This window comes from Diprion similis, chromosome 7 (genome assembly GCF_021155765.1).
Source record: "Diprion similis isolate iyDipSimi1 chromosome 7, iyDipSimi1.1, whole genome shotgun sequence".
In the NCBI taxonomy this organism is placed as follows: Eukaryota; Metazoa; Arthropoda; class Insecta; order Hymenoptera; family Diprionidae; genus Diprion; species Diprion similis.
Window position 1 is genome coordinate 1,425,003 of NC_060111.1, and position 144,179 is coordinate 1,569,181.

The window sequence follows — 144,179 nt, forward strand, 5'->3', positions numbered from 1 at the left end:
ATTCGACTATCAAAATCAACACGGGTTAAAATTAATCAGAAATGGTATGATAATGTGACAAAAAAACGAGTGAACTATATAACAAATTTCTTCAATGAATAGAGTTTTCAATTAAGACGTGCAGGAGATAAAACTTTTGATAACACTGAGTTTATTTATTATATGCAAAAAGTGTAATCGCGTTTGACTTATTAGTCCCTGATGAATATTTTTTATATCGTTGTATGAACAAACTTGTGTAATAGAGGTATGAACATTATAGATGACTGTATACTATATATAAATCAGCGGCCTTTACTTAATTCTTACATAACGAATAGACGCATACGTACATGTACATACTGCTTGAGCATTTATTTATACACCATGCTTATAACTGTAGTATTTTATTTAGTCATTAATACAAGATACATCATGCGTTATGTCAATTTTGTGATACTACTCTGACTTCCTCAACGGTTCACATTTACTATTTCCCAATCCTTACAATTCTGACAGTGTACCTATAAGTGTTTATCGTTACGATTAGCCAATCTGTCATATTATGTAAAATAGAAATTATTGGTGAAGTGAGAAAACAGTGCAATGTTTCTGTTGAAATAAACTTGTTGGAGACAAACGGTGATGAACATTCTTATTTGACAGTAGCTACTCTTGGGATGTTGCGATACTTCAGGCCTCTGAGCTTGAATTGTTACATCAAGATTCTGGAAACAAAATGTCAGTAATTAGACCATCTGGACTTGAAAATGATACCTCGAAAATCGTGAATCAACAGCTCGGAAGATGCAAGAAAAGGCTATCAATTTTTCAGTTGTAGCTTTTGATCGGTTGATCACAGAAGGGTACTCTGGACTCAGTGAATTCTATTCCTCTTGCAACATTGACGCCAACGTAGTGCACGGAAAGATTTTCTTTTAATATGAAGATTTTCGTCGGAAGGGAAGTTGGTCTTACTTTTTCGGTTAAGTTGTTTCGGTCTATGGATCGATTCGTACGACCCTCTCTAGACTAACTGAACACCCAAAAACGGAAAGAGGACCTTGAAAGGAGCGTGAAACCATCAGCAGTGAAGCTACGAGAGAAATATTTCGCATTTTTGCAGAACGTCTGCATTCGTTGCTCGCAGCTCATTCAGAGTGCGCGGGGATGATTTCTCTCACGTCAGTAGGTACGTCAATATGGGACTTACTTGATTTTTGAGCGAAAAATCTTTTGTATCGAAATGGAGTTGTATGACGCTCTCTAGACTGATCAGACTCCCAGGATTGCAGGGAACACGATGTAAGGGCATGGGACCAACGGTATTGAAGTAACAACGACAATCTTCCGTTGTTCTGCTACAACGCTTGGTTCGTTGTTCGAAACGTATTGGGACTCCGTTCAATCGATTGATTTGTAACAGTGACAACAGTATAGCGCCTCACATAAATTATTGAAGCTCTTTTCGAAGTCGTCGAAATTTTCACCAGAAATGCATGATGGTTGGCTTTGGATGTTTTGTGGCCGGGACATTTTTTGTCTAGAAATCGACTTGTACAAACATTTATAGACTAATAAGACGCCCAGAAACTCGAAAAACCCATAACAAAAAGCGCGGGCCCAGTAGCAGAAAACGACGATATAATTCTGCAGTTTATTGACTGTAACTTCTTTCGCGTTGCTCGCGGCATATTGGGACTGCGCTTGATCCGGTCCTCTCGCAGAATTACGTCGGAATAGAGCCTCAAAGAATTTATTCCAGCACTTTCCAGTATTGTCGAAATTTTCGCCAAAAATCCAAAGGGGTAAGCCTTACTTTTTTGCTCATTTTCGGAGCCGAAAATTTTGCGTTTTGGAATCGATTTGTATGACCATCTCTAGAGTAATTCGACCCTCAGGAACTCAGAAAACACAATGAAAATAGCGTCGGACCAACAGCAGAGAAATGCCGACGAAAATCTCCGGTTTTTCGGCTGTAACTTTTGATGCGTTGCTCGCAGCCTATTGGGACTGCGCTTAATCGATTTCTCTCGCAAAATTACGTCGGAACAGTGCCTTGCTAAATTCATTCCAGCACTTTTCAGAATCGTCGAAATTTTCGCCAAAAATCCAAAGGGGTAAGCCTTACTTTTTTGCTCATTTTCGGAGCCGAAAATTTGTGGTCTTGGAATCGATTTGTATGACCATTTCTAGAGTAAATCGACCCTCAGAAACTCAGAAAACACAATGAAAATAGCGTCGGACCAACAGCAGAGAAATGCCGACGAAAATCTCCGGTTTTTCGGCTGTAACTTTTGATGCGTTGCTCGCAGCCTATTGGGACTGCGCTTAATCGATTTCTCTCGCAAAATTACGTCGGAATAGTGCCTTGCTAAATTCATTCCAGCACTTTTCAGAATCGTCGAAATTTTCGCCAAAAATCCAAAGGGGTAAGCCTTACTTTTTTGCTCATTTTCGGAGCCGAAAATTTGTGGTCTTGGAATCGATTTGTATGACCATTTCTAGAGTAAATCGACCCTCAGGAACTCAGAAAACACAATGAAAATAGCGTCGGACCAACAGCAGAGAAATGCCGACGAAAATCTCCGGTTTTTCGGCTGTAACTTTTGATGCGTTGCTCGCAGCCTATTGGGACTGCGCTTAATCGATTTCTCTCGCAAAATTACGTCGAAATAGTGCCTTGCTAAATTCATTCCAGCACTTTTCAGAATCGTCGAAATTTTCGCCAAAAATCCAAAGGGGTAAGCCTTACTTTTTTGCTCATTTTCGGAGCCGAAAATTTGTGGTCTTGGAATCGATTTGTATGACCATTTCTAGAGTAAATCGACCCTCAGGAACTCAGAAAACACAATGAAAATAGCGTCGGACCAACAGCAGAGAAATGCCGACGAAAATCTCCGGTTTTTCGGCTGTAACTTTTGATGCGTTGCTCGCAGCCTATTGGGACTGCGCTTAATCGATTTCTCTCGCAAAATTACGTCGGAATAGTGCCTTGCTAAATTCATTCCAGCACTTTTCAGAATCGTCGAAATTTTCGCCAAAAATCCAAAGGGGTAAGCCTTACTTTTTTGCTCATTTTCGGAGCCGAAAATTTGTGGTCTTGGAATCGATTTGTATGACCATTTCTAGAGTGAATCGACCCTCAGGAACTCAGAAAACACAATGAGAATAGCGTCGGACCAACAGCAGAGAAATGCCGACGAAAATCTCCGGTTTTTCGGCTGTAACTATTGATGCGTTGCTCGCAGCCTATTGGGACTGCGCTTAATCGATTTCTCTCGCAAAATTACGTCGGAATAGTGCCTTGCTAAATTCATTCCAGCACTTTTCAGAATCGTCGAAATTTTCGCCAAAAATCCAAAGGGGTAAGCCTTACTTTTTTGCTCATTTTCGGAGCCGAAAATTTGTGGTCTTGGAATCGATTTGTATGACCATTTCTAGAGTAAATCGACCCTCAGGAACTCAGAAAACACAATGAAAATAGCGTCGGACCAACAGCAGAGAAATGCCGACGAAAATCTCCGGTTTTTCGGCTGTAACTTTTGATGCGTTGCTCGCAGCCTATTGGGACTGCGCTTAATCGATTTCTCTCGCAAAATTACGTCGGAATAGTGCCTTGCTAAATTCATTCCAGCACTTTTCAGAATCGTCGAAATTTTCGCCAAAAATCCAAAGGGGTAAGCCTTACTTTTTTGCTCATTTTCGGAGCCGAAAATTTGTGGTCTTGGAATCGATTTGTATGACCATTTCTAGAGTAAATCGACCCTCAGGAACTCAGAAAACACAATGAAAATAGCGTCGGACCAACAGCAGAGAAATGCCGACGAAAATCTCCGGTTTTTCGGCTGTAACTTTTGATGCGTTGCTCGCAGCCTATTGGGACTGCGCTTAATCGATTTCTCTCGCAAAATTACGTCGGAATAGTGCCTTGCTAAATTCATTCCAGCACTTTTCAGAATCGTCGAAATTTTCGCCAAAAATCCAAAGGGGTAAGCCTTACTTTTTTGCTCATTTTCGGAGCCGAAAATTTGTGGTCTTGGAATCGATTTGTATGACCATTTCTAGAGTAAATCGACCCTCAGGAACTCAGAAAACACAATGAAAATAGCGTCGGACCAACAGCAGAGAAATGCCGACGAAAATCTCCGGTTTTTCGGCTGTAACTTTTGATGCGTTGCTCGCAGCCTATTGGGACTGCGCTTAATCGATTTCTCTCGCAAAATCACGTCGGAATAGTGCCTTGCTAAATTCATTCCAGCACTTTTCAGAATCGTCGAAATTTTCGCCAAAAATCCAAAGGGGTAAGCCTTACTTTTTTGCTCATTTTCGGAGCCGAAAATTTGTGGTCTTGGAATCGATTTGTATGACCATTTCTAGAGTAAATCGACCCTCAGGAACTCAGAAAACCTGATGAAAATAGCGTCGGACCAACAGCAGAGAAATGCCGACGAAAATCTCCGGTTTTTCGGCTGTAACTTTTGATGCGTTGCTCGCAGCCTATTGGGACTGCGCTTAATCGATTTCTCTCGCAAAATTACGTCGGAATAGTGCCTTGCTAAATTCATTCCAGCACTTTTCAGAATTGTCGAAATTTTCGCCAAAAATCCAAAGGGGTAAGCCTTACTTTTTTGCTCATTTTCGGAGCCGAAAATTTGTGGTCTTGGAATCGATTTGTATGACCATTTCTAGAGTAAATCGACCCTCAGGAACTCAGAAAACCTGATGAAAATAGCGTCGGACCAACAGCAGAGAAATGCCGACGAAAATCTCCGGTTTTTCGGCTGTAACTTTTGATGCGTTGCTCGCAGCCTATTGGGACTGCGCCTAATCGATTTCTCTCGCAAAATTACGTCGGAATAGTGCCTTGCTAAATTCATTCCAGCACTTTTCAGAATCGTCGAAATTTTCGCCAAAAATCCAAAGGGGTAAGCCTTACTTTTTTGCTCATTTTCGGAGCCGAAAATTTGTGGTCTTGGAATCGATTTGTATGACCATTTCTAGAGTAAATCGACCCTCAGGAACTCAGAAAACACAATGAAAATAGCGTCGGACCAACAGCAGAGAAATGCCGACGAAAATCTCCGGTTTTTCGGCTGTAACTTTTGATGCGTTGCTCGCAGCCTATTGGGACTGCGCTTAATCGATTTCTCTCGCAAAATTACGTCGGAATAGTGCCTTGCTAAATTCATTCCAGCACTTTTCAGAATCGTCGAAATTTTCGCCAAAAATCCAAAGGGGTAAGCCTTACTTTTTTGCTCATTTTCGGAGCCGAAAATTTGTGGTCTTGGAATCGATTTGTATGACCATTTCTAGAGTAAATCGACCCTCAGGAACTCAGAAAACACAATGAAAATAGCGTCGGACCAACAGCAGAGAAATGCCGACGAAAATCTCCGGTTTTTCGGCTGTAACTTTTGATGCGTTGCTCGCAGCCTATTGGGACTGCGCTTAATCGATTTCTCTCGCAAAATTACGTCGGAATAGTGCCTTGCTAAATTCATTCCAGCACTTTTCAGAATCGTCGAAATTTTCGCCAAAAATCCAAAGTGGTAAGCCTTACTTTTTTGCTCATTTTCGGAGCCGAAAATTTGTGGTCTTGAAATCGATTTGTATGACCATTTCTAGAGTAAATCGACCCTCAGGAACTCAGAAAACCTGATGAAAATAGCGTCGGACCAACAGCAGAGAAATGCCGACGAAAATCTCCGGTTTTTCGGCTGTAACTTTTGATGCGTTGCTCGCAGCCTATTGGGACTGCGCTTAATCGATTTCTCTCGCAAAATTACGTCGGAATAGTGCCTTGCTAAATTCATTCCAGCACTTTTCAGAATCGTCGAAATTTTCGCCAAAAATCCAAAGGGGTAAGCCTTACTTTTTTGCTCATTTTCGGAGCCGAAAATTTGTGGTCTTGGAATCGATTTGTATGACCATTTCTAGAGTAAATCGACCCTCAGGAACTCAGAAAACCTGATGAAAATAGCGTCGGACCAACAGCAGAGAAATGCCGACGAAAATCTCCGGTTTTTCGGCTGTAACTTTTGATGCGTTGCTCGCAGCCTATTGGGACTGCGCTTAATCGATTTCTCTCGCAAAATTACGTCGGAATAGTGCCTTGCTAAATTCATTCCAGCACTTTTCAGAATCGTCGAAATTTTCGCCAAAAATCCAAAGGGGTAAGCCTTACTTTTTTGCTCATTTTCGGAGCCGAAAATTTGTGGTCTTGGAATCGATTTGTATGACCATTTCTAGAGTAAATCGACCCTCAGGAACTCAGAAAACCTGATGAAAATAGCGTCGGACCAACAGCAGAGAAATGCCGACGAAAATCTCCGGTTTTTCGGCTGTAACTTTTGATGCGTTGCTCGCAGCCTATTGGGACTGCGCTTAATCGATTTCTCTCGCAAAATTACGTCGGAATAGTGCCTTGCTAAATTCATTCCAGCACTTTTCAGAATCGTCGAAATTTTCGCCAAAAATCCAAAGGGGTAAGCCTTACTTTTTTGCTCATTTTCGGAGCCGAAAATTTGTGGTCTTGGAATCGATTCGTATGACCATTTCTAGAGTAAATCGACCCTCAGGAACTCAGAAAACCTGATGAAAATAGCGTCGGACCAACAGCAGAGAAATGCCGACGAAAATCTCCGGTTTTTCGGCTGTAACTTTTGATGCGTTGCTCGCAGCCTATTGGGACTGCGCTTAATCGATTTCTCTCGCAAAATTACGTCGGAATAGTGCCTTGCTAAATTCATTCCAGCACTTTTCAGAATCGTCGAAATTTTCGCCAAAAATCCAAAGGGGTAAGCCTTACTTTTTTGCTCATTTTCGGAGCCGAAAATTTGTGGTCTTGGAATCGATTTGTATGACCATTTCTAGAGTAAATCGACCCTCAGGAACTCAGAAAACACAATGAAAATAGCGTCGGACCAACAGCAGAGAAATGCCGACGAAAATCTCCGGTTTTTCGGCTGTAACTTTTGATGCGTTGCTCGCAGCCTATTGGGACTGCGCTTAATCGATTTCTCTCGCAAAATTACGTCGGAATAGTGCCTTGCTAAATTCATTCCAGCACTTTTCAGAATCGTCGAAATTTTCGCCAAAAATCCAAAGGGGTAAGCCTTACTTTTTTGCTCATTTTCGGAGCCGAAAATTTGTGGTCTTGGAATCGATTTGTATGACCATTTCTAGAGTAAATCGACCCTCAGGAACTCAGAAAACCTGATGAAAATAGCGTCGGACCAACAGCAGAGAAATGCCGACGAAAATCTCCGGTTTTTCGGCTGTAACTTTTGATGCGTTGCTCGCAGCCTATTGGGACTGCGCTTAATCGATTTCTCTCGCAAAATTACGTCGGAATAGTGCCTTGCTAAATTCATTCCAGCACTTTTCAGAATCGTCGAAATTTTCGCCAAAAATCCAAAGGGGTAAGCCTTACTTTTTTGCTCATTTTCGGAGCCGAAAATTTGTGGTCTTGGAATCGATTTGTATGACCATTTCTAGAGTAAATCGACCCTCAGGAACTCAGAAAACACAATGAAAATAGCGTCGGACCAACAGCAGAGAAATGCCGACGAAAATCTCCGGTTTTTCGGCTGTAACTTTTGATGCGTTGCTCGCAGCCTATTGGGACTGCGCTTAATCGATTTCTCTCGCAAAATTACGTCGGAATAGTGCCTTGCTAAATTCATTCCAGCACTTTTCAGAATCGTCGAAATTTTCGCCAAAAATCCAAAGGGGTAAGCCTTACTTTTTTGCTCATTTTCGGAGCCGAAAATTTGTGGTCTTGGAATCGATTTGTATGACCATTTCTAGAGTAAATCGACCCTCAGGAACTCAGAAAACCTGATGAAAATAGCGTCGGACCAACAGCAGAGAAATGCCGACGAAAATCTCCGGTTTTTCGGCTGTAACTTTTGATGCGTTGCTCGCAGCCTATTGGGACTGCGCTTAATCGATTTCTCTCGCAAAATTACGTCGGAATAGTGCCTTGCTAAATTCATTCCAGCACTTTTCAGAATCGTCGAAATTTTCGCCAAAAATCCAAAGGGGTAAGCCTTACTTTTTTGCTCATTTTCGGAGCCGAAAATTTGTGGTCTTGGAATCGATTTGTATGACCATTTCTAGAGTAAATCGACCCTCAGGAACTCAGAAAACCTGATGAAAATAGCGTCGGACCAACAGCAGAGAAATGCCGACGAAAATCTCCGGTTTTTCGGCTGTAACTTTTGATGCGTTGCTCGCAGCCTATTGGGACTGCGCTTAATCGATTTCTCTCGCAAAATTACGTCGGAATAGTGCCTTGCTAAATTCATTCCAGCACTTTTCAGAATCGTAGAAATTTTCGCCAAAAATCCAAAGGGGTAAGCCTTACTTTTTTGCTCATTTTCGGAGCCGAAAATTTGTGGTCTTGGAATCGATTTGTATGACCATTTCTAGAGTAAATCGACCCTCAGGAACTCAGAAAACACAATGAAAATAGCGTCGGACCAACAGCAGAGAAATGCCGACGAAAATCTCCGGTTTTTCGGCTGTAACTTTTGATGCGTTGCTCGCAGCCTATTGGGACTGCGCTTAATCGATTTCTCTCGCAAAATTACGTCGGAATAGTGCCTTGCTAAATTCATTCCAGCACTTTTCAGAATCGTCGAAATTTTCGCCAAAAATCCAAAGGGGTAAGCCTTACTTTTTTGCTCATTTTCGGAGCCGAAAATTTGTGGTCTTGGAATCGATTTGTATGACCATTTCTAGAGTAAATCGACCCTCAGGAACTCAGAAAACACAATGAAAATAGCGTCGGACCAACAGCAGAGAAATGCCGACGAAAATCTCCGGTTTTTCGGCTGTAACTTTTGATGCGTTGCTCGCAGCCTATTGGGACTGCGCTTAATCGATTTCTCTCGCAAAATTACGTCGGAATAGTGCCTTGCTAAATTCATTCCAGCACTTTTCAGAATCGTCGAAATTTTCGCCAAAAATCCAAAGGGGTAAGCCTTACTTTTTTGCTCATTTTCGGAGCCGAAAATTTGTGGTCTTGGAATCGATTTGTATGACCATTTCTAGAGTAAATCGACCCTCAGGAACTCAGAAAACCTGATGAAAATAGCGTTGGACCAACAGCAGAGAAATGCCGACGAAAATCTCCGGTTTTTCGGCTGTAACTTTTGATGCGTTGCTCGCAGCCTATTGGGACTGCGCTTAATCGATTTCTCTCGCAAAATTACGTCGGAATAGTGCCTTGCTAAATTCATTCCAGCACTTTACAGAATTGTCGAAATTTTCGCCAAAAATCCAAAGGGGTAAGCCTTACTTTTTTGCTCATTTTCGGAGCCGAAAATTTTGCGTCTTGGAATCGATTTGTATGACCATTTCTAGAGTAAATCGACCCTCAGGAACTCAGAAAACACATGGAAAAGAGCGTCGGATTAACAGCAGAGAAATGACGACGAAAATTCTTAGTTTTTCGGCTGTAACTTTTGATGCGTTGCTCGCAGCCTATTGGGACTGCGCTTAATCGATTTCTCTCGCAAAATTACGTCGGAATAGTGCCTTGCTAAATTCATTCCAGCACTTTTCAGAATCGTCGAAATTTTCGCCAAAAATCCAAAGGGGTAAGCCTTACTTTTTTGCTCATTTTCGGAGCCGAAAATTTGTGGTCTTGGAATCGATTTGTATGACCATTTCTAGAGTAAATCGACCCTCAGGAACTCAGAAAACACAATGAAAATAGCGTCGGACCAACAGCAGAGAAATGCCGACGAAAATCTCCGGTTTTTCGGCTGTAACTTTTGATGCGTTGCTCGCAGCCTATTGGGACTGCGCTTAATCGATTTCTCTCGCAAAATTACGTCGGAATAGTGCCTTGCTAAATTCATTCCAGCACTTTTCAGAATCGTCGAAATTTTCGCCAAAAATCCAAAGGGGTAAGCCTTACTTTTTTGCTCATTTTCGGAGCCGAAAATTTGTGGTCTTGGAATCGATTTGTATGACCATTTCTAGAGTAAATCGACCCTCAGGAACTCAGAAAACACAATGAAAATAGCGTCGGACCAACAGCAGAGAAATGCCGACGAAAATCTCCGGTTTTTCGGCTGTAACTTTTGATGCGTTGCTCGCAGCCTATTGGGACTGCGCTTAATCGATTTCTCTCGCAAAATTACGTCGGAATAGTGCCTTGCTAAATTCATTCCAGCACTTTTCAGAATCGTCGAAATTTTCGCCAAAAATCCAAAGGGGTAAGCCTTACTTTTTTGCTCATTTTCGGAGCCGAAAATTTGTGGTCTTGGAATCGATTTGTATGACCATTTCTAGAGTAAATCGACCCTCAGGAACTCAGAAAACCTGATGAAAATAGCGTCGGACCAACAGCAGAGAAATGCCGACGAAAATCTCCGGTTTTTCGGCTGTAACTTTTGATGCGTTGCTCGCAGCCTATTGGGACTGCGCTTAATCGATTTCTCTCGCAAAATTACGTCGGAATAGTGCCTTGCTAAATTCATTCCAGCACTTTTCAGAATCGTCGAAATTTTCGCCAAAAATCCAAAGGGGTAAGCCTTACTTTTTTGCTCATTTTCGGAGCCGAAAATTTGTGGTCTTGGAATCGATTTGTATGACCATTTCTAGAGTAAATCGACCCTCAGGAACTCAGAAAACCTGATGAAAATAGCGTCGGACCAACAGCAGAGAAATGCCGACGAAAATCTCCGGTTTTTCGGCTGTAACTTTTGATGCGTTGCTCGCAGCCTATTGGGACTGCGCTTAATCGATTTCTCTCGCAAAATTACGTCGGAATAGTGCCTTGCTAAATTCATTCCAGCACTTTTCAGAATCGTCGAAATTTTCGCCAAAAATCCAAAGGGGTAAGCCTTACTTTTTTGCTCATTTTCGGAGCCGAAAATTTGTGGTCTTGGAATCGATTTGTATGACCATTTCTAGAGTAAATCGACCCTCAGGAACTCAGAAAACCTGATGAAAATAGCGTCGGACCAACAGCAGAGAAATGCCGACGAAAATCTCCGGTTTTTCGGCTGTAACTTTTGATGCGTTGCTCGCAGCCTATTGGGACTGCGCTTAATCGATTTCTCTCGCAAAATTACGTCGGAATAGTGCCTTGCTAAATTCATTCCAGCACTTTTCAGAATCGTCGAAATTTTCGCCAAAAATCCAAAGGGGTAAGCCTTACTTTTTTGCTCATTTTCGGAGCCGAAAATTTGTGGTCTTGGAATCGATTTGTATGACCATTTCTAGAGTAAATCGACCCTCAGGAACTCAGAAAACCTGATGAAAATAGCGTCGGACCAACAGCAGAGAAATGCCGACGAAAATCTCCAGTTTTTCGGCTGTAACTTTTGATGCGTTGCTCGCAGCCTATTGGGACTGCGCTTAATCGATTTCTCTCGCAAAATTACGTCGGAATAGTGCCTTGCTAAATTCATTCCAGCACTTTTCAGAATCGTCGAAATTTTCGCCAAAAATCCAAAGGGGTAAGCCTTACTTTTTTGCTCATTTTCGGAGCCGAAAATTTGTGGTCTTGGAATCGATTTGTATGACCATTTCTAGAGTAAATCGACCCTCAGGAACTCAGAAAACCTGATGAAAATAGCGTCGGACCAACAGCAGAGAAATGCCGACGAAAATCTCCGGTTTTTCGGCTGTAACTTTTGATGCGTTGCTCGCAGCCTATTGGGACTGCGCTTAATCGATTTCTCTCGCAAAATTACGTCGGAATAGTGCCTTGCTAAATTCATTCCAGCACTTTTCAGAATCGTCGAAATTTTCGCCAAAAATCCAAAGGGGTAAGCCTTACTTTTTTGCTCATTTTCGGAGCCGAAAATTTGTGGTCTTGGAATCGATTTGTATGACCATTTCTAGAGTAAATCGACCCTCAGGAACTCAGAAAACACAATGAAAATAGCGTCGGACCAACAGCAGAGAAATGCCGACGAAAATCTCCGGTTTTTCGGCTGTAACTTTTGATGCGTTGCTCGCAGCCTATTGGGACTGCGCTTAATCGATTTCTCTCGCAAAATTACGTCGGAATAGTGCCTTGCTAAATTCATTCCAGCACTTTTCAGAATCGTCGAAATTTTCGCCAAAAATCCAAAGGGGTAAGCCTTACTTTTTTGCTCATTTTCGGAGCCGAAAATTTGTGGTCTTGGAATCGATTTGTATGACCATTTCTAGAGTAAATCGACCCTCAGGAACTCAGAAAACCTGATGAAAATAGCGTCGGACCAACAGCAGAGAAATGCCGACGAAAATCTCCGGTTTTTCGGCTGTAACTTTTGATGCGTTGCTCGCAGCCTATTGGGACTGCGCTTAATCGATTTCTCTCGCAAAATTACGTCGGAATAGTGCCTTGCTAAATTCATTCCAGCACTTTTCAGAATCGTCGAAATTTTCGCCAAAAATCCAAAGGGGTAAGCCTTACTTTTTTGCTCATTTTCGGAGCCGAAAATTTGTGGTCTTGGAATCGATTTGTATGACCATTTCTAGAGTAAATCGACCCTCAGGAACTCAGAAAACACAATGAAAATAGCGTCGGACCAACAGCAGAGAAATGCCGACGAAAATCTCCGGTTTTTCGGCTGTAACTTCTGATGCGTTGCTCGCAGCCTATTGGGACTGCGCTTAATCGATTTCTCTCGCAAAATTACGTCGGAATAGTGCCTTGCTAAATTCATTCCAGCACTTTTCAGAATCGTCGAAATTTTCGCCAAAAATCCAAAGGGGTAAGCCTTACTTTTTTGCTCATTTTCGGAGCCGAAAATTTGTGGTCTTGGAATCGATTTGTATGACCATTTCTAGAGTAAATCGACCCTCAGGAACTCAGAAAACACAATGAAAATAGCGTCGGACCAACAGCAGAGAAATGCCGACGAAAATCTCCGGTTTTTCGGCTGTAACTTTTGATGCGTTGCTCGCAGCCTATTGGGACTGCGCTTAATCGATTTCTCTCGCAAAATTACGTCGGAATAGTGCCTTGCTAAATTCATTCCAGCACTTTTCAGAATCGTCGAAATTTTCGCCAAAAATCCAAAGGGGTAAGCCTTACTTTTTTGCTCATTTTCGGAGCCGAAAATTTGTGGTCTTGGAATCGATTTGTATGACCATTTCTAGAGTAAATCGACCCTCAGGAACTCAGAAAACCTGATGAAAATAGCGTCGGACCAACAGCAGAGAAATGCCGACGAAAATCTCCGGTTTTTCGGCTGTAACTTTTGATGCGTTGCTCGCAGCCTATTGGGACTGCGCTTAATCGATTTCTCTCGCAAAATTACGTCGGAATAGTGCCTTGCTAAATTCATTCCAGCACTTTTCAGAATCGTCGAAATTTTCGCCAAAAATCCAAAGGGGTAAGCCTTACTTTTTTGCTCATTTTCGGAGCCGAAAATTTGTGGTCTTGGAATCGATTTGTATGACCATTTCTAGAGTAAATCGACCCTCAGGAACTCAGAAAACACAATGAAAATAGCGTCGGACCAACAGCAGAGAAATGCCGACGAAAATCTCCGGTTTTTCGGCTGTAACTTTTGATGCGTTGCTCGCAGCCTATTGGGACTGCGCTTAATCGATTTCTCTCGCAAAATTACGTCGGAATAGTGCCTTGCTAAATTCATTCCAGCACTTTTCAGAATCGTCGAAATTTTCGCCAAAAATCCAAAGGGGTAAGCCTTACTTTTTTGCTCATTTTCGGAGCCGAAAATTTGTGGTCTTGGAATCGATTTGTATGACCATTTCTAGAGTAAATCGACCCTCAGGAACTCAGAAAACCTGATGAAAATAGCGTCGGACCAACAGCAGAGAAATGCCGACGAAAATCTCCGGTTTTTCGGCTGTAACTTTTGATGCGTTGCTCGCAGCCTATTGGGACTGCGCTTAATCGATTTCTCTCGCAAAATTACGTCGGAATAGTGCCTTGCTAAATTCATTCCAGCACTTTTCAGAATCGTCGAAATTTTCGCCAAAAATCCAAAGGGGTAAGCCTTACTTTTTTGCTCATTTTCGGAGCCGAAAATTTGTGGTCTTGGAATCGATTTGTATGACCATTTCTAGAGTAAATCGACCCTCAGGAACTCAGAAAACCTGATGAAAATAGCGTCGGACCAACAGCAGAGAAATGCCGACGAAAATCTCCGGTTTTTCGGCTGTAACTTTTGATGCGTTGCTCGCAGCCTATTGGGACTGCGCTTAATCGATTTCTCTCGCAAAATTACGTCGGAATAGTGCCTTGCTAAATTCATTCCAGCACTTTTCAGAATCGTCGAAATTTTCGCCAAAAATCCAAAGGGGTAAGCCTTACTTTTTTGCTCATTTTCGGAGCCGAAAATTTGTGGTCTTGGAATCGATTTGTATGACCATTTCTAGAGTAAATCGACCCTCAGGAACTCAGAAAACCTGATGAAAATAGCGTCGGACCAACAGCAGAGAAATGCCGACGAAAATCTCCAGTTTTTCGGCTGTAACTTTTGATGCGTTGCTCGCAGCCTATTGGGACTGCGCTTAATCGATTTCTCTCGCAAAATTACGTCGGAATAGTGCCTTGCTAAATTCATTCCAGCACTTTTCAGAATCGTCGAAATTTTCGCCAAAAATCCAAAGGGGTAAGCCTTACTTTTTTGCTCATTTTCGGAGCCGAAAATTTGTGGTCTTGGAATCGATTTGTATGACCATTTCTAGAGTAAATCGACCCTCAGGAACTCAGAAAACCTGATGAAAATAGCGTCGGACCAACAGCAGAGAAATGCCGACGAAAATCTCCGGTTTTTCGGCTGTAACTTTTGATGCGTTGCTCGCAGCCTATTGGGACTGCGCTTAATCGATTTCTCTCGCAAAATTACGTCGGAATAGTGCCTTGCTAAATTCATTCCAGCACTTTTCAGAATCGTCGAAATTTTCGCCAAAAATCCAAAGGGGTAAGCCTTACTTTTTTGCTCATTTTCGGAGCCGAAAATTTGTGGTCTTGGAATCGATTTGTATGACCATTTCTAGAGTAAATCGACCCTCAGGAACTCAGAAAACACAATGAAAATAGCGTCGGACCAACAGCAGAGAAATGCCGACGAAAATCTCCGGTTTTTCGGCTGTAACTTTTGATGCGTTGCTCGCAGCCTATTGGGACTGCGCTTAATCGATTTCTCTCGCAAAATTACGTCGGAATAGTGCCTTGCTAAATTCATTCCAGCACTTTTCAGAATCGTCGAAATTTTCGCCAAAAATCCAAAGGGGTAAGCCTTACTTTTTTGCTCATTTTCGGAGCCGAAAATTTGTGGTCTTGGAATCGATTTGTATGACCATTTCTAGAGTAAATCGACCCTCAGGAACTCAGAAAACCTGATGAAAATAGCGTCGGACCAACAGCAGAGAAATGCCGACGAAAATCTCCGGTTTTTCGGCTGTAACTTTTGATGCGTTGCTCGCAGCCTATTGGGACTGCGCTTAATCGATTTCTCTCGCAAAATTACGTCGGAATAGTGCCTTGCTAAATTCATTCCAGCACTTTTCAGAATCGTCGAAATTTTCGCCAAAAATCCAAAGGGGTAAGCCTTACTTTTTTGCTCATTTTCGGAGCCGAAAATTTGTGGTCTTGGAATCGATTTGTATGACCATTTCTAGAGTAAATCGACCCTCAGGAACTCAGAAAACACAATGAAAATAGCGTCGGACCAACAGCAGAGAAATGCCGACGAAAATCTCCGGTTTTTCGGCTGTAACTTCTGATGCGTTGCTCGCAGCCTATTGGGACTGCGCTTAATCGATTTCTCTCGCAAAATTACGTCGGAATAGTGCCTTGCTAAATTCATTCCAGCACTTTTCAGAATCGTCGAAATTTTCGCCAAAAATCCAAAGGGGTAAGCCTTACTTTTTTGCTCATTTTCGGAGCCGAAAATTTGTGGTCTTGGAATCGATTTGTATGACCATTTCTAGAGTAAATCGACCCTCAGGAACTCAGAAAACCTGATGAAAATAGCGTCGGACCAACAGCAGAGAAATGCCGACGAAAATCTCCGGTTTTTCGGCTGTAACTTCTGATGCGTTGCTCGCAGCCTATTGGGACTGCGCTTAATCGATTTCTCTCGCAAAATTACGTCGGAATAGTGCCTTGCTAAATTCATTCCAGCACTTTTCAGAATCGTCGAAATTTTCGCCAAAAATCCAAAGGGGTAAGCCTTACTTTTTTGCTCATTTTCGGAGCCGAAAATTTGTGGTCTTGGAATCGATTTGTATGACCATTTCTAGAGTAAATCGACCCTCAGGAACTCAGAAAACACAATGAAAATAGCGTCGGACCAACAGCAGAGAAATGCCGACGAAAATCTCCGGTTTTTCGGCTGTAACTTTTGATGCGTTGCTCGCAGCCTATTGGGACTGCGCTTAATCGATTTCTCTCGCAAAATTACGTCGGAATAGTGCCTTGCTAAATTCATTCCAGCACTTTTCAGAATCGTCGAAATTTTCGCCAAAAATCCAAAGGGGTAAGCCTTACTTTTTTGCTCATTTTCGGAGCCGAAAATTTGTGGTCTTGGAATCGATTTGTATGACCATTTCTAGAGTAAATCGACCCTCAGGAACTCAGAAAACCTGATGAAAATAGCGTCGGACCAACAGCAGAGAAATGCCGACGAAAATCTCCGGTTTTTCGGCTGTAACTTTTGATGCGTTGCTCGCAGCCTATTGGGACTGCGCTTAATCGATTTCTCTCGCAAAATTACGTCGGAATAGTGCCTTGCTAAATTCATTCCAGCACTTTTCAGAATCGTCGAAATTTTCGCCAAAAATCCAAAGGGGTAAGCCTTACTTTTTTGCTCATTTTCGGAGCCGAAAATTTGTGGTCTTGGAATCGATTTGTATGACCATTTCTAGAGTAAATCGACCCTCAGGAACTCAGAAAACACAATGAAAATAGCGTCGGACCAACAGCAGAGAAATGCCGACGAAAATCTCCGGTTTTTCGGCTGTAACTTCTGATGCGTTGCTCGCAGCCTATTGGGACTGCGCTTAATCGATTTCTCTCGCAAAATTACGTCGGAATAGTGCCTTGCTAAATTCATTCCAGCACTTTTCAGAATCGTCGAAATTTTCGCCAAAAATCCAAAGGGGTAAGCCTTACTTTTTTGCTCATTTTCGGAGCCGAAAATTTGTGGTCTTGGAATCGATTTGTATGACCATTTCTAGAGTAAATCGACCCTCAGGAACTCAGAAAACACAATAAAAATAGCGTCGGACCAACAGCAGAGAAATGCCGACGAAAATCTCCGGTTTTTCGGCTGTAACTTTTGATGCGTTGCTCGCAGCCTATTGGGACTGCGCTTAATCGATTTCTCTCGCAAAATTACGTCGGAATAGTGCCTTGCTAAATTCATTCCAGCACTTTTCAGAATCGTCGAAATTTTCGCCAAAAATCCAAAGGGGTAAGCCTTACTTTTTTGCTCATTTTCGGAGCCGAAAATTTGTGGTCTTGGAATCGATTTGTATGACCATTTCTAGAGTAAATCGACCCTCAGGAACTCAGAAAACACAATGAAAATAGCGTCGGACCAACAGCAGAGAAATGCCGACGAAAATCTCCGGTTTTTCGGCTGTAACTTTTGATGCGTTGCTCGCAGCCTATTGGGACTGCGCTTAATCGATTTCTCTCGCAAAATTACGTCGGAATAGTGCCTTGCTAAATTCATTCCAGCACTTTTCAGAATCGTCGAAATTTTCGCCAAAAATCCAAAGGGGTAAGCCTTACTTTTTTGCTCATTTTCGGAGCCGAAAATTTGTGGTCTTGGAATCGATTTGTATGACCATTTCTAGAGTAAATCGACCCTCAGGAACTCAGAAAACCTGATGAAAATAGCGTTGGACCAACAGCAGAGAAATGCCGACGAAAATCTCCGGTTTTTCGGCTGTAACTTTTGATGCGTTGCTCGCAGCCTATTGGGACTGCGCTTAATCGATTTCTCTCGCAAAATTACGTCGGAATAGTGCCTTGCTAAATTCATTCCAGCACTTTACAGAATTGTCGAAATTTTCGCCAAAAATCCAAAGGGGTAAGCCTTACTTTTTTGCTCATTTTCGGAGCCGAAAATTTTGCGTCTTGGAATCGATTTGTATGACCATTTCTAGAGTAAATCGACCCTCAGGAACTCAGAAAACACATGGAAAAGAGCGTCGGATTAACAGCAGAGAAATGACGACGAAAATTCTTAGTTTTTCGGCTGTAACTTTTGATGCGTTGCTCGCAGCCTATTGGGACTGCGCTTAATCGATTTCTCTCGCAAAATTACGTCGGAATAGTGCCTTGCTAAATTCATTCCAGCACTTTTCAGAATCGTCGAAATTTTCGCCAAAAATCCATAGGGGTAAGCCTTACTTTTTTGCTCATTTTCGGAGCCGAAAATTTGTGGTCTTGGAATCGATTTGTATGACCATCTCCAGAGTAATTTGACCCCCAGGAACTCAGAAAACACATCGAAAAGAGCGTAGGATTAACAGCAGAGAAATGACGATGAAATTCTCCATTTTTTTTGCTGTCACTCTCCAGCTGCTGCTCGCAGCGTAATGGGACTGTGCTTAATTGAGTTTTATCGCAAATCTACGTCGGAATAGCGCCTCAAAGAAATAATTGCAGCACTTTTCAAAACCCTAAAATTTTTAGCCAAAAACCCATTGGGCCTCAATCTCATGAGCAGAAACACATGCGTCTGAAAATCGCTTTTTACGTCCTGATCACGTCGCACGGGAACCCCATAACCGCGACAAACGCACACCAAACCGCGTAGGACTAACAGCTAAGAAGTAACGAAGAAAATTCAAAGAAGTCGCTTTTATCGCAGCTTCCACTCCTCATCGGCTGTTGACAATGATCCCGCATAATGCACAACCGTACTCTTTCCGCAAATACCCTCTGATATTTCCTGTGCAGAAAGGTATATAGAATTTTTACGAAATTCGAAATTGCGCCAGCCGGTGTCACCGATTTGGAACAGTAAAAACCCGAAATAGATATTCAGTGATTTTCATTTGATGCAGAACTGATCTGCAACCTGAAAAACCACCCGCATTTATCTGCTGTCACACCTGATCGCAAGATGATAGGTTCATTGGTTTCACCAAATGTGAAGATTCAACCAGTGTCAGAACAAGCGATTTAAGTCAACGCATGGTGCGAGTATTTCTCTCTCATTGCAAAGCCAAACATGAATATGTCATCTTTATTCATCAATTACTTGCCCTCATCTCATCCAAAATCCAAAATGAATGGAACCTAATAAACTGGGACCACGCTCATAACGATTTGCTTCAATTTTGCTATATCGAAACGAAACCGTTATCATTGTTCTTCTATTATATAGCTCTATGATGTTGCTTGTAAACGTAATACAGATTTAAATAAATAGTTGCAGACAGTTCTCAACAAGTATATTTGGCATATAATAAATTGATCTAAAAATTGTACAAGAATATAACATTATCGAAGTATGCATGGAGTCAGTTAGTTCCAATTTTTACCTGCTAAAATCATTGTGCGTTAATAAAAACGTTTTTTTTTCCAAGTTTAATAGTAATTAACACTTGTTGTTTATTCAACCACAATTGGTGGCTGTCCAGTTGAATCTTTGGCTGTCGCATCCATAGACTTAGCACCAATATTTTGTACAGCGTTTTCCTGGTTCTTGAAAGCTGTTATCCCCGTTCTAGCCACCGCTGGAGGACTTCCGGTTGCAGCTAATCCCGATCCACCCATGTTCACGCCTCCTCCGCTGACCTTTGGGCAAAAATATTGTCGTTATCGTGTACACGATATCGTAATCTACTTTTTCCGCGTCCCAAGAGTTTGTAAAAAAAGAATAAAATGCTTGAGTTTTTTATATTACAATAGTTTATTGATGAAACATTTGTTTTGCCCTTTTCCCACTAAGCCTCGTGTGATTTGGAAAGAAATAGAAAAGTATATGAAGAAAAATTCACCTCACACAATCTCTGTTCAATCTCATACGCATCATCGGGTTACGTGAAGGTTTTTAGATTGACGAAGGCTGAAAACTGATCCCTTCACCTTAAATATCACGGACGTCTGACGACTCGAGATTCCGTATAATTTACTATGAACGTCATGCTTCTCAGCCGTTAAAAATTTCTCGTCAAAATCTGACCCCATCAACGGATTTCTTTCTAATGTCTCCGGAGAAACCTGAACGGCGACTTCCTGATTAACGGAACAAGTTGTAATCGAATTTTTACGAGACCGTACCGAGGATAAATCAAGTTTTAGAGCTAATTCAGTTTCCTTTTGAATCGCTTCGATCAGTGACTGAAGTTTCTCAGGCACCGGATGCCGCCTGAATACCAATTCGCTGATAAGATCTGGAATGTATGCAAATTCCGGGTCAATTTTTTGTGAGCATTTGGGCTTGACCTCGTCGGATAGCAGCGTCCTAAATTTTGGAATATTTTGCGACCGGTCGACAGCGATATGAAAACCGCATTCTTTTTCAGTCGACGGAACCGAACGAGAATCAGAAGGCCCGGCGATAACCACGATCGACTTCCGGCTGCAAGTGAGATTTCGTTGGTCTTTTCGACCGGCGGATGAATCGGACGAAGACTGAGCTCCGGAGCCAAAAATCCGCCCCCAATATCTGAGAAAACTCGTTACAGCGGACCCGATTTTCCGGCCGATCTCGAAACGCGAGCGAGTGGATGCAGCGTGATTAACGTCGGGAAGTGAAAGCTCGCTATCACGGTTCAAGGACCTCGGCTTAACTGGTTTTGTTCTAATCACCTGGGGGTGGATCGGGGGCGCAGAGTGAACTAGCCTGCCGCCGAGAGATCCGGGCTTTTCTTTCCTCGTGCGGACCCATTCGTGTCCGAGGACCCGGTCGAGGGTGAGTCTGAGGGTGATGTCGGGCTCGAGGATGTGCCGGACGATGCTCTTGGCGAGGGCGGAGACGGTATCGCGAACGCGGGAACGGAAGACCCAGTTCCGAGACATCTGATCCTTGAGGAGCTTCCGGAGGTTCGCATCGTCGAACGGCATCGAGGCGTTCAGCATTATGAAGAGGATGATTCCGAGGGACCAGACATCGGCCAGTTTTGGGTTGTACGGCGTCCCAGAGACGACTTCCGGTGCCGCGTATGCCGCCGATCCGCAGTACGTCTGGCTCAGTACCCGACGTCCATCGTTGTCGGCGCAGAACCTGGCGAACCCGAAGTCCGCGAGCTTGACGTTGAATCGACGGGAGAGCAGGATGTTCTCGCACTTGAGGTCCCGGTGCGCGATGTTCTTCCCGTGGAGGTAGTGCAGCCCGGAGGCCATCTGCCGGAACCACAGCTTCGACTGCTGCTCCGGGACCACGCCGTTCCTTTTCACGAAGTCCAGGAGATCACCGTTGTCCGCGTACCTCATAAAGATGAAGACCCGAGGACCACGCTGCAGGATGCTGTGCACCTGGATTATGTGCGGGTTCTCAATCTTCGTCAAGATCTCCAACTCTCGCGGGAAGAATTTGTCCAGGAAATCACGTGGGGCCTTCTCCTTATCGAATATCTTGCACGCCAGCCGCATCTTCTTTGGACTCGTTCCGTCCACATAATCAGCCAAATGGACCGTAGCGTACGATCCCTGTAAATCATTCGATCAATCTTTATTCAGAGACTCAAATTTATCAAGTAAACAGTTCGAGTTTCAAAATAGAGATGCGAGTATGTAGGAATCCAGACAGAACAAGAATTGAAGTCGTAAAAAAGCCGGATAAAGAATGTCTTATGGACCATTCATTTTCTGACGTCTATGAAGCCTTAAGGACATTTTTGAAGATATCTTTCAGACGTCTTTTCTCGATTCGTAGACTCTATCCACACTTATATTTAATTCATAACAGATTGCGTTAAAAATAGTCAGAAAATGTTTGAAAATAAAGAAGTTTATTCACCTGTCCAATTTTTTTCCCGATTAGATAACCTCGCTGTTCAAGCGCGTTCACCTCCGAATTTCGGGGGCTGAGTCGCGTGGCCATGCCAAAGGCTCTTCATTGGAGGCGCCCTGACTCCTTTGGGAGGACAAAGTACTTTATCAAGCCTCTTTGGACCGTCTATTCGCATTTGTCGATCTTTTCATTATCACGATAACGTAAAGCAATCGTTTGAAGTGAAAGAAAAGCGCTTGAGACCAAGTGAATGTACCTCTTTTTCGGTGCCCTTCTTTTTGGTGAACAAATTTTAGAATCCAGGTCATAGACCGAGGCGAAACACTTGCAGTATGGAAATGGGGTGGCCTACCTGGCCTGTCATTGAAGATTGTGCTGGAGGCAGGTGTAGAGATCACTGGAAATTTGGCATCAAGTCCAACTTGTACCTGGAGGAAAATTTGGCACAGAAAAATGCTTTTCTCATTCAACCGTGGCCATAATAAAACAAGAAACAATTGACCGGTGCCACGGCCTCCCCATCTGTCTATTTCTCACCTGGGGGTTTCGTTTTTCACAAATAATATACGTATAATGCCGAAATGTAACGTAGCGGAAAAAATTAAACAGCTTTCTCTGACGATCGCGGATTACTCATTACGTACGGTTTGGAGAGATATAATTTCAACGAGAGGAATACGGTTTGGATGAGATATAGATTTTTTTTTCACTCGAGATCATATGATTTACTGGTTAATTTACGACCGCGAAAATATCGCTCTCCGTTGCCTGTGTCAACCGTCAAACACTCTTCATATCTTATTCAACTGTTGTTTGACAACCTTGTCCTCACGTACAGAGCGTTTCGCAATCTGACATTTAGCAACGTAGAAAAAATAAAAGGAAATGATTGTAGCTTTTCCGGTGTCGAAGGTCAGTAAATAAGCGGTATACTTCACTTTGTCATTTTATTTCAGTCTGTTATTTTGTCAACAAGTAAATGTTGCTGTTGCTGACTTCTTTGTTGACAACTGGTGGCTGTTGATCCCAATCTAATGGTATTTTTCTCTTTTGCTTCGCTGTACAAATAATCTCTGAGGAGCCCCCTTCAAAGGGCCGCAAAGTCAGCACGCAGTTGACGGTTTGTTTACTGACCTTTGACACCAAAAAATTTTTAACCGTTATTGGGTAAGGTCGTGAAATTCTATCTACAATAAAAGAAAATTCCCACAACTGTGCACAAACCTTTAGATACCTATATCTATTTTTTTTCAACGAACAAGTTCATCTTAGAACAACAATTTTGAAGAAGATTAAAAATTGATACCTATTTCAAATATATACTAGTGTCCACACCACCGAAAGCGGTAGAACATTTAGTCTATTCTTTTAGACATGGTACTCCCTGGAAGACTATTTCACGACAAGAAATTCGAATTTATCATACTTTGTTTTCGAATAATTTTACGCAAATGGTATTTATCTTGCGGAGCCATCAGTTAATAATGTGTTTTATGAATTTTCCTACATTTCGCATGTGAGCTAGCTAACGTTACTTCAGTTAAATATTTATTACTTAAATCACGGCATATACTGAGCGATAAGATTCGTATAACGAGGCATGCAAATCTCGGCTGCGAGTGTCTCCGCACGCTTGCGAAAGTCGAATGACGCCGACGAGTTCGCGGCAGTCACCCTTGTATGCCAAATTGCCGTCAGATGGCGCGTCAGGCGTAAATTTGAAGATTAACAATTGATACCTATTTCAAATATATACTAATTTCCATCTAATTTCCACACTGCCGAAATCGGTGAAACATTTAGTCTATTTGTTTAGACGCGGTACTCCCTGGAAGACTATTTCACGACAAAAAATTCGAATTTATTATACTATGTTTTCGAATAATTTGACGCAAATGGTATTTATCTTGCGGAGCCATCAATTAATAATGTGTTTTATTTATTTTCCTACATTTCGCATGTGAGCTAGCTAACGTTACTTTAGTTAAATATTTCTTACTCAAATAACGGCATATACTGAGCGATAAGATTCATATAACACGGCGTGCAAATCTCGGCTGCGAGTGTCTCCGCACGCTTGCGAAAGTCGAATGGAGCCGGCGAGTTCGCGGCGGTCACCCTTGTATGCCAGGTTGCCGTCAGATGGCGCGTCAGGCGTAAATTTGAAACTGCTCTTACACGATGTCACGCAATTGCTAACTGGAATAATTCTAATTGACTATAAATAATAATTACCTCTACAAAATACCACAATTACTATAACTATCGTGGTTACTGCTTGTTTATTAATACCGCATCTGTTTATTTATATTATACTTTTATTTTTGTGACACTGAAATTCGCAAATATTTTCAAGGTGGAATTTACTCAGAGTACAAATTAATTTGGGTTTTTCCTTATTTATTATTAAACCAAATTATACATGGTAAGGTGGAAACAGCAGCTTATGCAGCTGGGTCATCACCCTTGGTGGTCCGGGTGTAAATAAGTTGGGCATGGTGTTGAACGACCTGCTTGATCAGTCCCTTCTGCTGAAGTTCGTTAAGCGCTCGCCTGGCCAGAGATCCACGGATCTTCAATCTTTCACTGACGATCGAGGGTGTGATCAGTTTGTACTGAGGCACTTCTTTCAGCAGTTTGTCGTATGTTCCTTTGTCGAACAAGACCTGGTTGTTCAACTTGTCGCGAACTTTTCCCTTGGACCACTTCTGCAATTACAAAAACACAAAAAAAAATGATGTCATTGTAACAGAACACATCGCTGATTTAAAGATTTTGTATGATTCAAGTTTTTCTCATCAGTCTCATTAAATCAGTATTTTTGCCTTCATAGAATATCAGGCAATTGGTATGATCGTCATCTGAGATAATTGTTCTTGACAATGAACGATTTCAGAACTATTGTACACAAGAAGTTATTGAAGTTCCTATTGTCCAAAAAGATGTAGGAAAAATGTGTAAAATGTCTGCGCTACATAGAATTTGAAACTATAATTTTGTTCTCGGCTTGCGTCATGTGTGATAACAAAGAATGACAAAATTGAACAGAATTTCGAACCTTCTTTTTAGCTTTACCACCAGATCCTCCCTCCTTCTTTTTCTGGGTCTTCTGGGGTTGCTTAGAAGACCCCTTCGTGTCCTTCTTAGGCGGCTGTAAAGTGAAATGTATAATATTAAATAACATCCACCATCGGAGTGTGACGGAGAGCGACAGAATCCTTCAGCGTTAGGCCATAGTTTGCCAACACTACGTCAGACTCATTAAATCAGTTTCAACCACCACAGTGTTTGTCTAGCAGTATAAAGTCTCATCATTCGTGAAGTAATCATGATTAAATCGCGTTGCTGAACGCATTCAGAGAGGTTAGGTTGTCGCGTTCTCTGTCAAATTCCAGCCGAAGCTTGAAGAGTGGTTAAATCAGATTTTTACAGCTTATTAATAATCTGATCATAGGATTTTGCCACGGGATACGAAAAACTGAGGTTTTTTAACACGATTCAAAAAGCGTACAGGTTTGTTGTGTACACCATGTGGCCGCGATAACGAGCCTCTAAGTTTGTGATCGATTAGCAAATATTTTCGCGAGTTTTTCGAGTCCGGCGGACCAAATAAAGCGGGACTAAATTAGAGAGGTTAAAATGGGGAATAATCGGAGCCCCTCAAGGCACTAAACTAGTAAAATAGCGCGGATCAGCGTGCGAAATTCTCACTCACCATGATGGCTGACGACTCGGAAAGAAAAGGGAAACTCAACTTCGTCCATTCTGGAAATCCGCGACCGCTGCGACATCTGGATTCTCGCTCATCGATTTCCGGCTTTTGTAGTCGTTTGATTTTCCATGATAACGATGTATAAATACGCCGAATTTATAAGACGGATAATTGAAACGAGGAACGAAGAAGAACGCAAGGCTTTTGTTTCATATTCCCGATTTACCCTCATATTACGACAGCTTTCAATCAGTCACTTAAATTCCCTTTTGAAATAAGTTCGATAGTATCGCACTGCGCTGGATTATCGCGTGTCGCAAGCAGCTGAGTTGTCAGATTGACACATCGAGTTTCATACCTACCACGATACTACTACAAGCAATCCTAGTATACTCTGTCTCTCTCACTCTGCGCTGTGATTGGCTGAGCTTAATGGTCGCTGAGCCAATCATGGCGCAGAACAAGATGACTCAGCCAATCACAGCGCAGAATGAGAAGACTCAGCCAATCACAGCGCAGAGCGAGAGAGACGGAGTAACTCGAATTTCCTCATCGAGTCACGCAATGAGTGACAGCAAGAGCGGCAGGAGTGCCAGCGATCGAGTCAGCGGGCTTTCGAAGAAGCGTGTCGAGTCGAATAAGCGAACATGGCGCACTCGGTGGACCTGCCGCCGCCGGGATTCCTGATATTCTGATGCCCCGAAGATGTCTTGCGACTCCGCACGCCTGAAGTAAACAAATCTTTCTCGCAACCGACGACTCAGCCGTTTCACCACATCTGTCAGCCTGGCAAGTACGATCATAATTGGACGAAACACCGCGCATCGTCTCCCGGTTCTTAACCTTCTGTTTACGTGGACGACGTGTCGCTCGCCTATTTCAGCAAATATCTGATAGAAAAGAGGGAGCATCGACGATTTCCGTCATCCCAACGTCGATAGCTCGGTTTTATTGCACGCACGTAAAACTGCATCAAACATATTTGTGTTCGAATTTGAGACTGTCCAACGGCCAGCTGTACATCTGCCATAAGGTAGAATACCTATTTAAGCAAAAACATCAGAGATGTAACACAAAGCCGCAAAGTACAAAAACCACATCACGATAAAAATACAAGAACAACTTAAGTATTGCCAGTTTCTGTCGTTACGTCAGGCAAGAACCCCAAGTGCCACGATCTTTAAGTTAGATCATTCCAAGATTTATGTACTTGGCAGGCACATTCGATTAGTATTTTTCATTTAAATGATCATACTTGTTAGTATTGTGTGTAATCCTGTATAATGTTGTCCCTAAGATAGGCTAATATCATCAAATAAAATTAACTGTATTTTTTGTGAACACAATCAATTTTGCAGCGGAATCACATGTTGATCATAGTTTGTATAATATTATTAACATATCGAATTTGGAAAGTTTTCTTCTTGCCGCTTCCAGCTGAGGTTTATATTTAATAGAATTGAGACCTAAAGGGATCAAGTCAATTGATCAGCTAGCCGAGAACATATTATCGTCCTTTCAGACAGTTACTATAAGTAAATTTATTCATATTTGATAAATGCATTACATGTTTAACATTGTGAATCTAAATTTTTGATAGAATATCAATAACAGAATAAAAACTAGCAAAATTCCTCTTTTACCTGATACTAATTTTTCTCTCTTTCAGGTCGTTTGTACAATCGTCAAGGATGCTTCCCCTCTCGCACAAGGATTCTCGAGGGTTAGGTAGTCGAATCAAGGAGAAGGTCCTGAGTTGGAAGCGTCTGATATTCTCCGACAAGAACTCCCGGAACTTGTTTCTCTTCCTGATACTGAACCTCTCGTTCGCCTTTGTCGAACTAACGTATGGAATATGGACCAACAGTCTGGGTCTGATATCGGACAGTTTTCACATGTTCTTCGACTGCACAGGGCTAGTAGCAGGGCTTGCGGCGTCAGTTATAACCAAGTGGCGCGCCAACGATCGCTTCTCATACGGCTATGTGAGGGCCGAGGTCCTCGCAGGCTTTGTAAACGGTCTCTTCCTCCTCTTCATCGCCTTCTTCATAATGTCAGAGGCAGTGGAACGCGCCATTGAGCCCCCAGAAGTGAAGCACGAACGTCTCTTCGTCGTCTCCGTCCTCGGACTGCTCGTCAACCTCGTCGGCGTTTACGCCTTCCAACACGGCCACGGCCACAGCCACGGCGGAAGCCACGGACATTCCCACGGGGACAGCCACGGGCACTCGCACAACCACGGTCACAGCCATGGCCATGACCACCACGACATAGAGATAGACGGAAACCTGGGCGGCGGTAATTCCCAGATAATGAAGGGAGTGTTCCTCCATATTCTGGCCGACACGCTAGGCTCCGTCGGGGTAATAATATCGGCTGTGCTGATGCAGATGTTCGGCTGGATGATAGCCGATCCGATCTGCTCGATGTTCATTGCGGTCCTCATAGCGCTCAGCGTTTTGTCGCTGATATCCGAATCCGTCACTATTCTGATGCAGAGACAGCCGGCAGCTCTTGATCACGTTCTTCCCCAATGCTATAACAAGATCACGCAGTTAGCCGGGGTCTACAGCGTTCAGGAACCTCACTTCTGGACACTGTGCTCAGACATTTACGTCGGATGTTTGAAACTGGAGGTCGCAAGAACCGTTGACCCAAAATACGTCGTCGCGCATACTCAGATGATATTCCAGGCTGCAGGCGTCAAGCAGCTCACCATTCAGCTCGACTATACGCCCATGTGATCGACGATCGATGGTAAAATTGGGGTAGGAAATGACAACGTTGATGATGATGGACTTTTCACAAATAATTGTAATTGGAGGTACGAGGATGCCCTTTTCGTCTGTGCCACCTGTAGCAAAAAGGCGAGAAACGTTGCCCTAGCTAAAAGCCTGTTTACTGCGTTCAATTTTTGCGGTTCTAACGCAGTAAAAAGACGCGGTTACGAACTCGGATTGCAAGTCGTTTAGCAATCAAAGAACAGAAAGTTGATGAAGAGTTTGTTGTTTTTTTTTGCTTTTTCTCGTACGTACCTCGATGAATAGAAATTCCTTGCTTTTGCATGAAGGAATTGATGGACAAACTCATGTGTTTTTTTTTTTTCCTTCATCACAATTTTCCTTGTCACAAATTACTTCAGGATCAATCTATTCCATTTCCAGTTCAAATTTGCAGTGAACTTAAGTCAGCATAGATAATTATAATTCTTAGATCTTACCGTATGATTTAAAACGTTATTACCAAGTCCTGCGGGGAGACGATCGACATTAAAAATTGTAGCGAAATTAGACCATGTATAATTTACTGTAATATTATTTAACCCTGTCGTCGGTCTTCGCATCGGGGCGCGAATATCGCAAAATCAATATATAATATTGTCGTTGAATATTTTTACTTTTCTAAGAATATATAAACATATATATATGTATATATATATATATGTATACAATCACGTGTATATTATATATACTGTGTACACTTAATAGGCAAAGAATTTTACTTGAAACGCATCACGGTTGTAATACTGGAATCTTTTTTTCGTTCGATGGCCTAACACCTAATACTGTATTTGATATATTAAAAATGAAAGAAAAAAAGGTTGTTCTCAATATGATTGTGTATATGTATAACAGTATATAATAGGTAATTTAATTGTTATTATTATTTATCGTTGAACTTAGCACATGTGGTTAAATAGTACACAATTAATATTGAAAAATATTTTGTTTCATTTTTCTTCAACGTAGTTAGGGAGTATCACAAAAGGCCGGTCAAAATTAAATTTACAGTTAAAAACAAACGCCTCATTAAAAATTTATCAAGTTAATAATATACAAGCTGTTTTTCGTTACTCCCTTGCCTAATTATTATTATTATTATTATTATTATTATTATTTTTTTTTTTTTAATTTCAATCCGCATTTATCACGCTTAGGACCAAAATTTAGGATAATTTGAATTGTGCTATTATCTTGACGTAATATTCTAAAAATTTCTACAGGAATAATGATATTGAATTTGTAATTTCAAGTGAAATAAATAATGTAAATTGTAATGAACGAATCGGTGCATGTAATATACAATAAATATATAATCTACTTAAAAACTAATAGTTATATATACATATATCGCCGATAATTTTTTGTCAGCAAGTAATAGATAATTTTGGTTCAATATTACTGATAAATAAAGAAAATCAGAACATTCCATTGCATAATGCATTAATCACGATAAAATTTATACAGTTATGATTGAAATAGTGCGAATAGAAGAAAAATAAATAGATATGAAAAATTTGACTCTGTGTAGACGAACGTAAATATATTGTAAATGCATATTCTATCTATAAATTATATATATTTATTATACGCAATTGGCCTCTGTAATGCAATATGGTAATATTATTATAAAAATGGTGTAATATAAATTGTTAACCGAACAGCTCGTTGAGTTAGTTATACGTTGTAAAATAGAGAAGCAAATCGGGTACAACCATGATTCTCTTATCGTTTTAATTCGAGGAAAATAGGGAAAGTAATATTACTGCGAATTAGTAAATGAAACAACGCGGTTCTTCAGTTCGTACCTGGGAATAAATTCAACTCATAATTGGTATTTCCTGGATTTAATTTTTCACTGAAATGTTCCGTTTGAATTATAATCATTATTGTCATTGTCATTATATCATCATTGATTAGTAAACAGGTTACTGTAATATTTGTATGTACGAAATGATAATGATATGATTATGATATATGTAATTTATATACCCGACGAAAGTGATGTAAATAATAGTGATCGAGATATAATAGAATTAGAAGAAAAAAAAATAAAAATAAATAAATAAATAAACGAACGATAATGAAAACACTTAATATGGAATTTTTAAATATGGATTTTACTTATTTCGTCCCATTCCCATTGAAAAATTTGTCAAGTCAAGTCAAGTCAAGTTAAAAAAAAAAATAAAAATACATCCGATCAGTGGTTTAAAAAAAGTACGTATAATAATAATTAATGGATTTTTCAAACACGTATTACATTTATTTAGAGGATATGTGTATACATATATAAATACATAAATATTTTTCATAGTAAAATCGTTTTCAAGCTACGGTAAAATCGCGTAGTGGGAAAAGAACGATTTTCGTTCCGCGGTTCGCAGGATAATTTGTATATTTTATACTCTCTTTCATCTCTCATTTCATAATTTCGTTTTTCTCCAAATCAGAAACTTTAATACCCATGTATCATGATTCAATTGTGTAAAATTCATGCGGAAACCACAATTTAGTATTTCCACAGATTATACAAAGCAGAAATATAGGCTGCATATTTGCAGACGGTGATTCGTCTGTTTACAAATTTATTTCAATTCTCTACTCCAATCTTCTTCATTATTGTTAAATTGATTTTTCGTTATTTTACTTTTTCCATTTTATTTACACATATATAATATATCTATAATAATACCTACGCGAAACTATAATATAAAAGTTAGAAAAAAATCTTCACAAAAAAATACAAATTGTCACGCGTATATAAGTAATTTTGCAAATCAATTATTATCATTATTATTATTATTATTATATCGCGCTGTTTTAAATGATCGATTAATTATCTCGTCTCTGTCGCAAAGCTTTTATAATAATCGACTATTACGATACATCTTAAAATTATTATATATAATTAATCATTATTGTGTGAAATTTAGTGCCACCCGAAAAATTTATCGTATTATGCCTTTGATTAATGCAATGATACTGTTATAATAATAATAATAATAATAATAATAATAATAATAACATATAATATACATATATCAATAAAGAATCTCAAATTCTATATTCTATGATACAATTATACAATATCGTTTGGCAGTCGATTTTGCAAATCACTCGGTTATCGGTTCGTTTGTCATGTTTTGCATGATAGTAATAATAATAATTATATATAATTTTGTTTCTAATAATAATAATAATAATAATAATAATAATAATCGTATCATTGTGTGATTATAATTTATACGCTATATTGTATGGGAAAGATCAGTTTATAAATTTATACAATAGCTTTTTTCTTTGAAGATAATTTTCATGTGTGAATATGTACGTATTACATACTTATAATAATAATAATAATAATAATAATCTGTATTACGTATCATATTTCATAAAATTTCTAAATTTCCAACAATTTGATCAGCGATATCGCATGCATACTTATATATAATATATAATATGTAACCCAATCTCATGTACACCCACACTCATAAATATATCATATATGTATATATATAAATATATGATATATCTTGAGTTATATAATACATATATACTCAATTACTATCATACCGAGCTCAGCTGATCTAATATCTATCAAATATATTCCGAAAAATGTGATTAAAAAGTACATATATTATCATGAAATCAACAAATGCTTTATCGGCAAATTCATACTTTTATCATATTATAACACGGACAGCCTGTTTTTCGGAAATGATGAATAAAAACTAGTTTTTTTTTTTGCAAATTTTCGTTCAACGTCTAACATATACCGTATATAATACGTTAAACTACGTATATTATTATATATACACGGATGACGAAATTAATTGCTGCATAAACTTTTTACAATTACTTTTTCTATCTGTGATATATAAAGTAGACTGAGATAGATAGATGTATAAATAATCTTATGTGTATGTATATATAATATATATATATATTATGCAATCCCTTCGGCAAACGAAGATAAAGTTGTAACGATTACACTTCGAATCTTGTACGTATTTATATTGTTTATTACAAATCGATTACAAACCTCTATTTTGCGTTGACCCGATTAAATAAGATATATACGACATTTTGTACGATAGATAAGAGATTAGGAAGGTAGGTATCTAAGAAAAGTTTTTGGGACAATAATAATCTTCATAATTGTAGAAAAAATCAAACGGCTCTCGATTAACAAATAGAAACAATGATCTTGCAGCATTTTTCAATTCATTAATTACTCGGCGAATAACGAAAAGTAATAAACAGCCTAATTAAGCCTGCGACGAATATATTTTCATAACAATTAATGTATCCCCGAAACTCGATTCTGAAACACGATCATCCTCTAGATTAATGAATTATGTTGTAGCCTCTATTTGGTACTAAATTTTATATCTATATTTTTATTTTATTTTGGCACGGTTATAGATAAAACTTAAATTACAAATTCGACGATTCGAGAATAAAACCGTCTCTACGTAGGTATAAATACAACAGTAATTGGAATATTAATTGGGTGTTGAAAATTGAAAAAAAATAAAATAAAATAAAATTCATTCGACTCGTTTAACAATATACCAATTTCTTTAAAAATTACTAAAATTTAAAAATTGTAGAAAAACTTGTATTCAACTTTGGAAAATTCGACGCAACGCTCGAAATGATGTACGATTAATATATATATATAATGTATAGACGTCACGTTAGTGGATAAAGAAAAAAGGATGGAGAAAAATGGCTTCCATCCCTTACTACGTGTATGTATATATATATATACATAATAAAACAGAAATAAAATTACGTATGCGAAATCGATCGCGAGCATCGTATAATAAAATAAGAATAGCGCGTGACATCTTGAGAAAAATAAGAATAAGAATAAGAAGCAGAAAAAGGTAAAGAAAAATATATTTCTCAACATTTTTCTCGCTGATCCGAAAGTTCGTAGATATTTTACCCAGAGAACGGGGTCAAAAGCCACATCGATCTATATCCGTTCTAACAAAAACCTCAGGATCATACATATATGTATAAACATATGTATGCTGTATATATATGTATATATAAATATACGACACCGCGTATAATATATAATATATTACGATCGGATAAAGGATATAAACTTCCGAGCGTGAATCAAAGTCTCCTCCCCCCTCTTTTATTATTCCCGTTTCGAAATATAAGCAGAAATTGCGTCCCCTCAACCCTTGGAGAACCGCACATCGATATTTTACGGTCCGTCGATTAGTCGGAGGTTTGCAATAATTTTTCGGTGTGCAAAAATCCATCCGGGATGGTCGGTGGATTTGCCGAAGGTGAGAAACCGGAGTGTCGAATTTGAATTATCCGAACCGCAGCCGACCATCTCACTTCTTTTTGTGCTTTCCGTTCTTCTGGACCTTCGATATCCGCAGTCTGCAATGGGCACCTCCGGTGTAAAGGACTTCAGCTCTTCCGGCGTCTTCGACGGCAGCGACGAGCGCTTTAACGGCCTTGACGTTTACGTCCTTGGCGCTGATCTCGAGTGAAGAACCGGGGAAACGATCCCTGAGGGTTTTTCCCAGGACGGCGGCCTGCGCCTCGGAAAGCTCGATGCCGTCGATGCAGAGCCAGGTAAGGGCTTGGAGGCTGCCGACGACGGTGCCGAGGAAGCTGTGTTCCACCTGGACCTTCTTGACGCTGTCGGTGACGATGAGACCGTTCATCTTGAGGAAGCTCAGCCCGCAGAGCTTCAGGTACTTCGATATGTGTCGCATCGTCCGGTCGCAATCCTCAAGCGTAACTCGCCAGAAGTTCATCCTGAGGGACTGGAGGCTCCGGAAGTTAGAAGACAAACAGCCGAAAAAGCTCGTCAGGATCTTGTCGTCGATGAATAAGAGCGAGCCGCTGCTGCCTCCGATCGTCGATTTATCTAGAGACAAATCAAGCTCGCTAAGCGCGGTGAAACCGCCCAGGAACGGCAGCAGCAGCGGCCCTCGCAAGGCGAGCCGGTCGTTCACTGTCACCTGGGAAATTTGAGGGTGTTAAACGGGGGTTGAAGGTGGAGGATGGAAGGACGTCTTGGCGGACTGATCGGGCCCAAAACTCACCTGGAAGCCTGCCAGTCTCAGGAAAACTATCGCCGGACACGCAGGCGGTTCTGCAGCCCTTAAAAGTTCCGCTCCTGCGTCGTCCCGACGCCCCAACCTGGAGAGAGGTCCTTCGTGAACTGCCAGGTGAAGTCGGGCGTTGCATAAGCTCAGTTCCCGGACGCTTGTGCATCGTAGAAGCTCGGAAAATACCGTCAGGCTGTCGGATTCCTGGGGAAAAATTAATACCAAGAGTATGAATGACGGATTTTTATCACGAGATTGATTCCTGAATTTTGTATTTATCGAATTGTTCAAACCGTGAGGAAAAACAGAAGCAATTATATTTACTGGAATTTTTTTAAATGCTCGGATGCATCAATTATTCATTTCGAATTGTTTGAAATTTTCTTAAAAATCCAGTAAATCCCTTCGATTTCATTTAACGAATTTGGCGATCATTTTAATTTGCCACAAGCATTGATCTGTAAGTTTTTTAAACAGATTCTTGTAGTTTAAGAATATGCTCAATGCACAAAAATTGGGGAATTAACAGGGATGATAAAACCTGCAAGCTATGCCGAAAGATAATACTGCAGCAGTATCGTGCAGTGATTAATAAATCAAGTAAAAAAGTTGGAATATAGTGCGATTTTTAATAGGCTTTTAATTATTTAAAACTCATGATTAATTGATTCGTTAATTTAGTTGCTGAAAAGGTTAGGCGTTTGCACAGGGACTAGCTGTGAAATTTGTTCTCGTTTCTCTTCGCAAGTAGTTGGGTGTGTATACAGCTGCGTATGTATACAGGGTGTACATTGGCTTATTATATACCGTAGCTATATACATGTATAACGTAAACGTAGCTATATTTGGTGTATAGAATTGAATTTTCAATCTCCGCATCGCGGGTATAATATATTCATCGAATAATTCTCGAAAAACTAACAATGATTAATTATATTTATCCGCACCCTTCGGTGATGACTCTTCGTCGCGATATTGTACGAAGGTAAATTTTCGTGATGAAAAATAATGTTCAACACGCCTACGCAGCTTGCATGAAAATTCGTATACATAAGAGATAATATTCTCACGTCCTTAAAAACGTTAACACCCTCTCATTATACCGGTTAAATAACGATGTCGGCGATTTTAAACGCCTCGTTAACTCCTGCAGAGCTGGCCCACCCTGGTGGGCACATCCCTGTATAATATACCTTATACTGGAAGCTTGTATAAATTTCCCTCGCGAAATATTATACAGGGCTACACAACCCTGGTAGGTACGCGACTCTGCATTGCTCCTCGAGATAACTCACTATTAAGACGATGAAACATAACGGTTATGGGATCCCTTCTCCCCGTCTCTGAGAGCTGGGCCTCTCGAAATTATATGGCCGTGTATGTATACACGAAAAAGTGAGAAAAGGAAAAAGTACAAGGTTCTTACGTAGTATGAAAAAAGTTTCGACGGGTACAAAAGGTGAAGAAAAACTTTGGGAGCTTTTGGCGAATAATGTATACGAATAAGTTTGATCAAGTTGAAATGCGTATAATCGACGCAATTATAACTTAGTCAGAAGCTTGAAACTCTGTGGTTCAAATTTCTTTTTTCACACATTTCGATTTTTATTCTACATGTAGCTTCGATTCAAACCGCGAGAAACTCGCTTACTTGTATATACTATATATAATGATTAATGATAGGAGGGTTGAGAGTGGATTTTCTTTCGTAAAGTCGGGTGAAAATTCGGGCAGAGATTTTTCCGTCTGCGGGGAAAAAACGCGAGAGGAGAAAAGCGGCTGCGGCTGTCCGAAACCCGGATAAGCTCGAAGCGTCGCGTCGCAAAAATATTCGAGCGAGGAATAATATGTCGTCGGGGTGTGTTCTTTCCTTTTTTAGACAAACACACGGACTCCTGATCCCGATTCTGGGCTCCTCTTATACTCGAGGCAATTCCAGGTCTGTGATCCTCACCAGCTTTACCCACGAAACCAAACAATATGCTGCTGCTCAGACACCCATCATCAACACCACGGCGTTTGCCTCGTGTTTGCCGGCTAAATCATCCCCCTGCGGGTATACGGATACACGGGTTTTTAAGGAATACATATTCGGGCGATATAGACGCATCGATTCGGCCGGATCATTTTCACGAATCCGTCGTAAATCCCCGCGAAGAGAATATTCCACGCGGATTTTCAATACATTTTGAATTCGAGTAAAACCAGCGAAAGAAACGCGCGTCTTTTTCTGCCCGAGCTGCTGGTGTGATATTCGAATATTATGTTCAAGGGTGTAGCGTATCCTACATCCCCGAGTATTCTAGAACAGGGTTCGTGTCTTGGCTAACTGTCGGTATCTGTACCGGTTTTAGGAATCCATATCCACAACACTTCTCGTATTTTCAGCTGTCGGTAACTGTCGGTAATTGTGTTTGTGTAGGAATCTGTATTCAGACCTCTTCTTGTATTCAACTACTTTGAATTTTATCGATCAATGTAAATAATTAGTGATTGATTATTTAGTGATTATTATTTATTGAGCCAGAATCACCCGCAGAAAAATCGATTTATTAGGGATGGTCCACTCGCAATAATTTTACGTGCTGCAATTGAGCGTCGACCAGACGATTTATTACCGTCTACATGCAGCTTCGACGCGTTTGAAATCTCGGCGTTCGCTAACATTTCTAGCCAAATGGCTGCCTGCATTCTGTCCAGGAATGCGGGGGTGGGTATTACGGGGGTGGCCTATTGTTTCGAGGATCGGTGCAGGTATTATACTAGGCAGCATCGAGGGGTGCAGATTGTGAGTAGGGTGCAGGTAAATCTCCCTTTGTTCGATGCTCGAATCCCACCGTCGCCGTGAATTGCGCGGCAGCTTGCAGTCGCGATTTATATACCAAAGGTGTATAAAAATTTCTAACAATTTCATTCGAGAATTATTGTGTCTGTGTTATTCTTGTGCTGACCGTATTTTCTCCCTCCAAGTATTATACAAGTATTTTATATTACAGCTCTCTCTCTCTCTATACCCACGGGCCCGCTAAGTAACGCGTATTCTCATGCAAATTCGAGGGCCACCAGCCCCCAAAAACTCCGTCTCTCTACCTCTTCACCCCCTCCAAGCTGTGAAATTTATTGCACGCAATATCACGGAAAAGGATACATTATTACAAAATAAAAAACTAGTTACCAACTCGCACCCAGCACATTATAGGTATACAAGTATAATATACTCGTTCAGCGATTGGAATATTTACTTATATATTTACTCAACGATTTATCGCTTCAATTTACCAGTGAAAAACGAAAAGAAAATACGATGTGAAAATAAAGTTCAATTTGGCTGTGTTTTAAAAAATTCACAAAAATCACGTGGTTCGATGCAAACGCGGTTCTTCGCTTTTTATTTCTTCTTCTTTTTTTTTTTTCTCCTTAGCGGTCTTACGAACAATTCCGCGTATAATCCAAGGGCTGGTAAACCCGGGGTACCTTAACGAGGTTCGTCTATTGCGAGGAGCTTAACCGTCGAGCCGTAGCTGCCGGGGGTTTGGATAACAGAATACCGGCTATTATTTCAGGAAGTTTCGAGGTGCTGAGGAGTTTGTCTCCGCTGTCTCGGCTACGCACGACGATGGTTTAAAGTGGATGAGGCGAGCAAATTTGGTGTACATGTGCATACACGGACACATTCATATATACAAGTGGTACATTGTTGTTTGCCTTGTATATGTGTGCCTATTATGTAACCATAGACGGTATGAGACGGGTAATTAGCAGGATACGAAACAATCGCTTCCTTCCGTTGATCGATAATTAATTACTGTTCATGCATACCGCATAGCGATGCTGGCGAATTTCGTCATTGTATAACAGAACTCGGTCATAATACCAAATCTTCAAAGACGCGAAGACATAGATTACACGTTTTGTAGAATTTCAAAACGCAGCAAGAAGATGATATAGTTATAGAAATCCATGCGCATTTTGGTTTGATAAATTTTTGATAATTCTGATGGTTTCAGATTTTTTCCGGAATTCTATTCATATCTTCATCCCATAACTACTTGGATTTTATAAATTTTGAAACTCCATCGGATTCACCAAAATGTCGACATACTCACCCCCACACCACAATGGAATTGCGGTCACTCGACGCGAGACTAATTGATAAAAGATATCCTCGAGAAATCTAGAATGGGGTTTGTGTTTCGGCTAACTGTCGGTAACAGTGTCGGTGCAGGAATCTGCATCTAGAAATTTTCGCGTGGTGAATTAATAAAAGGGTAAATAAAGACTTACCTCTATTCTGAACGTCCATCCCTCCAGACTGAGTAATTTCAGGGTTGAATTTCTAGCGAGTGCGTGGCAGAGCAGACGGGATGGATGATCGTCGAGGGCTAATCGGGGACTCGCCAGATCCAGGAGCTGGAGACAGGGGGCCTCGGTCAGGGCCAGAACCAGGGGCATCATGTCGGCGGGTCGTGAGGCCCCTGCGGCCCTTAGAGCGTCGAGATTTCGGGCCAGTCTAATGGTCTCGGCGAGACATCCGGCGTCGAGACTTCCCAGAAGACATTTGGACACGTTCAAGGACCGGAGTTTGCAGTTCGGCTCTCTGAAAGTGGAAGAAAAGCAGCAACGAGTGAAAAAAAAAAAATTTCTCGTAATTTGGGACCTGGTAGTAATTAATAGCCACACGCAAAAAAAAAAAATTAGTGGAAATGTTATGGAAATTAGCTTGACCATGTGACTCGAGCTTGCAGTAAAATTTATTTTTGTATATATTGTTGAAGACGCGTTTTTTACAAATCGACTATTCAAACGGGCTTCCAGCTTTTAAGCGTTATTTACCAAACTCTGTTGCTGCTATCGCACTCGAAGGGATGAATGTCATTTGATGTTGAGGTATAATAATTCATACGCTCGTTGTTTCGCGCAATCGACGACGAATTTCGATCAGCCCGCGGGGGTGGATAATTTTAGCCCGTTAATATCCTGACCCGGTGAGTTTACACGTTTTTTGAAAAAAATATTGCCTTATCGGGTGGCGCATGCAATAACAACGCGACAGCAAGTTGTTTATCTTTTTTCGAATAATGTTTGTTCGTTAGGCAGTTTATATCTGGTACAACTACGCATGGAAAAACTCGTCGAAAGCCCCTTTTGGAACAGCAAAACCGTGAAATACACGATCAATTGCTGTTATAACGCAATACGGGTATGAATTAATGGAAATCGAGGGTGCAAGCGTTCGCCATTGCTGATCTGTCAAAGCAGAGTCATCCGTGTATAATCCGCGTCAGCTTATCAGCGAGGGTCTTTTCAAGGGCTGTTTATAATTATGAATTTCATTAGCGGAAATCAGGAAATTAAAAAATTTCCCAACAAATTGAAAAAAAAAAATTAGTGCTTTTCAAAGTGAAAAAAATCATATAAAAAATTGCGGGGCACTCCCTCACCCTCTCTCGTGGAAAATAAAAGGAAAGGAAACATTTCTAAAGCTTCTTCAAGGAGAACTTTTCCTCACCCCCGTTTCGCAATATTTCGTACACACGTATGACGTATTGACAGACATGATACCGCAGCACGGGGCTGCTTTCGAAGCCCCATCGATCACGGAAAAGGACGGAGGGCTGTGATACGTGCGTTATAAGTGTCAGAGTTAACCAGACGCATCGCTCGCAAACCCATCAAATTGAATGAACAATAAAACAGCGGTTAGCCCCCGGGAAACAGGGGGTGGATTTCAAGGACCACAATTTTGCAGGCTTTCCTTGCTTCTTTGTTTCCACGATTTTCCATTCACTCCCCCCTTCGACTTTCCCTCTTTCCTTACATCCAATCACCGGTGGTGAAATTCTTCGATTATTACACCCTTGTAATTCTGTTCCAATTGTTATTTTCCACTCTGTTAAATTTTTTCTACCATTTTTTTCTTCCTTTACTATTACAGACTTGCCAAATCGTTGGAAGGAATCGCTCCGGACTTTATCACGAAGCTTGAAAGTGCGGTTGGAGTAAATGAGATGTTCAAGGAAAATCGAACGTTTTTAAAAACTCACCCCTGCCTGTTGAAACTTGCACAACCGCAAACGCCTCGAGAAAGCGTTAAGGGGTAGGAAATGACGAAGCGTTGGCTAATGGATGCTCGACGGGCGTTTGGTAGTTAGGCACTCAATTCACTGAATGCTTTCAAGGAGTTCGGCCTGGGAACTTGGCAAAGGAGAGAAGGAGACTGACTGCGGAGGGTGAAAACGCGAGAGAAAGGGTGGTCCCCCCATCGATTTAGGGAGATAATCGATTTACTACAATATAATTTACACGAACATGGAAATAAGAGGAAATTACGCAGGAAGTCCAACGACGCTTTTTTCAAGATTATTAATTCAATTATCACAGCGTCGACTAATGCAAATTTTTACCCCGTAAGAAAAAGTCATTATTATTATTATTGTTATGATAACCTTCTGCCCTTAATGAATACTCGATTATCTTTCTTGACTTTATCTACAATTTTCTTCCTCCTCTTCACCACCTTCTTTTTACAAATGCAGAGCAAATAAGGGCGGAAATTAAAATCCAATCCCCCGTGAATTTATCAACAATGCTTTACTGATTTATAACAGGTTGAAATTTTCGAACCGTATTATTATGTAAAACTGTAAAAGTTCGTTGATCTGTTTGTAAAATATTTAATTAATACTTCATCGATTTTAATAAGCTAGAGCTTGCAAGGGGTGAGAATTATACACGATAATGATTGTGCTGTTCGTATACGAATAATATAAATTTCATCACACATGTAATAATTAGTTAATTAAAATTCCGTCACATTTTTCAGGAGACGCAACGGGGCGGAAATATTCGACTTATTTTTCGTCCCTTTTTTCTCTTACTTTCTGATCACCGGCTGAATATCGGCGGCACGTTTTATCAGGGGTGAGTTTTCTACAATCGTTCGTTAGGAATTGGGTTAAGAATGTTTGCCCCAGAGACGCTTCCTGCAGGTTTATTATACCGCCTGAGAGGAAGTCTTCAAGAGATCCAACGTTCCATAGAACCGCCATATATAAGGGGAGCACGAATGGTATCCATGAATTTATTAAAGTGAAAGAAGTAAAATTTTCCACCAAGAAAAATGCGTGCAGAAATATTTCACGATCGATTCTTCAACTCTTTTAAAAAATTCTCTAATCGATGTGAATTTTACAACCCTTTGTTAAGTTGATAAAAAATAAATCGATGGTCTAAAAGGAGACGAAGAATGATAGTGAAAATCGGAATTCTAACGATTTGCAATTTCTAAACTTTGTATTCTGGCCCTTATTCTTCAAATTCAATAAATTAAATTTTCCGCTTCTTAAAAAATCCGATATTGTGGCCCGTCTGTGTTTTGATTTCTCTATACTTTGAACTCCACCCGAAAAACCTAAAAAAAAAAACACCTGAATGCTCACCTTATGGCGCTGAATATCTCGTGGAAACCGGTGCCTTGATGACTCGGAAGATCGCAGGTCGGCAGAGGATGAAGAAGGGGTAGTCGATGGCAGAGAACACTATCGCTGTTGCGTTTGCTACCGTTTTCCCTATCATTGGGCATAGGGACAGGCCCCAAGCCCAGCGGAAGTCGAGGAAGGGTGGCGGGCCTCGTCAGACTTCCGTAAACCGTCGGCGCTCCGCGAGGAAGCGACGAGTAGCACCGGTTCAGAGGCAGTGTTCCGAGGGTGCTGGAAGCGCACCCGCTGCTCCCTGAGCCAGAACCGGAACCTGAGAAAAGGAATCACTGATCGTTAGAAGCCTGCAGGGGTCAGTTGCTACAAGAATGGCGAAAAAAATGTATTTTCGATTAAACCGATAATTTTTTCCCGATTTATCGAGTATAATCGATTAATTTTTAGACCGAGTTAATCGACAGACTCAATTAGTTTTCCTCGTAAGCTGTTTTTGTTTTTTTTTCAATCCCATGAACGACGCCTTGCAATAACAATTTATGTGGTTACAGTATCGATTATTATGGTTGTCTTACTTACTAAGTATGTACCTATTTGATATAATTAGTCAAAGACGAATGAACGTTTTTACCTGAAATTAAAAAATATTTTGAATAAATGTTTGAGAAGAACTTGGCAGCTTGGGGATATAATAATTTAATTAATGCTCGATGTGCGAATAACTCGTATTAATCATGAAACAAATGAGAATCATCGATTTCTGACGAACCAGCCTCTTCAAGTCCACGACCTTTTTCTACCCTTGTAAAATGGCTGTGGATATACGGCATTAGCATACGAAAACGTGAGGTGGCACATTCACAAGACGTGTCAACTCGCTCCTCGGCCTCAATTTTCATCTGCAACAGCGATTGCAGTTCGTGCACGAAGTGAACAAGTCCTGAAAATGCGTTTCTTCGATCGCTTATACCGTTTATTCTTCCTCGCGTTCGTGTTAAGGTTATTGTAAAGTCACGTTTTACACCTCGAAAACGCGGTGAGCCAAAACTCTGATACCACTCAAGCGATCAGGATGAAACTTGGGCAATTGATGCCTTAATTTGGCAAAAAGTGGAACGAAAAAAATTTTACAGATCGGTTATCACTCAACGAAATTGGGAAAATTTTCACAGATGCACCAAAAGGATCAATCTATCCGGGATGATGCCACTCGGCGTTGATGAAACACACACGTTGAGCCCAGTCTCATAAGATTTGATGGTAAAATGACGAAATGGCCGCTGATCTGGTTTTACGATTACAAAGAACACCGTCATCTCATTTTGGCGACATTTTTTACCGACGTTACACCCCCATAAACAGCATGCGTGTAATGTCGGTAAAAAATGTCGCCAAAATGAGATGACGGTGTTCTTTGTAATCGTAAAACCAGATCAGCTGCCATTTCGTCATTTTACCATCAAATCTTGTGAGACTGGGCTCAAAGTGTGTGTTTCATCAACGCCGAGTGGCATCATACCGGATAGTTTAATCCTGTTGGCGCAACTGTGAAAATTTTCTCAATTTCGCTGAGTGATAACCGATCTGTAAATTTTTTTTGAAAATTTTCAAAAAGTAAAACTTCGTTCCACTTTTTGCCAAATTAAGGCATCAATTGCCCAAGTTTCATCCTAATCACTTGAGTGGTGTAGGAGTATTGGCTCGCCGCGTTTTCGAGGTGTGCAACGCGACTTTATAAGCACCTAACCTAATTCTCACCCTTCCGAACTTAGGTATTTTGACGAAGTTTCACCTCGGCGTTGTTCGGCCTGCAATTTTCTTTCTCACGCCATGGAAAAATCGCGGAGACGTTGACGAATTCGCTTTCGCATTTCCCCCAAGAGAGGAAAGTTCCATTTCCACCTCTGCCAAGGCATCTAAATCGTTTTCTATTGGCAATTATCAGCCTTCGGAGAGACGGGTGCGATAATAGAAGAAGTAAATTGAAAACGGGTGTCTAAAGTTCTCTTTCTTTATCCCGTCTCTGCTCAATACCCGACAGTTCCACAATACGTCTACGTCAAGTTTAAACCCCGAGGTGAGGCAATTGGTCTGAGTGGTTTCACAGTTCTAAGAAAATACCCACCGATAAAGTGCGCAACCGATGACAAACGTATTCAAACGATTTTCAAAATTAGCTAAAACAATTTCACGTTACGTGTCTAAACAATTACAGCTATCAACTAAAGGGGTTTAAATATTTTATCCCACAGCCGTAACATCCCTCCAAATTATTACGTAAATGGCAAAAAATTTCCACAATTGTCGAGTGTTACCCATTTTTGCAAATTATCTGCAGACGCTTTTATCCCAATTCTACGGCTTTTCGCAGTTTCACTGCAGGAACATAGGTGACGAAATATGCAAAAACTCAATCTGCGTTTCACAAAAGATGAAAAAATCTACATAAAAAAAAAAAAAAAGCAAAATAGGGACTGTACAAGGGAAAAAGTATCTGTTAGGGTGGAAGATGATAAGAAGCGTAAAAAATGCAGAGAATAATAAAAAGTGGAGAAGAATAGGCGGGGGTGGGGGGGTGGAAACTATTGGTAAACTGTCGCCGCGAGGACTTTCACACCCGTAAAATAAGGGATAGCGTTATGCGGACAGGAAAGAGTCCTCGGCTCGTCGACGAGCTTTTTTTTCCCCTGTCGTAAATCGATTCGTCAACCCGTTTCAAAGCCGCGATGAGACGGATAGAAGCGGTTGTATTCCGAAGACGCTAAATCATTACAAGAAGACCTGACCTAACGTCGGGTATTTCTGATCGTCGGACCGCGTGCGATAAAAGTCCAAGCTGACAGGAAGACGGGTAGAAAACGCTGACGGATGAATCGGGGGGAGAAAATGATGGGAGGAAAAAAAATCCTGGAAGGTCAGAGGGGTGAAAAACAAGACACCGAGGGATGAGTCGCGGAAAAAAACCTGCAGGCGCCGCCAATTATCGGATCGCCTGCATCGTTTGGCGATAAATTTCAACCCAAATTGGATCCTTCGTGTATGTGTTTTTCTTTTTTTTTTTTATGTTTAATTTTCATTCGAAAAAAGTTCGAGTATCGGATTTTCGGAACGTCGCGTCGTCGGTTTCATTTCATGGACGAGAAATTATTATACCGATCGGTATAGCGAACGCTAAATAATACGATCTAGAAGTTATTTTCCTCCCCTGGTTTCTAGGTCGCGCAACCCTTGATTTATGGCTACCAATCAATTCGCCGGGAATAACAAGTGGACGACGGAAAAGTGTATTAGAGAAACTTTTCGATGAGCAGAAAAACAAAATTGAACGTTATATATATTAGGGTGCTTCGTTTGAGACGACTATTTTTTTTTTTTTTCACTCCCGACCTAAAATTTTATCAAACATGTCGAAAGAAAAATTCCCTTTAAGTTACAGACCTCAAAATTAACATTATAAGTACTTTCTCTTGGCGTGAAAAGATTTACCATCTAAAATTTTACGTCGGGAGTGAGAGAACAAAATAAAAAAAAAAAAAAAACGGTCATCTCAAACGAAGCACCCTAATAGTATATTTATATTTGTAAATATTGTTAATATCACATTATCGCTTGAATGAACGTGTTGAAGTTATTTTCAACAAGTCGGATGTAATTAGTTCTTCCGGTTTGTCAGAGCCTCGACAAAGTCTCAATCTCCACTTTCACCCTTTCTGCAACCTACCCGAAGTTGAACTTGAATAACGAACAACATTACAGAGTATAACCAGAACAACGCGCAACGAGATTACCGCAATCCCGAGTGCTTTTGGCGAACTCTCGTTCGTCTCTTAAGTGAATGAGACGGGGCGTGGTGAAGGTGGGTGAAATCGGGGGGAAACCGGGGCTGGAAGCGAAGGAAGCAGCTATCGCGTATAACCCATTACGGAGGGATGAGAACGGGGCTTGACACTGTTGATTAATACGTCGGATAATCGCGAGTTGCAAATCGGTGGAATTAAGCGGCTTCGGAGAATATACTCGCGGTTTGAAATCGGAATTTGTCGAGAATCCGCTCGCTGACACATCTCGCCTCTTATTCGCCAAATTATTATTAATGTTGCTGGTACCTGACGCGTTGAAAAGCCGCCGAGAAATGCTGCACGCGGATTCTAAATCACCAATTTATTCCTTGGGTATGTATAAAGCAAAGCTAAGCTGTATCAGCCTGCGCACTTCTCCTCAACAATCATCCGTGGCGTCTTTTAACCAAATAGGCCTTCATCTTTATTCATATTAACCCTGTAATATAGCCTGTTTTACCGCAGGAGAAGGATCTTCAATTTTCCTGCATCATGTATACAGGATTTATACTATATATGTGTATAGGTATATACAGTGTAATAGGTAATACCTTCGTAATACATACTGGGAAAATGAGTTTCCTGAAATTTAAATAATCCTGTCAATACACCAAGCCTTGATTTTGCTTATTCGCGCTGTTAAGGAACCGGTAGAAGGGGTAGAAAATTTGTCAAATTTTACGATTATGCTGCAGATAGTTTTTCTTGAATGATCACAAAAGGTTCGTTAGCTCGAAATTTTTTTGTCAATTTTTGCTCTGCAGATTAAGATCGTGATCGAATTTTTTTGAAAGAAGATTAAAAAATTTTTTTAACCTACATTGCGTTGGAAGATGTGATGAAAGACTTGAATCATTTTATCGTATAATGGAGTTCATTAAATTAATTACATTCAGCGCATCCCGTATATTTGAAACAGAAAAATTGACACGAGTTGTGCGAAAGATATGGAAAAAAATCAAATTTTTTCAGGTACGGATATGTACTAAAAATGCGATACAGGGATGAATCACTCATCCTATAAACTCCGGCAAAAGATACGCAAACGTCAACCGTATCACGTGTGTATAGAAATGTTTACGCAGCTACTCGCGGAATCCAGGAAGCTAAAATTCGGGAATATATATACATATCCTCTATATCCTTGGCTATCTATGTCTCTCTTTCTCTTTTTCACTCGTTCAAAGCGTTTGAAAATAGGCTGTTTGCTGACACGCCGATATTCAAACGATATCTCTCGGCTTGCGTATACAAGATAGCGAAATATCGAGAATCGTGGTTGTTAGGTATGTACAACACCGATATTGACACAGCATCTCAAACTCCGTCCGCACTTTAGGTATCAAAACTTTATATCCACATTCAAACCCCTTTTTCCCTCTCTTTCTCTCTCTCTCTGTCTTTTTACTGACAACCGTATCGTTCGTTTTTCATCATTATTCATTTATTTATTTATCTTTTTTTTCTCTCTTTTATTGGTATCAATAATGTTGCCCATTACTTTCGTTCTCATCCCTTGGCAACGATCACCTCGTATCGGAAAATATTAGGATTATATTACATATCAGGCTGGGATCACGATACGTAAACAGGGAAATAAAAATTTCGAGCTTTTCTTTTCTTTACGACGGTCGATGGATAATTTCGACGATAAAAAAAGACAGAAAAAATTAGGATCAAAAATAAAATTATAAACTTTACACCGCCCTGATTTTATATATATATATCAGATTCTCGATGACGTATCGATTACTTATATCGTAAAATTTCTTCCTCCTCGAAATTGAAATAACATTTACTCACCCATGCTGATTCCCGAGCTGGACGGATCCTCGTTTTTGGCACCCCAACTTCCGGCGAGGTTCAGGGCGAGGAGAGGCCGTTCCTTGAGGAGCTCAGCCACTGAGGCGAGTCCTTCGCGGCCACATCCTAGATGGGGCAAATGTAGGGCCTGGACCTGGACGCAGCTTCTCAGGGCCTCACATACCCTCGATACTTGTTCACCGGACAAATTCATGTCCAAGACTAAGCGAGCTAATTGCGGTGAGGCGTTGGCCAAGCCCCGACAGAGTGCGCTGACCACGCACTCGAGCCTGAATTGAAAGACGAAAAAAAAACTGTCAAACTCTCTCCTCATAGATTTCGAGTAAGCGTACGATTATCTTTTAAACCTTGCGTTAAGCGCCTACAGACAGGCAGCCGAAGCTACACATTGAACAAACGGCGATGCGAGATGTAGCTTCGGTTGCCTATCTGCAGGCGTTTAGCGATGAGTTTCACGGAAAACTCTCGGTTCACGACGTATAACGGCGTGTTATTAACGAGATGGAAGACCCAGGGGACTTTGAAAGTTTGACGATAGGTCGACGTATGTACGGTATGATGTCTATGATAAACTGGGTGATACAGATCGCAGCAAACGCATTTCGATAAGCGCCTGCAGACAGGCAATCGAAGCTACATATTGAACACGCAGCAATGCGGGATGTAGCTTCGGTTGCCTATCTGCAGGCGTTTAGCGATGAGTTTCACGGAAAACTCTCGGTTCACAGCGTATAATGGCAAGGGTGTTATTAACGAGATGGAAGACCCAGGGGACTCTGAAAGTTTGACGGTAGGTTGACGTGTGTATGATGTCTATGATAAACCGGGTGATACGGATCACGGCAAACGCTTCGGATACATACGCAAGGTACTTATTACTCGAAAGTTTGAGCGACAAGTTATATGTTCAAAGTTACGTAAGCCTCTACTGTATATGGATACAGTTACTGTGCAAGCTGAAAATTTAACAATGCATGCACACGCTGCATATATGTATGCACCCTCGCCGTTACGTCGACTCGACAAACTTCTCCAGCACAATCTGCACTCTATACGCGTGTAGGAGCGCCGAGTATTGTGACCCTCGAGTTATCTGGGTTTCAGAATAGTCACAGGGTGTATACCTACTTCGGTATACGCTAGCGGAGTAATCAGGTTTAATTGAATATTCTTGACACCGTGCTGCGAAATTTGCCTCGTTTTGGTAGCAGATATTGTAATTGAAAAGGAAAGTTTCAGCTTCGAAACAAATCTCTGATTGCAGCTGTTTAATAATATCCACCGAGTTTATTATAACACAATTATAGTATATTTAAGAAGCGATTTTCGTTCCAGGGGGTCGGAAAATACGAATATTTAAATCGTTCTTATTTATAATGTAATCAGGATAGCATCAGCGAAAATGGAATTAAACCTTAAATGATTACTGATCACAATTTTCCCGACTTTTAAAAGTGAAATTTTCATTTCTCGCGTACGATTACTACAGATACCGATACAACAATTTTCTTCACACGTATTAGTGTGGAGGAACGTTGAGTTCAACAAAAGGGAGTCACAACTCACCTGTCATGAGCCGATTCCTCCAGACAAGTGATGACGAGTTCGAAATCGTTGAGTCGATTTTTTCCGAGTACGCTCTTCAGGTGGCGAGCAAGCCGCTGAGCTTCGTCGACGGGAAACTCGTGTCCAAGAAGCGAGGTGATCCTGACCAATCTGACGCTCTCATTTGCGGCAAGGGCCTCAAAAAAGTCATCAAGAAACCTGGGATCCGAGCCTCTTTCAACCTGAAAAACAACCTCGAGAGCCTCGAGTGTGCAGGCCGAAGACTCGAGAATGCGGGCCCAACCCTCAAGCTCGATAGGAACAGTGTGGACGAGAGGGGCGACGCGAGGCTCGTTGGGAGCGGGCCCAAACCCGGGGCCAGCACCGACGAGCCTGCAGACGGCGGTGATGTTGCCGTCACTTGCGCCGGCCGATTTCAGGAGGGAGAAAACGGCGCGCGGTGGGACCTCGAGGGGGCAGAGCTGGTTCAGGATCAAGTGGGTCTTGGGGCCCAGCAGGCCCGCTAGGTGCCCGATTATACCGGTGGGAAGGCCTTCCAGCTCCCGGCGCAGGATGTTGGCGTACTGAGCAACCGAGGTGAGGTAATAGGCGGCCAGGAACTCGGCGACTGCCGCGTGAATCGGCGTGAAAAGCTCAGGCTTCCTGCGCTGACCGAAGGTCAGGCCCCGTGTGAGGAAACCCAGACGCGTCACTTCTAGCCCCCCACCTCGGGCCCGAAGCTCCGCCTCCGTGTAGCAGCAGCGCCCCTCGCGGAGCGCTCCCAAAGCCAGTCGACCGAAGTCTTCGAGCCGTTTTCTGCAGTGACCTGGTATTTCTTCGGTGTAGGATAGCGGCGGGTCCAGGCTTCGCTTTACGATGCATTTCACCGCTGCTTGAACCAGGGCGCTACCCTCTTCTGGGAGGCTGCCTGAAAGGGTGAAGGAATTTTTAATTAGCCATGAGAAAGAAGGTGGAAAAATAATCGACGAGGAGAAGGTCAGGTGGAGGATTTTTTTCTCTCAATTGTAAAGCGTGCTTTTCTGGGAAAATTGAAAAAATCGCATGTGAGGAATTCGTGGTTCGTTTTGTTTTTTATTACTTTGGGATTGGAAAATTGATCCTTTCATTTATGTCAAAATATGAGCCTAAAAAATAACTGTTTTTGTTGTGGTCTGTTTTTTTTTCTTCTCGTAATTTTCAACAACAGAAACGTATTTTATTTCTCACAATAGTTTCAATTCACATGCTACGAATATTTCTATACGTGAAATGAAGGCTTATGCAATTATGGATCAAGTGATTTTAAACATTTTTAAACTAATCGCAGAAATTTTCAGCTATTTCAAGCAGTTTCAACATTAGTGCGTTTTCAGCTTCCGCAGTTGAAGGAGTTTCAAACGATTTCTAATCGGTGTTAAGTGATTTCAGGTGGTTTCAAACCAATTCAAAATTTTGGACAGTTAATTTCATCTAGCTTGCCTGAAAAGCGCGCTGTTCATTGGTTGCTTCGAGTTCAAACTAATCACCAAGCGATGAACTTCATGTACCATAAATATGCGATACTAACAATAATAACAATAATAATGAATCCATCTCTCAACCTTCACTTTTCGCGTCGAACCCCCCCCCCCCCCCCCCCCCCCAAATATTTGTTCAATCTATTGTACAACATACCTGAGTCCTGGTAGAGCGAACACAGCATAACCCATCCAAGGGGATGTTGTCCAAGTTGTCGAACGGATTGCGGCTGGGCGTTAAGGACCTCAAGGAAGTCGCGTACACGATCGGCGATGTCGTTGTGGATGAAATAGGCTGCGCACAGTCTCTCGACGTGTGGCCACTCGAGACCAGCGAGGTTGACGCGCCTCTGAACGAGGGGCGAAAGTGCCCCAGAGTTCTTGGGCGAGCAGGTGACCAGGATGCGGGCATCGGGGAAGAGGCGACCCTCCAGAAGGTCAACCGCGTCGCTGAGGGAGGGCCGGCCTCCCACACACTCGTCGTACCCATCCAGGACGAAGAGGACGCGGTCCTCCATCAGGTGCAGCGTCCTCCACACCTGGGTAGCCGCGTCCCCCAGCCCCGAAGTCCGTGGCAGGAGCTCTCGCGACAGGTAACTCAGCACCGAACTCCCTCGCAGTTCTCGTAGCGGCACGATCAGCGCCAGCGCCGGTGATCCACCGTCGACCTGGGTCGCCCATTGGTGCAAGAGCCGCAGGCACAGCGTCGTTCGTCCGCTTCCTGGACCCCCTTCGATAGCCACTCGACGAGGCGCTTCCGACACTGAGCCGTCACTGAGCTGAAATTCAGTGAGATTCATTGCTTGAGGTCCACTCTCGCCGTTAAAGCGCTTTGGAAAGCCTACTCGAGATGCATCTCGCCGATTCGATTCATTTTGCGATATGTTGTAGGGCATGGAGGAATAGTGGATACGTATTTTTTTTCAAGTGCCAACTCGGTCGTTCAAGAGGTGAAAACCACCCGTAAATATCAAAGAAGTGCAGCTGCAGAGGGTTTCAAGAGTCCTGAAAAATTCGAACTTACTGTTTGACCTCAAGGATACTCGGGCTTTATTATATGGTGATATTTCCATGCAGGGTTTACCTGATTCTGTGCAACCACGCGTATGGGGATTGCGTTACAAGTGCCCGCATCCGCACTGCAGATATTATATCACATATCTAGATAAACGTACATCAGTCACAGAGGCACGATTCACCCGGTACCGCAAATTTGGCTAAATTTAAATATTGAGCAGGGATGTACTCTCCCGAGAGAATGACGCATGTAATATCATATGCATAGTAATACGCATAAGTATGTAAATAATACAACCCATTCCCAGTAGTACATTTCCATGTAAACCAAGCACCGTTGAATACAGTTTAGTTCTCCGTGTCCATTTATACTGTATATACATAATACGTCCAACCAGCCCAGGAATCTCTCCACCTTTGCATCAGATGCCTATTTGCATTCCATTGAAGCGACCAGTGCGGTGGCAGTTTGGAAGCATTAGTATAATTAGTGACAGTATGAACCGGTTGAGAATTGTGCCCGAGTTGGACACAAATTGAAAATAATATTCCTCAGGTCAGGCGGTAGGTACCTACCTCTAGCACAAAGAGACAATTCGCATTGATCAACAAGGAAGTCACGGAACTCGAGAAAGATCGTTTCTCCTCGACCCGACTCCATTAGTGAAGCCGTGCATCAGAGCGAGGAAACTGCGCACACAGGTGATATCGGTAGTGATGAATACACGCTGCACACGCACACTAAGATTCCGGAGGCGTTACTCGTCCTCGTAAAAATGTTGGCGTGCGGGTTTTCCGTTGCCAATTTATCATACTTTCGCTTGGTATCTTGGGCTGCGCGATAACGCGTGTGTGGAAACGCCTTGCAGAGGGGTTTGTTTCGGAGAACAGAACCGGCTACCCGCTACTCAGAGGATTGAAGCTATAAACCGGCGGAAGTCTATTTCTTCCTTCCTTCTTTCCGTTATTCCTACTTCGTTCTTCCCCTCTTCCTGCGCCTCTATCTCTAACGCAATAAAATACATCCCGCGATACTCTCTGATCCGCTCCAGGTAGCCTCGTCTCATCTGTTTATCCACGGTTGAAGGATCCCGCGAATTCAACCCCGTTTCGACTTCTTCCACTGCCTGATTCCTCCCTCGAACCTTGATCGGTAAAAATCTAGGATCCCTTCGGCCGGGGACTTCTTCCGGTTGTATTTTATGCCAGTGAAAAGGGGCGTAATCGTTCAGTAGAAATCGTGCAAATTATCCCCCCCCCCCTTTTTTTTTCTCATTCGCAAGTAAAATTAGTTCCAATTACTTTGGAGATGTAAATTTCCTGTTTTTTATCCTGGTCCCCTAATGTCGTCCCTTATTCCACCACGTCTTTCATAGTTCGGTTGAAACACTGTCGTGTGTGTGTGTGTGTGTGTATAACGCGTGAACATTTGCAGTTGCGAAAAGCCGTTCATAATGCAGCGGTAGACCGGGGAATTCCAATTATCTGTATAATCATAAAGTGAACAGCTGGAATGGCACACTGCCCAGTTTCCAGCGTCCTCCGTTTCCCCCAGGCACGGGCCAGCCCTAAACACACTGAAATTTCACGTGCGCACCCCATGTGCCTGGTTTCACAAAAAATATCTCTAATTGTTCCGTTGCAACCTTCATGTTAAACGTCCTCCGTTTAAAGACCCTTCGATGCTTCTCGGAGGCTTTGGAAAGCCTACTCGAGATGCATCTCGCCGATTCGATTCATTTTGCGATATGTTGTAGGGCATTGAAAAATACTGAACACGTATTTTTTTTCAAGTGCCAACTCGGTCGTTCAAAAGGTGAAAACCAACTTCGTTGCCTTTAAGGTCATAGCTTAAGATTCCATAAGGAAGGCGTTAAAAGCGTGAGTAATTGTAATGCAAAGGTACAACAAGGGGAGGGGGGTGATTAATCAAAGCGTAAATAGACTCACCCTAACGGGGGCAAAGATCTGGTCGATTTTTATATTCTCAAGGCGATGCTCTTGCTCGCTTTTGTGAATCAGCTGGAGGTGAGGCTGAAAATGAGCCGGACAAAGCGTGCCAAGAGGTAAAGGAGCCGCCCACGCCGGCAGGTGGGGTGGATCCCTGGTCCCCAATTCCCTGTAGAAGGTCTTCAAAAATCTGCAACAATACCGTGAGAGAGGATCAGTCGATACTCGACCATCTTGAGCTACGTGGTCTTGTATATACATATACATATATCATCAGGAATAATACAGGTCTGCAACTAACAAGCTAAACAGATTTTTTTACAGCGTAACTTGTAGATTTCTACTCTGTGAAACCGGGAAAAGTACTAGAAAAATTCCATCAAGTTAGGTTTTTTCACCTTGAACTTGTGTTTGTAGTTTCATTTGTAATGAAACTTTAGTTTAACTCGAAATCTGGTATTTTATCTTTGGTTCTAAATATCCTCTGCAAAAGTGATTTCTTACTTTCATTAAATATGCATTAGAGTGAGACTCGAGAATAAGTACAAATAGGGAAAGATAAAATGGAAAGCGGAAGTGAAATGTCAAAGAGAAGAAGAAGAGCCGGTTTCATATATCGTCCTTTTTCTTACGCAAAAACCTTGTATTTCACAAAACTACTGTAAATAATAAAGAGCAATGGAAGTCATTTTTGTATTCAGCACACTCAAAAACATATCAATTACAAAAAACATCCCATACAGTTCAAACAACATACGTTTTTGCAGACCTGTTTAATCATTGAATATTTTTCTTCTTGCAATTATATTATCCCTCGCTTTAAGATTACTGCAATTAGTCACGATGCGACTGAATCAGGGATGCAAAGCCAATTCCAATCGATTTCATCACGAATTGAAATCTATTCCTCCCTCTGCCACGGCTGAGGTATTCTTGTAACCTTTGATCTGCGCGAGACTGGATTCGACAAATGTTGACTTGGTTGATCAGTCAAACGAGATACCCACCCTGTACCTCAAGGCAACCGTGCTATGGGACTTTATACCGTAAACATGGTACAACAATGCCTTCTTCTGCGAGCAGCAGACGACAATGAACGAAACTTTGTGGTGTTTTCTTTCTTTTTTTTTTTTTGATTCTTCTCTTTTCTCTTCACCTGCACTTCCACGTGTTATAACAAAGAGCTCTCGTATCGCGTTTTAAATCACGAATATAAATTTAGTTATGGTTTCTCCTTTGTTTTTTTTAATTCTATTTACTATTTTCTACTAATTTCAATTAATTATATGTATACAATGAATTTTGAATCCTGGAGTTAATTAGCGGGAATGCGGGTCAAATTGCAGTCGAAGGGTGGAAACTATTACAATTGACAAACGGATGTGACCATTGGAGTCCAGTTTGCGAAATTTCGAGAGTTTAGTCAGAAAAGACCGAAACCAACTACTTTTTCTACTCCGTGGCTTCCGTTGATTTCCAAATAAAATAAAAATAACTCGACTCTTTACTAACCTGAGCAATCTTCCAAGCGGATCTCTTTCCGGGGATGAAGGTCCTCCGACTCCTAGTCGACGGGACGACGCTCTGGCGCTCGAAATGTAAGCCGTTGGAGCTGGGGGTGGACTGCATGGTGGACAACATATCGGACTTCCGCCTCCAGGTGTCGAGAGGGTGTAGCTTCGCTCCAATTCCTTAGACATATCACAAGAGAAAACGAAAATTAATATCCTACCTTCGTCAGGACTCGAGTTTTTTTTTTTTTTTTTTTTAATGAATTCGGGTCAAGTTAGTATGTCCGTTGGAATGAAGGGACAAATTTTACGTGCTTTTCTCCTATTTGTTACCTATTGTTGACGGTGAGCGTTTTTTTATTGTCCGAACAAACGAGACGAGGTAGAGGGGAAAAAAAAAACAAATAAATAAATGGAAGGAAGAAAATAATCCTCGAGGTAAAACGGAGCGAAGACTAATTGCCTGGGATTAGACCTCGTTGCTCTAACCGCGAGACCTGATGCTGACCACTCGTTATAATAAAAGAAAACTGCGGTGAGAGGAGAGCTCGAGAATTATTAACTGCCCTCGCTGAAAAGGATCCTACAATGAGAACCATGCAGGAGCATAAAAGTCTTCTTGGAAATTGAGAGGAAATTATTTAGAAAACTGCACGAGCCACTTTGCCGTGTTGAAAATTGAGCGAATAATTTTTTTGTGTCGTTTTATTAGTAGATATCCTCGTGAATGCGAATGAAATGCTTGATAAGTGGAGATAATTCAGTGGTAGAGAAAAATTAATGGAATAAATTGAGATTACGCGAGTGAATAGAACGGAGGATAAAAATCGAGGAACAATTCCGAGTGTTTAATAATTTCCGATAAAAGCTTTGTCTGATTAGTTTAATTAAACCGAGGGGTATCAAACAAAGACTGAAAGAAGAAAAAGAAGGAAAAATCGACGTTTCTCCGCCCTGAAGATCGTCCTATTTATTCACCGCGTTATCCGTAATCCTGGGATCCTTCCCCAGGAATCGTGAATTTCTGCTACTACCAAACCGCCGGCTTGTGAAACCAGAGAGAAAGGAAGCTTCCGGTTATCGCGGAATAGGGTATATGTATACGGGAATAATCAAAGCCACGAAGGGGAAAAAGGAGCAAACTTGTAGGACGAAGGATACGGTTGAAAATTGCTAGAGGTTGGCTAAGGGAGCGGCTTTCCTGGCCGTTTTCTTTTCTTGTTTTGTTTCGCATAGTCCAATGATCCTGCAGAGCAAGGACTGCGGGAGATGAAACGTCGAGAGATTTACGCAGTTAACAAGAAGAGCTTTTTTCGCGGAGGGTGAAGGTAATCGAGTAAAAGCATAGAGTGATTGAAAGATGGCGGTAATTAATCGGACTTTATGAAGCTTCCGTTAAAGCCATTTCGCCATTTTCGAATCCTCAACAATCATAGTCGAACTCTGGAGTCCTTTACGGTCGAGTGAATAGGTGTACCAACGAGTTCGTCCTCGTTTTCTCTTCGCAAACTGCGTTTTTTTTTTTTTTTTTTTTCTTCTACTACCGATATGGATAACGAGGATGAGGACCAACTACTGGACTGGTTGGTTTTGCGTTTTGGGGTGGCTCGAGTGGTGGTTTGAAATATTAACCCGATTCGAAAGCCCGGGCAGCAGAAGAAAGAGCATTTTTCAATGTCCCAGGAAACGAATGGGGAGCGAAACATCGACGTCGGTGATGCGGAGGATCGCGAGGATCAGCTGTGGGAGAAATAATGAAACCTCCCCTCCCCCCACCCCAAAAAAAAAAAATTAGAAAACAAAGAAGGAGAGTAAAATAAAAGAAAAATAAACTAAACTAAAAAAAAAAGGAGAGTTGAAAAGCTCTTTCTTGTACGTACATACATATATATCCTTGACAGGAAACGCACACGACTGTTAAAGTCCACCAATAACACGTTGCCGCTGAAACAATTCCGGGGAAAAACAACAAGACAGCTGTCGAATAACTTTTCCCCCCTAATTCCGGTAAGTTTTTTCAACAGGACGTCGCGTCGTCCTTCGTCCTCCGTCTGGCGGGTGAATTCTTTAGAGGGTTCAACGATAAAGCTTACCAACCCCCGCAATCTGCAGGCAACAAGACTGTCCCTCAGGTTTAAAGCCCATGTCTCAGCTGACACGGGAGAAAAGTCTTTTAAAGGGGAGGATTGGGGGTGAAAGCTGACGGAAAAGTTTCGTTCGGGGGGGTAAAAATCGTGATTTGTTTCGCAAGCTCTCGAGGCCGGCTGTTTATTAAGCTCACTTGTAAGCAGGCATGATATCTCGTGCGAGAGAAGAGAAGACAGAGACAGAGAGAGAGAGAGAGAGAGAGAGAGAGAGAGAGAAAAGTTGAGCCCTCTCGTGCTCACTGAGTGCCCTCGGCGCTCTGCACCTTCGTCGGAATGATAAAAGAACGAAGGGAGGCCGCCCTCCACTCCTTTTTGAGTGGCAGTAGCCATTCTTTTCGGACTACAGAATCCTCACCTTTGTTACTTTTGCCCTTCTCCCCCACCCCCACCCCCCTCCCTGTGTGAGTAACACTTGACTCCAGCTACCGTGTTTTGCAGTAGCTCGCTCGATATTGCCTCGAGGGATGAAGAACCAAGGGATTAAAGTGGAAATCAGATTCTTGGAAAATCATCGTCGAGTTCGGTAAAATGTCTAAACAAACAAGAGACGAAAAAAATAAATAAATAAATAAACAAAAATAATCATTGATCGAAGCCCATTTTTTACCGGAAGCTGCAGGCATTCGGTCATGACGAATCCGCAAATTACTCGTATTTAAAGGGTTCAAAATTCTTATCTCATTTCTCAATTTTTCTCCCCTAGACGTTTCGCTTTTATTACAATATTATGTAAATGTTGTCGGTATCGTGATTATTATTATTATTATTATTATTATTATTGTTATTATCATTCGACGCACTGTATACTTTTTTTATGTCATGTATTATATATAGTCGCGTCAGGCGACTCTCTGCGGCGTTGTTCGACGAGCTGGCGCCCCGCAAAACTACCCCCAACCCTCCGCACATCTGCACAGACTTTTAAACGAAGGATCGAACGATGGACATGGAGGGTTGTGTACGCGGCCGGTAATAGAGGAAGCGATTTTTATCCCGGCACGAAGGGTTGAAGTTTGGGAATATCTATACTTTGACTCCCTAAAATTACTCCGATCTTTCTCCGCAGGGGTTGAAAATTGCGGAAATCGTATAAAACTCGGTGTTAAATGGGGGAAAAATTTGAAGAAAAAAAATATTTATCTCGGCACGAAGGGTTGTGTGTTCGGGAATATCTACTTTGACTCCCTAAAATTATTCCGATCTTAAGTGAGGGAAAAATTTTGGGAAAAAAAAGATCGAGATTTAACGTTTTCTTTTTCTTTTTTTTGTGAAACCAGATTAGTTCTCTTAGTCTCAACTTTGATAAGATAGTTGCTCCGGAGTTTTGGGTTAACCGACTTTTAGTCTGGTGGAAATTTCCCGGTTCTTCCCTAAACGGTCCGGAGATTAAAACCGGAAGTTCGAAACTGCAAAACGAGTCGGTGTATCGTCTCGAGTTTTGTTTCAAACTCCTATCAACGATATCCTCGGTCTACGCGGTGCTGAATATTCACGCGTTGAAAAAATTCTTCCCTCCACTAAAAATAAAAAACAAAAAAAAAAAAAAAAGATAAAAATGATGGAAAGAAAAAAATATAAAAGAAACTGCAGAAGGCAAAGAAGATAAAGAGAAAAGTAAAAACCGAGGCTGAACTCCAAGCACGTACGTTGTATCACTCGTTCGCCATTTTTCTCTTCTACTATAGATATACCTACGTTTGGGGGTTGCATTAAAACACAGGATAAATTTTTCGTTTTTCTTCATTTTCCAGGTAAAGTAAAAATATCCCCGCTTCACAACGTCAACGCGTTTTACATTTCTTCTTTTCTTTTTTCTATCTTACTTTTTTAGCCGGGAAAAAATTTTTCTCCCCTACTTATAAGCTTGTAGTTTTTTCTTTTCTTTTCTTTATTTTTTGTGGAACCGATTCAACCGTTTCCACTTCATTCTTCGCCGGTTATCGATGATCTCCGTTTCGTCAGGTGATGCAGGTATCGAATCTACTTGTCAATCCAATTCGCGATGGACTGTAATACGATTCGACCCAACGCAAAATGCACACGGCAAGCTGATATTATATGCTGGAAAATAATACACCTGATGTACATACATACTACATACATAACACATGAGATGCTGTTTATTCGAGCCGTTGAGGTACAAACTATCGCATATCAGCTTCATTTCTACCCACACGGTTTCTCGTTTACTCGCTACCACCACGTTTGCTTTTTTTCCAAATTTCTTTTAGTTTTTTAATTATAATTATTATTATTCATCAGCATTATTTCTTATCCCTCGATCTCTACGTCTTTTTACCCTTTGACTAATTTTTTTTTCATCTTTTTCCGCTGCTGCATCGTCTCCTGTTACTCGATGTATACCTGCACCATGTAACCACGGCGGTGCAACATGCGTGCGATTTTTTTTTTTTTTTTTTAATTTGCTTCTCGATGAATTTGATATTCAAGATCAGAGGACGCAGATTTAACTCATTTAACACCTTAACACTAGAGGAGAAAAAGTAAGTGACGATAAATTCCGGGATAATGAATCGTCGTTTTATTTGGGGTATTATTTTTTTTTTTTTTTGTTCTACTATTCAACAACATTTTTGTTGCAGTTGTTGCTCTAATTTTACAACCTATAACCTAATTTTTAGAAATTCCTCTTTCCTTAAGGAAGGAAAAAATATGGACACCGTTGAAACACCGAACCACCCAACGATCGAAGATCTCGAATGTCTCTTGCGGGATATAAAACACTTGCAGCCTTGGCTTCGAGATCCCTCGAGAAATTATTGAAGCATATCACATTGCAACGGTTATAAATTTATTCGCACATATAGGCGTGCCTGTAATAAAATGTGGCTAACATTTTTCGCTGAATTCATTTACATGTGTGGTATGGAAATGTATTTATATTTATATAACGCGTTATAATTATTATAAAATTTCAAAATTAATTTACTAGAATTTGAGCAAACAGATTTTTTTTTCTCCAGCATAAAAATGAGGACCAAAATAAAAAGAGAACAGTGAAAGGGGAGAAAATGTTTTTCGAATTAAGTTTTTCAAAAATAAAACTGCTCAATCAATTTAAGTGTTTCTTTTGGAAAATTCAAGAAACTTTGTCTTGTGTTTGAACGCGTATAAAAAAAAAAAAAAAAGTATATCTAAGTTGGACCTAAAAAATTCGGTAAAATTAAAGGAGAACGCGACGAAACGAAAAATAAAACGAAATGAGATAACAAACGCAGAACGAGTTTGAAAATTTTAATTAATTACTCCAAGATAACGAGACTAAGAATCGAAAAAAAGAATCCGTAAAATCGGTTCAGTGATGGAGATAAAGACCGAAAAGAACACGTGGGGAAAACGGAAAGCAACGAACCATTACGGTCTCTGTTCACTGCCGTGTCGCCGTAGATAAACACGTGTGTTTGTCCGAGATCCTTTGGTCCTTGAGTCCTAGCAACGGTCTTTGCACGGATGTTCGAAAACAGAACGTTTCACGATCGATCCGACGAGTTCGCACTGTGTGGGTACACCTTAGCACACATATATATGTATACGTTAGGGTGGGCCAGAAAAAATGACTTTTTTTCGTTAGCCAGCGTGAAAATATTATTTTAAAAAGAAGTCTATTTGCGGTTTTCCATTTCCCGTCAAAATGACGAAAGATTTTTTCATTTTGGAATGTTATTCTTCAACAACGGATTGGTGGATCGTAAAGAACGATACATACTTTTTTGTAAGAAATTGAACGATCTACAATAAAAGTCTCTTGCGATTTTTTCGTAAGTCTACTGGTTCAAAAGTTATTTAAGTTTAAAAATTGGTTATTTCTAATTTCACGATTTTTTTCATTTCCATCATGAAATAATGGTTGAAAAATGAGACAAGTATAATATTTCTTAAAATTCCAAAGTAAAAGAAGAAATTTTCCTATATTATTCAAACCGGAAATGGAAAATCGCAGAAAGGCTTCTCTTGACATTAACATTAAAACCTCAAACTCTTACAGAATATTTTTCTGCGTCACTTTGAACGACATTTTCCCAGTAACTAAAGAAAAAAGAATAGACATTTCTTTTGGCTCACCCTAGTATACATATACGTGGGTGTTGGGGACGAAGTTAGAAACGCTTAGGTACGTAATTTTCGCTTCCGAATCAGTATAGACGTAGGTATACATACATACATATATATATATATATATATATATATATAGACACGCATGCACACATGGCCGAAAAACTTTCCCGATCTTTAAGGAACGAGGACGCCGGGAAATCGCTGCGTCAATACCGGCCAAGTTTCAAGAATTTTCTCGACACGTTGTGAAAATTGCCTCGTCGAGGACAGAATTTCCGATCGCAAGGATTGCGGCTGTAATAAATAAAATATATTATAGTTTTCGGCCTACTTTGCGAATGTTCTTCGATTTTATTTTCTCGCCCAAATTTTCACCGCGATAGAGAAAAAGTTTTTTGGGGTGAAAAAGTTGTTTAAAAAATTTCATAAAATCTATTTAAAACCAAATCTGTATTTTCTCAATAATTAACCACAGATTTTGGTAAATTATAAACGATTTTAATAATTATTTATGCATTCTTGTATGTACGTTGAAATTCCGAGTAAGATTTAAGCGTAATTCCTCAAAGTTAACAAATTTTCTCCACCGGTTTCCAAGAGCAATTATTATTCTGATTCCAGCAACGCAAATATACCGAGTAACTTTTCTCCAGATTTCGAGCTAATGAGATAAAATTATACAAACAATTCACGTATATATATATATTTATAAATTATATATCACAAACACGTATCGAATTCTCGGTACGAAATAAGCTCGAGAAGTTCAGTAGCTGAGCCGTAACGTTTTATTATATTTCATGAAGAAGTTTGTTAGGCTGAACGTCGACGAAAAGATATTTCTGGCAGTTAGGAAGACAAAAACAAAAAAAAAAAAAAAACAGAAAAAGAAGAAGAAGTTACCGGTCTACAGATAGAAAATAGAAAGCTGAAAAATGTGAAAAAAAAAATTGTTGATAGAAGTTCCAGAATAAAATTGATTCGCAAATTTTGTTCGACAAAAATGTAGTAAGAAAATTACAAAGACAGAAGGATAAGTGATTACAATAACGTGTAGCTAAGTATCATAGAAAAACTGAGAGCGAGAATATTCGACAGGCCAAAAATACGGCCGGATATAAATCAGTCGAGCTTGTCAATTTTTCGGGGGTAAAAAAGAAAACTTTGGCCAACCCGTCGAATGAATTTTAACCCTGGTTTAGGCGAGCACGTAGATACGATGGAATACCCGACACGGGAAAACTCGAGGAACCCTTTTCCCCTTACCCTTTTGACCGGTATGCAGGGATTCATCCCTTTGAGACCCACAAGCACCGAAACGAGATGCCGAAAATTCTCTGACCCGGAGAGTTTGTGCCAAACGTGGGCCTAATCGTATTTTTTTTTTTGTTTTTCTTTTTGACGATCCGTATCAGAGCCATTTTTTAGCGTCGGATAAAATAACTTTCTTTCTAATCGTAAGTAGAAAAAATTCTATCGTGAACACTTTTGCTTTGATTACTGCGAAAGAGATATGAAAAATGGAACATGAAAAATGAAAAATGAAAAATGAGAAATGAAAAATGTATAATGAAAAACAAAAGATGAAAAATGAAAAATGATACTCCGAGGGGGTTGAAAATTGAAGATATTTTACCTTCGATCCAAATCAAGTAAAAAGAAGGCCAAGACTTCAGTTCAGGCTTTCGCTGATGCGGGGTAAAAAGGGGAATTTTTTCTTTTTCTTTGTATGTTTGCTTTTTATATTTATTTCCTTCTCTTTTCCCCGCCCGCGCCCTCAAGGGCGGCGGTCTTTTAAATGGTCTGAAATACGGAGGATCATAACTCGCGGAGTATTCGAAACGCAATAACAGGGTATAGTAGACGGTGTGTACGCCGTTTTACGAGCTTAATTACTACAAATTGTAGACTCTTCGGCTCGGCGACGGACGCCTTTTGCCATTAGTGCCATTCGCGCTGCTCCTGCTGCTGCTACTGCTGCACGTTGCACTCGAGGGAAACAAAGCGCATTGCTTATTATAACTACAACCGAGGAAATAGCTTCTAGATTACATTTCTTCAGAACTCTAGACCTAAGTCCGCGAATATCGAGCCTCTGCAGATATACAGGGTGGGTAGAAAAAAAGAAAAGGAACCGATCTGAAACGCAAATAAAAAATCCAAAAGTATTAACCGATTTTCGAAAAATTTATGTTTCCTAAAAATTACAAGAACGAATCTTTCATTTCACGATCTTGAAAATTTCTAAAAATACTCACTCATTCTTGACATACACGCTTTTGAAAAACACGTTTTGAAAAATTTGCTGGAATGGAAAAAAAAAAATTATTTCTAAAGAACGTTCAACTCAATTTCTTATATTATATGATTAATTCTGAGATTTTATTAAGAAATTCGTCAACGCCTTCAGATTTTATTCACATTTCAAATTGGTCTTGTTCTTTTTTTTTCTTTTTTTTGGGCCCACCCTGTTTATGTAGGAAGATATTTTCTTCTGTGCAGGAATTAAACGACTTTAGATTTCATTTCAGATATATCCGAAGTTTCTCCATCGCGATCTAAAGGCTATCTAAATTCTCGCGGGGTGCCGCCGCCCGCCCCTCGACTTCATCCCCTTTGCGCTTTGAACGTCGGGTGTACTCCTAGCTTTAGATGGATTCAACTTTCCTTCAACTGTATTTCCGCATTCAATCAAGACGCTTCTCGATGCACTGTGGATGTTCAAAACCGCAATTTCGGAGGAGTTTAAACCTTGGAACTAATTTTAGGGTGAAATCAGCTCTGAAGTGAAATCGGAAAATCAAGTCTTTTTCAACAATGATCGAGTTTGAAGAACGAAACTGAAGTTTGTCGAATTCGAGTTTGCTTACAGAATCTTTAACGAGCATAGAATAATGATAATTCGAAATAAAAATCACGTTTACCTTTATATTGTAACAAAAGTATCTTTCCCACCCTGTATATTCAAACAAGGGAATCTCAGGCATTGAGGATAAAAGTATGTCACAAAATTTATGATAAATGATTTCGGATATCCAATTGCATCAAAACGATCGTAAATCTTTCGAGTGAATTTAAAAAACTTGACGTTGACTCCAATCACAGGTTTTCTGATCGCATTTTGTTTCACCGTTTCACCTTTCACCAAATTTTTTTTGTATCTTCAAATATAAGGTTTATTCTAGTATTATTAGTTTATAAAAATATTATAATACTAATCAAAATATTTAGTATTATTCATTTATTAGATAAAAATAATTAATAGTCTTCCTAAGAATATCAAAATCTTATTCTTATTATTCCTGATGTAATAGAAATCAATAATGTTTAAATTCAAAATTGTATTTTTGTTACATATATTAATATTGTATTAATTAATATGAATACCATTAAAAAATTTACTGTAATCAATGAAATAAATCACTAAACTTATTAAACTGGTTTGAAAAAAAAAACAAATATAAAAAGAATTTTTTTTATCAAACCACCCCCAAAAAGCGAGTCTATTTCACCGCACGAAGGAAGGGAGGAAGGAAGACTGAGAGCTAATAGCTGTAACAATTCGCGATCCTGTGTAAGGATGAGATCGAGAGGGTTGAATTAAGAAAATAATTCGAGTTCCTCGAGGGGCTTGAGGTGTTCGCGTGAATTGTAATCTCTCTTATTACACTCGCGGGGTGAGGTAGGAAAAGGGGTGGGGGTGAGAAGCGGGTTGATTTAGGTTTCAAACGTCTCGAGTCTCTCCGTCGACGCTTTCAACCGGCTGTAGAATTTCGAAGCATCCCCTGCACCCGGTATTCTCCTTGTATAATTGTCTGACGAAATTGAAGACGATTTCAGGTTAATTCGTCGCCCTCCCTCCCTCCCTTCCTCCCTCCCACCCTACCTACCTTTACCTTTAACTTTTCAACTCATCCCCCAGAGAAATATCGAACTATTTCTCATACCGACTACCGAATTAAGCGTCTTCGCGGCGTCTTCTCTTCTCGCCACGTATGTACCTTAAATATTTATGTAAACCTGCTCTGTTACCATCGTTAATTAAATTACCGGGATTCGATATTCCGCCGCTACTAATTAGTGCCAGCAAAGATGAGCTCGATCAGATCTCATTACGCATCAGCCTGAGAAGCTGCTGAAACTTTCGAGACACTGGAATTTCTATCATCCGAAATTCTTCGTTTTTTACAGAGTAGAATGTTGAAAAAAACATGAAATGATTTTTAGATGGTCTGGGTTTAACACTGGTCAACTTCGCGTGGAATAACCCATTACAATATGTAACAGAAGCTATTTCTAACCATTGGAGAAATATTTTTTTTCTTTTAGCCATACATTTTTTTTTTTTTAATTATTTTTCCAAAACGGTTTTCAAAATTTCTCAATTCTCTCGTCGACGTGTTATATATACGGTGGCGCAAAAAACCGACTATTTTTTTTTTTAACTCTCGTGTGACAAAATGTGAGTTTTTGATGTTTCAAGAGCCGACTCCAAAAGACAGTTTAAAAAAAAAAAAATTTAAGAGGTCGCTCCACATTTTTTGAAACGTCAGAAATCGTCAAAAACGATTTTTTTTTTCAAATTTTTTTTCTCGGTACGATATAATTTTATAGACAAAAGAAAAATAAGCTTCCGAAAGTTTCAGTTCAAAATTTGAATTTTGAAAGGTCGCTCATAATTTTTTTTCAATTTTTTGGTGCATTTCTTTAGATCTTTTCGAGCGACCTTTTAATATTCATCTTAAAATTTCATAAATTTTTTTTCTTTAATTTAGTAAGAAAGAATCGATAACAATACACCACGACATGAATTAAAAATCAAACAAAATACTAAAAATATAATTTTTTTAATATAATTTTTTGACGATTTTTGACATTTTAAAAAATTTGGAGCGACCTCTTAAAATTTTTTTTTTTCAACTGTCCTTTGGAGTGGGCTCTGAAAACATCAAAATCTAACATTTTGTCACACGAGACTCAAAAAAAAAGTCGGTTTTTTTGCGCCACCCTAATATATATATATATTATACACCGTCTGGCAAGTCCCTTCGAATTAGTCACGCTCAACGGGTCGAAATCTCTTCGCGGCTATATCTAACCCCATACGTGGTATATATATGCATATAAAATAGCCACTCCTTGACTATGGGGTGGTTTCCTGGGTAAGGTGAAGGGGGTTCCTGCTTTGTGCCTAAATATAGTGAACGGATTATCGTCCACGTCAGCGATGACGGTTTTACAGGGTAGCTGGATTCGTGATACATGCGATACGTGCGGGTAGTATGTACAATATAATGGGGAAAGGTCCAAGGGTGGCCCTCATTTTTTGACGCCACCCTAACTCGGCGCGCGAAACACGCGAAGGTGAGTCAATCGATGCAAAATAAACGTAGGATATTAATCACGCGAGTGAAAGACGATTTTTACTTCAATTCTTGTTACGAGTGATACACTTATGTATATATGGGTGATTCCATGCGAACCTAAGCAATTCCTGATCCTATTCATTGATTCAGATTTTTGTTTGAAAAATTTTCTGCGATTTTTCCAACTCCGAAAAAGTATTCTGAATTTTTTTTTTTTTTTGTGATATTTTATTCAATGGTTAATTATTCATAAATTTTGTCCCGATTTCAATATATGTATATCACATATTTATCATTTCGGTGATTTATTATTTTGGGCATATTTTTTTAGCGTTGAATATAAGCTCCGAGATAAAATCACGTATTTCAAATCTGTATGTGCTTGGCTGATGTGTTGATGTGTGTGGGTAAAGCATATTTCGCAGAACCTGCGGCGTTAATCAGGCTGTACGGATTTCTGTACGAGACTCTAATCCCTGGGATGGGCTTTTGTCCCTATGAATTGTTTGAACTCGTAATTTATACAATTAGAACGAGTGTTGAGCTTTGAATTATAACATGTACTGTGTGGGAATGCGGAGCTGGAACTCGCGATTCGCGTAGTTTTTAATTAGCGAGGATTTTTGCGATTCATGGTAACGATAAAAAGTTTCAACGCAGAATCTCATATTTTTTTTTTTTTTTTTTTAATATATGCTGCACCTTTTTTGTCTCATATTTTTAGTTTCAGATCAAGATTCTTTTTTTTTTTTTCACCAAAGAGAAGAAAATATTTTCACCGAGAATTAAACCAGAATTCAGAGGGAAGAAATACAGGCAAAGAAAACGTGCAGCTCCAACTTTTCATCGCGGAGCGTCTTCTTGTGTATGCGAATTTTTTTTTATAACACAAAGGAGAAAATTGCACGGAATAAAAAGTGAATTAAAAATTATCGTTAGCTCCTTTTATATCAACTCAGCTAACTCTTATGTTAATGAGAGTTGGAGGTTGAGTTGGAATACGGAAAAATGAGTAGAGCAAGATCGTATTAATGGTTCGTTTTCTGTCTCGACTTCGTGAGATTAGGTTATGTTAAAATTTTTTGGTTGCGAAATTTGAAGTAAGTAAAGAAATCAAACTTTCGTTTAAAGTTACTAAAGCATGAAAATGAGAATATTCAAAATCTGAAACATCGGAATTTCGAATCATCCAAGATTTTCTGGCTCGGTGAAATTTCGCCATTTTGATCTTTCTTTGTTTTGGATTTTAGATATTTTTATCCTCGGAATTTTTCTCATTTTTCACACCGACTAGTTGAGCAAACCACGCTGTCTGAGTATATTTTAATTTTCCAAATTTTTTCTCTATCGTAATACGAATTTTCGAAAATTTGACCCATCGGTTTCCGAACATTCGAAACTTTGATTTCTCTACTTCAAGTATCGCGATCAAATAATTCGAAATTAGCCGTTTTCGGTACTTTAAAATTCGGAACTTCATACCTTAATTTTCTCACCTACGATCGGTTCTTCACCACTTTTTATAATCGTGCCGTTAAAATTTCTGTAAGAAATCAACTGACAGAGTTCACTTCTGAGATCGGGTAATCGTCCGCTGTCACGATCACCGCAATAAAATTTCTGCTGCGGCATATTATTTTCTAATCACTTTTCCTCGTTATTATAAATAAACACAATAAGTGCGCAGTAAAACTGAAAAAAAAAAAAAAACGAAATAACCTTTCTTCTCGACATTCCGCGAACCTCGCATTATCGATATCCTTATTATTATCCTTCTTCCTTAAGATGCACGCAACCATTCGTTCCGCACAAACTCGATTTCTCGTTTTTCTTCCTCGCCGCAAGAAAACCGTATCAACTCTTGACACTTTGCAAAAAAATGTCACGTGACCCGTATAACGCATTCCGCTATCCGCACACTGCACTGTATCCTTTTCACGCTCCAACTCGAGAAAGCAATTCCGGAGACCAGACTCCGGAACAAACTCCGGTCCCCATTCTTGATCGAAACTTAGATCGCAATGATCCTGCTAAAAAACTCGTTTCCGGTTTCAATATTCAATACATTTTCCCCAGTCATTTTTCCAGGCACATTATCGTTCCAAAAAAAAAAAAATCGGTATCAAAAATCGGTGCAGATTTTTAGCTGCAAAAAATGCAGAATGAATCTGCATATATTCAACTCTTCACTACATCTCAAAATACTTTTCTTCCACTCGTTTATCATTTCCCGATTAATTTCGATCCGATTCGAAACGTGAAACGCGGACTAAACGAGGGCCGGCCGACTCCGAGAAGGTGGACTCCTGGACTGGAATGCAACTCCTCTCTCTCTCTCTCTCTCTCTCTCTCTCTCTCTCTCTTTCTCTCTCTCGTTCCCCTTTACTCGCCGCTCCTGGCCTCTGTCACTATTTTAACACGTTTAGTCACCGTTTGTCACGTCACCGCGTCTTACGCTCGTTGATCGCAAAATGCCAGAGTATAGAGACCTGGAGGTGGTGGAAGGAGGTGCAACGACTTTGATCTTCCGCTCGTCTAGCCACCCGTCTTTCCTCGGAATTTGCAATTTTCCCGCCATTTTCGAATCCGCAGCTGTTTCCTCGCGCCTCCTTCGTATTTTGTATTTCCGAAACGTCGCCGTCCGTCGCGTCTATTCTCGTCCACTCATCGTCTGGTCAACTTGTGTATAGACAATTCGTGTGGGCGGAATCGGAAAACCCGAACCAGGGTGGCCACGAATTTTTGGGAAAAAAATTCCAGAGCATATCCACTTTTTTCAAGACCTAAAATCTAGTAATTAAATTACTAAAACCTAAATCGTTCAGCTTAATAACTTATTATACTCGGTTAAAATTCAATTCGAATTGAGGAAAAATCTAACGTACAAACAAGTTACTTTGAAACGGATTTGTTTTCTCGATCAAAAAAAGTAAACTTATTGCCCCAAAAAATCATTTCTAATTCCCATGATGGAAAAGAGACATTTTCAATTTTTTCCATCACCAAATTAAAAATCTTCTCACAATTCCAGGTTTTTCATGTTCCCTTTTAAATTCCCTGACATTTTCAGGTTTTCCAGATTTTACAGGTGTTCGTTCGTCTGAGGATAATTTCCGGATTTCAATCTCGTTGTTTTATTTTTTTTTTTTTTTCAAAAATCTAGACAAATTTTCGAGTGTTTAATATTCGCGTTACCAGTAAAGATGATCAGCTGGAAACGGGTCTGAAGATTCGAAACTTTAATGTTACGTCAGTTTCATTTCTTCACTTCAAGTTTCAGTACCAAAAATTTAAAATTTCAACCCCCCCCCCTCCTAGTGGAAATTCTTTGTCTGTGGTGTACATTATTTGACTGTTGGTACGGGGAAAACGCGATTCAGCAGGAATTGCTGACCCTCGACTCGACTAATTACATTTGCATCGAGAAAGTTTTCCTCTTACTCGGACACCCGCAAGGATTACAGGCATGGCTCGTTTGGTCGGTTCGTTGGTTCTGCATTCTGCATTCGTAGAATAATTATAGACCGCCATGAGCGACGCGAGTGAGAAGTCATGCAGTTTGTTTAAACCTGTTTTTCAACCGTGTCACCTCGAATCTGCAAGCAGATATTTCTTCGTTCGCTTGTTCAAGGATCTATTCCGAAATTCACTTCCAAAATGAAAACTTTTGTACTTTTAATGGGCAGAAAAATTTTACCAGTAATATTTCACCGGTTTTTTGACTGATTTCGTTCGTCACTGAAAACATTCCACTCGACTCAAATTCGCTCGAACAACAAAGTAGAAAAAATGTACAACTAATCGATTATCTCAAAATTAGTCTCATTAGTTTATCATGATTTGGCCATATTTTATTCGTAGAAAATTACTCGCGTGCCGGTTTAATTAATGGTTATTACTGATTTAAATCGAGTGTTGAATTTATCGAACTAAAATTAACTCGTAGTTGAATTGAAAACCTCGCGATTCAATTCATAAAATTGTGCCACACATTTTACTGAATGGAATGTGAAATGGAGGAATTTTCGTTTTTAATCAATTCCGTGTGCCTCTTTTGTAATTTGGAAAAGAGTTCAGTGGAAATACAATTTTTTATACGATTGTTCTCACTTTGAAAAGCACGAGTTTTTTCTTGACATTATTTCGACACGGTTCGAACTTTCTGAAAAATCTGAAAAAATTCTGAAATATCATGTGTCTGATACAAAAATTCTCAAGCTTACAGCCGAAGTGAGAATATTTTTCCTTCTTACTGTACTCAAGCTTTTTCCGAAAAAAAAACTTCTAAAAACCTAGAAACGTGAATCGTTTTACTATGAATGATTGCTGAAACATTTTCATATTTTACACCAGATCGTTGAAAATTTTTTTCAAATTTTTCTCAAGAAATTTCCTTTCCTCCTCATTTTGCTGATAAAAGAAAAAATTGGTAATCATAAAATCGTTCCGAAAAAATCTGTAAAATTTTCAAAAATCCGGTACGACATAATATGAAAATGTTTCAGAAATGATACATACTAAAACAACTCCCGCTTCTAATTTTTTCAACGTTTGTTTTACCAGAAAAAGTTTAAAAACAGTCAGAATAAAAAAATCCACTCCAGCTCCAAGCTCAAAAATTTTTATACCTGACACATGATTTATCAAAAATTTTTTTTTTCTAGATTTTTAAATTGCGTCGATCAATAAAATGGTTCTGAAAAATTGGACGAAAATTTGAACCGAGTCAAAGAAATCGAATAAAGAAGAAAAAAAAAAAAAAAAATTCTTTTCATATGAAAATGAAAATGAAAAAAAATGAGCTGGACTTCCTCATACATATCATTCATATACATATATGTGACCTGCCATTATGAGAAGAAGAAATATTTCGCATACCTCGCGTAAATTCCGCTCTAGTATAATCCGAGCTTTTTATGGCGTGCAGAAGTCGATTTAACCGAGGCGTATAACGAAAGCTCAAGGCTCGAATAGCCGCATTCTTAATATCGCGAAAACGGCAACTAATACCGAGCGGATTTCCCACGTCGCATATTCCCTGGAAAGTGTACCGTTGCTCGGGAAAAATCGGGTCAAGCTTTGCCGCACTTTGCTGCAGCAGCGCAAGATTACACTGCAGTGTTTTGATCCGCGATTATGATGAACTTTCCAACTTCCATACCGGTTCGTATATCAATACTTTTATCCGCGCATCTACATATATGTCGCTGCTTTTCTTCGACTTGTCGTATAATAAAAACCGGCTCAAAGTTGTTCCGCTAATATTTTTTCTTGTTCCTACTTTCGAGCTTCTTTTTTTGCGAGCTTGAGTTTCAGTAATTTTTTTTTTTTTTTTTTTTTTCTCTTTCTCAAGCCACATCAATCTGTCATTTACTCGCCAGCTGGTTCAAACTTTTTAGGATGAAAAAGAATTTAGAACTTGTCAGAGGGTTGTAGGTATTTGAATATAAAAAATAAATGAAACAAAGTCTCGTCAAACGTGAAGTAAAATAAGAATAAAATCAACGTCTTTTGCGTTTTATTGTAAGATCGTGTTGGAGCAAATTCTTGGGAATAAACGGTGACAAAAACACCATTTCACGGGGGAATAGTTTGGACTGAAGTGAGGCGACGGAGTGAAGACGAGTCCGTGGGGTTTAATATAAAAGTTTCATCGCTGCAGGTGCAGCGGCAAAAGCAAAACCAAAAGCAAAAGCAAAAGCAGCTACAAGAGTGGGCGTGAGTTTTGTTTCATTTTTTCTTGTTTCATCAGTGTTTCTTTTTATTTATATTATTTTCATTCTTCTTCTACTTCATCTTCTCACTTACTATACTTATATATTTATTATTTATATATAAGTATACATCAGGGTGGCGCAAAAAAACCGACTATTTTTTTTTTTTTTGAGTCTTGTGTGACTAAATGTTAGTCTTTGATGTTTTAAGAGCCCACTTCAAAGGACAGTTCAAAAAAAAATTTTAAGAGGTCGCTCCATATTTTTTAAAACGTCAGAAATCGTCGAAAATCGATTTTTTTTTTTTTTTTTTTTCTTGTTACGGTATAATTTTATAGACAAAAAAAAAAAAAGTTGCCGAAAGTTTCAGTTCAAAATTTGAATTTTGAAAGGTCGCTCATAATTTTTTTTCAATTTTTTGGTGCATTTCTTTAGATCTTTTCGAGCGACCTTTTAATATTCATATTAAAATTTCATGAATTTTTTTTCTTTAATTTAGTAAGAAAGAATCGATAACAATACACCACGACATGAATTAAAAATCAAACAAATTACTGAAAATACAATTTTTTTAATATAATTTTTTGACGATTTTTGAAATTTAAAAAAATTTGGAGCGACCTGTTAAATTTTTTTTTTAAGCTGTCCTTTGGAGTGGGCTCTTAAAACATCAAAAACTAACATCTTGTCACACAAGACTCGAAAAAAAAAATGTTTTTTTTTTTCAAAATCTGGAAATAAAAATTCTGAAATACGTAACTGTAATAACGTTATGCGTGAGATAAAGCTTCCGGCGACAATTAGAAGCTTTAAACACCGCGGAATATTTTTTACTCAAATACTCGGATTAACGTAGCTCGAGCCGTTTTAACGTCCTTTCAGATGCGAAGGTGAAAACGAAAAGGGGCCTCGATATTCTGTCGGGGAAAGTTACGGGATTAGTCGGATTTCCATGGGATAAAATGAAAATATGGCAGAGTTACGGGGCTTTGAAATTCAAGTCTAATTATACGTAAACCCTTGAGAGAAAGAAGATGGAGAGAGAAAGAGAGAGAAAGACTCGTTCGTCCCCTATTCGTGATTCGTTGTAGAAAAGGAGAAGAAGAAGAAGAATAGGAAGAATGATAAAATAAACAAGACCTTAAATATAATTACGTAAAATTAAATAAAAAATCGGTATAACATTTCCTTATCGATCCTTCGCTTCAATTCTGTAAAATAAAGTTAACTTTTCGCAGAATAAGATTCAGGATAATTTTTTTTATCGCTGGTTAATATCCTGGGGGTCTAAAATTTCTTCAACATAAGCCGGGAATTGCGTCGTCGTTTAGGCCTGCAAAGCAATATCGGCGAACCGGTGACAAAGCTACGCGCCATTGAGCAAACGGGATCAAGTTAATCCCGATTATACTGCATTATCGTAAATGGGGATTATTAAACTATCCCGCAGGATAGTGGGAGGGATGTGCTGCGCATATATGGAGGGCCAAGTTGCGAGGAGGAAGTCGACGAGCTTCGAATCTGATTTCCGGTTGCAAAATCGGTAACCTAAAGATCCGTAGACCCGAAATCAAAACGTATTTACGCCCAATTTTCGGAACTTTATTTCGCTAGTATAGTAAAATAATAATAATTTTCAACGATTTCTCTATTAGACTGTCAACTGCAGGCACGCGTTGAAGTTGTCCCCCAAATTGCAGAGCGATCCGTTTTAGTCAGGCTATCAATTAAACGTCAGTAGCTGTGAAGAGTAGAAATCGATCGTCCGCAGTTTTTCCCCCAACCCTACCCCGTAGATGATAGGGGAAAAGAAAAAACAGCTGACAAACGATGCGTTGAAAAATTAAGCGCTCGAAATTTTTTTCTTTTCTTTTCAACCCCCCGTTTTTTAACCCCATTCCAATTTCAGCCGTCCTCCAGGAGGAGGAGGAGGAAGAAATTTACGTTTAATTTGAAAAGCTTGCATGCATACAGGACTCCGGAGTTTAAAATTTTTAATCAACCCCATCCTCACGCTCGGTCTTTGAGCTCGCAGCCGTTTTGCGAACGCAATTTCGTTACCGTATACTCGATGACGTTAACGGGACGCACTATTTCCTGTATAACCATCAGGGTGCAGCCCGTGGAATCCTGTCACGAGCCAATGGGCTTTACCCCCGGCTATTTCCACCCCCGGCGTCACCGAGTTTCGCCCCTTTTACCGGCACGGCTAGTAATTGGATTCGGTTATGCACGCGCAGGCAACTTCTCGAGGATTTACACTGGTAAGCTCGCCGTAAATACCGTTCTAGTTTCTGTTAATTAATACGATTCGGCGATCCTTGTACGTATGTAATATCATGTACGTAGGCATGCCATATGTATTAACCATCTAAGTCACGGTGGAATGCTCAAATTCCAATCTCAGAAATTTCCACGTCCTAGTCTTGTCACAGTTTATAGGGTGGGGGGGGGGCAAAACGGGGTACTTAAGAAAATACTTAGTTTTCGAGGACTCAAATACGCTAAATCTGTGTTTTTTTTCTTAATTGTAACCAAAGAAAATAAAAATGATTTTCAGATGTTGGAAAAAAAAATTTTGACAATTTTTGTAAATTCCAAATAATTTTCAGTAATGTTTATATAATTCATGTTTAACCATTAAAAAACATTTTGAAAAATTACATTTTTTTACAAAATTTTAAGGGTATCCCATTTTGCCTCCCCCCCCGTTTTGCCCACTCTTCCCCTATCTTGGATATAGAAGTTATCAAATTCTGACTTCAGATTTGTGACCAGCGATCGTGATCAGTTTCTTTGACTTTACATCCGCCATCTTGGGTTTGGAAATTATCAAATTTCGACTTCAGATGCCCGATCAACGACTCCAAAAAGCCCCGAGTAACAAAATTCAGGCCAAAATATTGAGTGGAAAAAATTTGTGACTAAAAGGGTTAAACACATGGAAGCATAATACGTTATCTATAGTACGCCTCAGATTATGGTTAGCGATTTTGAAAAAACTGCAGGGAAATCGTTTTCCTTTGCAGTTTTTTGCGGGAATTATCCTGAACGAGCGATTATGTCTTATATTGAGAAAAAAGTAGACTCTTTCGTACGAAACATGATCTAATAACGTAAAACCGATTTTCGATTTTTCGATATCAAAAATTTTAAGGTGCCCGCTTTGCCCCACCTTCCCCTGCTTAAAATGACACTAAATAAAATCGGTAAAATTTCTACATCGGCGCTACTGATGGTGTAAAATATTTTTCTGAAATTTCATGTGTTCATTTCTCATCTAATCCGAAATTTTTTCTAACATCAAACTCACCATGAACTCACGACTTCCGAGGCTCTGCTCCGAGCCCTTAGGCGACGCGTTGGCGAGATCGGCGACAATGGAAGTAGAAAAGCTGCGTCTAGCCTGATGATGGCACCTGTGAGGCAGGGCGATCCTACCGGTTGCATATCCATGATCAAGATCATCGATCCTGGATCTCCAGACCTCGGGTTCCCGCTGCGGAGATCGGCCGATGGTCCGATGTTTGTTGAACCTGGAGACACGCTCGGCACGCATCCAGTCATGATTGGGCCTTGGCTGTCTGGTGACGGTGTTGCGAAGGGATGCGTTAAGGCGGGCCGAGTAGCAGCCTGAGTCGTCGACGGAAGCGGGCCACAGGTGGTCGGGTAGATCAGGGGGGCCAACGGAGCGGCGTTCGCAGGAAGATCCGAGACCGGAAGTCGCTGGAGTGCCGGGAAAGAAGCGACGGCAGTCGTCGAGCTCGGCGTCACGTGACTCGTGGAGGTTCAAGGAGGAGCCAAGGCCCGTCGACGTCGTCGACGTTCGCAGAAGACGTCGCTCGGGGCCCGACGTCCATATCTCGTCCGTCACCGAGGAACCGATGCCCGTCGACGTCGTCGGCGTTCGACTGCAGCCCGGCTTCCGGTCCCGCCAGGGGTCTTCCGGCGTCGGGAGGGAGTGGTGGGCGTACGAGCACCGCTGAGGGAAGCCCATCCCTTCGTCAAGACCCGCTGCCCACAGCGACTCCAGCGGCAGGTCCGCACCCTCGGGACACAAGGAACCGCTTCCCGGGCGCATTCCCGTCGACGGAAACACCCGCTCGGCACCCTGAAGCACGCAGCACATGCTCGACTCTTCCTCCAACCCCCGAGACCCGCCACCCCCGCTCTGCAGGCACCCTATCGTGACGCTTTGCCCCCCGGAACTCGGGAGGACAACTTCACCCTCGCAATTCAATGGCGTGGTATTCTGCCGGAGGCCATCGAAATCGGAGACAGATTTTTAGCGATTTTTCTTCTTGGACTAGAGGATCGTCCCACCGCTGACACCAAAGTCACTTTTTGCTTCACCCGATTTCTCGATTTCGTTTTTGCACTGGCATGGGATTATAAATTGTTGGTTTACAGTGTCGTTCTCGTTTCTACTAAAAATTATTAGACAGACTTGAGCGAAAACCGCAATTTTTTTGGTATGTTAAAGTTCGTAACGTTATGGTAACGATGCAAAGGAAAAATCGTTACCTTCGATAACGTAACCAACTTTAACCTAACTCGCAGAATTTTATCAACTTTTGTAAACGTCTTTCAGTAACGACTTGCCTAATCCCCACAAACGTATAAATCATTTCATGTATTTGTACAGAAACTGAATTCCGCGTGAAAAAAAAACAACAAAAACGATAAATCGTTTCATCGGTAACGGGATCGAAAATCGATCGCTGTTTTCTGTATCCAAAAAACAGCCCCTGGATAAAACTACAATTATTTTCACTGAGTGAGATGCAGCGTTTTCTGAAAGAAAAAGCAATCTCAAGAAAAGTCTCCGGTTTTTTCTAAAACAGGGTGAATCATATTTTCGGAACGCGGAACGGAGCTCAGATCTTTGAAAGAAGATGGAGAAGATCCAATCCCAAACCACGTAACGGGGTTTAAAGAACGGCTGGGGAAATTTCAATAAAACATCGGATCTAACGCGCCTGTATATATGGGAAGACGGGGCGGCTGGGGATGAAGAGAAAGGGGATGAAGCCGAGGGGCGGGAGCCGACAACCCTGGTCAATGTAATTTCATTCCCGTAGTTTTCCGCTACATTCGTCGTCGCGTTTTCCACCGCGTAAAATTGCGCCGGTAACTCGATGATCTACGAATTTTTCATCCCCCGCAATTAATGGAATTGCAACCCCAACGCAGCTGCCGATGAAAAGTATGGAAGAGAATTTTTTTACGTTCTGTATTAGTTGATTGCGGTTTTTCCTCTCTTTTTCTGTTTCTTGATCTTTGCTGTTTTTTTTTTTTTTTTGTTTTATACTTGCGAGTGAAAGAAAGAACGGAAAAATAGGGAGGGAGGTAAACATACGAGGGTGGCTCTCTGATCCGCGTTGAAAAGGATAAAAGGGGGCATTTTTATTGACCTTTTAAGACGCTCTCATCTGTACTCTTTCATTTTTCCCCATTTTACTTCGTTCTTTTTCTCATATTTTTTTCCCTCCCACCCCCCCCCCCCCCCCTTCCCTCTTTTTCTCTCAGTTTCTCCTCAGCTACATTCCTTTTTTCGCTTTTCATTCCCGTATAACTCGACGGAACGTCAATAACCCGCGAACCGGATGAAAACGGAAATTGAGTTCAGTGGTGGTATTTCAGATAAAACCTCAACTCTATTTTCATATTTTCCACTTTTACGCTTCGCCGGTTAACGCAATCTTTCATTTCCTTTTCTTCGCACAACGGCCGCGTGAGCAAAGCTCGACTTTTTCTTCCGCTATTGACAAACGGAATGAACCCTGTGGTGCTCCGATTTCTTAGCCCCGTCAACCTGCTGCTCCAACTCAGCCTGCGCCTCTATTCCCACCCTCAACCCTCCTTCCATTCTCCCTCGGGAACCCGAGGGATTTCAATCCTATCTTCGAACAGAAAATGCCGCACGCTGCTTCCCGTGTCACTATGATATCCGGTTTAAAATACTTTTCACCGAAGGGCTACGATTTATTGCATCACTAGTCTCTGAAAACTTAATCTACACTTTTATGTAAGATCTAATTATTGCGCTGATACGGGGCGGGGGTGAAATTCTGAATTTCAAAAATTGTGCACCGAAATCTGATGCTCAAGCTTCCAAAAGTGGGATTTTCGAAAGAGTGACTTTGAAGAGGACAAAATGACAAAAAAAAATTGAAATTCCGAATCTTCCCACATTTTCAATTCGATTTTGAAACATTTCGAAACGTTAAGGGATCACGTAACCCTTACTAAATAATTATTGACCAGAGATTATAATTTCCAAAAATTCAGTTTCACCCCGTTGCCTACGTGTTTAATGTACTCCAATTCCGCCACTTTCTCTTAACCTTTTCCCCGATTTTATCTCCCGATCTTTCGCACGCGTTAAACAAAGCCACGGCCGAAACGTAGACCGAGTTTAATTATCCTTTGTAATAAAGGACGAGCATGCTCGCATTGAGTGAAATTTCGCATGTTCGTGCCGCTTGTTATTTGCGCTAAAGTTTTTGCAGTCATTGGAAGGCGTCACGTATTTCAGACACACAAACGCTCGGTGAAAATTATACTCCTTTTGGTGAAATTTTCCACTTCGCAGAAGGTACAATAATAACAACAATAATAACAATATATCATGTGTATAATAACATCGTTTATACATTAGAAATTATACGTGTTTCTACCCCGAAGGAGTTTCGCGCCTTGAATTTGTTTCATCCCTTTTTTTTTTTGGCTCATTTTTCTTTATATTCTTTTTTTACAGAAAAAGAAGAACAAAAAAAAAGAAAAATCTCAAGGCGAAAAACTTTCCATCGAGTCTCTATAACGCGAAAACAAATGCTCGCTGGGGTGAACTAAGGGAATAAAACAGGGCGAGGAGAAAGAAGAAAGAGAAAAAGAATAATAATAATAATAATAATAATAATAGGAAGAAAGAGAAGCCCAGGACAAGCTCGCTCTCTTGTCTCTCCACTTTTCTCGTGACACTTTTCTCTCCCGAGATGAAATATGCAAGAAGCCTATAACATTACACCGCCGAGGCGAAGGTGCGCGCACCTGCCGTAATTCGGGGAGAGAAGAAAAAAAAAATAAATAAATGAAATAAAAATAAAAAAAAAAACACAGAGGGAAGGGGGTGAAATAAAGGAGAAATTCGAAGGTGTATAATACAGGCGATGGGGGAGGAAGAAGAACCGTGTCGAGAAAAACGGGAATCGTAAATCGCGAAGCAACGGAAGGGCGGAATTATTTAAATTCGTTTTGGATGTTTGAAATCCCTGAGGGACGAGCTGCTTCCATGAAACTGAGAAAACCCCGATTTTGGGTTATTCAACAATTGTCACGGTATTATTATACTATTTCTGCATAAGGGGATGGGGGAAATTGACGGTGGATGCGGTTTGTTGTAACGGAGAAAAATTACTTCCGGTTAGAAAATTCGCGAGGGTTCGAGGCCGTCACGAATGTGTCGATATCGAGGGGTTAATCACCCCTTAAATCTGGTGTAGGTAGATACCCTTCTGTGAATCTTGTGAAGTCTCTTGAAATCTTTGAAATCTTTGGAAATCCTCAGAAATTTTCTGAAGTGAAAATATTTTTTCGTTTTTCATCTGAAATTTCCGAAAATCATTTTTAATCTCTTGAAAACTTTTGAACTTTTTCAAGTTTGCTTAAATCTTTTGAAATCCACTGAAGTCATCTGCGAGATGTTTTGTAATTCTTTGAAACCATTTGAAATATTTTGAAATTTTTCAAATCTGTCCAAATCTTTTGAAATTTACCAAAGTCATCTGCGAGATCTTTTGTAACCCTTTGAAATCATTTGAAATCTTTTGAAATTCTTGAAATCATTCAAAATTTTGAAATTTTTTAGTAATCTATCGAAACCTTTTGAAATCCCTGAAATATTTTGAAACCTTTGAAATCTTGAAATGAGATGTATATAAAATCCATGAGTGATTAACCCCTCGGTTCGAGTCGAGGGTGATGAGTGAACCGTTTTTTGTTTCGAACGATAACTCGACTAGATTGCTGCGTAATTTGTACCTGTTCTCCCGTCGCTCGCTTACTCGCAATTACTAATCTTCCGAAGGAGAAGGAAAGAGAGAGAAAGAGAGAGGGGGGGGGGAGGAAGAGATAATTAGCCGAGGTTGTAACGAGCCCCGTGAGTTTCGAGACTTTCAAACTTCTGACGGCTGAGAGCGAAGCGCTGCACGAACGGCGAACGGATCTAGATCACGAGTCTCGTATTTCTTGGATCCTCGGAATTTATAATAGTCGAAAACGGGGCACAGAATTAATCATCTTCGTTTTAATATAATTTTCTATCCATTGTAAAGAGAGTTGCAAATTTTTTTTTTTGTTTTTTTCTTAGATGACCAAGCTTCTTACAAGTTTTTCAATAATTAAACAAACATCGTATAAATTTCCGTCCCGTCTTCTCTTGGAAAAAACTTTCGAAATGAAATTTATCGCGTAAAAAGTTTCCCTCGGATCACGATTAACGATTCAATCTTGACCGGATTTAAAAAAAAAAGAAAAAAAAAAAGAAAACTTTCTGAATCAACCCTGCAGATCATGAATTTAGTTTAACGGGACTAATTAAACGTTGACTTAAACAAGACGAAGTAATTATTCTTTATAACAATTTCGAAAACCTCGTTTTATTAACTCTGTTAACAACCAGTTGGTCCAACAATTTAGCAATTCTTCCATTTCTTTTCAGACTAATTTCGCAATCAACCAGAGCGCACTTCAAGACTTACTTTCACGATTGCTGTTTGAAACGGAAAACCGGAGCCATTCACTCCCATATCTCACCACGACTAATCCAGCTCCACGTTTTTCCCTCCCTTCCTTCCTCCCTCATTTCTCGTCCGACAATTATAATTTAATTTCCATCCAACATCTGTCGTTTTTTTTTCTTTGTTTTATTTTTCAGTCCAGTGAATCACGTGTAAAAAAATTTTTTATTCTACGTAGTTTTCAGTTCAACCAATTCTCGCATCAGTTCTCTCACTAAAATTGTTCCAAGTTTCACGGCTGAGGAACAGAGAACAAAGCACACGGGGTGTGATCAGAGTCAGGCACGTGGAGCGTTGGCCCCTTTATGTGGGCGCAAATTGAACTAAAAAGTCCCTTCATCATCCGGTTTGGCAAACAGCTGGTCACCACGAGGCTAGACAAAAGCTCCGTTGTTTCGGCCGCGGTATTTAAGCCCCGATTTAACCACCGCTCGGTGCAGCCATCGAGATATTATTTAATATGGAGGTTTCTCTGTGCGTCCAGAGTTCACAAACACGCACAATGGATTCGAGGTGTTAATTGAATCGCGAGTGGAAAACATTCCGAATGCATTAATGCACCCTGACGAAGACACAATGCGAGCGAACAACAGGGGAAAAACGAGGGGAGAATGAAAGTAACACCAGTGATGATGATGATGATGATGATGATGATGATGAAATATTCGCCAGAATGATGCCAGTGCCAGATTAATGTGTCCTTGTCACTTTCGAGCAACGAAAAGCGAGCGATTTGGAGTGACGTCTATAGCCGGCAAGAGGGTAGGAGACCTTCGTTTCGGGCAGACAGGGGTTGACGCGGGTTAAGGTGAATGTTTATAGTATAAGTATAGCACGAAGATTCGATTTCCGATACCGTGGATGCGGGGTGTGTATCTAACAAAGCAAAGTCACTGCTAATTTCGCTCGAAAAGAAATTTAACCGAAAATCGAGTAGAGCCGACCCTTTGCACAAATTTTTCTTCACCTTTCGCAAGGGTTTAATTTCCCTAATAAATAGCACCCGTTTTTTTTTTATTTCTGAACTAGATTTGTTTATTCAATTCTTTCTTTTTCAAATTCTTTCGACATCAGTTTATTTACACGAACTGAACCCAAAAATGATGAATGAAAAAAATACAACCACAATGGTTGATGAAGGCTGAAGGAAAAGTTTCGGACTTACTTTTGCTTATATAGGGTGAAAAAAAAAAAGAAAAGAAAATTAACTTGCCGGGGGGGGGGGGGGGGGGTGTTTCAGACTTATAATATATGTGTTTACACAATTATTTTTCTATGGTCGAGGGTTGATTTCTCGGGGTAAGTTAGCCATGGCACGAAGGGTGAATTCCGACCGCCCTGCACCGAATCCATTCTCTGCAGTCCGAGGAACTCGTCCTACACCCGTAAGGATCATATATGAAAGTTTTCCCAGGGTTGAAATACGCCGGGGTATATAAACATATATATATATATATATATATATATATATATATATATATATATATATATATATGTATGTATATACCTATAACTCTGGCTCGAATCCGCGCCCTTTGTGCACGTCGCGACGCTCCGGCGTCCCGGATACGACGGATATTTCGCTGAGACGGAAGTTATCCCGTCGAGCATACCGATTCCCACCCTCCGGTCCCTTTTCGCGTGCACACAACACCGCAGACAGGAGATTATTTATCCCCCCCCCCCCCCCCCCCACGCCCCCCGAAATCGGGCACTTAAGATTTTTTTTCACCGCTTAATCGTTGCCCGAGCTACTGAAGAAGTTGTTTCGAGTTATTAAGGAAAGGGGAAGGGAAGATCGAAGAGTAATTAACAAGAAGAAAAAAAAAAATTAATGAACGAATGAATAAATAAAGGAGGATGAGAGAGAATTTTTAATCCGAATAATTAATGATTCGTAAGTTTGTACGCAATTTTTATTCTGGCATATTTTTATTTATATAACATGATGTAACAATTAACGATTCTCAAGGTGGTAAGATTTTTAACCGCGTCGTTATTACTTGTGTGTGACACGAATTTGCTGCGGAGGAATGAATGAAAGGCTTTGCAGCCAAATTGGCAAGAAGAAAATTCGCGGACGTCTCGAGAGGGTGAGAGGACGTCGGTACAACCGGATGAATTAATATTGAATTCATCGCTCTTCTTCACCGGAGGAGAATTTCTGCTTGACTTTTACCAGAGAGTGACAGGCTAGTCTGAAATGCGGGACACGATCTTGTCGCGCAATATTTTTCCTCTCCTTTATCATTTTTCTTTCTTATTTCTTTTTTTCCTTTCCTTACCTTCGAGAGTTTGAAATCTAGTTTTTTCTCAACATGTCTAACGATCGACCCGATCAAGTCGCTGTAATTCGATCGCTCTTAAAGTTCATTAATCGAAAATAATTAAGGTGGAAATTTTTTTTAAACGGTATAGCGAAAAAAAAAGTACAAATGGGGCATTCCATGCCAAGTCAGCCTAAGTAACCTGATTTTTTTCAAATTATCATCTATATTCAATTTTTTTTCTCTTTTATCTATAACTTCCTGAAAAATAAAACGATTCGAAAAAATGAGAGGGTCGAAATTTTTGTTTTGAAATATTCTTTCGTTTAAGATAATTATTCCTAAAATTCTGAGTGCTTAAGATTGAAAAAACTAATTGAATTGAAACATGAATGATTATCAAAATAATCTAAAACGAAAGAGTATTTCAAAAGAAAAACTTTGAAAATAAACAACAACAAAAAAATTCAACATTTTTCAAAAATTCCTAACTCATGCATTTTTTGAGATAAAAATTTGAAAAAAATCAGGTTAGTTCCTTATCGTGAGCTGAAAATGAGAAAAATATTAGCAAATTTAATAATACAAATGTCCAGCAGTGGCTAATTTGGCCTGGAATGCCTCAAGTACATCGACTTTAATCAAGCTGCGTAATTGATAGATGCCGAGATTCTCAGGGATTTCCTAATTGTTCTATGAGGCCGTTGAATGAATATCACAAAAGACATTAATTCCATTCCTAGCAGCTGCAGCGTGGCATTGTTTAAATGCATTTATGTCTGCAGCGGATGCATCTGTCTCCAGCACCCGATAAATTCTCTTATAGTTCTCGTGGCCAATCTTTAAAACTCATTATTCACAACGAGGCAAAGAGAAATATGTAAATACATATATACATATATATATATATAATATAATATATACACGCCCACATAAAGGCGCAGTTATACAAGAGGGTGGAGATAACGTTGAGTTAGGTTAGGTTAGGTAGTCTCGATTCAAGAGGACCGTCTCTTAATTACCGCTATTTCATTCTTATTATACGAATATTAATAACTGTTATTACGACCAACGTCCTTTCCTTAAAATCGTCTCCGTTACTCCGCTAATCATCACCATTTCCCGCGATGAACCACCGGTGACGAATAATATCTAAATAAACAACCCCGATGTTTATTCTTTCATTTTCATCCCTACAATTTTTGCCATTTTAATTTACATCGACACAATACTCGTGAGAAAATATACAGACGCGTGATTGTTACTTTTGGAAAGAAGGAAAATATCGAAGAGACGCGGTTGCGAAATTTTCAGCTTTAAAATGTTCCTGGCAAATATTATGCACGTATATATAGCCTATATTTGTATATGTGTGCGATTATGTCCGCATAATGTATAAAATTTTTCGTTATCTCTGGCCACATTTTACCAGACTTTTTTGCTGCTTATTTTCCTGTCCTCTTTATTTAATTATTCTTATTCGGTTTTACTCTATTCTTTCTATCGTTTTGTATTATCTATTTTTTTTTTTTAACTTCTATCTCGTTTTTTTTTTACGTATATACATATATCTTAACGTAGCGTCGCCGCAGGGAAATTTCGCTAACAACTTTACGGCGTCATGTCATACGTACAGTACAGTACGCGTCAAAAGTGGAAATGAAAAGCTGAAGTACCTGGATAGTACGAGACTGCAGTTTCCATTGTATGAATGCATGCATGCAAATGTTTTTTTTTTTACAAATTTTCACCCTTAACCAAAGCTCGTAATTCGCACATAATGCACACCTGTAATTACGCCGGACTTATTTTAGGGGAAAACGACGCGCAGAAGTGAGAGTGAGAAGACAGAAATGGCAATAAATCGCACTTAAAATATGCGGGGTAAAGCTGAATCGAAAAAGAAAATAGACGGGGTTTACAGCCGGCGACAACAAGCCGCGAAAATTGTCGAGTCGAGAGGCTGATGGGATCGTCCACCGTGTATTTTCAATTAATTAAACCACGGTTGGTTAAACTAAGCGCTCAGCTTAACGGGTGTTCAAAATTCCGGGAGCTTAATTTTGATGCAAAGTCAAAAACCGACTGCTTCATGATCTTCGTTTAGGATAACTCGCGTTTATGTTCCGCGGGAAAAACGTTTGTTCTTTATTATTTTCAGGCATTTCTTTTGGGTGCGGATCGGGAAAGTGGAAGCAGTAAAGTGAAGGAAATTGGAGGTGAATAAATCGGTTATAATTAGGGCGCATGGTGCGTGTTCCAGAAAGGGATAAGGACGAGGGTTAATCCGAAACGAGCCGTTCTTCTCCGCCCTTATAATTAAAGCCGGAACTTTTACCCTGGAAGGGTTACTTCGCCAGAGTTCATGCGTGAGTAACCTGTTGGCTCATGCGTTTCGGGATCGACGATCTAATAAACAGCGTTGATCGTCCGTATCATATCACCTCAAATTATAATCATCGTGCTAAAATTGAAGGAACAAGTTTTACGATTCGCAAGACGCAATAGGAAAAAAGAAAAAATCTACCTACAAGGTGCGATGAAGAATAGATCTTGAAAGAAACGAGGAAGTTGACGATAACGATAAACTGCACATCGAGGAAAAAAAGCGCGACAATATGATCTTACTGTTAGAATAAACGAAGTTTCATTGTTTGTTGCTTAATTTTCATTATCCTGTGTTCGGTTATCTGATCCCTTCTTTAGCGACTCTACATTTCCAGTACACGTATGTGTGAATGTGTCTATATATATTCCTGCGTCACGCGTCAGTCCGAGACTGTATTCTCAGCACTTCACAGAACCGAAGCACTTTGACCGCGGCGACTTTCTCATCCAGTTCGGTATTCGTTTCGAAGTGTTTGTTTCGAAAACCAGTCTGTTTTCCAAGGCTGACCAGAGCCAGCGGCGCACAACAAGTCCGGCGTCGCAAGGCGCACTGAGAATCTAACAGCCCCGCCCGCGACGCGACGCCCGGCGTCGCCAGATTCATCCCCAACGGTTGCTACAGCAACCCGACACGACGCACGCGTCCCGGAGGCGGAATGCCAACCGGGACACCAGTAGTTCTGGACAATACAAGTTGCTGCGTTGCATTGTCTTTCTGATGATACCCCTACTCGTGTATATGGTTGTACGTCATGGTATCCATGCCACCATGGTACCACACCGTGAAGCTCGAAGACACCGATCAGGATCCTCCCGCTATTCTTCATTCCTCGTTCGTCAAGCCTACCAGATTCCGTCGACTCCGCATGACCAGATCAAGCGAGATGGATGCAGGAAATGGACTGGTTGATGTAGGAAGGCCGTGGTCTGACAAGGGCGGCAGTAACGCGTCGGGTTCGCGTTTTGATGCATGACCTGCCACAACCAAATTGATTCGGGAGGGCGGAGCGTCCGTTGGCCCTTCGACGATTCAATCCAATCTCCTAGCTGATGGTGCGGATGTGCCGTGGATCCTTCTCCGGGTCGTCGTGTGACCAGGCTGGCGGTGTACACGTCGTCCACGACTCACGGTCCGTCTGGTTCCTGATTTACTGTATCCGTCGAGACCACGTTTTGGGGCGTCTAGAGGCGTGACCACTCGCGAATACAGTAACTGGTTGAAAAAAAAAGAGAGAAAGCAAAATACCGAACCAAGGGGAAACGATCGTCAATGGTGAAGTTTTTATCACCATACAGTTGAACTTAATTGCAGACGTAGCGGAATCACCGGACGTCTAGAGAAATAAGCTGTAAGAAAGTTTGCTCGTCGGTTGAACGGCGAGTAAGGATGCTTGCAACAGCAGTTGGAGAACTTTGTGATCCGTAACGGAATACCTTGAAAAAAGTCCGCGGAAAAAGCTTCAATTACCAAGATGGGTATGGGTTCTGTTGACTTTTGTCAAGGATTCATGGCGTGGCCGGTTTTACTGCCGGCGATCGCACGTAGCCGTGAAATTGTATCATAGCTAGGTGAAGGGGGGAGGAGAGAGAGAGAGAAAGTTCGGAAGCGTTTGCTCTCTTGACGCCATGCCGCAGTCTGAAAATCCTCCGGAATTCATCTTCAGAGACGTTCTAGGCGAGGAGGACTGCCAAGACCAGTCGTGCACCTCGCCACAAAGAGCCCTCGACAATCTCGAAGCCATTGTCAGCGGAGAGGCCGGAGCGTGGAACATCCAGGGTACACCACACCAAGAGAGCGCCAAAGGCCGCTGCCCTCAGGGCGAATGCACTGTACCAGTACAGACTCCAGGAATCGTTCTGAATGAGGAAATCAACGATCCCGTAGCAAGCTCTCAATCGTCGGTGGATTTGAACGCGCCATTTTTGAATTGGTATGAAAATACGTAAAAGAATCCCGACACCTGGAACGAGAGATTTGAGGGGATGGATTCTCGCCGTTAAACGAGGTTCAGGAGGCGGAGTGATCCTGAATAAATTTCCAAGTCCATTGAAGAGGTGGACGACGCGTGGATGTCTGATTTCGGATTTAAAAAAATGGCGCAACTCTTTCAAGGTCACAGGACTGGGTGTGCACCTAAAGTACATATTTGGCCGAACTGTGACCTCGATAAATATTTGACAAGCAGCAGGTGAAGAGGGTTGGGGTACGGGCAGGGTGGCAAAGTTTGAATAATAAAAAGTAAGAGTCAATTCAACGAAGTGGGACTCGGACTCTTGCACGATGGCCGAACAACGGCCATCAACCCGTGGAACGAGACCCCGGGTCCAGATGCTGGGACACTTTTTTACCGGAACGACACCCGGACGTCTAATAACCTCGGCGAAGCTCGGAGCGGCGTCGGTTTTAACGCCGAGAACAATAAGGGGTAGGGGTTAACAATCCTCGCGATGCAGGGAAATAACCAAGTCCAACTGATCTCTCTTTCTCTTACTATGTGCTCCCGTTTTTCCGCTCCGATCACCCGAGACCTCGACCATGTGGTTCGACTTGATTTCATGTTCCATGTATCCCGCGCCGCGTCCCTTGGGTGACATCCCAGATTTTGCGATACGATAGCTTGTCCCGTGATCCTTGCCCTCCGACATCATCCACGGGTCACGGACTGTCCTTTCGACGGATATTTCCAGTAGCAAATACCTGTCGTCGATGATTGTGTGCCTGACGGAAAAACAGGCGCGATAATCTCGCGAGGAAAGAACTCGAGGTGTACATCATCGATTTTATTTATCTTTTGATATGTTGTCGTACACCAAAAAACATTAGACACCTATTTTTTTTTACGTGCCAATTCAGCCACTCAAGGGAAAGAAACACCCTTAAAGTTTAACCCTAAAAATCAGTCTTGTGTTGAATTTCTCGACAATGAAGTTAATGTTTTTGGTAAAATCAATTGGAGATCGTTGATCATCAATGGAGGATAAATTGCATCCCTTATTTTTTTGTGGTGAAGTTCAAGGCCGGTTTTTACTCCTTTAACGGACAAATTAGAACGTGAGGACAAATACGTGTTCAATATTTTTTGATAAACTACAACAGATCGCAGAGCGAAGAAAATGATTTTCAATTTTTCCTACCCCCGTTCCACGGAGTGATCGCCATTCTTTCTTCATCGGTTTTCGCTACTCTTTTTTCCTCGAAACTGTTGCACCTGTGCCAGACCTAAGTATGATACGCACATTCGCTTAATTCGTGCTGAAATCGTGGAGAATTTTCTCGATCATTTATCCACTCTGATCGCGATTTGAATCCCAGCTGTTTCCGCTCTTCTGAACCCCCCTACGCCCCTAATGCGGATTCGATTCTCGTTTCCCTCACACTTTCACGTTTGTATCACATCGGTTGAGGCGATCTGTCATCCGTGTGAGATGCTGATAAGTAATTGAAGCCACAGCGGGAACCACCAGCCTCTCTTTCTCCCTCTCAAACACCCCATTCTCTCTATCTCCACCACCCAGTTCGTCGACGATCGCCGCGTGCCATCACCCCACCGATTGTTCGTCAGTCAAAGCCAAACTCCAGCGTCATTCGTCATCAGTGATCCGTCATCTGTTTTCAACCGACGGAATTACACCGACTAGAGCTTCCAGATCGATTTTAGTCAAAAAAAAAAAAAAAAGAAAAAAAACACGTGATCTCGAAATTGGCAAAGTAGCCAAAATCGAGTGAATATTCAATTCCTTGACGAATCGTTTGGAGAAGAATTTTTAGGTTCGAGAATCAGTAACGATTCAAATATCTTGAATTAGTTTCACTATCGCATTGATCATTTGTTCTCCACACGAACGAGGCTAATTAGGTCCAACAAGGTGTATCTGATCGCGGATAAAATTCGCTGCCGTTTACTCACAGGTCAATTCGACGCCAATCAAGGAGCGAAAACAAAGAGGGTGAGTCAATTAGGTATGAAACGGAGCGATGTTTGAATCGAGTCTCAATACGTCAGCTGACTGAAGAGAAACTATAATAGTAAGCTTTGCCGGGGGGTGGAATTGAAACCACGGAGATTGGACGACCGAGTGAACAAACCGCAGATAGTTTAGTTGCGATGCAGACCAAAGACTTGTCCGTCAGTTTTAGTGAACAAAACGCGATTCACGAGAAGCTTGATTTCCCTAAATACATCATTGCAGCATTCGTTGCACCAGGAATTTCCATCCATTCCTGCAACTGCAACGAGTTGGACTGCAGCAACGATGTGCTTTGTTACCAGCTAATTACCGCGGTTCCCACTGCAACAAACAAATTTCATCGGTGCACACCGGGCGGTTTTAGACTTGATATATAAACCCGCTGTTCCAGAGCCCAGACTTAATTAGCAGAGCTTGCGGTTCGACCTTACTTGCAAGTCTCCCCTGCACCTATACCGCCTACCTCGTCCTACTAACTGTCTGCACGACGCACGATATGCGATACTCTCCTACTACCCTTGTTGTCGCATATCCTGACCAATTTCTTATTGCGAGTTTTTATTACCCCGCTTCGAGCCAATATTTACCTGCATTTATTTATTTCTTCTCAGCATTGTCAATGTAATATTTTAGTACCATAGAGAGTGTTAATTTCCGTTATTATCCAATAGAAGTAGGGTATATACGACAACTCTGGGACAAGATGGTGTCGTACGTTACCCGAAAATGAAAAAAAAAGGTTTCGAAAAACAGAATTTTGGTTTGATTACGTAAACTTTTTTCATTTCCAAAAAACGTGCACCGCCATCTTGTCCCAGAACTATCGTATATACCCAAGGAACATAAAACGTTTTTTTTAATTTACTGCAAAGAGAGCTTTTTTAAACTCACTTTTCCCATCGCCTTCGAACCGAATATCAGAATTCTTTGAACCGATTTCGAGGGCGAAAAAGCCCCTTTACATCTATGGGGTTGAAATTCTGTTCCCAGCTGATCGTAGCTCGAGGTATTCGGAGCTGTTTCCTTAACGGAAGTAAATGAGTTATCCTCACAGAAATTCTGGATTGGCAGAGCCTCTCGATCTGGGATGCTGACCACGTTGTTCTTGTCCGCGGCGAATGGTCGGGGGGTGCAAATTGTTTCCTACACATCTGCGGGAGAGGGTTTCGCAGTTTGCTGATTGGCTCATACGCTGGAAATTCCTCAACCCCTCTACCCCCCCCCCCCCCCCCCCCCCCCCTCCTTTATTGCCCCTCTCGTAATTTCAGTTACGATTTTCTTTTCTTCCTCGCGGTTATTACCAGCACACCACCCCTTGCAGGTTCCGAGGCACTTCGAGAGTCCTGGTACTCGGTGAAGTAGGGGTTATTTGCCTGCCTGTTTGCCGAGTGGTTCCTTCTCCGGAAATCCGCCTCCTCGACCCGCTGCACCGCCTATCGTAGCTAACGAGTAAATTTCGTGCGCTTCGTCGGCAGGTAAGCAGGATTGATATTCCGAGGTTTTCTTCGAGATGAGGAGGGGTTCGTGCAGGGGTTGGGAAAATCAATACTCTTTCGTCGATTCTTCGTTGCGAGATAATCGCGCGTTGTTTGTTTTACGGAATTTCAATTTTTTTTTCACACAAAAAATCGAAAAGAAGAAAAATTAAAAAATCATTACCGGGATCTTTGAAAACGATTGATCGTTTCAAATTTTTTCAAAATTGTAAGAGATCCAGCAGATTCGTTCCCTACGTTTTTGGCGTCGTCTAATATTTCGTTCTTCATCATTGCACTGACGTTCATTTTTACCTAGAAATAAGACTATCAAGTCGATTACTGGAAGAAGAAAATCTGGCTTCGTTTCAGGGAATTTGTGGAAAAAAAATTATTTTCTCAACAAGCTATAAGTTATCTTGGAGTAAAGTAAACGGAATCTACTAAATTTTTTACTATTCAAAAAGTATTTCAAAATGAAAAATCGATGTCTAAGCTCGTGCTTACAATTTCAGTCATCGTTTGTCCCTCGCCTTTACAACAACACTATAGTCGTTATTTTGTAACAATTAAGTTAATTAATTTGATAATTTTTCAACGCGCGATAAAAGCTTGTAATCGAAAGACGAATCACGATGATTTCAAAACACCGCGCGACATTCGAATGGCGAACGTCAATATCGGCGATTTTTCGACCCTTGGGGTCATTTCTTCCCCCTGTAACACAACCGCTGGTCTAAATGAAGATTAACGAAAGCCGATGTCGCACCGTTTGTCTCTCTGCCATCTCGCGGGAACCAGCCAGGTCGGATATTATTCTCCAGGCTTGCTGGGGATGATCCTTCCCCGCGAATTCGAGGGTCGGGTCTCAGGCTCAATTACCTCGCGGATTTTCCAACGGCAGGTGGCAAACTCGTTGGTAATTAGTATTTATGCCCATCGCGTGGCAGGGCTGCGCCCAAAGGACCGCCGAAATATGGAACCCGCCATAAAATTAAGACAAATTTTATCGCTCAAGTTTCGCCCCTTCGCGATTCAGGCTTACATAACTATATATATCTATATATATATATATATATATATATATATATATATATATATATATATATATATATATATACATGCATGTTAAACAAATTTTGCAGCTAAGCCACAGGATTAAAAAAATCTGTACAAAAAAGTAGCGCAAATATTTCCCCATTCGTTCGAAATTTGATGAAAAAAAAAAAATCAATAAATATAATTCTGAGTAAAAAATAAAAACGATTTCTTGTAACCGTAATTGAGAAACTATTATAACTACAAGTTAAACAGTTACTTTAGGCAAGATATTTTCTTGTTACACCATCGACGTTCTAAAAATTATTGTAACGATTATTATACCCATTTGTTTATATCCACTACAGAATCACGCGAGCACTTGTGACTCGCAGCTTATACAAGGCGACCCTAAACACAGAGTTTAGCAGAACAGCCGACGATTCGCTGACCGAATGCTCCCCAGGGCTGAGCCACCCGGATCCGGATCCAGAGGCCGTTGAGGGGTTTCACGGCGAATGTGTTCCGCACCGGAAGTCGTCCTCGTGTTCACGGCGTTAGGGAGTCCAGAGTCTCCTCACGTACGAAGCGAGAGACGCGAGCGACCGAAGCTCTCCAGGTTTCACTCCCGCAATGCTTGGGGTAAAATGCCACCCTCGCACCGTGAATAGATCAACCGAATCGCGCGACGACGCGTCCCGTAACTTTTCCCCCCTCTGGCTACGTCGATAGATTATACAATTATTTCGGAAGGCGATACGTCCTGGTGTTCCCTTTCATACCCTCGTTATCGAGATAGGAAATTGGAACCAAGTTACGCCATGGAATTTTCAAAATCCGATGTATGCAGTCTATTTTCAATACGCGAAAATAAATATTTTTACAAAGGGTGAAACTAACCCCCCCCCCCCTTTATAATGATCTAGTTGTCATCATATTATGTCTCAAAATGACTAACGCAAAGTTCGTTAGAATTTTGTACAATGTTTTTCGAATTTGATTTCCTCACTTATATGGGAATGTCTTCTTTCCACTCTTGCGACGACTGTCGGTTTTTCAAATTCCCACTTTCAACGCTTTAATAATATATTGTATGAGGAATAGGCTAAGTCTCACTTGGTCTCTTCTCGCGGAGCGTAATTTTTCAATATGAGTCGTATACGTGAGAGTTAGAAGACGAATATTGCAAATATGCGAGGCGAAAAGAGGCCGTCGCTCCTCGCGAAGCAGGAAATTGAGGTTAGGGTCGAGCGGCGTCAGATTTGTTCGCGACGACGCATGCGCGGGGAATTGAAAAGCGGTCTTCTCTGTACTCCGCGCATGCGCAATCTTTGTGTACGGAAAGAACGCCTGAAAAATGCGGAAAAAATTATGGCGTTATGTAGACATAATGAACAGGGGCTTCGCGGAGTGTTTTTTTTGCCTTTGACAACCGCCATAGAAAGAGGGATGGAGATGGAGTATATTGTCGGCTTTAATCGAGCACGGCAGCGAATCCGTATACCTGTGCAAAATTCAATTTCCTTTCGCGCTCAAGTTTCGCTTAGGATATGGGGTTCCTCTTCGCCCTTTCAGTGTACATAAGGGAAGGGTTTTCGCGAGAGACAGACGGCCGGAAATAATCCTGTACAAGCAGAGCTTCAGAGCTCATCCTGCGTTACATCGCAATAATAACCTGAAGGGTGAAAACTTGGCAAATATGAGTTAAGGTCACCCTGCGGTAGTGATTTGACGGAAATAAACGAGAGGTAAAAACAAAGAAGCAATCTCTCTAGTTCTTGGTGTTCAGAAAACTGCGACACAACAACTCAGAGTCGTATATTTCGCTTTATTGCGTTCTCGAGAGACACACGTGGCGCCGTTGACGTCGACCACGCGTTTAAATGCGCAAGGCATTTTTCATTTTTATATTTTTATTTGCTTCTGTTTTTATTACTCTTTTTCAACTCTTAGACGGTCAGCTGGGCGTTGTCGATAGGAATTTATTGCGCCAGAGAAAGGCCAATAAGCCACGATCTCTCTGAGGTGGTGGACTATAGAGGTGTGGGTGGACAGGTTGACTGCTCAACGAGGTCGCGTTGTCCAGGTACGCAAGGTGAACGCGGTGAAGATTCGCCTCGGAGTTACAACATCCCGAGAGCTGTTTACGCCCGCGGAGTTGCGAGGAGAAAAGCAAAAGAGAAACGTAGAAATATGAGCCAAGATGCAAGAGAGGAAAGAAAAAAATTACGACTTAATCTGAATCTCATTTTACGAAAAATTAAAAATTTATTTTGAAAATACTTCAACCGTTTCAAGATTTTTCAGCTATTCCATTGAATAGTTTCTTACGAATTTTTAAGCGACAGTAAAACACGTGTTTAGTTTACTTAACAACGAATCAAATTGTTCGTGAGTCAGAAATGGTGACTTATTCCGTGATCCAGTCCAGAAACTGAATTTCCTAATTCAGGGAAAATCGCGTACAGGAAGAGTCAGATTCAGCGAAATGAAAGATCCTTGAATTTCCGGGGAAAATGGGGTGGTGGTGTAATTTATTCGGGTAAGATGAACGGCGGGCATATTTCAAAGGGAAATCTCTTCTCCCCGTGGTTTTGGGGAACTTCATGGCGGTGTGTTCTGACTATTAGATCTTGAGCAGCAGCATCAATCGAGGCTCGCTCACTCTCTCTCGATTTTATAACCTGGCGATTCGCTAGCGATTCTAGACTCGTCGGTTGGAGGGTTACCGCTAATCTCTTCCCGAATCGCGAGTTGGAGAACTTACGAATGGGGAATTGTCTATCCGGGGTTATTTTGGCCGCGGGTTAATCGGCGCCAGGAAAACCCACCTCGATTTATCACCGAAACGAGAACCAGCGTGTGTACGGTTTACCCTTTGATTGCATCCTCCAACGGCTTAATACCAACTTACGTCATTCGCCTCATCAATCTCCGCAATTGCGACATAATTCGCGAACCAGTCGTTTCAGAATCGTGCAGGAAAACACCCGCAAGCTCGTTAGTAGACAAAATTTGTGACTCGTTTTTGCTGGAATTATTGTTGGTATGAGTGTTCCCATTGCTAGATTAGATCAGTTCATAATATTTTCTGATCCTTTTTAGAAATAAGTACTTTGGTCGAGAGGTTAATTACTCGTCGATTTGTTGGACACCTGATTTCAAGATTACAAAGATTTCAAATTTTTTTTTTCAAGTTTTCAGGGATTTCAAAAGATTTCGTATGATTTCAGATTTCAGGGACTTCAGAGGATTTTAAAAAATCACAGACTTCATGGGATTTCAAGGGATTTTTTCAAAGAGAAGAAAAAAAAAAAAAAAAATTTCAGCAATTTCAAACGATTTCAAAATATTTCACGAATTTCAAAGGATCTGGAAAAAATTACGAGAGACTTCATGGGATTTCAAGAATTTAAAAAAAAAAAAAAATTTCAGCAATTTCAAAAGATTTCAAGAGATTTCAAATCATTTCAGAAGACTTGAAAAGATTTCGGAGATTTTGAAAGGGGTCAAAAAATTTCGAAGGATTTCAAAATATTCGACCACCTCGTATAACAATAAGAGTAAGATTTCAGAATAGCAGAATAGTAAGAGAATGATAATAATAATTTTTCTTACGCTTCCAGTAATCAGAAACCGGACAAAAATTACACGCAGTTTTTACCGCGCGGAGGATAACGCGGTTTGTAGACCGTAACGGCACTGATGAGAGGATCAGGTACAAGAAATACCGAATCCGTCTGACCCCTGAATCACCCGCGTGTCGAGCAGTGATCTCTGACGAGTAGCGAAGAACGGCTGAACCTCGGACTAAATTTTTTTGCGAAAATACGTTGCAACTGCGGTAAAAGAAGCCGCAGAAAACAATTTTCGAGACTTTACTTACCGATTTAGCGGCCTCGAAGTCGCCCTTCCGCAGCATTTCCATCAACCGTTCATGCTCCATTTCCTCTTTGGTAACGTAGAGCTTCTCCTCCTTTGCCCTGAGCGAATCCTGGAGCAAAACGTTGTCGTAATCGCTGCTGAGAACGTCACGCGAGTTGAAACCGTTGATCGGCGGATTGAAAATCGGTTCAATTTTCGAGGGTGGTTCGATTTTCGGGGTTATAACAGCCGGCAGATCCTGTTCAAACCTCAGGGTCTTCATCAGGACCGCGTTGACAACCGGGGGGATTTTCTCCTTACCGATTTCCAGTTCCGATCGAAGAGCACCGTTCGTTAACGGCGCTTCTGGCTTCGCCTCGAGGTCCTGAGTCCCATTTTGACCGTCACCGTCTCGCTTGTCCTGAGGATTCACGAGGCTCGACGATTGTCGGAAGGTAGTGAAGGTGTTCCTGACCGGTTCCCCGACCTGTCCGATCCCCGACGACCTCGGGGAGGCGTATATCGTCTCGAGGTGGTTGTTCGCGGTGCCGAACCTGGATTCCCGGTCCCCATTCTCCTTCCTCTGGTCCTCCATGATGGTCTCGAGCAGTTCACCCCGCGACCCAGCCTCGATCTCGATGAAAGCATCGTCTTCCGGTGGCGGGGCAAAAACCCCGCCGATCGTGCTTCGCGTTTTTCCGATCTGCCGATCGCCGTACGCTGAGACCTTCGTTGCGGCGTTGGGCCTGAGAACGTCCTCCAGGTCGTCAGCATGGATGACGAGCATCGGTCGCTCGTAAATCTTCTCTATGATCTTCGGGGTCGCGTAATGAGATCGGACGACCGATTCGCTGCCAAGACTAGTAGCGAAGGGCTGATCCTCCTCGGCTTGGAGGGTCGCGTACATCGCGTTGTTTGGTTTGAAGCTCGAGACGGGATTCGCCTTCTTCGGTACCGGTGGGGCCCGCGATCGGCCCTCCTTCCGTTCGGCGGGGGCCCGAAGCGTCGGCGCCAAGGTCGCGTCGATAACCGGGCGGCAGCTTTCTCCCTCCTTATTTGGCCGCGACTCGCCGATCGGACTCGGGCCCTTAGCGCAGGGCCCCGTGGCCTTGACGGTCCCGACTTCACCGCCGGCGGCAGCAACGCGCTTCAACGAGGATCGCCGCGTCGGCACGGCGAGGGGCCCGTTCCGGGCCTTCTCCTTCTCCTTCTCCCTCTCCGCTTCGGCCCCGTTCTTCGGGGCCTTACTCGCAGGAATCGCGACGTTTCCCCGCTGCGGGATCCGCGACGCGGGAGTTTTTGGGGCCTGCTCTTGCTGCCGGGCCCTGCTCCTGTTCGCCAAGTACTCCTTGTAGGGCCCACGACTCGTGTTCACCCCCACGCTGACCTTCTCGCGCCGCGCCTTCTCGTCGCTCAGTTCGTCGCAGCTCATCGTCTCCGCCCCACCCTTAGGCCTCGCCCTTATGCCCTCGGCACTCGGGGCCTTACCGTACCTGTAGCAGTTGCTACTGTTCGACCTTACTAGAGGGCGCTCCTTGCCCCCCTTAAAGCCCTGGCTCTGGCTCTGGCTCTGGCTCTGGCTAAGCCACGCGTCGACTCTCTTCTGGACCTCACCTTTCCGCAGGAGGATCTCGACCTCGGAGGTGACCCGATGCTGCTCGGTCTGCAGATCGATCGGCTTACCGATTTTCGTGCCGATCTTTGTCTGCGGTAAAATCGGCGCCGATTTCTGCTTTTTCGACCTGGATTCCGCCTCTTTTTGCCTCTGGAGGTTCATCGTCGCTTCGAAATTATTCACGTCTATACTACCGACGTCGCTGAGGCCCGACGACGGACTGTAATCGAGGTCCTCGTACTGATCAAGGATATTATTCACGGAGTGAGCGTCGATCGAGTTAGTGCTCTTTGACCTGTCCTCTCCACTCGACGACTCCTGCTGCACCCCGTTCTCCACCCCCGGCCCGACTTCCGGTCGCCTCCACGTCCCCGCCGCACCACTTCCGGTGAACCGGCGACCCTCCACCTCCGGAACACAGCCGTCCGTCCGGCTCTTCCTCAGCGCCGATCTCGCCGCTCCAAGACTTTGGCTCAAACTCCGCGTCGACGGCACGCTACTCTCCGTGCAGCTCTTTAGCAGTGGACCCCGGAAGTGGCCAACAGTAAGCCGCGCTTCCGGTTCCACCGGGAACCCCTGCAGGTTCTCCGACGAGTAGAGTGCCGATTGGCTCGGTATCGTCGAGGCGTCATCGTCGGCGAACGGGATGCTACCGCCTCCTGTAAGCGGCTTGAAAGCAATCTCTTCGAAACCACTCATCATGGTACCAACGTCACATTTTGCGGGGTAAAATCTGGCTGCTTCTTCTACTCGATTCGCACCTCACCCCTTGGTCTGAAACAGAGTTCACAAGAGCTCAGAATATGCGTTGAACAAAAGCTGTCTTGACATTATGAATTGAGGAAGCTGTTCGCGTTCGGTCACGTCATTTCATCACTACTTAGTACTTTGAAAAAACATGAACCACCCTACCACACATGCTCGTGACGACGAACCGACGAAATCACGCGGAGCCGATTAGCCACGCTAGTCACGGTTCCCCAGGTATAATATGCGTGGGTTTAACGTGCTATCAAAGCCCTAATCGATAGGTGAATTAATTCAAACCGGATATAGGATTGAAAACGGAAACGTCGAGGTACGTGACCGGCCAAATGGAGGACAATTAGCCCTGTTCTGTTCGGTTCGACCCTGAATTGCATGATTTGACGGATCATCAAGGTGTCTCTGCGTAGGAATTCACGCTGGACAATTCGGACTCCATGGATGATAAAAACCCTCGAGGTAAGGCTGAAGTGAGATTGTTCGTCTTACAATTAATGGACGGTGAACCGCGCGTTCTTCTCACTATCGTCAGCCTTGGAAATTCTAAGGGTCCGTTCACACGAGGCTGTGGAAGACCGGCGGCGCCAGAATGACGGTAAGAAAAAACTTCACCTCGCGCCGTTTCAAACGGGTTTCAAGTGTTGGCGACGCTCGCGACGCGACGCTCCGAGCGGTTCGTCGCTTCTCTTTACTCCCAGCTTCCACGTGACTATATATAATTCATGTATATACCTTGTGTTCTTTTACAATTTTCAAACGTCAGAGGGTCAACAACTCTGCGTTCCAACACAGCTTCGTGAACGGTGAGACAAAAATAAACAAGAACACCAGAGGCGAAGCAGAGATGTTCTACTTCTCAATGATCTTTTTTTTTTTTTTTTATTATACACTTACCAAATTTTACTTCATCGTTTTATATACTTCCTTCACTGGACTTGGGGAGTAAATGGAATACCGAATCAATCAACTACTGCAAGCTGCCTTTCACACGTGTAACCACCGATACGTGAAGATAATTAATTTTCGCCGCACATTGTTAACCGACGGTTGTAATCCGACGACAGATCGAGACCGTGTACCGGTTGTTAATCACGTGTAAACAACGAACGGGCTAGATCTAATCGAACGATATTGTGCAATATCGTACTAACAGAACAACCGGGTCCATAAAAGACGCAGCGAAGAGGTGGACGGAATTATCGGTCAAGCATCTCTAATTGCTTTGCATCGAATTTCGGACCGGGCTTGAACTACCGCAAACAACTACTTAAATTACAGCATTGTCATGAGCGCTGTTGCACAGCTATATCGTAATACGTAATAACTTGAACCCACCTTTGGTGATGTTAGTCATCGCCCAGCTCTGCAACGTGAGTCAATTCACTTGCTAATTCTGATGTAACGATCGCATACTAACGTCTGTATATTATAACGGGATTCGTAAAGCAGACGGTTGGATTAACGCCTAAAAATATCTCAACGATCATCGGTTATTATTCCTGAGTATGTATATGCGCATGTAGTATGTACGAAATACGAAGGAGAAAAAAAATAGTCATGTCACGACGTTTCTACCGACTGCACTTTGGAACACTTCGTTTATTTTTGGCCGGTTATTACATGTCTATGTACTACATACACGTGCTCTATTTGCAGATGAAGATATGAAGAAGAAAAAGAGGGGGGAGAAGGAACGAATCCACGGAGACCAACAGCGGTTTCGAAAAGGATCGAAACACATGTGGACTCTACGAAACGTCAGCGTTATAACGGAGGCAAACGGTTCTACGGACCAACGCAGTGATCTCGAAAGATCAACGGAGTCTTTGGAACTTTACTTTACACATATACCTAGTGAGACTGTTAAAATGATCTTTGGAAAGCAAAGTGTAACATTGCTGTGAAATTGGACGCCTCCGAGAGAGATATATGATCAAAATCAGTGAAGATTTTGATCAGAAATTTATGATTGATAATGTAATGATAAAAATTAATGTTTTTACAAGCATACTGAAGCTGATCAACGACTTTATTACATCTTGAACTGTATTGTAGAGTAGAAATGTATGTTTTATTGATTCCGAATCACCCTGAAAGTGATCTCGAATTCAGGGAGCCGAAGAAAACGATTCTTCAAGGATTTTTCATGCAGAGACATTTCAATTTATTTATATAAAAATTTACGTGAAATATTTGAAACCACAGTTTTAACAGAAACGCGTTCAAGTTTCAAAAGCACTTCATGCACTCTGGGACGTCTTTGCAAAAGTGCGCGTAACTTGAATAATATTTGTCGGATCGAGACGAAATTTCCTTTATATATACTTGAACGTATGTAAGTTACGAAAACGAAGTTAATATAAAAAAAAAATCGATTTTCGAAAAATGCTGACTATTTATAACGAAACATTGAGGTAAAAGTGACTAGTTTCCTGATTTTACAATAATTTTAAAGAAACTAAGTTTTCGCAATCCAATTGTGTTCCGTTTTAATAAAGTTTACCGAATTTCAACGAGTTCCAAAATTGTGAAATGACGATTTTTCCGTCGTTAGTCAGCATAAATCGTGACGGTAACGTGACTAACATTAATGCAACAGCAAACCGAAGATGATGGAATAAAAACTGCAGCCAAGCTGTACAGATAATGGTAAAGATCGTGCATAACCGTCGACACATATATAATCCATTCGTCCAAAGCGCGAGCATCGTCGTCTCTGCACCATTGACGAGCATTAAAGGAGATATGATAGAAGCGGTGCGTTTAGGAGGGAACGTTCATCTCGTGATGATGGAATGCCAAGGCGAGTTAAGAGTGTGCGTGTGAATTAATACTCGCAGAGGTTTGAACGCGACGACGACGACGTGCGTGATCTCACTCCCACGAATCTCACGAATACTGGTTGCTGAGGGTGTGAGGTGAGGTGCAGGGAAGATATCAGCCGGTTACGTGTGAATACTCCGTGAATGAGTATAATCTGTTCGACGTGACTGCAGACCGCGTTGCAGCATTAACAACTCCGTCGTCGTAGGTATAACACGGTTGACAGGAACCGAGGAAAGAACCGCGCCTTATCGGGCAAAAGGTTAACACCAATTTGTTACGGAGATTAATGGACCGTATCTCGAATCGCCGGAGTCATAACTCGGGCTCGTGACCCTCTATCTAGACTCTTTCACGACGAGGAGGAGGAGGACGACGAAGATGAGGACGCGCCGGGTTTAGGAGGTGTGTAAAACGCCACCCTCCTCCCAGGACACACATAAGAACCTCATCCATTGGCAAAATTTACGGGCACGCATAGCGTCGATCCCACAAAAATTCCCGCTTTTTCCGCGACGTCGTCGTCACGGTCAGGATTTGATCGATCGAGAATCCGTTCGTACCTCGTACAGAGGAGAGCTTGCGGGCTTTCTGTCTATATTTTAGAAGGGATCGATAGATCGGCCGGGAAAATCACGATGTGCTGTGTTTCTCGAGACAGCTTGTACCCTTTTTTCTTTCTCGTTTTTCCGTCATGAGTAGGCGGCGTGCTTTACGATGTCCGGCAGCTGACTAACTGACTGACTACGTCTAGAGCCGTCCCTTGGATCGTTTTATCTTTTCCGCTTCTCGTGTGGCTGAGGTTCTCAATTAGACTGTCGAAAATTAGACGCTTTGGAATTCACCGAGATTCGATGTAACTCCTTTGGTTGTTTGTGAATGATGCGTTACAAGAGAGAATTGCGATAAGATAATAATGAAACAGTCGGGCTTACGTAGCGATATTTATATATACTTATACAGACAGAAATATAAGAGTCGGCATTTTGATACGGGTGTCAAATCTCAGGCTGCGGTGCACGCGCATTGTGCCGGAAGTGGCTAACCGACTATCAGCTATTTTCACTAGTCAGATTAGAAAATAGCGCGGCTATGTTATCATCTTTTTTCCATCTCTCGTAATTACAGAAACATCGAAGTGAACAGTGAGCTGCTCTGCATTGTGCGATTAGGATTCAACATCCGGTCTAAGAGAGGAAAAAGAATCGCGGAAACGTTTGTTAGATTAGAGGACTCGTTATCTGAGACCATTATTATACACCATGTGCGTGCAAACGCGTTAATTCCTTCTTTTTTTTATTTTTTTATTTTTTTTGTTATCTACAATCTTCCCTCTCGAGCCTCCCACATCCACCATAATGCTCTCTCTGACTCACGATAAAGGACGACCAGAACAATGTCGGTAATTGTGATTGGACTCGAGAAGTCACCGAAGAGCCATCTGTCATTCACCAATATGTTCGTCATGCGCACGTTTTTTACGATGAAGTCATAAGTTGGAAGATAAATTTTATTTTCATTCTAGTGATTCGAGGATCGTGCGTGTAACTGAGTGCTTAAAAACGTGATCATTACGTATCTTTTTTTTCGCATATTTAAATCAGTTACGTCGTATAATACGTTGTAAAATTTATTCCAACAATGCAACGATAACAAAGTTAGTATCTAATTGCGTTTCACCGATACCGAGATGAAAAACAACTCACATGATAGAACAGAATAAACGATCGTAGTTTCAACCGTAGACTTATAGACTCATTCATTCGACCATCAATTGATTATACATGTGAGGAGAATAAATTACGAGCTGAATAAAAAGTAGAAAAACGTAACAGTAGCAGCAGCAGGTGAATAAACAGGGAATGAATTAACCGCTTATCAATGTCGATGTTGATTATTTGGAGCGCTGGACAATAGTCGGGAAAAAACGAAGGAGAAGATCCAGCATTCAAAAGCGCGTTAAATTCGAATTAGAAAACAGTCTACTGGCGGACTCGATCGTTCCTTTCCCTCTTCTAGTTTACACAAGGTAAACACACGAAACGCATTCCGAACTACGCTAGACGCATGAAAAGCGATGCAACGCATTGCATTCAGTCCAGACCCGCAGTCTGCGATCCAGACTCCTTTTTCCATCCGGTGAAAGAAAATTATTACCGGAAGAACGGACAAACAATGGGACTAAAATTTCCTAATTTTTAGATCTGTAACGTACGTACCTGAGGTTTATCCCAGCAACGATGGGAGGGGGGGGATGGGATCGAAGATGTTTCTTAATCCTAGTTCCTCCTCCTTTTCATCATCTCTATGTCACGTAGTTAAAGTACCGCATTTAGAAGTTACTCTGAAAGCAATAGCACCACTCACAAAACTGCACGATCCACGACACCATTAAGTTAAAAACTGGCTTCCAACGATCACGCACATTCAATCACACGGGTTGGAATTTATTGATCGCAATGATCAACGCGCACTTGACGTCAGATTGCAAGGAGAGAGTGAACTATCTGAGTGACTATCGTAATCGATCGATCCACTACACGATGTGATTTCCTCCATAAAATGGTGAAAAAAGAAAGAGCAAACAAGGATGAAAGAGAAAGGAAAAACGGAAACGAGATACGAGAAAAAGGACTCGAAGAGCTCTCTTTCGACTTCAGACGCAACACGCGATGGGCCCAGAGAAGCGGCGGCGACTGGCAAGGAGTCCCTCCGAGAAATCCAGTGCCGACCGACGACCATCCGCCAGCCCCCCTCTCGTCCATCTGGGACCCCACGTGGGCCAGGAGAAGGATGTGTTAGTGCCGTTGGTGGTGCGGTGAGGAGGCTGACTCTCCTCTTCTCCGTGAGTGATCGTGAGGCCAACCGCCGACTCGGTTTCTCAGTGTGGGACCGAGGACCGGCAGTCATTAACAAAGGATAGTCTAGCTGCGTGCCGGACCTCTCAGCGATCCCTCCTCCTCCTCCTCCTCCTCTCCCTCATCTTCCTTATAGAAATTTGTAACTTCCAAGTGTTTGTGAGCAACGAATGTCTAGTCGTTTCTATGTATAGTCTTTTCTGGTCTAGCCGATCTTCGATGAGGAACACAATCGAGGGACACTTATTTAAATGCGTGTGAAGATTTTCGGGCTTTGATTTTTATCTCTTTTTTTTTTTTGTTTTTGTTTTTTTGTTTTTGTTTTTGTCTTTTTTCAGAAGAGTAGGTATTCCTGTTCGACTCTCGGGACGTTGTATGTTTGTTATCTTTTCGAACCGACGTTCTAGTTGTCTACTATACTATGAGGGGGACAGGAAGTGTCGAAATGGAATGACAAGTTTGTGGAACGATTCTTGTACCGGTTTTCCGCTCCGTGGTATCTTGGTTATATATATATATATAAATAGCAGGGCGACATTGAACTGATTTTTTTTTCTACTGTCATTAATCTGCCATTTGACGTGGACTCGGGACTAAACTCGCAGCCTCGGCACTTGTTACAAAACCGAATTCTACAAGACATTGATGATTATATAGGTTGAGATTATTTTAATTTAACCAATATCTGAAAAGATGAAAAAAGAAACTGGGAAAATGAATTTGTAAAAAATATAATCGCAATACGTAAAACATTATCGAATAACTCTCAGGCCCATGGGGCTCTTTTTTTGAACCCGGAGGGTAAAAAGGAACGTTAATTCTTTACCGAGACACGCAGGTATAAGGAAGAATGCAACTTGAACCTCTTAGCATGAATGCAGCCGTCCTTAACTCGAGGCTGCACCGTAATAATGGAAGTGAATATATTTTTTCCTTAGAGTGGATGATACGGAGTTCAGTTCCAAATTCCCACGTAAATTACATTTCGTTTGTAAAGTTACACACGATATATACCGACTCGCAAGCCGATGCAGGGCACACCGCGAGTGCTTCTGGAACTCGTTTTAGTGGCCACGATTCCCTTGCGTAAGAACGTTGCTCGGCTGCCCGGCATGCCTCAGGCGAAATCGACGATCGGATGCAACCTGGCTGAGTGAGCGAATTGGAGTGAGGAATTCGCCAGGTTCGTCGGGGGGAGGTGAAGGGTTTTCGGACCACGAAGAGGTCGAAAATTTGGGCCTGACCAAAATCACGTCTCACACGAATGTGCGATTAAAAAATCCCTCGAATTTTATTGAAAGAGAAAATTGTAATATCAGGGTACAAAAACTGAGATTCAAGGGAATAAACACACTTAATAAAGAGATCCAAAAAAATTCTTTTTTTACAATTTTTTTGCAAGGATAGGTTTATTTATTTATTTACAAATATATAACGATTGAATAAAAAATTATCGCTTCTTTATTTTTTGTCGTATGGCCAAACATTAATGATCATTTTTTCAAGTCAAAAATCGACATTATTTTTCAATAGTCCGCTATTTTGAAAACTATTAAAATTCTGTAAAATCCTTTCGTTCAAGTACTAAAAAAAGCTCGTAACTAATCAATCCCATTGTATTTTTGATTTCAGATGATCCAGTCATGAGCTACTTTACTCACCGTAAAACAACTTTCTTTTTTTGTAGACTTCTCGGAGTTCGGCTGTAACTATAATAGCATAAAAAAATGATCGTAACTGTTTTAAAACTGTATTATTCGAATCCCAAAACATTTGTGAACAAATAAATAAATCTTAGCAAAAAATTCTTTATAAAAAAAACCTTTTTTTGGGCCTCTAAGTGTATACATACCCCCTTAAAATAAAAAAATTTTCTTCTTTTTATCTATTTACTAATATTTTTTTTTCGTCTTTCCTTAGACGAAAAATCGGGCTAAATTTTTTCGACCCTCACGTCAATCCAATGTTTAAAACTATGCGCATTCATGTAGTTGGAGTGAAGCTTGGCAGAGGCGTAATTGTGTAGTTACTGCAGAGCTTTCAGCCGGTTCTCGACGTTTTTTTTTCTTCTCTCTACTGCCGTACCTCTATGCGCTATTTTTGCCTTATATTTTTGAAACCTAATTGCGAACCTTGTCCCTCGTTCCATATCCCGCACAGCTGCGAGCTCACTGCGCAACTTCCTGAGCAGTTGCACTTTTTATGCATATGTAAGAGAAACAATAACGCTACTGCAGTTCTCGAGGCGGTGAGTGGGAAGCGACACAAGATTTTCATTCGCTAAATTAGCTGCTCTATAATTTTTCACACGACTCGAGCTTTTCCAACTCGCTTCTCGTTTCTTCTACGGTACGTGTTTTATATTTTCACAGTGATATTCACCCGTCTGATCGTGACTCGTGTAAAAATAAATTAAATCACGTAGCCCAGTTTCTGGTCCTCGTTATCCAACAGACTCATTGTCAGAGGCTGTGTAACATTTTTTTCAACCTGCTGTCTACAACGCGGGGGTTCATATCATATATCTATCATATTCATTTCACGAGTGAAAATCTAACAAGTTCATAAAAATTAATTCAAATCGTGATCCGAACGCAGGGAGGCAAAAATTTTCACGAAGTATCCAATTAACGGTGGCAACAGAGCCTGATACACTTTAAATCTGAAATCATTTTTCAACTGCGTAATCGGTGTTTCGAAAAAACAACAAAACTTTTTACGAATTTTCCATTTTTTTCAAAAACTGCTATTGATAAGTGAAAAATTAGTTTATCATCGTGTAGAACGGAAAATTCTGTATCGAATTATGTTCTCTTATGTCGGAAATGGAGTCGAATGACCAAATAAAAAAAAAAAATGGAAATTATGTCACCAAAATTCCCCAAATGCTGTCGATAAGTAGAATTTTTTGCTTCTTAATTGGTTAATCCGACTCCGTTTCCGACATACGAGGACACAATTCGATGTGAAATTTTCCTACGAGTCATTTTTCATCTATAGACAGTAGTTTTTTGAGAAAAAAGGCGAAAACGTAAAATTTTCCTGTTTTCTCGAAGCGCCGGTTATGCAGCAGTCAAAAATGACTTCAGATTTGAGTATTTGAGTGTCGAACCAAAACCGTGTTTACAAAAATGCAGAATGTTCCGAATATTTTTAATTCCGATTTATTTTTACTGGACTACTCGAGGTCAAAAATTTTTTAACTCCTCTCTCTCTCTCTCTCTTTTCGCATTATTATTTGATCTACGGTGATCAGTTGGCGGGAAAAAACTGGTCTGAATTCTAAATGGCATGCGTCTTCGATTTCGCAATCGGATCCCGGTGGACCAATTAGAGCCGGCTCTCAGCCAAGTCTCCGGTTAGAATCTCGAGTTATGCGAGTTTGTCCGGGTTCGAAACGGCGAGATTTAACGGTCCGGATCACCGAGGACGAGTTCACTTTCTTGTTGAGATAATCGTAAAAAGTTGAAGTGGTTTTATACATAATAATTCGTTCCAATCGTCCTGCAATCCCTGAGAGGATTGTAACCGATCGGTATTGGGAAACGTCCTCACGACGTCACGTCCTGGTTGTCGGCGCCATTTTGTTACCACATAACCTAAGTTTTTAATTCTAATAAACGAAAACCGTAGTTTTCACGCTTTCAAATCACTCCTAACGTATAAATTAATGAAACATATTTAACAATATATCTGTTTTACCATCCAAGCGCAGAAAAACAGATCAATGATCAGCTGTCAGCCTGATTGCATTAGTTTGATTTTTCTCCACCAGACGACGTATTGTAAAAAGACAATCCCAATGAATCCGCAATCATTTCTGCTGCAATTTTACCATCGATCTCCTTCAAGAATCATTTCTCACTGTAACAGTTTAATCTCGTTCCCTTAATTTCTTTTCCCCTCTACAGCCGGCTTTTTACTTTCCAATTTATGCTCAGCACTTTCCTCACTCCGGGCATACACAGGCTTGAAAATTTTTAGACGCTCGGGTGAGTTGAACAAATATTTAACGATAATTAAAATAATCACCGAGTTTGGTAGCCGCGCAGCATCAGCAGCAGCAGCCTCTCAACAGGCGATGAATGAGCTGAGTGAGTCTATGTGTTGTACAATCGAGGCTGAGTTTTTCTCCCTAATGTTTGAATAAGGAATTGTATATGTACTATAACGATAATAACAAGTGTCTCTCCAAACCACACGCGGTGTGTCTGTCTGTGTGTTTTACGCTGTAATATAATAACGGCTCTTCTCATTCATCCCGATCTATTTTCGTGCCTATAAAATATGACCGAGTGATCTCCACTTGGCTCGGATAAACGTTTGACACGCCATCGCTGTTGCTAAGATGAAATTCAATTAAAGTACCAAGCGCGGCATGAATTGCTCGTTGAGGAACGGACACCGTTCCCTGATCATTACTCACACTCGAAAGGAACTGATGCGGAAAAAATTGCGAGAAGCGATTTTCCCTCGGAAATCGTTACAGGGGGGCGAAGGGGGGGGGGGGATCACTGGCGGTCTATATTTCGGTTTTCGGGATTCATTGCCTCATTGCTTCAGTCGCGATCTTGAATTTGAGGTCTCAATCGAGAACATCGATCCTAAGGAAAAATTGATGATAACCAAAATTGTAGGAAATTTGATTTTAAACAACTTTGGTGATTACCATTTTTCATGTAAAATGGAAAATAAAAAAGATAATACAGTATTTAGGTTCACCCCTAACCTCTTTTCGGGCCTTAACCGACAACTTCGGTAATGTTATATTATATCGTTTATTTTTCATTTTACACGAAAAATGGTAATTACCAAATTTGTTTAAAATCAAATTTCCTACAATTTTGGTTTCTATCAATTTTTCCTTAGGATCGATATTTTTCGATTGAGACCTCAAAATCAAGATGGCGGCTGAAGCAACGGAGTGCGAATCCCGAAAACCGAAATATAGACTGACCCCCCCACCCCCCATCGATTTTCGAGGGAAAATCGTTTCTTATAATTTTTTCCCTGTCAAATCCTAATTCGACTTGGCTATTATCTCGAGTGTCAATTGGTTGCCGGACAAAATTCGATTCGCGAAATAATAATCGAGAGATCGTGAAAAATCGTTAATACCGATCGGATATTCCAGCCGTTTATCGAGGAGACGGTGAGAGCGGAATCCGACTAGACTATCAATCCGGACTCATTAGTGACTCTATGGAGAGCTTAGTTGGCTGAAAGAGCTTTCAATTGACGTTGCAAACGGCGATTGAAGCACGCTCTTTGACGCCTGTTATTTTATCCTCTAGACGACAGCTTCGCCTATGCAGACGAGACGCGAAGATCTGAGATTACGTGGGCAGAGCGGAAAGAGAGAAAGTATTTCTCTCTTTCTCTCTTTCTTTATATCACTCTTGTTCCAAGAGACGTAAAACGGAAGCTTAGCAGCTTGCAGGGTGCCGTTTACGAGAGTTTTCGGAGCCAGCCAACTGCTGTCGGCACAAAACGGCGCTGAATAAGGGCTTCGGATTTTCAAGCATATTTTATGCATCCCGTATTTGATTTCCCGGCATGCCTTGTGCGGCTCCAAGTCTCTTTGAGAACGCCGTGAAATTGCATGGCGCAGGCCGCAAACCGCGAAACACGAATCGACGTCACGATCCTCGTACTCGTGATGCAACTTTTCTGCATGCAGTCGAACTCCGGAGTTCAGTCCACGATGCAGCGACTGCATGATTCCAGGAGAAAGACAACAATCGCAAAGAAATTCTTCGACTGGATTTTAAACTCAAATTTATTTCCAGTTCGATCGATTCAATTTTTGCTATACTGATTTAGGTATAGAATTTACTATCTGTAAATATAATATATAAACGATAATAATCAATCAAACGAGTTTCGATATAAATGCGATAATTTTCGTCCCGTTCACTTATTTTTTATCCAGAAAATAATTGCGCGAGAAAAATTATACATGGATTTCTGTTTTCTGTTTTGAACTAGTAGATTTACGAAAAAAATTGCAACAGACCTTTTTTGTGGATCGTTCAATTTCTTAAAAAAATCTTTACGATACGACAATCCGTTGTTGAGTAATAAAATTCCAAAATAAAGAAAAAAAAAAAATTTCCCGCGTCATTACCTCTTAATATTAATATTAAGCTCTCAGAGATTTTTGAAGAATTTTTTTTTTACGTCATCTTGAACGATAAAGCCAACGCCCAGAGAAGGTCTCAAGGAATGAAGTTAGTATCTAGTTTTGGGTTAATCGCGACGCCCGGAGAGCCGGCATCGTCTTTTCCTCTGATTGTTAAGCCCCCGGGGGAGCTTCGCCAGGATTACGCAAGTAAGAATGAACCAACCTCTCGGGTTAGTCGCCTGCACGCCGGGATGTTCATCTGCCGGTGAAGAAAGAAGTAGACGAAGACAGAGAGAGATAGAGAGAAAGAGAGATGCGATTGGTTCAAAAAAGCGCTTCTCGCCCCCCCCCCCCCCCCCGCCCTTCGCGGCTTGAGATGAAGAAGAAAAAATCCGGCTGCATCCAGACGCCACCGACTTGTGGTTTACGCCCTTCGTCAAGCCCTCAAGAAGGCTCGTGAGCCAAATATTTATACACTTACCGTGACCGGCTTTGGTGATCCTGTTAGGTCGGAGAAAAGTACACAAAGTCGAGTGCATGCTGCATCGGGAAGCCGAGGGAGGAGCAAAAATCGATGCTTTTTGACGATTTTATCATCAGGAGAAGATCGCACCCTTAGTGTTTGACAGATTATTGTATTCGTTAGGTACGAAGATCTTTTCAAATATACGTATATGTATGGAAAATACTGGGAAACTTGGAAACGGAAGCGAAGATATGAGAGTTGGGGTGCGGCTGAATTTCCGAAATTTCAAAATTTCCGAAAACGCCAAATTCCGAATTTTTTTCATAACGAAACTTCGAGTTTCGAAATCAAACTTTGAGGATACATCAAAGTTTCGAATGGTTTGAAACCCGATGCTCAAAGTTACCAAAGTGCAGAAATGAGAAAATTTAAAAATCTGAAACATCGAAATTCCGAAGGATCGAAGATTTTCAGTCCCGTAAATTTTTGGCTCGCTAAAATCTCACCGGTTTGATATTTGTTTCTTTCTTTCTTTTGGATTTTCGATATTCTTACGTTCGTAATTCTGGTCATTCTGATTCTTTACATCAACTCGTTGAGTAAAAAACTACGCTGTGTGAGTATATTTCATTTTTTTTAATTTTACTCAATCGAAATTTTATTTTCCCGAATTTCGCTCTACTGGAACTTTCCTTTCCGAAACTCTGCTCTGTCGTAATTTAAATTTCTTTACTTCAAGCCCCCCCCCCCCCCCCCCCCCCCTCAAATATTTCGGAATTATTGATTTTACTTCTCGATAGCATATTTTATTCAAAATACTACTATTCTCTAAAAATTCCCTGAAACACTTGCTATTTTTTTTTTTCTTCTTACCAATCAGTATCGCTGAATATTTAATTTCACAACACAGCATCGTTATAGATTCCAATTAACAAATTAATATTAATAAACTAAATTTGTTTCAATTTCTCAACAATTTCAAATCAACTCAAAAAACCTTTTCCCTGTAACTCCAATCCTTTCAATTCTTCTGCTACTCAAATGGGATCTTCGTTACATACTTACGGATAAAATGATTGATAAAAAGCAGCGCTTTGGCCAGCCAGCCTCTCCGATATGATCGGATGTTGACGTTTCACGCGGTTCGTAGTAGTTTTATCGCCTTCTCTCCGCGGCTCGTGTGACTTACACTCAAGCCTTGACTGCGCATCGACTCCCCCATTTTTTTCGTGCCCTACGGCTCCGGGTTATCTGCAGCTTCCGTTGTGTGTTTTTTCTTCCCCCTTCGTTTCCTCGCTTTTTAGGCATTCCTTTTTTCCCCTCTCTTTCGCTCATTTCTCTCCTTCGTTTTGCAGCTCTCGGTTCTTTATATCCGTAATCGGAGTTTTGCGCGCTGCAAGCTTCTATACGCGCGTGCAAAACTTAGCGAAGCTTCCCATTGTTCTCGATTCCTCACCGATGCGATGATTGTTCAGAAACTCGATCACTGCCTCCTTTACACCCCCCTTCTATTCTCTACTTCGAAAATGCGGCCATCGACTCCGCTCATTTTCCACCGTTTAAATCTCGCCACCGATATCCAATCGCGCGGTTTCAGCCTCACGCAAATGCAGCGATATTTTTTTAAAACATTAAAAATTAACAAAATGTCAGCTGTTTGAAAAAAAAAAATTCCAATTTCGCATGAAAAAATGCTCTTTTTTTGTTCGGCAAATTTCTATTTTTTTTTTTTTTTTTTTTTCAATATCAAAAAGGTCCTGGTTTATGGTACGAAGAATCTAATCTAGTTTAATGTCAAACATTTTTTTTTTGTTCGGATACTGGCATTCTGAGAACCTCTACAACTGCGACCGATTGCTAACTTCATTTTTTGAGGACTAGATATTTTTTCATAGCAATTTTTGTATCAACTTATTAAAAGTATCTAAATATATCCTCAAAATTGGAAAATATTTGTTCACTTGGTTTTTCTTTTTCATGGGTCCTGAAAAATCATCTCCATTTTACACAATAATCGAAAACGTTCGATTACGCAAAGTCGTTGAAGCTTACGTATGATTAAATTTCAATTTCAAGTTATTATTTCACGTTTAAAATCGAGAAGAATCATTTCAGGCTACGACCGTGCATTTGACGGTTTTGTGGTCTTCTGATTGAATGACAGAGAAAGAGAGAGAGAAAGAGGGGCAAAAACGAACAAGAATAAGGAAGACAAGAATCTGAAAAAAAATCGTGAGCCAGAGAAAGCAATGGCACAATTTCACGCCCCTTGAGCTTCACAGAGAATCGTTCTATTCCGTTCTAAGGCAACTGCGATTCTGGGCTTCAAAATTGAATTTTATATTTATATACCTGGGGGAAAAATTTTCTACCAGAATATATGAATGGAAACGAAATTTTTTTACTAATTCATGTCTTATTCGTAATAAATTGTCATTCAAGATGCAATTTTGACTTAAAATTTGTCTTCAATTTTGTAAGATTCATTTTTTTTTTCTTTCTCTCAAGGATTTTGAACGATAACGATTCCACCGGAATATGTAGAACGAATTTACGATCAGTAGGTGCTTAAATTTTTTAAGTTCTTTCGTTGAAAGAGAGGCTAAAGAAAAAATACAGAAAAGAGTAAAACAATATCGTGCAAAATTTCAAACTCGTAAGAAATGCAACAAACTTTGCTGCACAATCAAATATTTCTTTACCCTCCGTGCCTGGCTTAAGCCTAATTATTTAAGCGAAAAGTCTGCAACGATGGGAAGTAGAAAATCAGGAATAAACTTCTGTAATTTCGTTTGTCTTTGCGAGGCTTTATCGAGACTTTCGGTAGATTGGCATCGTTAGGAAATCTTACGGGTTCTCAATTCCCTTCGCAGTAGTAGGGAATAAGAAAAATAAAAAAACGTCCAAAATTTCCGAACAATTCACTCGACTTCGTATCAATTTTCGCGGTGATTCCTCTCTTCAACAATAAATCGGCGAAATAAGAATCACACGTGTAGTTAATCGAAAATATAAGTATATTTATTATGGATGGAATATGTGATTGTAAGTGTCGCCGATCACTCTTGGTCAGGAAACTGAACGTTGAGGCAGATTCCCTTGGGTCTCAAGGATATCTCTTGGCTCCTGAGAACCTCTTCCGCGTCCGCGAATGTCCGCATAAACTGATTGCTCGGATAAGTGCGCGCAGGTTTAAGCGGCTTCTTGTTAAATCCGTCATCGATCAGCCAGTGCTGGAATAGATATTTCCAATTGATTTCCACGGTGTACGAAAAACGTGAAAGAAAAGAATTCGTTGTTTATGTTTTTTTTTAACAAAGAATAAATTTAATTATTATATTTATGGTTATAGTTCGATAGAGATTTTTTTTTTTTTTTTGCCAATCGTCTCAAAAATTAATTCGAAGAAATATTCCCCAAGACGAAAGAGAGAGAGAGGCAGTGAATCGAAGAAGTGGTTGTGATGTATCGAAGTACCGAGACTTTACGAGGTACGTCGTAAATTTTGCTGACGAGATGAAAACTTCGTTTTAAATGACATCCCGAGGAGTAATTTTACTTTTGAAACAACAGTTTACTCGCAAAATCTGCCCGACGACGATTAACCCCCCACCCCATTTTCCTTCCTGCCCTCTTTTCCACAGAGGGGTCTTTCTACAGTGTAGAAACGCCCGCCCCCCTCCTCCCCCTTGCCCTCGCCGCGGAATAGCCACGTTTTCACAGTGTTTTATCCAACCCCTGCGCCCCTGAAAACGAGAGACGTTGTGTATATTATAATATTCCGGAAATGAACTGTTCCGCCCGTTTCTTTTCGTATAATATTCAGCGTTTTGTTTCTTCCGACGATAAGAATGAAAATAAAAAAAAAAAAATGAACGAGCAAAAAGAAAAAAAACTAAAACGCTTCCACCAGCTCTTCACTGCCACTCTTCACACTTTTCTTGCCAAAAAAAAAAAACGACGCTACAACGTTTCTGGCTACGAGAAAAAAAAAACGAGAAAAAAAAAAAAAACTAAAAAAAATTGCTACACTTTCGAATCACCATATATCTGACAATGAATAAATTTTAAAAGAAAATCTCCACGCTTCTCTCTAGTATCTTTAAAATCTTCTATAAAAGAGAACCGTGTCAATGAATAATATTAAAATAAACAAAAACCAATTTCCAGTAGCAAAAACAGTGACTATATCATTTCGCAGATCAAAGTTCGAAAGAAAATAATAGGTTTATGTATATTGATTAGAACTCGAATAAATGAATTATAGAAAGATCTATAGAATAGAGGAAAGAAAAGGTTTCTGAATAACTTAATCCAAGCCTGTTTCGAATTTTGCGAAATTCCAAGATTTATACCGTTAATATAGTGTAATAGAAAAATTAATATCCTGCGAAATATGGGGTGGAATATTTTTTTCCCCCATCCCCCACTCCCCAACCCTGTGTTTTCCTTTCTTTCTTATTTTAACCTGACACCAGTCCCCCTTTCCGTTCTCCTTTTTAAATTTTAATTTTCACCGTCTTTGGGCGACGACGTCTTGGGCGAAGCTCTTACCTGCTTGAAGGGGCACGGCGTGATGAACCGGTAACCCCCGTTTTCCGCGTTCATAAAGTACCCTCTTAAACTGTACGGCGTTCCCAGTGGCACGTTGAGACCTCCAACGGGATGTTTCAGGTTCCGAAAAACGACTCTGATATTAAGGAGCTGGGCGACGAACTCGAGGGCGGATTGCTCTGGGGGTTGAAATATGGAGGAAAAGGTAGAGAGAGAAAGAGAGAGAGTCGAGTAAAAAGGAAGCGGACGTGTCGCGGCGAGAGTTTTCGCAAACTTTTTACCACCATCTGTTATAGACGCGGACTTCCGGTCGAAATTCAAAACGCCGGACTATATCGTTGAAATTGATTGCTTCATCCCCCTCCTGTAAAAGTCGCGTAATTTTTACAGGGGGTGTGTACAACGCCGGATCAAGATTAAACGAAGGGAGTTACACGGCCGGAAGTGAAATCCCGGATGTTCAAAGGCGAGGGAAAAAAAAAAGTGACGGAAGAAAAAGGGAGGGTGACAAGCCAGCCGGGTGGAGAAAAGAAGGTCGAACAAAACTTGGGATAATTCTTACGATTTGCTATCTCGCTCGAGAGATGCGCGACACTGGCTTAAATAATAACAACCTGATGAAAACGAGGGAGGCAAAAGGGCGTTTTTAATTGGCACGTGAACAAACTTCTTAACTTGAATATTGCCGGCATGTGTTTACTTTCCCCGAGAGCGAGCTTCGCAGAAACTGGGGGGAGGGGGGGGGGGGGGGGGTTGATTCTGACGCCAGCTTTCTCTTTTCTTTTAATACTCTTATATTTCTTTCTCTTTATCTCACGAGAATTGCGAAATTATAATTTCACCCCCTTTTTAATTCGAACTTCTATACTCCTCCAAATCCTTAACCAAATTTCTCCAAATTTAGTTTTACACTCCCTCAGTTTCATTATTATAATACATTAATATTCTCAAGATCTAATCTAACTCCCCAGCCTCTTCACGGTATGAATAGATCATAGAATATAGAAATACGTGAATTTTTTTTCTCTTCTTCTTTAAAAACTATCGAATAGTTGTACCGCAAAAACCAGTTCCTGAATTGTAATTAAAATTGAATTCCGCTGAAAAATGACCTCGAGTTGATATTTTTTTAACGAAATGCAACGAACCTCGATTTCACTTTTTCAACTCTGATAGGAAATTTTTTTTCTATTCGGAACACGCGACTCACGAACAAGTGATCCGAACTTACCAGTGTGACAGGAATTCCTGGAGGAGTAATCCTGACTAATCGTGAGCGATCTGCAGCTCTGCAATACAGAGATAAACTGTCGTTGGTCTAATTGCGGCAAAGACAAAGACAAAAAAAAATCTTGTAAACAGGTATAAAAAGTTATAAAATTAAAAGGCCTATTCTGTCTGCAGACGTGCTTCGTATGGTTATATATATATAAATTGGTGAGATAACTTTTTATTGAGAAAAAACAAGACAATTATAGCGATTCCTCGGTTATCGATATAGATATACTACAATACATGATGGGTTACGAGAAATGATGTAATTATTAAAAAAACAACAAAAAAAAATAATAATAATCTCTGCGAATCCCCGACGCGTCGATTGTCGACTTACTCGACGTGTATAATTAATTATCAAACTCTTTGTCGCTCCCTACTCTAACAGCTGATCATTCTTCCTCTCTCTGTCTCTCTTTCTCTTTATCTCTCTTTCCATTTCTCTCGAAATTCTTTCTCCTGAACCGACAGAGATCGGATAATGCAGACACGCAGACAAAATATCCTTTGACGTCGATTATCTTGATCGCCTTTCCCCTCCGACGACTGATTCACTTCCGATTTCTCAGCCCTACCTTGCACCTCTTACCGCCATCTTGGAGCGAATCTCTGGAGCGTTTGAGCTCGTTCATAACGTATCTCGTGTCTTCGGCTTCCATCGTCGAATTCCTACAGTCCCCGTAGGTGTTTACGCTAATCAACTTCCGGCCGCAAGACGAGTCCTCGTCTCCCTCGTCCTTCAGCAGGCATATCTACGATCGGTCAAAACTACGGTCAGTCATTTACTACCCTGAAACGGGGTCCGAACCGCAACGGATATTGCCCAATCCGAAGCGAATTTCGATCGGCTTCCGGCTCGACCGAATTATCACCGAAGCTCAATTAGGGGATGAGCGTTAATTTGGTAAATTCTGGGAACGGAATCGACTCGTGACTTCAAGTCTCGAACAGCCCTGACAAATGATTCGCGAATTGGGGTTGAGAAAGGGAGAAAGTTTATTATTATTACCCTCACTTACGAACATTTGTTCCAAGAAAATGTTCAAGTTAAAGTATCTTTCGAACCTTGAGTTAGATACTTTTACAAATATGTTCCGTTACTTCGTGGTTCACCCCGTATAACTTGAAAATAAATTCCCAAGGAGTGCACGACGTCTGTCAATTCGTCCCTGTCCCCTTTCCTGCCAGTTTATTACTGGGCAAAGTCGTATTCCAGGATACTTCCCATTTTCTACAGTCTGTTCCTGGCCTCGAGGATGGGTCACACTTGATCCCCAGCGGCGGAGGGACGCCATTACTTGTCCTGCGAATGCGCCCTCCGGCAAATTCCGTGGAATAGTCTTTCCACGTCGAGGGGTGATATCGAGTCTCTTGCTTTTCTCTCTCTCTCTCCCTCCCTCCACCCCTATTGATGCCTGCCTTTCTCTCGTTACTCGTCGAATTTGTCCGTCCCTCCGTGATTCCCGTTCATTGGATCTCTTATGTCGTGTATCAAGTATGTGTAAATTATATATATACCTTGGATTCGTCGCTGTAACAACCCTCACGTCTCGCTGCTAACGAGCCTCTGCAACGCTTGTGACAAACCGCGATGGGCCAAGTGAGAAAGAATACGAGATTGAGGAGGAATTCGGTTCGTCTGAAAGAGCAGCAAAGTGTTAGAAAGTAGTTGGATCAATCCAATCATCAGCGATTATCAACCTTCGACATATCCGCACGGATCTCCGGCCTGTCTCAGGATGCACGATGCGTCCTTCCGAGTCGGTGACGATGCTACAGCAGCGAAGTTCCGGCTCAAAGTAACCTTCGACCTTGCAGCTCCCCTCCAACAGGGTGTCGAGACCCCATCGACTTACGACGGGGAAGAAAATTCCGAGGAACCACTTGAGCATACCTGCACAGCAGTAGGTGGAAAAGGATTTTGATAAATCTGAGCTACCGGAAATCAGCCGGATAAACGTGAGCAGGTGAGACGGTAAATAAGCGAGTATGTCAAGAAGGATCATCCCTAAGTTGAGGTTATTTTTTTAGAAAAGGGGACGCGTCGCGAGGAGGGTTGATAAAAACGTCATCCTCGCCCCTCTTCCATTTTTTTCCCCTCTTTGCCGAGGACTCGGTTCCACCTCTCGACACGATTTACTACTGCTTCCAAGTCTGGTGAATGAACCCCCTTCTTTCGACGCCTCTGAAAGGCCAGTCAAAACATCTCGCGTTGCGTGACATTGTGCATAAACTCTTACCAAGGATGAGGAGAAGCAGGACCAGCAGCGCGCTGAGGATCAGGACGTCCTTGATGGTGTTCGCCAGGACGGAAGACTCCATTGAAGGGACTGGTACCGGACCCTGAAAACCAGTGGCGTGATAGTGCTCGGTTGACATTGGCTGACAGCCGAGACCAGCAACGCTGCCAACACAAGCACAGAGGCAGTGCCAAACGCAGAAGCATCGGTCCATTTTCTGCACGCGTATCCTCCGCATGGCAACCAGTTCACCATGATGATTGACAACCTCGACTGAAACGGAAAAGCAGAGATGGATTGTCGGGTATTTTTCTCTCCGATCTTAAGTTCTCCTTTCGATTATTATTCGGCTTGTTCTTTTTAGTCGCTTCAAGTTTAGCCGACACGGCGTGACTTTTCCCCATTGAAGAGAACCGGGGAACGAAAGAGGCAGTAAACCCGAGACGTTCGATTGCTCCGGGCATTGGTATGGGAACCGAACGAACGGTGCAATGAAATTTTACGATAGCGAAAATCTGGGCCTTCGTGGCGAACACGTATCCCAGCAACCTCCGAACGGTGTAAGGAAATGATAATTTACACGCGAATATCTACCCATCAGTGGTTCTCCTGGAATCCATAATAACATCGACCGGTTTCCGTTATCGTTTTTCATTCCGATTCACTGTTTAACGTCCTAAGCTTGGATGACGACCGTGGGAAAGGGGTGAAATTTACTTGTCAAAGTCGGCTTGTATCTTTTCACTCTTACGAAATACTGGAGAACCATAATGTCTTTGCTACTTGCAATCATGCCACGTTTCATTATTTTTCTGTCAAACCACTCGGAGCGAGCTAACAAATATCTTATACGTCATGCTTTATCGTTCAAAGAGAACTTCAGTCGTACGGAAATCTATTCTCAAGAGGTCAGATAAAGACGGATGTAAAAATGGCGTGAATTTCTACTCGGGTAAAGCATAATACGAGACAATACAACCCTCCAAATCCGTTGCCGTTCGACGAAAGTTACAATGACAACCATTGGAGATGGAGGTCAAAAAATTTTGTGGGAAAAAGAGATGATTGAAACGCGTGAAAGATGATTCAGAAAAAAAAAAAAAAAAAAAAAAGAAGGTAAATTTCACCCAGAAGTAGAAGATAATTCATTTACAGAACTGGACTAGTCGACATTTTCTCATTACTCATACATTACAACTACCAGGAGGATAAATAATGTCATAGAAGCAAATCGGCGAGGCAGATTTATCGTCGAGCATGTTTGAAATTACGAGATAAAGATTTATTATTCGAGTTTGGACGGGTGTCTGTCGTGTTAGAAGTATGCACCGCTGGATATTGGCGAGGAGCTTTCGCAGTCAGCCTGGAGTCTAGACTGTCGTCTATCGTCTAGACGAGTTACGTCCTAAGGGACACGTTGCCCCGCAAATTTTGTAACGTGTTCGGCAGGCAGCACATTTCAACCGGAAAAATCGGGGCTTCCGAGGACCGTCAAGCCCAGCCGAAGGTCTTCCCGAAACTCCCACTGAGAGGAAGTTGGGATCCACGTTTAAGAATAGTCGGAAGGCTAGTATTGCAATTGCGAAGGTTATTAATCATCTCAGCAACACGGGCGTTTCTGAATATCTTGGAAATTCACTCGAGGCGACTATGCAAACTATTTCAGTAGCAGGTTCTAGTTTAACAATCCTGCATAAATAAAATACCACTCGGAGTAATCCCGCGGCTTTGAGACGACGACGTCGTCTGCTCCCTCGCCGTAACAAATAACTAAAACTGACAAAAAAAAAACGTAATATATGTGTGTGTGTGTGTGTGTGTGTATAGTCGAGTCATAAACCCGGGATGGGTGCTCGGCCGGGTAAATTTGCACCCCGTTATTCGCGTTCATAAATTTTCAACGATTCAACTTCTCGCCCCACTATCTCGTTACAAACTGCGCGAACTGGTACACCTAGACACGTAGAAGACTCCTATTCATCGACTTATCACGGGTCCGTATACCATGAGAGTAAATCTAGCCACCAGCTGCCGGTTGCACCGGGTATTCACCTCATGTTACCACAGCTTTAAAATATGCTCAGCATATTGTTTCTGTCAGGAACGACCGAGGCTCAAAGCGATATTGTTAATCACGGAATGGTTCTCGGTCAAAATCGATCATCGAGGAGTGACGATGATAATCCACTTACCAGAGCAGTGAAAACCGTTCACGTCAAGATGTCCGTACAGGTCCAGGGTGACTCTTTGGTCATGCTGAGGTGGGATGACTTGCATGGCGCCCTTGGCCTTGCTCCAGGAGACCGGAAGTCCTGTTGGACAGTCTGTGATCCTGGACTGGTAAGGAGAAGACGCCAAGCCCATGTTACTGACGACTATGGTGACCACCGTGTGTTCTGGCGCGGTGCTGTCCACGTGAACTTCCGTCACACGTCCCGAAGAGCTGGGATAAAAGGATGAAGTGAAGTTTCGGTGAGACTGGAAATTCGGAGATTCGGATAAACGGCCTACCCGACTCGCACAACCGCGTTGTAGTCCGCTCTGACTTCCACGTCGACGGCTGACACGTGGAGGGGGTGATACTCCAGGCCAAGGTACTCCCGACTTCCGGTACCGCTGACATTGTACTTGATAGGGTTGCTCGGAACGGAAGCAAAGTTGCTGAGGAAATAGCAGCCCGGTTTCCCCGTCTCTCGGGCTTCCTGTCAACATGCCATGCGGCCATCAATTCACCCCCAATTGTATTTTTAACTCCAAACTTCTCGCCCCTCTCTCTCTCTCTCTCTCTCGACTTCCGTCGCCCTTTGACAGCCGGTACCCTTCGATTCTACCAACTCGGTTTGAATTAATTAGGCTCTACGAAGGTGCTCTACCTCCAGTCAAAATCCCCGGTCCTCCATTCTTCTCAGCCCTTCGCCACCTGACTAAACTGCGAAAAGGGCTGCCAGCAGAGGCTGCCAACCCCCGTCGTTTGCCGAGGATCAAGGTAACGCCACGCGCCCAGAGGGCTAATGGAAATCGCTAAAACCCCGTGACACGCCGGTTTACTGCGATTTAGAACGGGCGCCGGCTTTGAGGTGAATTATTCAGAAAATGCACGGGGCTTGTAGGACGAAACGGAGAATCTCTGTCGCATCGTTAACCAGGATCAAATAGCACGAAGTTGGGCGTCCGCCGAGCGATGTTTGACCCAGCAATTTGAATTCAATGTTACTACGATCCGTGTGACGCTTTCGTTGGAATTAAATTCCGCAATACCATCCCACATTCGGAATCTTGATAATACCAGATCCCTGTCGGGATGCTGTAATTGATTATAAGACTCGGCATCTCGAGTCTTTGACGTGTTGCGCAATACCCGAATGGAGTGAAAAGATCTTGGAACTAAGCTCACCACGTCGTGTCTCCAGTAGGCCAATGGCTGGTTCTTCAAACAAGTTCCCTTCGGCTGTCCACATCTATTTGGCTGAGTTGCAAACGTGGCGAAGCCCACACCACCCTTGTCACACTCATTTCCCTCCTTGTTAATCACGCTCGATTGCACCACAAGGTACTCACCTGATCCACCTGCGAAGTGAGTCAAGCACTTTGTCAAATCAATCACACATCATAGATAGAACGATGCTACACATTTCATTATTCCTGCAGGTGGAAATATCAATACCGGAATCTCGTAGTGTTTTTTGTTCTTTTATTTGTCTCTGTATCCGAGGCGTCAGGTCGGTTTGCGTTGCTCTTGTCTCGCTTTAGTTTGAAATTATTTACTTTGCTCGCGTGTTCCAGGAGAATAAGAGAGAAACTTTAATAATACCCGATAGTCTTCGTCATAGTATAGTTTTTCCGAAGCCGTTGGTATCCCGAAGCATTCATATCGTTTCGAGAAGTGGTAATATCGCTCTGACCGCGTGGTAAAACCATCTTTAAATCTTCGGTGTTAAAACGAAAACAATATAAACTCTCGGAAAGCGCGATAAGCTCTCGGGAGCCAGCTCAACCGCATGGAATAAAATTGAACACATAACGTTTCGCACGATTACCTCTGACGCTATTTTTCAATATCCAAATGCGTACACCGAACGTGATAGAAAAACAATAATAATAATAATGGTAGTAATAAAAAAAAATGCCAATAAAACAACCTTTCGCTTCTGGATACTTGGAAAGCTTTTCCGCTGGTACTGGAGACGGAACAAGCAAACGATCCTTCTCGGGATCTAAATTGTGCGCTTCCTTGACAGGCGCTACTTTCGCGCCACTGTAGGTGAAGGTGATCGTCGGCGCGCTGTCCCTTTGGTGTCTCAAAAAAGTTCCCACCCTACGCAGGAGAGAAGAAATAAAAACAGTTGAACGATTCACGCTGTGCTTCAGACAAAGATCTACTGCATTTGAAGTGCTACGATTTGAAGAAATGGAAAAGAGATCGACCCACCTGACCATGGAACCCTGCGTGAGGTCATCCCAGTGTGTGGAGCCGTCAGGCAGCGTGTGCTTTTCGAAAAGCTGTAGGTAGACTGTGTGCTCCATGATGGGGTTTTCCAGCTCGTACACGGAGTACCTGAAAAGTATAGAAATAGTCAGCATGATTCGAGAAGGAGAAGAAGACATAACGTAGAATTCGATGAAAGTTCGTCAGAAGAGAAATTGATTCAAAGAGGCAGCGATACTGCCGCACCATTTACGTGCCGCACATCCGAACTCAAGTTATGCCCGCGCATTGCCTTTGGACTGAGACTTATAGCGACTGGCTGGTGGGAAGCTGAGCCAAAAGCGAACGAGTTCTTCGCGGAACAATAGCGAGAATACGAGATCACGAATGTGAGTTATCGCGAAGCTGTAAAAATTCCGCTCACGTATTCCAAATCCTTCGCGATAAGCTCAATTCCTTTTTTCTCACCTTCTTCCTTTTTACTCTACTAGCATGCTTCTTCTCTTGGTTTTTCGCTGGCTGGCCCCTCTGAATCACCATTGAATTCGCGGTAACGAGTACCCGAATAAGATTACTACTCACCACAAATCGCTGAACCTTAAACAGTGAGCGGACTCCTGATATTTGACCGGATTGACGCGGGCAGGATGATGGCGGTCCATGCAGTCCTGGCCACCTCGTATCTGGACACCACCAGCTTGGAGTTGCCTCTTTTTCCTCCTCTTTGACCTGCCCTTTTTCGTCTGACGTTCGGCTTCCACACGGGAAATCGAATTCCGATCAAGCTTCTTCCCTGGACGATGGCCACCGATGTCTTTCGCCGATTGTTCATCTTCCATGATGTTGAGCAGGCTCCTCTTGAACGGCCACCACTTGCTTTTGGTTTTGCTCGATGCAACGTCCGCCGTGCTCTTCTCGACCTTTCTATTTTTCTTCTTTTTCTTTTTCCTTTCATCCTTCTTATGCTTGTGCTTCCTACTTCTTCTCTTCGTGACTATTTTACCGCCCGTCAAACGTTTCTCTTTAACCACTCCTTCTCCTTCGATTCCTGAAGTCACAACCCAACGTTCATTTCTCTTCAGCTTCGCTGGACCTTCTTTATCCAGCAGATTGCGTACCCCGCTAGCACCCTTGTCGCGATGAAACAGTTCTTCACTTTCTCTTATGCCAAGTACGTCTTTTCGTTTGTTACCAAGAACTGTTCCATGTGATCCGTTTTCCACGTAATGGAAACGTCCGTCCTTTCCATTATCCGACTTCTCCTTTGAACTCAGCGCCCGATCTTCACGTTCAAGACGATCCTCCAGCATCAAATTCAGAACAGCGTTAGAACGAGCCCTCAGACTTTTGTCCACATCCTTCTCTTCGGGTTTTAAGTTTGCCAAGGAGTGACGATTCCTCAGGTTCGAAACGTCAATTCGATCGTTCCCGGTTCGATACACTCGAGGCGATAGTTCGGTGATAAGTTCATTGCCACGCGATGCCTTTTTCTGTAACTCAATATCCTCGGCGAGATCCTTGGCAGTACTTTTTTCCACACCACTGCCTCTCTCTTCGAATTTATTGCCAAGCGCCGATGAAGTGCGTGTAAGGATTTTCGTTACAGGGTCTGAAGTTTTGTGTTTTGCTGGAGGTAATTGCTCGCCGTAATGCCTAACGCCTTCCCCGATTTCCACAACCCTCTCCGTAGTTTTACTCTTTTCGAATTGGTTCGCTTCGCTGAGTCCAACTTCCCTAGAATTTTCCGGCACCAGTAAAATACTCTGAACTTGTACGAGGGCTTCGGGCTCAGGCCGTTTATCAACCGCCAACGAGTCTTCGTCAGATCCCGGCAAGAGATTCTCCAACTTTTTAATAAAGCTTACCATTGCCATCAAGTTCTTCAGCTCGATGGCCTTCCTCTCGTCTTCTTTTTCCTTATAAACTGGAGTCAATGAGTCGCGATCCTCCCCGGGTAAACGACGACCATTTTCACTTGGTAATGAAATTTTCACACCCTTTAGCAGAATATCTTCAGATCCGTTTTTCCGTCCAATGTCACCAGAGGGTTGCCAGGACTGCAGATGAAGATCATCGGTTGACAGATGCTCCTTTCCTGGCACACCTTTGTCGTTAGTTTGAATGGAATCAGCGTTTTCAGACTCAATTGGTTCAGCTGAATCATTCAGCATTTTGTCAGTGATGTTGCGTGGATCGTCAACCACGTAGACGGTCTCTTCTTCCTTACCGAAGCAAGGCTCGATTATTTTGGTAACATGTTTCGGCTCGGAGAAGGTCTTGTATGCTTTGCTCTGTTTCTTTTCAAACGCTTTGGAGCGATCATGAACTTTCTTCATCTGTTCCAAATTCACATCGGTCTGATCGGCGTTGTTGATCTCTTCTGCGTCTGTGTCACTGGACCCTTTTGTTTCCAACAGAATCGCATCAGGCTCTTCATTTTGGTCGAAGAATTCAACGGGAATAAATTTAACCGATTTAATATCAGACAAACTACTGTTGCCGCCGTCAATATCTTGAAGGGATTTATCCACCTGACTAGTATCGCGACTCAAATATTTATTAAGCTTTTCAGCTGCTCCAGTTTCTCTGTGACGCGTTGCTCTCTCTTCCCTAAATCGGTGTCCGTGGCGCCGACGGATATGAGACTTTTTGGCCACGGGTTTCGGGGGGCGCAGCTCAAGCTTGGCAAAATCAAAAACCGGTTCATCCACGGCTGAATTTTTTGAGCTTTTCTCTAGATCGCTATTCACGTCTTCGCCAGCATCGCTAAGTCGATCCGAGAACTCGTTGATACCGACAGGATCACTGTTGCCATTAATTGATAATTTCTCGTATTGAGGATGAGCTCTGACGACAACGTTATAGAACGTTTTTCGAGGACTGACATCATCGTGAAACGTATTCGACAGTTCCGGGTGCATTCCGTCGCTGATTACTTCTGGTACATCGCGAGAGACGGTGGGCTCTTTTTCACCAACGATAAAGTCCCGTTTTGGATGGAATGCTGTTCTCGCATTTGGCGAGACGACTGTGCCAGCTTCTCCGAAGAAGGTATCTTTCTTGTTGTCACTGTTCACCGCTAGCCCGTCTGGATACATCCTACTCAAAGTTGATGACGGTGAAAACCATGAATCATTTACGTGTCTTTCGTTGCCACCTAACGTCATGTTATCCAAGCTAACTCCCTCGATGCTCAGAGACATCGGTTGATCGTCTAATCCGCCGTTGATGTGCAGCTTACCCGATACCGATATCTCAAAATCGCTTGGCAGTTTATCGAAAAACGAATTCAGACCAATCGGTGAGTTGGAAAGCAACCTTGATCGCGTTTCGTAAGGTACGCCCTCGTCATTATCTTTTGTTCCGGCTGAAAATTCAAGAGCAGAAATTTTATCAAAGCCTGATAAGTCCGCACCGGATTCCAAGTTCCGATACGAATTATCCACGTCATGGCCTTCCATGTATTCCAAAGATTCATCGTCGTCATCACCGTCGTCATCGCTTCGACTTTGGTTTTTTTCATCATCGTGAAAACCGCTCGAGTCATCCGAATCGACATCGAGTTTGGTGTCTCGAAAGTCGCGATTCAAGCTAGCATCGATTTTTGGGTCACTGTTTTTATCGAGGAATCGCTTTCTTAGGCCAGATCTATTCACGATCGGCGCTTTTCGTTCGTCAACTCGCAAGTCTCGTTCAGTGTCCTCAATGTTATTAAGACGACTGATTTTTTTCGCTATCATGTTAATGTACTTATCGGCATTAAAGAAGTGCAGCTTTTCCATCGCCGTTCTTTTATTACCTGATGGAATTTCTTCCACTTGTTTAACGCTGCTTCTGCTGGTACGAACATTGACGTTATTATTGTTACCGACTATTATTTTATCGACAAGTTCATCCCAGTTTGACTTCAGCTTGTCCCTCTTACGCTTCTCGTAGGATCTGCCCTGCAAGTAATCGAAACTCGAATCATCAGCCATGGGAACGAGGTCCTTGTACTCCGGTAGCAACTCATCATTCACAACAATTTCCTCTTTCTCCTTCGACATTCCTTTCTCTTTGTTTTCCCTCAGCTGGTCCGCGAACATCAATCTTCTACCGTTGCGCCGGTTCGAACCACCACCACCATCACCACCACTTTTTGTTTTCCTACGACGGACGTTGGCGTTCCTTCTCTGTCCACCACCTTTGTTTCCCTTCCCATAAGCCGCGATGCTTCTAATATGGTGACTCTTTTTCCCGCCAGTTTTACGCTTCATACGATCGAGCTCACGATTCTGATCACCGATTAGCTGAGATGAAGCGCTGGTGTTATTCGGCTTGTGTTTTTCAACCACGGATATTACCATCAGATTATCATTCGGCTGCATTCTGCTAAGTTTGTCTAGAATATCCTTGTCATCCAACGTGTTCGCCGTAACATGTTGAGCCGGTGTTTCAAGCCCTGTAGAAGCCTCTTCGTTATTGTCATGATGAATTTCCGCAGCGGTTGTTTCTTTCTGGAATAAATCGTTCCTCGGTGTTGTCTGCTGACCCTCTGGAGGCTTGCCATTTTCTTCTTCTTCTATCAAGAGAATGCTCATCGTGGGCGAACTGTGGGATGGAATCTGTTCTTTGCCGAAGCTGCTTTCCGTCGTTGGAGACCCTCTTCTCGTTGATTGTACCGAGAATATTCTCATCACCGTGGTTTCAATGCTTGGTCTCCAGTTCAGGTACTCCTTCAGTATGTCTTGGTGTTTTTTTAGCTTCAGAAGATCCATTTTTCCCTGCCATACCAAGTCCTCGCCGTTGCGACAGGGGGATTGTGCACCGTTCGAATTTTCTTCTTCTTCTTCTGCTTCTTCTTCTTCTGCCAGTCTCTTCTCGGTAATATTTTCAGCCCTGGACTCTGGTCCAGCACTTGAACCACCTCGACTCATGGCTGCTGAACCACGTTCTTTAGCGTATTCCTTAACCTCGCGCTTTCTCAGGGATCCATGACGCGTTTTTACATCTCTACGACGCTTTCGTTTCACTTGATCGTTCAGTTTTACGACCTTCCTGCCTAAACGATGTCCAGTCCTTTTCCCAGCATTTCTTTTTGGTCGAGATTGGTCAACAGATTGAGATCTCATGGCTTTGGGGTGAGCTTGAACATCATCTGAGTCCGAATCGTAATCGTAAAAAAATACTACATCGTGATTTACCTTTCTATCGTAACCATGTGAATTTTGTTTATCATTTTTGCCATCTATTCCTTCGCACATACTCGTTTTGTCGTTAAGAGCATCAAGCTCACGTTGGATATTCTGATGCACGAATATCGGCTGTTCCATTACGTAGTCGAGGTGAAAATTTTTCGCATTATCATTGGCTTTAGAACCAAGATGAGTTGTGTCATCATCCGGTGTCGGAGTGGCTGCAGTTGTGTACGATCGTGTATCTTTGGAGTCATAGTTTTTTTTACTTTTTTTCTTGAATTTCGCAATGCCGCTTCGTCTCTCTTTGAGCTCGTTAATCATTAGATCGCGATTGGCGAGGATATTTTTGCTCTCGCCTTCTATTTTATCCGAATACCCAAACGTGGTATTAGCTAGTAATCGCGGATCTGAATCATCGATTTTTGATTCATAAACATTTCTATGATTTTTTAAAAGTGACAGAATATCCGCGACACTATTTTTAGCCTCCTTGTCTTTTTTCAATGATTTTATTTTAGACACCTCGCCATTAGCATACCGAATCACAGAATTCGTACCAAGATTATTGTCCGTTTTTTTGACATCCGCTTGCACGAGTTTCGGATCAACATCATCATTCCCCGGTCCATCGATTTTCCGCGCGAGTGGATCAGGTGCAAGCGCAGTGACATTCAGCTTCTTTAACAAAACTTTTTTAACAGCACCTGGGAACTCGTAATTATCAAAAAATTCCCGAGGGTCTTGCGAAACCGAGTAAGCCTTTATCAAAATAACGCTAGCCTTTCCTGTTTTTTTTGGAGGAACGGATCCCTCGGGCTTCCCATGATCCCGTAAAATGTCACCGAAGCTTTTTGGGCCATACAAACGTGGAGATTCGACGGTTGCTGTACGTACAGTAGAGCTCTCGTCAGTTTCACCGTCATATTCAACGTCAAGCATAGTCAAATCGTTACCGGCTGTTGTGTATTCATTATCACCATTCGGCGTCGTCGGCTCATAGACAGTCATGGCTGTTATTCTAGTTGTCGTCTCGTGTTCTTGGCTAGTCATGGTTCCCATGGATGTAGTCACCGCCTCATTGTTGCCTGTTAAATTCTTATCACCGTCGTCTTCTTCAGTGCTTACATCGCTGCTGTAGGTTGTTGCCATAACGTCAGTCCGCCCCTCGTCACCAATGATGGTCGTCGTCTTTCCACTGCATGCTTTTCGCACCTCTTCCAAGGCCTTTTTCAGTTCCATATTCTCTGCCTCTAGTACAGCCTTGTCATCCTCTTTACCCTGGAACACCTGTGTGAAGTCGGTGGACTTTTCGCTTTGGGAGTCTTCCATCGTGAATTGTACAAACGTCGTCGCGTCGAATTCAGTAACTGGATCACCCTCTGGATCGATGGGCGATCTCTCGATGACCAAATGCTCACTGCTTACAGCTCCATCGTTGAAATTTTCATCATAGAGTTTACTGGAGCTTTCTGCGACGTTCGCAACGTCTGTTGAAGATTGCGACGAAGAAGCCGACGATTTTGATGTACCCATTGTACCCTCATCAGGAATTACCGTGTCCCCTGCATTTCCGGAACTCGGTGTAGCTGTAGTTGACACAGATGCACTTGTCGAGCTCGAAGTTGCTCCGACCGTTGTTGTATCTTCAGGTGGAAGCAAGCCTTCCACGTTGTTGGATTTCCTATTAGAACCAAAAGATTCAACAGACTCTGTTTTAGAGTTTGAATTGCTTGATAGGTCGTGGGTCCCTTGAGTGGTAGCTATGGTCGACTCTTCAGGTGGTAGAGACTGTTCACCGTCTTTGTCGTTTTCGTCAAAAATTACTTTACTACGACTATTATGACACTTCTTCTGTAACTTGCCTACATGCGTTTTATGCCAATTGTTTTTCGTCAAAAATTTCGAACTGGAGACAAGCCGGTTCTTCTGATTATGCAGCTGGAAACCAGCGACATTTTTCCTTCTTCCAGAATATTCCTGCTTTCGTAACCAAGAAGGTGACACTTTGTGATTGTTCCTCGTCATCATTTCTTTAGCAATTTTATTTACGTCTGTCGCCTTTGTTACAGCTTTTGTCATTCTGAGATCCGGAAGTCTTGGACTGCTGGAAATCAGATGACCATCATCACGGAGTCGCGGAACCTTGCTGAGCATTCTCTGGGCTGCTACCCTCGCAGAATTGCGTCGTGACCCCAGCTCCCCAACTCCTGGGGATCCGATCTTTCTCCAATGGTTCCTGAACCTTCTTCTGTCACTTTGATGACCACCCTTCTCTGCTGACCCGGTATGGTCCAACTTTTCAACGCCATTCCCAGCGGCGCCCAGCGGGAGTGCATGGTTAGTAATTTTCGCCCCCGATTTCAACGCATCGACGTTAGGAATTTTGTTCAGCATCACGGCGAGATCTCTCGCCATAAAATCTTTGCCCGAATTACCCCGCTGGAGTGACGATTGTTCAGCATCATTTTTCTTACCGTCCGAAGACTCGTTCAACGCCTCGCTTATCTCCGCGAATTCCTTATCAATCTGTTGATCAATTTTAGACTGTTTCTCGTCGTTACTCTGATGAAACGGATCTTCGTATGATATCGAACGAAACGATCTTCGTCGAGACGTCAAACGGTCTCGCACCAAATTATCTAACCGGTTAAACTTCTCGTACATGGACTCATCCGCATTCTCTGTTTCCATTACCAAAGTACTATTTCCCACTTCAGATTTCACCCGTTCTTTCCGATTCTTCAACGACTTCAAGCTTTCCTCTTCCTTTTTTGCAACGGCACTTTCGTCGAGGAAAATACGTTCTTTTTCACTCGCGTAATGAGGGTCGGCAATCACGGTCACAGATTGATCCTGATACCGGTAATTTCCCTTCACCATATCATCGGAGTGTGTCGTTATTTTCACACAGTCTGGTTTTTCTGATTTCCTCAGAAGAATTTTCGATCGCTCAATATCACTTGGCACCTCAACATTCGACGATAAAACACGACCATCGAGCTCAACGTCATGAGCTACGATCGTCTCAAAACTGGGACTCTGCAAGCTCTCGAGGTTTCCATTAACCTCAGGATTATCCAAGGCCACTCCTTGGCGGTGTGATGATGCCTCGTTTTCAACTGATTCGAACTCTTTCAACGCCTTGTTCGCTATGTCACTCAAGGTATCCGGCGGCCATCCGAACATCTTGGAACCGGGTGTGTAATCCCCTGGATAGACGTTTACGTCGACGTCAGATTTGAAGGGTGCTTCAAGCTGGGAATCTATGTAATGATTGTTGTGCATTTTCGCGTACTTTATAACCCAGTCGGCATACCGATTCCTCGAGGTCCTCCTCGAGTCACTGGACCCGCCGTTTTTACGCTCTTGAGAAGTCTTCAAGCTCCGTGACTTTTTCGATATCGAAGATTCAAAGGAGGAATCCTTCTTCCTGCTTGTATCGTCTTCGGACTGCGATGGTAGATGCAAATTATCATCATCCAGTTCTTGTCGTAGAATAATCAGCCCTGTGTCGTTATTATAGTTGGTCGATGGTGGATGGGCACTGATCGTTGTCGCATTATCATTTCCAAAAGGGTTACGAATTTTATGGGGCAATTTCACTCCTGGCGCATCATCACGCCCAGGCAATAAATTTTGAGATAAAACCGATTGCGTGCCATTTTCCAGTGAATTATTTCTCCCCGGTTCTAATACCGCACTTTGCAGCTTACCCACGATTTCACCTCCGGGTAAGGTCTCCTCCTGGCTAAGTTGATTCCTCTTTCCTTCGCCCACTTCGCCACCTTCGACATCGGGTCTCTCCCCATCACCCAGCGTCAGGTTTGCATTCGACGTTTCGCTAATCTGGGAAAACACCGGAAAACCATTTTCGGCTACTTCGACATCGCCTCGGGCGAGCTTTCGAAAGTCTTTGCATTTCGAATGGCGTCTCATCCCCTTGGTCATCCCGTCATCAACCTTTATTCGCGACTCTTTCAGCCTCTCGTATTCCTTCTCAAGCTCCATCAGCTCCGAATTAAAGTCCGAGTTTTGCTGCCTCGGAACTTGACCGGGATATTTATAGTCCAGGGGTCTGTAATGCTGGAACTTCCGACGCCCAGACTGCTTCAGTTCCTCAATAATATCGTCGTCAAGGGTCTCTCGATCATTCGATACCCCGTCACGGGCATATGCCTTAAATCTCGCCCCGGGCACGTCCTGGAGATTTTCTTGCCGCTCGGCTTTCCGTTCAGCGAGATCCGCCCCAAGGGAGGATTCCACGGGATCATTCACCTTCGAATAATCATCTTGAAACCGAATACCGTTTGTCTTGTCCCCGTCAAAAGTCCGGATCACATAAGATCGGTCTTTCCGGAAATCCTGATCTTCTTCCGCGTTGTATCCAAGCTTATGGTGTTTATCGACCTCGTCGGCTGGTCCATTCTGGAACTGCGACGACTTCAGGCTTCTTTCGCGCTTGGAAAACGATTGTCCGTTTCGGAAGTCACTCCTTAAATTCTCATCAGGCACTTTTACCAGGCTGGCAGAGAGTTCGGTGTCTTCACGACTGAGAGTCTGCCTTTCGGTCGGACTTGGGATCATTTTTTGGGAGGTACCCAGGGCGAGATGACTCGATTTTGGAACTGGCTGACGGGCGGCGTTTACCTCCGGGTCGCAGGAGCAGCAGAAGCCCTAATAAAAATAGCGGAACAAGTTAGGTAAGTGACGAAAATGTTCATATGATAAGTCGTGAGATGTTATAGCCAAAATTAATATCTCATTTATTACAGAATTTGTCTTTTAAATTGAGGAAAAATATGTATAAAAGTCACGTGATGAATTAGAAAAGCAGGAATCATTGAATATACTAGATCTAAAATCGTATACAGTGGACTACATGATTTTTGAGATTCATTGCGTGATTTTTATACACATTTTTCTTGGTTTTCAAAGACGAATTTCAGTCGTAACAACATTATATGATTTAAGACATGGTCATTTTAGTAGAGTGCAGATTACGATGAATGGTACAAAACACGCACTTGACTATACGGCATGGGTTTTCCATCAAACATCATCTGGCCACAGGTGGGATTAACAAGAGAATCATCGCATCCTGTGTAGTTTGACCATTTATTGTTAATCACCTCCTCTCTGGCCTCTGCGTTGACGACCTGCGAGCATATAGCATAAGAGAAGCCGTTAGTAACGTAGATCCCTTAAGGTAGCTTTCACCGCGTCGTCAGACGGTAGGAGCGAGATGATCGAACGCTGGTGAAAAGCGATTCGTGCTCCAAACCGTATGTCGGCAAGGTAGAGCGCGTAGTTGGATCCAAGTGAAAAGCTTACACTTTGAAACTTCAGACCATAAAGCTGAAGCACCTGCTCCTGGCGAACCTTGAAGACGAAAGGGTTCAGCAGCCGGGCCTTCCGCATGGTAACAGGGTCCAGGACGTGGTCAACGACGACGAACTCCTCCTGGGTTCTCGTCTGGACGAGGCAGAGATTGAGAGAAGCTTAAAGTTCCTTACGGCTCCAAGATCGTGGTCACCTACCTTCCCAAGATTGTTGAATTTCATGGTGACGATGAGCTTCCTGCGGCATTTCCGGACCTCCGAATGACGGGCCGGTTCGTCCCTATCGAAGCCGTGGAACTCCAGGATGTCCTGGCTGCGACCAGCCGTTATATTGTACGCGGTTCCGGTGACGGGAACATCGTCCCTGAGGTGTATCAATTAGTCGTCTCAAAGATCAGAGTATCCAGGACTAAAAACGCGGTTGTATCGTTTCCTCCGAATAAATACATACTCACATTTCCTCCTGCGAGTTCGGGCACCTGAGAAGAACAGCTCGAATTTCGATCGAGGGTTCCTGACCAACGGGTGAACCCTCATCGGGCGATCTCCGTTCGTCCCAGGAACCGCGAGCCCACCTTTTGGGGCAGTCCGGGTTCCTGGAGGGGTGAGACTCGGGGGTGTATTCAAACTCCGAAACGTAGGGTGTGAAGTGGGCCATAGCCTTGTGGTGAGGACCGATTAAGACGAAGACCAACTGCGAGGGGTGATCCTGATTTGGTCATCGACAAACGAGGGGAAGATTTGGGGAGGGGATACTGACCTGAAAGGTTATCCAAAGGATGGAGACTCGCTGCCGGTCACCTTGTGACATATTAGGTCATCTGACAGGACATCGCGACCAGTCGCAGGACTCATTTCAGCCTCGTTAAGCCTCCGGAACTTGCGGCCGATGATGATTCGCAACGGTATGATAAACTCATGCGGAAGCAAACGGTTGGATCGGCGTAACGGATCGGTAGCGACTGTCAAACCGGTCAAGGATTCCAAAAAAAAAATCCCGGTAAGACGGTTTTTTTACAGCTTTGATGTGAAACCTTTTGGTAAACTACCCTGGACTTACACACAGGTATAATATACTTTAATAGAGTATTGGATTTACTTAAAACTTATGTTATTATTGTATATGTTTAGGTATAATTGGTGTATTAAGAATTCTCGTTGAATGACGTGACAACGAAAAATCGTCGACGGTACCGAGTCAACTGTTTTGGTGATCCTCGTCGACTCCTTGTATCACGCTAAATGAGAAAGATGAATTTAATTTACTTCCTGCTCGCAACGTCGGAATTATAATTTATATTAATTGATTTTTTTTTTTCAACTTACGTAAGTACTCGGTTTCAAACGTTATAATTCGGCGAAATCCGAATATTTTCCATCATCGAATTAGAAGATAAATAGCATGAAAGATCGTGAGAATCATCAAACGCGAAAATGCATGAATAATTATCTTTTTTCATCGTTATAAAATATAAGTTTAGTCAGTAATGAATTTTTTTCTGTCCAAGAATTACGATTATAATCAGGATCGAATTTTTTTTGCACAATAAATTATTATTGTAATTAGAATTAGCGTTTTTGATCCACCTGAAAATCTTGAATCCAATCAGACGCATCGGGGATTATAATATATGTATATATAGATACATTTATTTCAATAGTTAAATAATAAAGGTATTTATACATAATAATATAAGAATTTTTCTTCACAATTGAATGTTTATTCGTGTTAGCCTATATTCGAGTATGTAATAACGTGTAATATAATCCATACGGTGACCGAGTAACAGCTGCTGCATAATACCGTGTTAATTAATGAATTATTAAATAAATTAATCAATATTCCTGGCTATTTTGTTAGTTGCCAAATTTAGTTACCACCTCCCAGGATCCAACGAGGCAACAATTTTATATAATATCATCCTTATATAACTATTGTATATAATTATAAGGTATAAGTACAACAACGATTAATTAATTTGCGTATGCATAAGAATATCACAGTTTGCGATTCTTGCGTGTCAACGAAATCGAATTAACGAATAATCAAATAAGAATGAAAATAGAAAAAAAAAAAAAACAAACAGGAGTAAAAAATTTAAAATATGCGCAGGCTTTTATTCTATACAATTCTTTTCTTCGGCAACTATTATGCAACAAATTCTTCTAAATTATATATATATATATATCTATATCTTCCGCGTACCGATAACCCTTCACACCGATCGACGATAAACGAAGATGTCAAATTAAATTAAGCAACCTCGTTATAATTCGTATATGTAGGTATATATTCCAACTTTGGACTTGGAGTGAAATTGAAAAGAAAAGTAAAGAAGTAGAAAAAAAAGTACATTTACTCAATTCTTCAGCCGTCTAATCGGAGCTGTACAATACTCGCTAATTATGATAAATTACCACAGCGTATATACTTACCTAGATACACCCTTCGGGATCTACAAATCGGCCGTTAAAACTACGCACAAGTTGAAACTTAACGAGAAATTATTTCGGGTATAACGTTTTCATTACTATACATCATACGATACACACAATTTGTATCGTATGTACATATTTGGTAAATTTTTTTTCATTTTTTTCTTTTTTTGTTTCGTTTTTTTTGTATTATTCTTTTACCCATAGAGGCATTTAATATAATTTATAATGGATTTATTTATGTATAATATTATCGTCGTCGTCGTCGTCGTCGTCGTCGTCGTCGTCGTCGTCATAAACTCTTACATGAACTTTGTTTTTTTATATGTCTGTGTCGTTAAACTTTGAAAAACACTAACAAAGCATGGCGCTGCTGCAGACGTATATCACATTCGTTAAATTGCTTTCGTCGTTTTTTAATACTTAATACGTGTAGGTATATATATATATGTAGGTATCATATATCGATGAACACGAAGTGCACTATAATACGCACAGCGCGATTCGTCGTCTACGCCTCTTCTTTCGTTTTTGAAAAAAAATAAATAAATAAAATAAAAAAATAAAGGAAGAACATGAAAAACATAAAAAAAGATAAATAAAAATTCGAAACCAGAAAATTCGACCATGTGATTCTACCCTACGGCACAGTATAGAATATCCTATATTTTCACCAAAGCTTTTCTGCACCTACGTCAGCCGCCGAGGCCTCCGAGTTCTAAACTGCATCTAACGTCAATTATACCACCAAATTATCCGAGGCGATGAGAAAAAAATAAGAGAGGACGAGGAGTAAGGTGGTGGGGGGGGGGGGGGGGGGGGGGTAAGAAAAAATTTTCATCGCATCTCCTCGATATTTCTGAAACAGAATAAATTGATCGTGATTAGAAAAACGAAAAAAAAAAAAAAAAAAAATACCATTATTTCCATTATAAACGTATCGATGATTTTTTTTTTTTTATACAATTGGTCACACGTATAATGTATTCATTTATTTTATCCTCTTTTTACCAATAATTTCTCTTCTTTTCTCAATGCGTGACAATTTCTTTCTTCAAAATCTGTAACGTGTGGCTGGCTCTCTCTCTCTCTCTCTCTCTCTCGCACTCTCTCTTTCTTTCTTCTACGACACTTTTATTTCGTTTGGCTTCATCCCGTCTTCTTGTCTCGAAGGTATTTGAAATACCCACAAGACTTAGTGTGTATGTAGCCATCCAACTCCGGAGGTCACCAGGTGCTGCATTTTCGTTGAGGATTCATTTTAGATCCTGCAGGACATCGAAATGCCTCGGCGAACGCCTGAGAGTTCATCACAATGCCGTTTACTCTGCAAATTGTTAGCAGGAAGAAAAAAGGATAAGAAAAAGTGGCAGCAGAAGCCGGTCCAATTAGGGATTTTATAATCACCTCTCAGGATGAGGCGTGTGGTCGTCCAATTCAACGGACATTATGTAATCCTCGGCTGTGACGTTTGAGCAGTACGGCTGAAAATTTGGCGTTCACGATTAATCACAGTCACTGACAAGTCAAGTACTCGAGGTGTAACTCACGGATTTTCTTCATTCAAAGTGATTTATACTAGTAAACATCAAAATACGTTGGGCAAGAATTTTTTACGTGCCAATTGAGCCGCTGGAAGGGTCGAAACTACCCCTAATTTTCCACCCCAAACAATAAGGGATGCGACCCCTGAGGGTAAAAACACTGAGCATATTATCACCGGTCGACATGAATTTCGAGTCTGGGTTCTAGGTGTCAAAATTTGATTTCTTATAGCTAGATAATAGATTAAATAATAGTTTTGGTAGATAAAGTTTGTTTTTGTAACATTTATTGTAAATAAAAATTAAACAAACTTCAGTCTCGCATTTAAATCACTTCATTCGACAGTGATAATTAATAAAAAAACTACAAATGTCAAAAAATTTGACATCACTACCCAAAAATCCTAGTAAAATTGATTTTAGAGGGGTAAACATCAGGGCTGATTTTTACTTGTTAAACTTCTGAAATGGCAGGTGAAAAAAAAAACGTGTCTAATGTTTTTCGATGTCCTACAATATTTCTTAGAATGAAAAAATTTGGGGAGTTACAGAGCACCTCGGGTACCTACTTTTCTCGTGAGAAACGAGGAAAAACTTGATGGCTGACCTGTGCCGCGGCTATGAAGAACAATTGGCTTGGTCTGAGGGCCTGGAGACCAGGAAGGGTTCGGTCCTTGCCGTTCGTCAGGGTCTGCCAGGCCTGGTATGATATTTGCAAGGCACCAATGTCGGCCATGTTTTCATTCCGGGTGACGTTCCAGTCGAACTGAAATCGCAGATCGAGTAATCATCAGCTGAACGCCGTCCTGGGACCGCGGCTTCTCCCTCCACTCACCTGGACGTCGACGCTGTTCCCGAGAAATTGAACTTTCTTCCAAAAACTTCTGGCGTAAAGTTTGGCGACGCATTCTATCCGCGCCTCCAAACGACGTCGCGACTCCGTTGTCAGCCAAAGCCACTCTTCGGGTTGGTGACCGCGATGATGAACGTCGAAGGCGTGCAAGACCTCGTGGCCAATGACGACGCCCAGCGTCGCGTGGGCCATGTAACTCGGACCAACGTCCCATGGCCAAGCGGTCAACATCGCCGTTGGTATGACTGTAATTTGAAGTCGCATTATCAGGGTGTGAAATTGATCATCAGGATGCAAGGACAGATTGGTTCAATCGGACATATCGCACCATAACGATAATGGTGGCTACCAATCAAAAGTTCGCATGTTTGATGTAGTCACCTGTTTTCCTTTCAAGTAAACCTCCTAATTTTTCAACTACAGAAATGCAGCTTTTACAGCTTATAGATTCGAACTTTGGAAATCCAAGGATAGTCTCAATGTGTTAAGATGCTTATAAAGAAGCGTTGTACACCTCGAAAACGCGGGGAAGCAAAACTCATATACCGCTCAAGTGATCAGAGTGAAACTTGGGCAATTGATGCGTTATTTTGGCAGAAAGTGGAGCGTCTTTCTACTTTTTCAAAATTTGGAAAAAAATTTTACAGATTGGTTACCATCCACAGAAATTGGCCAAATTTTCACAGTTGCACTGAATGGATCGAACTATTCGGTATGATGCCACTCGGTGGTGATGAAACACACATTTTGGGCTCAATCCCATGAGATTTGATGATGAAATGGCGAAATGGCAGCTGATCTGGTTTTCGATTACGAAGTACACGGAAATCTCATTTTGGCGACATTTGTTACCGACATCACGCGCATCCCGGTAATGTATGCGTGTAATGTCGGTAAAAAATTACCGGCATGTGTGAAAGGTCGGTAGCAAATGTCGCCAAAATGAGATTCCGGTGTTCTTCGTAATCGAAAACCAGATCAGCTGCCATTTCGTCATTTCACCATCAAATCTCATGGGACTGGGCTCAAAATGTGTGTTTCATCACCGCCGAGTGGGATCATACCGGATAGTTCGATCCATTCAGTGCAACTGTGAAAATTTGGCCACTTTCTGCGGTTGGTAACTAATCTGTAAATTTTTTTTCCAAGTTTTGAAAAAGTAGAAAGACGCTCCACTTTTTGCCAAAACAAGGCATTAACTACCCAAGTTTCACTCTGATCGCTTGAGCGGTATAGGAGTTTTGCATCCCCGCGTTTTCGAGGTGTACAACGGGTCTTTATAAGCACCTTAAGCGTTATGATACTGCTTACCGATCGCGTTCACAGTCGAATCGTAGTAGGCATTGACGACGAATGGATGAGGCCATCTTGGAGGAGTACATGAAAAAGAAGCGAACGAAAAGTTGAGAGAAAGGGTTGAATTGTTGAATCGCGAGTGAAGCGTTTACTCTACTCACTTAGACGTGATGTTGCCACGAAGCGCGTCTCCCTTGACGGCTCTGATCTGCTTAAATCGTTTCACAACGTTTGAGAAGAAGTCGTGAGGGTCGACGACAACCTGAAATCGATAAGATTCGATCCATGAGTCACAAGTTGTTTACTTCCGTTCATAGGTAAGTACGTCAGCGAAGCGTCTGACATGAGGATAAGGGTAAGGGTGGTCCTTGTTTATGGTGTTATCCAATTTTTTCTTGGATCACAAAGCAGACTATTTAAGAGTTGAGATAAGAATCTGAAAAATTTATAGAACTGCTTCTGAATTATTTGAAGTTGATTTGGGGGTTGGTGGTGGAAAAATTCGTCAACACCGTAAACAAGGATCACCCTAGGATGCACGTATGGATCAGGAATATTGGATAAGAGAAAGTTGACATCCTCCTCTATCGTTACCTCCGTCATTTCCATAGCGATTCTCGTGTTGTTCTGAAAGCCTGGCCAAACGTGAAACTTCCCTTCCAAAGCACGGAGCTTAAGGAGCGCCTGAGTTCGCGTCTCCTCGTCAAGCCAGGACATGACCAGCATCCGTTCAGCAAGGGTGCTCTTTATGCGATCAAATAGACGCGTCACCTGAAAGAGTATAAAGTATATTAAGAACTCGAAAGTCACGTGAAAAAAAAGGAGGAAGAAACAAGCCTCGAAGAGTTGCCAAAAAAAAAAAAAAAAAAAAAAATCCAGGATGCAGCGAGTCCTCGTTTCTCCATCAACCTGCAATTCCATGCCAAGAGAAACGCTTTGCACTCTAAATCAGTTCAACACGTCCGCAGCTTTTCAGTTTCGCACATCGTGCCAGAATTCGACTAGCGCGATGTCTCTACCGCGTGGTATCTGCAGCAGCGGTAACTGCCTGGGTAATTAATGCATTGCTGACGTTACCAAGAGCTTGCATAGCCAGCAGAACACCGTCGTTGAACAGCCATAAGCGCTGAAGTAGTGTATATAAAGATGAAAATACGGCAAGAGGATAAAAATTTTCCTCCGCCTCTTCCAACGAGGAAAAGAAAAGGAAAAAAAAATAAACAATATAGAGAAAAAAAAAAAAGACAAATTTCAGGACAAAATTTATCCGATAATCCGGGGTCTTAAATAACCGGAAAGGATACACCAACGCACGTGTCCTTCGTCCAAAAGGCACAGAGGACAAGGTGGAAAAAAGAGATCCATCACGAGGGCTTTGAACCGTCAAATCTACACACCCTCTCTATATTTCAAGAGAGAAAAAAAAAATATAATAATAATACACGAAAAGGAAAGAAAAGAAAAGAAAAGGTGGGGAGGGAGAAACTGAAGAATACTGTGAAATAAATTTTCCACCGTGACAATAAATCATCTGGGGAAAAATTCTTTCACCACGTCTGCGTCTCGAGGAAAATACGTCGAGGTGACGGAAGAGCGAATCGTCCGAGCAGCTTACTTACCTTGTCGGCTACTGAGTTTAGCTGCTGCTGGCTGTATTGCTGAACGTAAAGCGCTCCTACTGCCGAGCTGAACACCGCTGTTGACAACTTGCTGCATGAAGCGTTCCAGTTCTTGCTAGCGCTGACGTTAACCACGTCGTGAAGCGTGTCTCGGGCGTAGAGAAGCAGCAGGCCGTTGTGGATGATCCTGAAGGAAAAAGGAGTCGGTGGTCCTTTACTTTTTGTTGAATTGAATTTTCCTTTTTTTTTTTTTATATATATTAATTACCCGAAGAAAATCTTCGGTCACTCGAAATTTCGATGTTTCTGATTTTTTACTTTTTTTCACTTTCGGAAATTTGATGTTTCTTCAAAGTTTGATTTCCTTGCTTCCATTTCACCAAATTAGAAAAAAAAAAAAAAAAAAAAAAATCGGAATTTAGCGATCTCGAAACTTTTCAAATTCGGAATTTCAACCCTGCCTCGACAATTGATAATCCCGTCATCATCGCTTTATTCAAAGATCTGTGATAGCCTTGAATTCCAGCATCGGAATTTTCGTCCCGCTGTATAATTCCTTTCCGAAAGTTGTAGACCTTTATTTCAAGTTCTTTGGACAGTAGAGATCCAGGATTTAACCAACGCGACCAATTTCATAATTAATCTCTCTCCCCTGCTGTGCTTGGTGCAAATCTGAGGGAAAGGAGGAAGGCTTAGCTCAGCCACGAAATCAACTCCGCGTGCAGCGTTGGGCGTTATATTAATTAATACATCATTCGGGCTTTTCTCGGGCTGCACAGACCGCGAGATAATTATAATAACTGTTCCATCGATCTTCGAGGGTCGTCCACCCTGCAGGGATGAAAACATGAGGGATGGAAAAAGAAGAACACAGAAAACCACCAAACGACTGCTCCTGGCGTTGGATAAACAAGTAAAAAGCTTCGGCCACGAGAGTGATCAAGGTGTCACAAAATCGAGAAAGGAATTAAGGACGATGCAAAAAAAGCTCGCCGGAATCGAAGCTGGGGTGAAAATTTCCCAAAAGCCTCAACAAATGACCTCAAATTCTTTGGCACCGGGTTCAAGCAGCGTCTTGAAAATTTCAAGAGAACCCAGATGCCACAGACCAAAGCAAAAGCCCAACTTCCATGGAGGGGTTGGAGAGGGCTGGTTGCGCCCCGCGGCTTTTCGCAAAGCTTGACGCGCGGAAAATTCGCCCGCTCATAGAGAACACGAGACACGATCACAGGTTTCCTCCACTTTGGTAAGGGTACGTCAAAAGCCGTTGCGTAACCTTAACCAGAACATGTGGAGGAAGATTTTCGAGGTGAATGACGAGAGGGGAGAACGAGAGCTTTTGTTGGTATTGGTATAACAGCGGCGATAAGAAGCTCGAGGAAAAACTCGGAAAGAAAATACCAAGGACTAGATATTTTGCTTCCGTTAATGGAGTCTCCTCTCTTGGTACTAGGAAGTGGGATTCTCGCGAACGGTCGTCAGGGGTTGGAAAAAAGAGAGAAACTAAAAAAAAACCGAGAAATTAAAAAAATGTTCACGGAAACGTAGCAAGAGAAAATAAATAAATAACGACGATACGGAAGCGGCAAAAAGTGTCTAAAAGAAAATAAGATCTGTCTTGAAGATTGAATCCATCCGCGGATAAAATTTTTGTATTACAAACACGGTGGTGGTTAAAATAATAAATTACAGCTCCGTTCTTGTCGTGGAAAAGTTGGGGGAGGGGGGATTTGAGGATGTTTTTTGACGTAAACAAAGACAGGATGAAACATGGAGCCAATTAGGATGAAACAATAGCCGGATGCTGGTGCGTATAGATACACGCGAAGACGATGACGATATCCCCTTTCCGCAAATTGCACGAGATGAATTTTTCCCCGGATGTTGTTTGTAATAATCGAGTATCGTTTTGCAGGTGTCAGAGCTTCGCAACAAGCTAGGGGGATGAATTGTTGTAATTACTAGATAGAAGTTTATTTTAATAAGCAAGGAAAAGATGTAATATTATTACCTCGACAAACTCACCTGCGAGAAAAACGGTTCAGCAATTTTCCAAGACTCCGGAAGTAGTGAGGCGCTGTGACGTAGACGTAAATCACCTGGTCCTCGCCTCCGAGAAGTTCTTGATCGTGATTGCGATCAGCGCCTAGTACTTCACCGAACAGCGTCCCCCACCTTATCTAACCAAAGGAACATCGACTGAGTTTTGTGGCAGCCAGTTTCTCACCCTGAACTGTAGTAACTTGCGTGGAAGTTAAAATGGCCAAAAGTGATCGGTTTTTGCTTTATCAATTTTTGCGATTAAAGTATTGATTTTTATCGTTGTCTTACTCACTAAGTGCCTATTTGATATAATTAGTGAATGATGAATGAATATTTTCACATGAAATTGAAAACTAGAAATTATCAAAAAACTTTTCCGTTAGATTATTTTTTTGGAATCGATCAGTCGATACGTCGATTGTTTCAAGGTTAGCGATCATCGCTGTCACATACGATCAGAATTCAAAAAGAGTCACGAAACTCAGGCCTGACGTTTCTTTTTGATAA

At 41.7% G+C, this 144,179-nt stretch overlaps 5 protein-coding genes and 1 non-coding gene across 7 annotated transcripts in view; 1 reads left to right on the forward strand and 5 right to left on the reverse strand.

Moving 5' to 3' along the window:
• Positions 1-19,543: 19,543 nt before the first annotated feature.
• On the reverse strand, positions 19,544-21,980 carry LOC124408276 (testis-specific serine/threonine-protein kinase 2). The gene is made up of 3 exons (XM_046885114.1): positions 21,897-21,980; positions 20,747-21,586; positions 19,544-19,729 (listed from the first exon to the last, which is right to left on the reverse strand). The coding sequence occupies exons 1-3, from the start codon at positions 21,978-21,980 to the stop codon at positions 19,544-19,546; spliced, it is 1,110 nt and encodes a 369-aa protein (XP_046741070.1).
• A 2,289-nt stretch (positions 21,981-24,269) lies between these two features.
• On the reverse strand, positions 24,270-25,746 carry LOC124407850 (40S ribosomal protein S25). Its single transcript, XM_046884383.1, has 3 exons — positions 25,606-25,746; positions 24,949-25,041; positions 24,270-24,598 (listed from the first exon to the last, which is right to left on the reverse strand). The coding sequence occupies exons 1-3, from the start codon at positions 25,606-25,608 to the stop codon at positions 24,335-24,337; spliced, it is 360 nt and encodes a 119-aa protein (XP_046740339.1). The 5' UTR covers positions 25,609-25,746; the 3' UTR covers positions 24,270-24,334.
• On the reverse strand, positions 24,686-24,756 carry LOC124408392. Its single transcript, XR_006929420.1, has one exon. It is a non-coding gene; the product is annotated as a small nucleolar RNA SNORD57 (small nucleolar RNA).
• Positions 25,747-26,180: 434 nt separating the features above from the next.
• LOC124407849 (zinc transporter 7) lies at positions 26,181-29,028 on the forward strand. Of its 2 annotated transcripts, none has more exons than XM_046884382.1 (2): positions 26,181-26,395; positions 27,272-29,028. In XM_046884382.1, the coding sequence occupies exon 2, from the start codon at positions 27,294-27,296 to the stop codon at positions 28,344-28,346; it is 1,053 nt and encodes a 350-aa protein (XP_046740338.1). In that variant the 5' UTR covers positions 26,181-26,395; positions 27,272-27,293; the 3' UTR covers positions 28,347-29,028. The 2 variants fall into 2 exon arrangements, with proteins under 2 accessions (XP_046740338.1, XP_046740337.1); XM_046884381.1 differs by having other exon boundaries at positions 26,181-26,391.
• Positions 29,029-33,708: 4,680 nt separating this feature from the next.
• LOC124408163 lies at positions 33,709-98,603 on the reverse strand. Its single transcript, XM_046884903.1, has 10 exons — positions 96,242-98,603; positions 55,115-55,293; positions 53,603-53,792; positions 50,793-51,414; positions 49,140-50,046; positions 47,553-47,842; positions 41,917-42,226; positions 38,762-39,074; positions 34,472-34,681; positions 33,709-34,387 (listed from the first exon to the last, which is right to left on the reverse strand). The coding sequence occupies exons 1-10, from the start codon at positions 98,534-98,536 to the stop codon at positions 33,749-33,751; spliced, it is 5,955 nt and encodes a 1,984-aa protein (XP_046740859.1). The 5' UTR covers positions 98,537-98,603; the 3' UTR covers positions 33,709-33,748.
• A 38,899-nt stretch (positions 98,604-137,502) lies between these two features.
• LOC124408240 (neprilysin-1) overlaps positions 137,503-144,179 on the reverse strand; it is a 47,047-nt gene continuing 40,370 nt past the window's right edge. The window contains exons 8-16 of the mRNA XM_046885015.1: positions 143,655-143,809; positions 141,630-141,816; positions 140,605-140,781; positions 140,172-140,272; positions 140,026-140,081; positions 138,697-138,959; positions 138,469-138,627; positions 137,725-137,801; positions 137,503-137,644 (exon numbers count right to left, since the gene is read on the reverse strand). Of these exons, the coding sequence (XP_046740971.1) occupies positions 137,545-137,644; positions 137,725-137,801; positions 138,469-138,627; positions 138,697-138,959; positions 140,026-140,081; positions 140,172-140,272; positions 140,605-140,781; positions 141,630-141,816; positions 143,655-143,809 (1,275 nt within the window). The 3' untranslated portion in view covers positions 137,503-137,544. The remainder of the gene's footprint in view (positions 137,645-137,724; positions 137,802-138,468; positions 138,628-138,696; positions 138,960-140,025; positions 140,082-140,171; positions 140,273-140,604; positions 140,782-141,629; positions 141,817-143,654; positions 143,810-144,179) is intronic.

Bases quoted from the DNA above. Each gene is read 5' to 3' on its own strand.
- LOC124408276 (XM_046885114.1), bottom strand. From the start codon at position 21,980: ATGGCCACGCGACTCAGCCCCCGAAATTCGGAGGTGAACGCGCTTGAA. The intron at 21,587-21,896 runs GTGAATAAACTT...AATGATTTACAG, and splicing joins TCGGGAAAAAAATTGGACAG to GGATCGTACGCTACGGTCCA. The intron at 19,730-20,746 runs GTGATTAGAACA...TTTTGCCCAAAG, and splicing joins CGCCCCCGATCCACCCCCAG to GTCAGCGGAGGAGGCGTGAA.
- LOC124407850 (XM_046884383.1), bottom strand. The intron at 24,599-24,948 runs GTTCGAAATTCT...TTGTAATTGCAG, and splicing joins GTGGTAAAGCTAAAAAGAAG to AAGTGGTCCAAGGGAAAAGT.
- LOC124407849 (XM_046884382.1), top strand. From the start codon at position 27,294: ATGCTTCCCCTCTCGCACAAGGATTCTCGAGGGTTAGGTAGTCGAATC.
- LOC124408163 (XM_046884903.1), bottom strand. From the start codon at position 98,536: ATGATGAGTGGTTTCGAAGAGATTGCTTTCAAGCCGCTTACAGGAGGC. The intron at 53,793-55,114 runs GTTAGTAAAGAG...GTATTGTTGCAG, and splicing joins CCGCTTGGAAGATTGCTCAG to ATTTTTGAAGACCTTCTACA. The intron at 39,075-41,916 runs GTGAGCATTCAG...TTCCACTTTCAG, and splicing joins GAGATATTCAGCGCCATAAG to AGAGCCGAACTGCAAACTCC.